The sequence below is a fragment of the Periplaneta americana genome, chromosome 4 (genome assembly GCF_040183065.1).
Source record: "Periplaneta americana isolate PAMFEO1 chromosome 4, P.americana_PAMFEO1_priV1, whole genome shotgun sequence".
Lineage (NCBI taxonomy): Eukaryota > Metazoa > Arthropoda > Insecta > Blattodea > Blattidae > Periplaneta > Periplaneta americana.
This window is the reverse complement of record NC_091120.1, coordinates 134,487,137-134,631,315: the sequence shown is the minus strand read 5'-3', so window position 1 is coordinate 134,631,315 and position 144,179 is coordinate 134,487,137. Positions and strand designations below refer to the sequence as shown.

General features: G+C 35.4%; 1 protein-coding gene across 2 annotated transcripts; it reads right to left on the bottom strand.

Moving 5' to 3' along the window:
* Window positions 1–34,560: 34,560 nt before the first annotated feature.
* On the bottom strand, window positions 34,561–127,663 carry LOC138698205 (uncharacterized). 2 transcript variants are annotated; one of them, XM_069823989.1, is made up of 3 exons: window positions 127,390–127,663; window positions 50,950–52,337; window positions 34,561–36,542 (listed from the first exon to the last, which is right to left on the bottom strand). In XM_069823989.1, exons 1-3 carry the CDS (start codon window positions 127,402–127,404, stop codon window positions 36,188–36,190), a joined length of 1,758 nt encoding a protein of 585 aa, XP_069680090.1. In that variant the 5' UTR covers window positions 127,405–127,663; the 3' UTR covers window positions 34,561–36,187. The 2 variants fall into 2 exon arrangements, with proteins under 2 accessions (XP_069680090.1, XP_069680091.1); XM_069823990.1 differs by having other exon boundaries at window positions 34,561–36,524.
* Window positions 127,664–144,179: the final 16,516 nt, after the last annotated feature.

Below are 144,179 nucleotides of genomic sequence, written 5' to 3'. Positions count from 1 at the left end.
CTCTTACAAGACACCGAGCAGCCGTCTTATGTAAACATGATCAACTACATAATGGAAACATTACACGAGGAAATTCAGTGGCCTATGCATGTTTTTATTCCTGGCGTTAAACCACCAGATACACCAGAACCTGGATGGAAGACTCAAAATCATGTTCTCGTCCTTTCAAGGATAGACGACGCTCAGAGTAACATTGCTATAATCAGTAATTTGATAGATTTAATGGATGAAATTATCGTGTATCTAAGGGTTAACCTACGAGGACGGTTTCTTGTTGTCTTACCTTTATGCACTAATGAGGATCCAAGAAATTTGGTTATACTTGTTCTGAACGAAATGTTTGTAAATAACAGTATACTAGATATTCTCATCATTGTGCCTGTAAGAGAGAAGAGATATGTTGAATTCAGTGATACCACAACAGTACAAATACTGAAATTATACACATGGTATCCTCTACATTCAGCCGTGACGACAGCACACAAAGAAAACGTAATTTTTCTTGATGAATGGATTGTTGAAGACAAAGCAAAATTCCAACTTGGATCAAATTTATTTCCTTTGAAAATGCCAAAACATTTTTATGGACGCCAAATACGAGTGTCGGTACTTGTTAATGAACCAACAAGTACATACGAAGGGAATTACACAGATTCCAACAACGAGATAAAATATAATTACGGGGGTCCCGAAGTTGAGACGCTGAAAGAAATCGCAATACTACTAAATGCAACTTTTGTTTTCCTCCCCCCTTATATTCATAACACGACACTTTATCACAAGACTGTAAAAACATTGACAACTATTGGACAAAAGAAATCAGATTTGGCAATTGGATCTCTTCTAAGACGCTATACTATTTTTGAATGGTTTGAATGTTCAGATTCCTACACAGAGGTTCTTGAAAAGTGGTATGTTCCTTGTGCATATGAAACTCCAAGACTACATCGCATCGCACATATATTTGACGCTTCAGCTTGGCTTGCAATATTGGCGACGCTCTTGGCAGTCACAATTAGCATGTGGTTAGTAGGAAACTATGCTAACGTAACAAAACTGCGAGAAATTCAATCTTATGTGTCACTCAAATATTGTTTCTTCAACGCTTGGGCTGTCCACTTGGGAGTTTCTGTGCCAAAAAAACCACACTCATCATTTCTCAGATTTTTGTTTATTTTCATAGTGTGCTATTCATATATCATAGGATGCTTGTTTCAGACATACTTTACCAGTTTTATGGTAGACCCAGGCCTAGAAAAACAGATCAAAACTTTTGAAGAACTAATGAATTCGGGTTTAGCTTTCGGATACGAGAAAGAGCTTGACGATCATTATAAAGTGCATTTCTCTAACACTCCTTTCGAAAATATGCATTCCCTTGTGAAGGACTGTAAAAATTTGAGAGACTGCCTAGGAAGAGTAATTACGGACAGAAATTTCGCAACGTTAACGATTCAAATATGGGCAGAATACACAGCTGCATCTATGTATCCGAAGAGGAAAAAAGTTTTGTGTGCCTTGCGTGACAATACTCTGGCAAATTCTGTAGTTGTGATATATGGGAAAGACAACTTATATATGGACAACGTAAACAGATTCTTAAATAGGTACGTTGAATCTGGAACTGTGAACAAAAAAGCAAATGATATGAAAGTAATCCTCAGAACAAAATCTGCATTGGAACCTCATGTAGATCTGAGCGATGATGAAATCGAAGAATATTTTGTTTTCAGTATGGCTCATTTGTCTTTTTCATTCTATATCTTATTTTGTGGACACTTTATTGCTGTATCTGCATTCTTCATTGAGATACTGATGCGAGAGTGTAAATGAAATACTGTTGCTCGTTCACATTTTTGATAAAATAAAATATTTCTGATGAACTTATCTACAAAACAAATTACACTACACGAATAATATTATTATTTTCAGTCTGTTAAATTAATGTTAGAACGCTGGTAGGATTAGGCGAACATTTTTGTGAATGAGGAGAAAATCATTGACATATAATTAATTTTTTATTCCTCCTGAAAAAATTATTTCTGTATTGGCAAACAGGTTTCATAAAATTAACGATGTCACACAGTAGCCTATATATGTCACTCACAATCTTTCCTATCACTGGTACAGAAAGCAGCTGTCAAATAATATTTTGCTTCAAATTTCGAAGAGAAACTCTATAGAGTCCCCTTCATAAAAAAATATCCAGCTGGCGCAAAGCCTTAACATCACTATAGTGGTTGTGGGCAGCGAGTGAGTGAGTGAGTGAGTGAGTGAGTGAGTGAGTGAGTGAGTGAGTGAGTGAGTGAGTGAGTGAGGAACTCAACCTCGAATACGGTACTCAAGAATAATATGAACTATTGGCTACTGGTTAAACTCAATTTGAATAGATGATGGAAAGTCAAATATTTACTTACATAATATTTAACAACTATAAGAAAGCAATTTAATAGTGTAAATTTTCTGAACACCAGCACTGTTGCAAATCTCCTTATCAAATCCCATATATGCTCTGTCATTATATGCCCAAGTACAGTATGCAACATATGACGTTACTGTTTTTGTAAAAACACGAAATGTATGATTTATGTAAAAAATGTATGAAAATTTGTAATTAAAAATCTATAAATTAGGCCTCTGTGTATATCAGGTTATTATCATAAATAAAAAATGACAATCCCTCGCCTTAACTACAAACAGTACATGGTTCATCATTACTAAGCGCAATGTGTTTAAAATTTCTCTTCCAGAAAGTTTCTCAAGTACGTCTTCTGAGAATCTTTAAAATTTAAATGTAATGGTGGCGCATCTTATTACAATAAGTACTGTATAACTGTAGACAAATAATATACGACGTAGGCTGTATGTTATTGGCTTATTAAATTATCCTATGACTCATATAAAATATTTTTGTTATAAATTGAATGGGTTCAAGGATATGAACCACAAATAAGACATTCCTGTACACATTGAAGTTTGAAGTGATTTGACTACCATGTTACCTACTCTTTTTGCTGGTTGAGTTGAAGAGAAGGCCTTACGGCCTTAACTCTACCAGCTAAAATAAATTATTATTATTATTATTATTATTATTATTATTATTATTATTATTATTATTTCATTGATTGGTCATAAAACACAACAAATTTTGACTGTGCCATTATGAAATATCAATCTTGTGCCTTTCTGAAACGATATAATTTTGTGTATATGATACATCAATAAATATATGCTATTAGTAGTGTCCCATTAGAACGTTATTTTAACAATAAGTTACATAAACACAAAATGAGCGTATGCACAGTAAAACAATTACAATGTTCAGGTTTACAGAAGTATTTAGTAAATTTTAAGAAAGGAAAAGTTTGTCTAAAGGGGAGAGTATCTAAAACGCTTATAAAGAGCTATTATTATCATACGTCCCAGAAAAGAACGGCCGGCAGGCCAGCCGCGCCCTGCGTGGGTTCCGCCGAGCGCTAACCGTTTTTCCCGCGCAATCGAGTTCAGTAGCCACATGGCATTCAGTGTGCTTAAAAGTCGTGTAATGAAACTCTCAATTCTTCAAGTGTATAATGTTACTGTATAAAGTTTAGTGACTATTGTGTATTTAGGTAATGCCTAACAACAAATTCTCAGTGTGTGAACGTGTGTATATGTACAATACATACATAAAAGCAGAAGGTCGTGTGCGAAAGCAAGACGAAAATTTCGAATAAAGTTTCCAAACAGACCTGTGTTTTCTACCAAAACAATTAGACGACTCGCCAAAAGATTTAAAGAAACAGACTCTGTAAAGAATCGAAAATCAAGCAGAAAACGTAGTGTTTTTATGCGGAACGATTGTCAGTTTATTTTCAACAAGATTCCGCCACTGCTCATACAGCTGCCGTGTCGATGAAGGAATTGAGGCGTATTTTCGGTACGAGATTAATCAATAATAATTTGAGGCCTCCACGAAGCCCAGATATAACACCCTGAGACTTTTATTTATGGGAAAAGACTAAAAGGTAGAGTTTATAGGAAAAATCCTCATTCCATAGATGAACTAAAAGACTATATACGAGAAGAAGTCCAAGCTATCAATGATGTGGAACTTCAGACTGTCGTTCATTCGTTTATCAGAAGATATCAGTTGTGTGTGGCGGCAAACGGAGGCCATTTTCAGCAACGACTTTGAGCATGGTAAGTCCAAATTATTGAACATTTATTGTTAGCACTGTTATATATTGGAGAAGCGCCGAAGAAATGGTTATGCGCTCGGTGGAAACCACGCAGGGCGAGGTCGACCAGCCGGCCGCTCTTTTCTGGGACGCATGATAATAATAGCTCTGTATGTCTTACAAATAAAAAAATCATAATTTTTATACAAGACACTAAATAAATCAGATCTCCATTTTCCCTCTGTTAACCTAAGCCGTTATAAAAAAGGAGTTCACTATTCATGTACCGGTATTACGGTTTTCAATGCACTCCCTAATTACCTTAAAGCTTTGAAGGGTCATGACAGGAGGTTCAAAACAGAATTAACTACATTTATATATACCTCCTACACAAGTTATGAATTGTTTTGTTTGTAAATTGAATTAACCTACTTCCTGTGTAATTATTGTACAATTTTGTATAGCTCAACTGATGAAATGTTTATAATTATTGTAAATTGAGAATTAATCTGCTTACTGTGTATTGCATATTTTTGTATAGCTCAACTAATAAATTATACGATGATTGTAAATTGAATTAGCGCAACTTATCTACTCTTTATGCTTGTATATTAATCTATTTCATATAGCCTATATTTCTGTATAGGTAACTCAATTTAATTGTATATGGTTATTCTAAAGTAAGTTTCCAGCTGTATAGTCTTTACATATCAGCAATTTGGTTTCATGTCGGTACCATTACTGTTTAGAAGGTTTGGTTTTTTTATCGATGCGTGCTTCGTTGCTATGGTAACTGTGTCATGCTTGTATAAACAATAATTGTTGCTCAGAATAGTTTTTTTTCAGTTGGTTATTTAACGACGCTGTATCAACTACGAGATTATTTAGCGTCGGTGAGATTGGTGATAGCAAGATGGTATTTGGTGAGATGAGGCCGAGGATCCGCCATAGATTACCTGGCATTCACTTTACCATTGGGGAGAACCTCAGAAAAATACAACCAGGTAATCAGCCCACGCGGGGATCGAACCAGCGCCCGAGCGCAACTTCAGACCAGCAGCAAGCGCCTTAACCGACTGAGACACGCTGGTGGCTTTGCTCAGAATACAGACGGCAGTTGTAGGAGAGTAATTTTAATAATTTTTACAATGGTTTAACCTTTCCGAGTTCGAATTGGCTTCCTTCAGTGCAATTACGAATGAAATAGACAATATGCATATTCATTGGGAAGATATCGAACGTTACATGGATTGCGAAATGGACAGATGAAACACATTTCGAATTGAACGAAGGTCTTAACACTCATAATTGCAGGATATGTGCAGAAGATAATCCGAACACAATTATACAGCAAGAATTACATAATATCAAGGTTGGAATTGGAATGGAATTTAAGTGAGGGGGCACAGATGGTCCAGCACTGCGACCTGTTGAGATCTATTGTGCTAACCCTCGATATGGAATGACTTGCATGCCATACATCCCCTACGCGCACTAACTCAACCACATGACTACCTAACGACCGGTCCCTACAGCCAACAGAAATCCATATACCATTCCTGCTTCGAAAACTTCCCCCAAGGCCCCCCTGTGGGTCCGAGGCGAAACTCCTCCCCCCGAGTAGGTCCGCCTCGGGTCCTCGTTGCAGAAGTCATCCAACGTCGCTTAGCTACATTCCACGGAGGCAGGTTGAGAGAGCCAGTAGTTCCGGGAGGCCGCCTGTAGAGTGATCTGAAGAACCAGAAACGGGATGAGGAAAGGAAGTGGCGAAGATGAGTGGAGTTCCAATCGCCTGATAAAGTTACCTGATATTCATCCATAGAAGTGAGGGAAAAATCCCGAAAAACCACAAAATAGGAAATAAAATATCAACCAGAGAAGCCTGCAAATGATGGAAAATATACATTCTTTTTGTGAGTTTTTAAAGCTATATTTCCACCTATATTCCCCGTGTTCCAATGTTGCAAGGTACAATAGGGTATGAAGCAAGGTAAGCGAACCTGCTGTACCGAGGAACACTTTACATGTCCCTTCTTTTTTTTTCATCCTTAATAGATCTTTAAAACAGAAAAATACCTGTAGGAAGTTGTAAACGAATCTTCAATAATTATTTGAAACATTTCTTCATTTTAAAATTTTCATTTCCCGAAATAAAATAAAAATAATTTGAAAAGTGATTCTAGGTACAACAATGTCCTTTACGCCTAGAACAGGGCCGGGCATGAGAGCGGCTCCACTTAGTCGGCCAGAGCTGCTCTCGCTCCACAAGGCTCTTCAATTCCAAGCCAGAGCAGAACGCTCACGCAGTGGCGGACTCGCATTACAGCTACCTTCCCTGTATTAATATAACAAGAGCCACGGTTGTTCTAGTCATTCAGTCTGTCAGGACATAATAGGCTAGTTTATATGGATATTACATCAATCCATTGTGCATCACAAAATTTATAACACTCTTATTAATTTAATGAAATAAACTTCGCTCTATGCACACACACAAATCATTAGGCTTATTTACATAACCCATACGCACATACTGCAATCTCCTCACCACGGTTTTACGAGACAGACGTATGGCTTCAAGTTCCCCTACTTGCTGTGGACAGAGTTCATCTGCCAATATAATTAAACATCGCTTGGTGAATTCACCTTCGTTGAATGTTTTCAATTCCTTTGCAATTTCGTGGCAAATTTTGTAGCTAATTCTCATAGCCGATTCACTAAGTGCATTATTGTCATCCTGTTAATATAATATAATATAATATAATATAATATAATATAATATAATATAATATAATATAATATAATATAATATAATATATGATATGATATGATATGACATGATATGATATGATATGATATGATATGATATGATATGATATGATATGATACGATATGTTATGATATGATATGATATGATATGATATATGATATGACCATAAATTAATACAACTTAAAAGAAAATGTTTCTCAGGTACATTATATTAGAGTATCCATTCGATATTTATATTGCATTATAAGTTATTATAGTACATTTAGTAATATATAATTTTAAATTGCACAAATATTATGATATCCTACATTATGATATATCATAATACTTGTATAATTTAAAATTATATATTACTAGATGTATAATAACTTACAATGCAATATAAATATCAAATAGATACTCTAATACAATGTACCTGAGAAACATTTTTTTAAGTTGTGTTAATTTATGGCGTTCATTACCAACATATTTGTCATATTCAGTAGCATGTTGTAAAGAATAATGCCGTTGGATATTGAACTTCTTAATCAGTTGGAGTGTTTTATGTCAAATTAAACACTTTGCTAATCCACTGCTCTCTACCAAAAAGAACTCCTCCTCCGATGATACATTAAAAGCATTGGGAATAGCGGAATGCTTTAGTATATGAGCGGAAGCTCCGTCTTCAAAGTTCGCCATCGTACTGCAGAGTCACCACTGCACCGACACTGAATGACGTACAGTATGAATACGTCACGGCGCTCGGAAGAACCGCTCTTTAAAGCACTCAGCGCTCATTTCTCAGAATCACGTAATGTGCCCAGCCCTGGCCTAGAAAGAGGTTTCGCTTAGTACGGCGGCATTCGGAAAGAGACGAATAACAGCTCGCTTAGCGGCGTTTCAGAGCGTTTTAAGTGCCTCAGCGCGTAGAGAAAATATCGCTTTCTCCAATAAAATCTCGCGACCTATTATTAGATGCAATTTCTTGACCTACATTATAATAAATAATTCATCTGTCCACCATCCTCAGAAATCCATGTTTGAAATATCTTGAAAGGATTTCTGAATTTCGTCTCTAACAATAGAATTGATCCCTAGGCACACGGTCAGTTTCACTCATTTTCTGAACGACTGTTATCTGTTGTAAAGCTTCAGTTTTAACAATTTCGTAGCTCTGAAAGCTGATATCTTGGGACACACCTCAATGTTGAGATAACATTCTTAATAACGAGACTGCTCTACTATAGCCTAAAAATGATCGGGTTCTTCTTCAGTCAGAATGCGATTTAAACGCATTTCTTTCTCAATTCAAAATTAGATCTTTCCTCTAACTTTTTTCACTAAATCCTGAATTCTTGTTTGATGTATTTCTTGAATGCCAGGATATTCTGTGCAAATATAGTGTGAATGTTTTTCCTAGCTGGCCAACGGTATAAAAGATGGAAGTGAAGGTAGTCCTCCGTGAATAATAACTGAGATTCACTGGCTTGGATTATAAGTATTTCATGGCTTTTCCAAAACACGGTATGAAATTTTTCTCAAAAAAAAAAATATATATATCACGAAAAGAAAGCAAACACAAGCAATAAGACAGGATTACGGCTAACCCACTTCAAGGGTTGGCACCTCTCGATATAGACTAGCAGATTTAACTTTGTGACATTATAAACATGGATGAATATATAATAGGATGCGAAACTGCGGTCAGCACCATCTGAAGAAAGGGGGTTCAAATAAGATGATCAGCGCCCGCCGTCGTGGGTGGTGAACATTACAACTACGTGTTGGGTAGATTACACAGATTTCGCTATTTATCCGTTCGTTCGAGACGAACAGACGATGCTCGAGAAGACAAGATGGCAGCCAGAAACTTGCTAATGAGTGGACATAAAGTGATACTCAGTGCGTGTGTAAGCGGTGTATGTTAAACAGTGATGTTTATGGACGTTGTAAAAATAGTGTTGTTAAATGTATTATAAAGTAATAGTAATATAATAAATTGAACTAAGTAGTTTTTGCAGACTTTTCCATTGCGCTGTATACTAAATGCCCAAAGAATACATTCCCAATTATCTAACCTTTTGCTTTATTTTCTGTCTGTTTCGTTATATTTTAATTGGGTAGTGTAAAATAGATCATCTCTTTTAGCTTCGTGTTGCCTCCGGTAAGAATTTTCAGTGGAAGATGTGAGAAATAAAAATGTAAATGTTTTATTTTAAATTGGTTTAGTTGTGAATATCGATGGGGGTGGGAGGAAAAAGAATATTTTCTGCATAGTTTAACATTATGTACCAGGTGCGCTGCTAAATTCATGGAGTAATTAGTTTTTGTTTTCGCCACTGGGTGCGCTGCTAGATGTAATAAGTTCTCCACCGTCCAATAGATGGCAGCAAGATCATGTAGGTTATTTTCTAAGATGCTGTATCAACATCTCAGGTTATTTAGAGTCTGAATGAGGTGATGGTGAAAATGCCGGTACATTTTATTTTTTATTTTAGTAGGTTATTTTACGACGCTTTATCAACATCTAAGGTTATTTAGCGTCTGAATGTGATGAAGGTGATAATGCCGGTGAAATGAGTCCGGGGTCCAGCAGCGAAAGTTACCCAGAATTTGCTCATATTGGATTGAGGGAAAACCCCGGAAAAAACCTCAACCAGGTAACTTTTTCCTACCGGGAATCGAACCCTGGCCACCTGGTTTCGCGGCCAGACGCACTAACCGTTACTCCACAGGTGTTTCTACATTAGCGCCTCTGCATGTTTTACGGGAAACTCAGTAAGTTTCGTAACCTATTATATATTCATCCATGTTATAAACCTCAATGTAATGTAAATCACACCTACCAAAATATAGTGACTGTAATTCTTAGTTCGTAGTGCGTAATAAATTCGAACTAAAATAATAATCATTATGATCATCAACTTCCAGTCAAGTTTGGACCATGTGGTCTGTTACTGTCTCATGGCGTCTTTTAACCGGATATCCATGAAATAATAATAATAATAATAATAATAATAATAATAATAATAATAATAATAATAATAATAATAACGCATTCTGAAATCCAATCTTACAGGTAGAGCTCAGTTGTAATTCATGGAATATCTATAGCATTTTCACAATTTTAAAGAACATGAATTGTCCATAAGCGAATGCTGGAAGGCAATAAGTAGAGTTCTAAACCCGTGTTTGTTATTTTCTGTGAATCGATGTCAGATGAGTAACATTCTCTTTCACTCCTGTTTTGGTCGTGCTATTGTTTGCGTCTTTTCAAAACGAATTCTAAAAGCAGCTATTATGCATTGTGCTTTCGAAATCCATTACGACCAACTGAATACTTAAATGTGATCGCTGCTAGATATCGTAATGAAACATATTGTGTCTCTTCCCCATTTAAGTGAACCTATTCTTCTTCGCAATGGACGCCTCTATTGTTTGAAAAATTGTTAATTGCGTAAAAAATGTACATTATGTATACCAATAAAAAATATTAAAGTATCATAAACGGAAATGCTTCACTTATTGTTTAGAAATAAGTTTATTTCTTCTTCTTTAGGGATAAATATAAATAAATGATGAATATATGTAATATAATTGCTATTACATATTACTCCTTTGGTATACTGTATTTTCACTTTTCACTATGAAATCCATAGGTACTATATCCATTAGTATTTTACGGTGCTAACTTGCAAGATCGATAATAATAAGCTGAAGTGGATATGATTGCAGAAAAAAGACAGTTCCACGAAAAACTTGACATGTCACAGTATTTCACCAAAAAGTTCTTATATTCAAAAGAGGATTTCAATAAGGATCTTCGCTGTAAGAAAAACTAACATTTTCGCCACACGACTGGTTAATAGATGCTTTTGCTGATGATGTCAGTAGTTTCAATGCCTACTGTCCTATTAAAAGGACAGTTTTCAATGTTTCAAATAACCATCTCTACAGTTAACGCATTTACTTTTTCACAGGTGTCACTATTACTGGTCTTAATTAGAGGCTTGCTAGGTGTGGTAAGACTGGTAATGAGAATTCTGGTCATCGTTGAGTTTGAGATGTGGACGTGAGAATTGTTCGTTTATTTCAGCTATGGCATCCGAGACGCAAATCAGATAAGAATGTTAAATATTTTTACAGTTCGGAATTATTTTACAAATTGTTGTAGATCAAATGACAGCTAATAAACATAAATATAACGTGAAACCACAATCCTTTCGAAATATCTATTCATTGCGACATGACAATGACGAAAACTTATGTGTTCTTTTAGAAGGACAGTAGGCATATCCCCATATATTTTGAAATTGTTTCGCTTTTTCAATTTTAGTGGATTTTCCCTGCATGAAATGCTATCAACGTTTGAAAATTATGCTACGGGCGAAATTTCATCTCAAATACAGACAATCACTATAATGCAGCCTACGAATGCCACGCAGAATTCGTGTGCACTCAAAATTGGGTTTATGGCGTCTTGTCAGCCCACTGATGTGTGTGGATATGAAGGGAAAAGTTGAGACAGTGTCGGGTGTAGTTGCTGGGTAGCTAGACGGCAGAGCGTTGTTGCGCTAAGCCAAAGGTCCCGAGATCGATACCCGACTCCGGAACAATTTTTCCTTTCAACTTATTCAAGCCTGCTTCACAGGGAGATATACCTGAAAGCCAGATTTACACAGCAAGCTCTGTTTACAAGTGGAGGACTGGTGACGTTCTGGAGAGAGGTATTGAACGGACATAAGTTTCTATTGTTTTTCATTTAGTATTTTTGGAAGAGGTCTTATTATCTATCTAAATTGTCATTGCCATAACAATGTAGATGTTAGAAAATGAACTGAAACCTGTCTTTCGACATTGCCACAGCAATTGCTTCATTATATGTATCGTCACTTCTCTCCCAATATAACCTCCTCCTCGAAACTTCAAAATTCTTTTCGCCTATTACTTATTTTTACGTATCAATAGCAATACGGTACTATTCAATGACGAAAGAATTCCAGAGTTAAAACGAATTTAACCAAATGCATCATTCTTCAGAATAATATTAGTAGTAGTAATAAAGAAACCATAATAAAATAACAACGCAGTAATTTATTAATAATAATAATAATAATAATAATAATAATAATTGTAAATTACAACAAATGCATTGTTTCCTTTCATGTGAGCATAGTATACAATTATTCCTCAAAATGTATGCTCATATGCCTACTGTCCTTTTAAAAGGACACCTGTTTCTACCTTAACCAGTTACAACTAGAATGTTTCGACACCCTACAAATACTTCAGTTATATACTGCATTAAATGAGATTTGAAAAATACACAAAAATTGCAAAAAAAAAGATATTTCAGGTATATCTGGGTTAAATACAGTAATATGGAATTCTGACAATGGAAATGAGATTATTAAAGACATAGTTTTGACGTGAAACGTCTGTTTTAAACTTACAAATTGGGAAAATAAGTAAGGATTTGTGTAAGATGAAGTTCCTAAATTTGATTATAGGCGCAGCACCATGTTTTCGTTATTGTTTCAGCCGATATATGGCAGTTTCCGAATGATGTGTATATAAAAGGAAATGCTTACGTCATACGCTGTTAAGATAAGAGTCGCTGTGCAAGTGAAAGCTAGAAAAGTCCACTTAGGCCTATACAGAGTGTCTGGAGAGAAATGTAAAATACTTCAGGATGATGTAGTTTGGATTAACTTAAATCGATTTAACCCTAAGTCTAACGGTTGGAGAGAAATACTGGAACATCTTGCGGTTCCGTATACTATACTTGACGTTTTACGCCATATCTTTTGCACACGACAGCAACTGAGCACCGCAACACCATCGCAACACACACAACTGAATACACGTACACTTGACATTTAATTCGTGTATTCGCATAGTGAACATGCAGACAAGTTTTCGTTTATGAATTTTGTGACGGCAATGCGTTGACTGATATTGAGAAATACAGACGACGTTTTCCCAATCGAAGGGTTCCAACTAAATATGTGTTTTCCCGCGTGAATCAAATGCTATCTGAAACTTGCAAGCTACAAAGTGTTTCATTGACGTCGGAAAGATAATCGGTACTGGTCTGGAAATGAATTTATAATTCATGGAATCTATAAGAGGGGCAAGCATAATGTTTTGTCTTGTGTAATTATATTATTTCCTTACTGAGTTTGTACTTAATTATTACGAAATAAACTGATTGGAGCAACATAAGATGGAGAATTTTCAATAATGAATCATAATATAATGTTCTAAAACTAGAAATATGTGTATAATGATGCCGCCATCTATTTAAAAGTTGGCCCATCAATAACGTCCCAACCGTTACATTTTGCACATAGGTATTTCAGGTTAAATCAATGTAGATTAGCCCAAACTCCATTATCCTAAGTTATTTTACATTTCTCCTGAGACACCCTGCATAAGGTGAGCTATGTAGTACTCAAAATTGAAAATATGGAAGGATCTATTATATTTCTATAACTTATTGCAGATTCCAATTGATAACTTTTCGTTCAGCATTGCTTTGATATGTAAGCGAAAGTCTCAAACAGAATACTGTACATGCGTGCTTATTGCAAGCAAAAAACATAAGTAACAGAAAAAGTAAACGTGATAAACTGATAAAGAAAGTGACAAAATGAGTTAAAAACAATATTTAATGAAGTGCATACCTGCAATATAAAAAGGAACATGCAGCAAACATTACCAGACACAGTAATGGGATATAAAAGAATGATGACGAAACAGCACCTGCAGAACATTTTCGTGTCCGTTTTGAATAGACATCTGTCTGACAAAAACAATCTACTCCTCTGCGATTCTTGGGTAGGACACAAAGATGAACGCATACTTCATAATTCCTCCGGGGGAAAACATGTTAATTTAAAACTCATTAGAGTTACATTAATAATAATAATAATAATAATAATAATAATAATAATAGTAATTATAATATAATAATAACAATGATAATAATAATAGTAATTATAATAGTAATGATAATAATAATAATAAATAATAATAATAATAATAATAATAATAATAATAATAATAATAATGTTCACCGCATGGAAAGGACTCGCATTTCTCGTCACATTTCTATCTACTGTTCAAGAAGGAAGAGAACACAACACTAGGAAGATCTTTAAAGAGATGGCTTGAGACAGTAACGGGCCATTAGGCCCAATACTTGTTAGAACGACGATGATGATGATGATGATGATGATGATGATGATTAATGTTCTCCACTACCTACAAAGTGATGGGGTACTTCTTAGGAGACCGATATGCATACAGACTAAAAGTGGACTTCATAATTCCCTCCATGAATTTCAAAAAAAGCTTTCTGAAATTCATATGAATATGGAATATTCCATAATACTTTTCCCTCTTTAAGATAACTCCTAAATATTCGGCATTAATGAAATAAATTCAACTTACTGAAATATCTCTTTGTAGACCTGATGTAAATTTATGATACAATATAGCTGTGACTTAGACAACTGTATCAGTCTAAGCATACGACTTGTTTTCTTAAGATTCACAATTCCTTAATTCTTGAGAATCGATCTGTAACCCATATGAGAAGTTACTCATAATCAGGGAAAGGATTTATATGTAAATACATATTTACTTATAAAGCTAATATAATTTATATTTTGCATTATCTTTATGTTTCACAATGTGTAGGGTTGAAAAATCCTACTTTTATTTTCCATATTTTTCCATATTTTAGAGTTTAGTACATATTTTCGTTAATTTCCATATATTTTCCATATTTCATATAAAACAGTCCATATTATATTAGGTTTAACAATAAAACAAAACAAAATTCCATTAACTTTTAAAAATACATTTCAACAATAGAGATTTAAACACATGTTCAGTAATCCCTTTAACATCAGAGTTATTTGAAAATTAGCAGTCCTATCAACAATGGGAAAGTAAGTTACAAAACTGTATTAATTTAATTTAAAATTTTTAACAGACTTCAGTTGTGCAGCTCAACAGTTAAATGCCAGTCAGAGTACACATAGGTTCAGTTTTGTAAATCATACTATAAAGACGGTAAATATGCCAAAAGTACGTCATTCAGTCAATTTAAAATCAAAACTAACAAGTTACATTTCAGAATTTAAAGAAGATGGTTTATCAACTGACAATAAAATATTATTTTGTAATTTGTGTCAGTGTGCAGTATCATCTACACAAAAGTTCCTGGTGCAACAACACATTACAACTAGTAAACATCAGGCCAACAAACAACTAAATTCCACGCAGAGACAATTGTTTTTAACACAACCAACAACATCGAATGTAAGATCTGAGTTTAACATCGACCTGTGCCGTTCTCTCATCTCTGCTGATATTCCTCTCTACAAACTAAAGAATAAGGTCTTCAGGGAATTCCTTGAAAAATATACTCAACATACAATCCCGGATGAGTCAACACTTAGGAAGACGTATGCTCCATCCATCTACGATGAGACAATACAGAAGATAAGAGATGAAATTAAAGATAGTTCAATTTGGGTTTCCATTGATGAGACTCCCGACAAAGAAGGTAGACTTGTTGGTAATGTAGTTATCGGTTTGTTAAGTGAACAATATTCTGAACGAATTCTTTTACATTGTGATGTTCTAGAAAAGTGCAATAACAAAACTATAGTTAAACTGTTCAACGAAGCTATGGGTATCCTGTGGCCAAAGGGTATTATGTACGATAATGTGTTATTCTTTATTAGCGATGCTGCCCCTTATATGGTCAAAGCTGGACAAGCATTATCTGTTGTATATCCTAAATTGACTCATTTTACTTGTGTGGCGCATGCATTTCATCGTGTGGCAGAAGTGGTCAGAGACAATTTCCCTAAAGTAGATTTGTTGATTTCATCAGTGAAAAAAGTATTTCTCAAAGCTCCCAGTAGAGTTAACGTGTTGAAAGAAATGTACCCTGAAATTCCATTGCCACCAAAGCCAATTTTAACTAGATGGGGTACATGGCTAGAAGCAGTTGAATATTATGCCGAACATATAGACTCTATTAACAATGTTCTCCTTGCATTGGACTCTGAAGATGCAGTCTCAATTGATACTGCGAAAACAGTTACTTGTGACATAAGTGTGAAGAATGACTTAGCTCACATTCAGCATACATTTTCATGCATCATAAAAACGCTCAAAAGTCTCCAAAATAGGCACCTTTCACTATCTGAAAGTTTTGAAATTATAAATAGTACTGTGGAACAACTGAATCGTGGTAGAGGTAAAGTTGCAGATGCAGTAAGAGCTAAGGTGGACACTGTACTTTCAAAAAACCCTGGATATGAAGAACTACAAAAGGTTGTTGCTGTGATGAGTGGTGAATCAACAGTGAAGATTAACTTGGACTTATCCCCAGCAGACATTGTGAAATTGAATTATGTACCAGTTACTTCTTGTGACGTCGAACGCTCTTTTAGTCAGTATAAATCTATCCTCAGAGACAATAGAAGAAGATTCACTTTTCAGCACTTGAAAGAAATGTTTGTAACCTATTGTTATGGTAACAGACAATAAAAATTGTGTTTTGTTGAAACTACATTGGAAGATAAGGTACGTCCATTATATTTTTTGTTTAGTTTGATTAAAATGTACCAATATTTAACGTACATAGTCATTTTTTTATAATTTTAAGTCCATATTTAATTCCATATTTTGGTAAAAATCCATATTTAATTCCATATTTTGGTAAAAATAACTACATATATATTTACATATTTCATATATTTTTAGTCCATATAAATCCGTTCCCTGCTCATAATTATCTTATGAATAGGCTATGAAAATACAAGTATGACAATGTTATTCATTATATTATATTCAGACATACCAATAAATTCATTTTCTATTTCCAAACAACTGAAATGGTGTTGAAGGAAACATTTTGATGAAGCACACTATTATGGAAAGATTCTTCCGTTACCAACGTGCGGAATCAAGAAGCATGAAGACAATGGCGGAAGGAGCCATATTAATAATTGTATAATCTCGTAAGAAAATCTGTGGTACACTTGAAATATTTATAACCGCGCACACATGCAATTCCTCAGCATTTGAAGGCTATGCCAGGTGATTATCTGCACGTCTAAGAAATATCGGATGACGAACTTTATATACGAGTAACCTTGACAGATTTCATGTCTGAGGAGATACGGAATCACATCGGGATTACAACATTTAGGTTTTAAAACATGCCACAATAATGAATATTGCTTCTATTCTTTTCCGTAGAACTCTTTGGCGAACGTCTACTTTCCGAATCGGAAATCCGGGCTCAAATCCTGACGAGTTCCAATGTAATTTATGATGAAAAAAATGTATCGGGTTTCTCAGAAAACTGCTGTTTCTGTTGCTACAAATTCAGCAGTTTTAGAAAGTCACAATTAATTAGTCTTGCGTCCAGTTCTTATATAAGAAGAATACCTAACTTAGATCAACGATACAGTTCTCATAGCTACATCAGAATAGTAATATACGTTACAGGAGCGGTATGTTGATGTTTTCATGCTCGAGGAAAAGATTGAAAAAGCGAAACGTAGTTGAGCTTTTTTAATTTCCGAGAACATGAAAACAAACATACCGCTCGTGTATCGTACATTATTTTGTGCGAAGATCGTTTATTACATACCTGAAAGACGAATTCCTAATTAGTTGCAATGAAATCTCCATCTTGGTTTCTGTTCAATGACGGCAATTTTGGAAAACAAAAATATTTCTCTTCAACATTGTTGCTATAAAATGTTTCCTGTGTTTACTATATTGCAGCAGGCCGTGATATACGTCTGTCTCCTCCCCCCAGTCTATAAATGCGAACTTAAAACAAACGGTAAGGTTATGTAATGATTTATTTTTCATTTTAATATTTTAACAATATTATTTATATAACATATTACAGTAATAACAGCGGCATCTGGAATGTTGTTGATTTTTTCACGGCTTCCTTAATGTTACTTGCATCACGAATGCAAAAACTTTAGTGGAGTAGTAGAGTTTACTGAATTTTTGCAAATATTTAAAAACAATAATTAACAGTGCAATTTAGGTGAAATTGCAGTGGTAAGTTTCCAATTTATAATTATTACTATGTTGAACGTCTTTAAAAATAATTTGTTAAAAGCCTAAAGCAGTAAAATAAATATGACGCTTAAGCGGTAAGAATAGGGAAATTGTTATGTGTGTTACGTTGGGAATACTGAATGTGATATTTCACACTTACCGCGTATTGGTTTTGTGCGGAAAGCAAGCAAATACGCACGATCTCGCACAAAATCATCTTCAAGACGTCTTACACAATTCAGAACTCACAACTTTACATCTTAGAATAAAATTCCCTATAAAGAAAATGATAGGGGATTTCAGAATTCATTTGTAATTTGTGAAATGCATTAATTCTTGGTACCGGTATGTAATTAATTTCAGAGGTTTCAGGATTCGTTCTTACTTCAGAGTGCTACTCACATCACAAATGTAACTAATGAAATGTTTATCAAAGTAACCAAGAGGTTCTCCATAATATTTTTTGTACTTAATATTGGTCACATTAAATCTTTAGCTTGGACATTTTCAGTTGATGTAGATGAATTCTTATTATTTAAAGGTACTAGATCTGGTAAAATTGTCGTTCCTTTTTGCGTAATCTAGATTCCCTTACATGTATTTTTTAACTCTTTATGGCACGTTCTGATATTGCCAGTTGTCATTATTACTTTCTGTATTATCTTTTATTTTTCATTTGCGATAAAGAAACATGTACAATTCTTGAGAACTTTTCCTTCAATAAGAAAGCAAGACTCTGGCTGATAATTATGTACATCTATTATCGGGCAGTACAATTCAATTGACGATAATGTCGGAGGAAGAACAATAATTGTTTGTATGCATCTGAAATCTGACTAATGTAATATATAGCTAGTCGGCGAAATATGCAATGGAGAGGGAAAGGAACTGGCCACCCTACTCCATTATCTCCTGGTCTAGTTGCCTCGTAAGTGGTACCTTCTTGGGTATCACTTGTCAGATCTGACTTCAGACAGTTGACTAAACATCAAGAAAGCAAATTTTTCACATTGTTCCGTTTTTAAATTCTGAGGATCCAAACTTTCCTTATAAGTGAAATTGACGAAGGTCATTGAACCGAGCAACATTAGATGCAGTAGCAGTAATACTAAAATAGAAATACTTCCAGTAATAAGAGTAGTAATTCATTTTCGCGCGAATACATTGGTTAATTTTAAGTAATTTTCTAATATTAAAAACACAAATTCTTTATATTTATATGGCATAAATTGTCCCATTCAAGTAACTGTAGAAATTAATTTTGTCGAATCCATCAACTGAGTTTTGAATATTTTTTGTGATGAATGTTGTTGTTGTTGTTGATGATGATGATGATGATGATGATGATGATGATGATAATGATGATGATGATGATGATGAACTAACAAAATAAAGTTTATGCTCGTAAGTGCTGCGAGTGATGACACACATGACGATTACAACTCTTAATATGTTGTTAAATACTAGTTATATTTACCTTCGGAGTCTCATAAATCTTATCTTGACATAAAATTATTCAAGTTATTTTATTCGGCGATTATAGTGAATGTAAATTGCAGAAAACAGTACAATAATGGAAATGTAAAGTGGAATATTAGAATATTTTGAAGAAAGTATTTCACTCGCTTGCAGTATAAAAATCCATTCCTCAATAATACTCGTATTCCGTGCCTCCTGAAATAAGAACGTTGCAATCACACCGGAAGTTCAAATTGCTCATTTGACCACTAACATGACACTATAAAATAATGCACGTATCATATTCTTCATACCTTTCACGCATCCTGTATCAATCAATTCATCCAATTATACATCCATATTCCCATATCCATTCGGCCATGCCTATATGAAGTCATCAATAAATCCAAACAATCACATACCAGTTTCTCCATATCCATTCGTTCATGACTATACCAAACCACTAATCAATCCATCCACCTTTCATAGGTATAAATACTCAACCATGCTACATCAATCACAATCAATTCCTCCAATCATATATCCATCTCAGCATATACTGTATTTCACCCATCCCTATACCAACTCTTCATCAATGAACCACACATATCAACCACCATCAATCAATCCATACAATGACACATCCATCTCTCCATAAATTCATCTGTCATTAGGCCTGTAGGCCTATCATGCCATCCATCCATCCATCCATCCAATATCTCTGTCTCTCACATACACACAAACAAATACACACACTTGGACAGAAAACTATGAATTTATTTTATTTATTTAATACACTAGGTTTACACTGAATTGGGTATTGCAGTCCGAAAGAGCAGAAGCTCGTGCTCAGGCGCAGTTCAGTTTGCCTAGTTATACAAATTTGAAGTGTGTTCATTCAACACAACAATATTAATATATAGTAAAATATACCTATAGACCATGTAATAATATTATACAAGTATAGCAAATACAAAGTACACGAGTATTAGATTAAAATTTTACACTCAAGTAGCTCAAGATAAGGCAAAACAATTAAATAATTAATGTAATTTGTTTCCAAAATCTATGTGTGTTCAGTGTACTCAGTTCAAGACAAGCTCTAATTAATGCATTATATATTCTGGGTCCCCAAATATCCTCCTTGCTCATAGAATTAATCAAACAATCCATCTAATGATAACCTTATATCGGCTATTCTGTTACCATTCAACCATGCCAGTAACAAACCATTAATAAATCCATCCAATCATTCATTCTGATTTCCATACTAATTCATCCATTTAAATCAATCAATCAATCAATCAATCAACCAATCGATCTACCATACATCCATCAATTCATATATATTCATCCATTCTATATCAACTCACATCAATCAATCCAATAATCACACATTTATCTCTCCTTCTCTATACATCCATCCGTATACGAAATCAACAGTCAATCTAACCAATCACACATAAATCACTTCATATCAATCCAACCGTGTCTATATCATTACCATCAATCAATCCATTCCAATCATATATAAATTGTTCCGTAATCATCCAATCAAGTCTATACCAAGAATCAATACACCCAATCACACACAAATCGCTTCATATCCATCCAGCTATGCTCAGATTTACCTATCAATCAGCCCAACCAATCATACATAAATTGCTCCATATACATTCATCCACCCATGACTATATCAACAAATCAATCCATCCAATCATAATTCATATCATTCCAGTCATACTTATATCAAGATATCAATCCATCCAATCACACATACATCGCTCCATATCCATCCAGCCTTTCCTATATCACCCCATCAATCAATTCATCCAATCATGCATAATTCGCTGAACATCTATACAGCCATGCCTATATCAAGACATCAGTCGATTCTATTATTATACATAATTCGCTCCATATCCTCCAGGCATGCCTATATCAACACATCAGGCAATTAAAACAATCATACATAAATCACTCTATTTCCATCAAGCCATATCTATATGAATTCATCAATGAGTTAAACCAATCATACGTGATTCACTCCATATCTATACAGCCATACCTATATCAACCCACCTTTCAATACGACCATCTATTTGCATGTCTATCTCTCCATTTCTATTAATCCATTTCTGTATCAATCCATTCAATTATACATCTCTCTCTCTCTTATCTGTATGTATTTGTTTACTTTATGTCATGTAATTTCTTAGGTGCCTATTTTTGTGTTGTTTCTTCTGTTTATGTATTTCATGTGCATGATTAAAACCTGGTTGAGTGGAAGAGAAGATCTTATGTCCAACTATGCCAGGCGAAATAAAACTACTGCTACTACTACACTCATGACTAAATCAACACATCAAGTAATCCACCTTATCATACATTAATCACTGCTTATCCATTCATCCATACTTGTACAAATTTACCAATCAATCGAATCATATATCCCTCTCCCAATTCTTCCTTATCTATATCAATATATCAATTAATCCATCTAATCACGCATCCTTTTCTCCATAGCTATTGATCCATTAATGTATCAAACCATCAACCAATCTATCCAAAATTAGTTCCTCCACCCATTTATTCTCTTTGGAAAACGTATTATATGTCTTTCACGTGTTAAATTTTATGTTATCTTGTTAACATGTTTCGGCCTGCTATTGGCCATCATCAGAACTGGTTGTTGCTGGTCTTGGCGCCTTTTGTTTTGTTTCCTGTGGGGGTGTGTTTGTGTAGTGTAATTTGGAGTCAAAGATTGTGTGTGTGTTCTGAAATTGAGTTGTTAACATAAAATTTAACACGTGAAAGACATATAATACGTTTTCAAAGTGATATAGTGTTAAAAGTTGTGTAATCAAGATGTAGATATTTATTCTCGTCATCTATCCATCACCCTCTCCTCCGCCCATTCATCCACTAATCATATATGTATTTTACTAGTCATTCCCTGATTGATAGGTAGGCCTTTAAATTATTTCTCTCTATATCTCTTTAAATTACTAAGTCATTTTTCTTTGTACAACTTGCTGTGTATGTTTAATATCTTGCATAAATCCTATACTTGTTATTATATCTTCCAAAGATATCAGTTCAAAGTAAATGATAGACAACAAGAACCCTAAACCAAATGTGTATCGTGTGTAACAGTAATTTCACAGTTTCATTAACAATTTACAATACATAAATTTATACTTTAAAGTCGAGAAAGAAATACAGTGCATTAATTTCATACATCCATTTACCCACTCACCCACTCATTCACCCATCTATTTATTTTGTAGTGAATGACAACGATATCACCAATGTAGTGTAGAACCTGTAGAAGACAGGGAACTTCTACTAAGACTTGCCAATTCAGTTCTCTTAATGCAGAAGCCAATCTAACACGGTGGTGACGAGTGTTTCTTTGTGTTGTAAAATCGTTGATTATCTGTCTGTCTGTCTGTCTGCCTGCCTGCCTGCCTGCCTGCCTGCCTGCCTGCCTGCCTGCCTACCTACCTACCTACCTACCTACCTACCTACCTACCTACCTACCTACCTACCTACCTACCTACCTACCTACCTACCTACCTACCTACCTACCTACCTACCTACCTACCTACCTACCTACCTACCTACCTACCTACCTACCTACCTACCTATCTATCTATCTATCTATCTATCTATCTATCTATCTATCTATCTATCTATCTATCTATCTATCTATCTATCTATCTATCTATCTATCTATCTATCTATCTATCTATCTATCTATCTATCTTTCTATCTATCTATGTATTTATTTATTTATTTATTTAACTAGCTAGCTAGTGAGTACAAATTACATTTATAAAACAAAAATGTTTCTAGCCACTGCCATAAGAGCCAGGCTCGTATACGGTGTGGTCTTAGTCAATAATATAACATAAAATTTACAAGGACAGTTTATTAAATACAGTAAGTAACTTAATTCTAACCAATAAATACAACACAAGAGCAAGAATAAAGAAGAAAGAGAAAAAGAGAGAAAAATACACATTTAATATAAATAGACAATCTGACAAAAGGCAGTGATATTCAATAAAAACATGAATATAGTCGACAGAAATAAAAGGTAAAAAAACACATTTGTTAATATTATATATAATGGATAATTTTACAAATTTCGTTTTTAAAAGCTTCAATTTTAAAATATTTCAAATTTGGAAAATGGTTTGTAATTTTATTATAAAGTCTTGGGCCGAAACTAACACCCTGTTTAAGAGCTACACTTGTATGAAATTTAGGATCAATTAATGGGAAAGTAGACATTTGTCTTCGAGTACGATATTCATGTCGATTAGATTTATGTTTTATTTGATTTCTGTGGTAGTAAATTAGTAAACTATATTTATACATTTATTCATTAGGCAATACATTAAAATCTGTATAAATTAAATTTGTTGGGTAATCCATGTTTTTGGTCAGACAAATTTTTATTAATCTTCTGTGTAAAAAAATTAATGGATTAAATAGAGGTGCTGCTAATCCACCCAAATTTATTATACCATATTGTATTAATGATTGTACCAAAGCTAAAAATATTATTCTCAATGCCTCCTATTATTATTATTATTATTATTATTATTATTATTATTATTATTATACAGGAAAAAAGGTCTTTGGGAAGGTCGGGACATAGATGGGAGGATAATATTAAAATGGATTTGAGGGAGGTGGGATATGATGATAGAGACTGGCTTAATCTTGCACAGGATAGGGACCGAATGTGGGCTTATGCTAGGACGGCAATGAACCTGGGGGTTCTTTAAAAGCTATTTGTAAGTAAGTATTATATATGTGTGTATTTCACTTACGTTTATGTGAATGTTTTATTTTTTGTTGGCCTTCTACTCTTCGTCTCTAATGCTCTTTCCTCTCAATAGAGGGGAGTACATTCAGCCAGTTGTGATATTTCATTGACAGATGGCCGGCACGTCGCGGAAGGTGAGAAGATGACACTGAAATAATGTTATGAGGAATTTTAGGGTTGGGAAGAAAGAGAGTTTTGGCCATTTTAATTGGCATTGTCATTTTATTCGCCTTAAAAGTGTTTAGTGAAAACAATTTCAAAGATAGTCTGATTACAATGGTACAGTATACGTAACTGTGCAAGTGTCCAACTTGCGTGACGTGTATGCTTTGTCGTAAATTTCTAGTGTCAACAAACCAAAATCATAGTTATTATTATACAGTCATTCCACTCAGTTAGTAAGCTATGTTTTAAGGTATCTTAATTGCCACACATTTCTAAATGAGTTTATGTGATAATATTCATTACTGTAATTACTTGTACACAACGCTAAATGAAGATGAAGAGATAAGACTTAAAAAAGGAATTCTACTATGCCTAGTTAGCTTCGGAAATTTATGTATAACATACATAAGTAAATATAAACTTCCATACAAAAATTGAAGTGCGTATTTCGCTTCGAAACTTATTCAGTTGATAATTACACTTTATATTAATTTGAATAGTTCATCAATATTATCATAGGTCATACAACTATTGTATATGCATTTTTAGTCATTCATTTTCATTCATAATTTTCTTCCCATGGGCAGGTCTCTCATTGCAAACGCAGCATTTTCTAGTATTTCCTACTTTCCCCCTTCTTTTTAGTCTCCGCATACGATCCATATAGTCTATCTTTATAATGTTGTCTATCACCTGATATCAAATTTTTTCCTCCCGTTCACCATTCCTTCCAACGCATCCTTCAGCAGAGAGTTTCTTCTTAACCAAAGTCCGAGCCAATTCCTCTTTCTCTTCCTGATCAACTACATCACTATTCTTACTTCACCCACAATTTTTACCAAAGCTTCATTTCTTATTTTGTCTGTCCATTTCACACGCTCCATTTTTCTCCATATAAACATCTCAATTGCTTCTAGTCGTTCTCTTCACTTCATCGTAATTTATAGGTTAAGTATATGTTAGAATACTTTTAATGTTATTGAGTTAAGATTATGTAACAGGCTTGACGATAATGAGAAAAGATTGAATAATGGTTTTTAAGCTTGTTATATAATTGACAAATTGATCATCCATTTTATATCATTTATTAATATTTGTAATTCGAAATAATAAATTTTAATATAATTTTATATTGCAATGTGGAAAAATTCAAATTCCTGGGAGCAACAGTAGCAAATATAAATGATACTCGGAAGGAAATGAAACACAGAATAAATATGGGAAATGCCTGTTACTATTCGGTTGAGAAGCTTTTATCATCCAGTCTGCTGTCAAAAAATCTGAAAGTTAGAATTTATAAAACAGTTATATTACCGGTTGTTCTTTATGGTTGTGAAACTTGGACTCTCACTATGAGAGAGGAACATAGGTTAAGGGTGTTTGAGAATAAGGTGCTTAGGAAAATATTTGGGGCTAAGAGGGATGAAGTTACAGGAGAATGGAGAAAGTTACACAACACAGAACTGCACGCATTCTATTCTTCACCTGATGACATAATTAGGAACGTTAAATCCAGACGTTTGAGATGGATAGAGCATGCAGCACATAATGGGCGAATCCAGAAATGCATATAGAGTGCTGGTTGGGGGACCGGAGGAAAAACTACCTTTGGGGAGGCCGGGACTTAGATGCAAGGATAATGTAATAATGGATTTGAGGGAGGTGGGAAATGATGATAGAGACTGAATTAATTTTGCTCAGAATAGGGACCGATGGCGGACTTATACAGTATAAGAGCGACAATGAACATTTCCGAGTTCCTTAAAAGCCATAAATATCAAAGTAAGTTTCTTAGTAATGGTTATTATACGGGACTCACCTCACTGGCCCTATGAAGAATGCCAAAAGGAATGCATCAACTTTAATTCACTCTAAAGGCAGTAGAAACCACACCCATTTTTCCCGGCTTCCGAACTGATAACGTCTACAGTAGAAGCTTCATAAAAACATTAACGAATTACTATATATATATATATATATATATATATATATATATATATATATATACATATATATAATTCAATGGTCAGATTTTTATCTCTCAACACCTCTTATCAGTTCAGCTACATTCCCACTCCCAGCTTCCCCTGTTGTTTGCTTCTCCGGCAGGGCCAATGATGTGAGTTCCACTCTTTGCATCACATTTCGGTACCGGTAGCCCGGAATTTCATTCATGCCGGATATTGTGTAATGAACTACAACGAGTCGCTACTGTTGTAAGTTTTCTTTGCCCGAAGGAAAAAATTTAAAGAACTAAGTTTGAAGATTAAAGGAGATGTGAATAGCTTCAAATCTGACGTCACTACGAGATCAGTTTGAGATTTCCGATATGTACAAAAAAAATAATAAAGCTCCAGGGTGTGAGATTTATATTATTTGACTCATATCTAGAGAAAGATATTAATGACTGACAGGTAATAATGTTTCTCACTAAAGAAAACATAAAGCTTTGAATGAAAATTTAAGAGTGCTTTGAGTAATTTGTAGATGACACACCAAAGATTAGTCGCCGATATTATAGTCAATATTTTATATGAGAGGCTTTTAAATATTGCTAAGAGTTCCGCTATACGAAATTAACGAGTTTCGGAGGAAGGACTTTCGGAATTTTGCTTTCGAAAACTCGAAAGTAGGTTTACAGCCTTTCGAAAAAATGTCATTAAGAGCAATAGAGTCGGAAAAGTGTACGGGAATCGGTACACACACATCGACATCCATTATCGTCGAGTATAAAAAAAAATGAAGATTGACTCGGAAACGAAAATGAACCACATTTCATAAAAATTATGGTATCATCACATAAGACACAAACGTGATCGAAAATTTCTAGTCACTTCCTTATTTATTCCCAATTTATAATGCAAGGATTGCATAAAATATTGTATCCATCTCGTCTGTAATCTTGAATATGACACTCGTAAAATCCTTGTTGCATAGACAACTATACTACATATAACCATCACAAGCTGAACAGTAAATACTTATTTCAATTTAAAACAATAATATTGATACACTTTAGACTCTGAATAAATAAATAAATAAATAAATAAATAAATTCAACAATCATTAAATTTGTTAATTTTTTTATTATATGTAATCCTAATGGAATGGAATGAAATGGAATTTAAGTGAGGGGGGCACGGATGACCCAGCACTGCGACCTGTTGAGATCTATTGCGCTAACCCTCGATATGGAATGAGTTGTGTGCCATAGATTCCCTACGCGCACCAACCCAAACACATGACTCTCTAACGACCGGTTCCTACAGCCAACAGAAATCCATATACCATTCCTGCTTCGGCAACTACCCCTAAGGCCCCCCTGCCGGTCCGAGGCGAAACTCCTCCCCCGAGTAGGTCCGCCTCGGGTGCTCGTTGCAGAAGCCATCCAACGTCGTGTAGCTACAATCCACGGAGGCCGGTCGAGAGAGCCAGTAGTCCCGGGAGGCCGCCTGTAGAGTGATCTGAAAAACCAGAAACGGGATGATGGGAGAGGGAAGGAAGTGACGAAATTGAGTGGGGTTGCAATCGCCTGATAAAATTATCTAATATTCATCCATAGGAGTGAGGGAAAAACCTCGAAAAAATCTCACCCAGGAAATCGAACCCGGGACAGCTGGGTTCGGAGTTACACTCGCTAACCCCTCAGCCACAACGGTAGACTCTATAACCCTAAAGTTTTTAATTAAATGTTTCACAGGTTGCCTATGGCGTATATTTTACGTATTCAAAAGTTCGTCATTTTATAAAAGGCAAATGAAGCTCCATGTAATGTGCGAATAAGTAACTACAATAAACAAATATTTGTTATTTTCATTCATTTGAACTGAAACATTAGGAACTATATAGGCGAATTTCATGAAATATTGTAAAATAATATAATTACTGTATATTGAAACTCAAAATTTTGTTCAAAGTTTTGCGAAATTGCTAATTTAAATATTTAGTAAGAACTGGAGTTGGAATGCCGGTTTACTCCAAGTCCTAATTTTCGAATTTTGGTTCAGATTTTTCTACATCTCCCACATCGGAACTGATTTATGTACCTGTTTTGTTTGTTCTGTAAAATGATAAACAATGGCCTGGCGTGACAGATTACAGATACGAAAGATAATGATGATGATGATGATGATGATGATGATGATGATGACGATGATGAAAATAGATTGAGGTAATAAAGAAAAAGATGGGAATAGGATCTGTGAACTTAAATAAGATTAAGACCTGTCTCAATGCCATTTTTTGTTCACAAATTATTTCTCTTCAACGTTTCAGGATTAAAAACCAGGTCCGAAGCTGTGAAAGTCGACGATGATGTGTTTAATCTAAAAATACGTTAGAAATTATCATTAAAATATTTTAATTATTAAACACAAATTTACGGGTTGGATACAATTCTCTCTACTCTTACCGCCTCGCCGCGGCAGCAATTAGAACTACATCTGCTGGTCTGAAATGTACATATTCAACCGGAAGTTGGCGGAAATGAGATGCGAGTCAGGAGAATGGATTAATAAGTAACAGGATATGACGTCAACAAAGAACAGTAATCTTGATTAAACTCAGGTACTGCCGCGCTCCGTGAAGAATGGGAATCCAGCACTGTGCGTATCTTGGCTGTAAAATCAAGTTCATGCGTGGAATGCAGATGGAACGAGATTACTTTGTAATTCGTTTCTTGCAGAATGCAAAAAATTAAGGAATTAAATTAGAGGGAATGAAATTAAATTTCAGTCAGAATATGTATTACATCTCAGATTCGTTTCAAGAATATAACACGAAGTGTGTAGTTAAATATATATATATATATATATATGAGGGAGAGTCAAAAAGTAACCTTATTAATTTATTGAATATGTACAATAAGACTACAAACACTTCATCACTTTCCAACAAAGTATAACAGGAACACTTGCATTGAAAGTAGTGGAGACTATGTTGAAAAGTGATGAAGTATTTGTAGTCTTATTGTACATATTCAATTAATAAAACAATTATTAAGGTTACTTTTTGACTCTCCCTCGTATGTATAATTGTTAGACCTATTTTACACGGATTACGTAAAATTTTGAATGAAATAAAATGGCACTTTACACAATTATTAATGTAATGCTGAGCAAAAGCTTTGAAATTAAACGCAGTATCCGTATTTTGCATTTATATATGTAAACGAATGCCTGTTTCATTCAGGTGTCATCTGATTGAAATGAAACGGAAATTACTAATACTAATAATAATAGTAAAAGTAACGATAATGATAATTATAATGATAATAATAATAATAATAATAATAATAATAATAATAATAATAATAATAATAAATATTTACTTACAAATGGTTTTTAAGGAACCCGGAGGTTCACTGCCGCCCTAACATAAGCCCGCCATCGATTCTTATCCTCAGCAAGATTAATCCTGTCCCTAGCATCATATCAGTGGCGGCTCGCAACCTCAAAAGTTGGTGAAGCTCTTTTATTAAGGGACATGATGTACGACTTACCTATTTTTTGTAGATTGAGTTGATTCGTTTGTCTCTACGCATGGAGAATTTGTCACTGATGTCGTGATGAAATGGCTGCTTCTCAGTCAGATCATGTAGCAAGTCCTTGTGAATGGAGATGCACGCCAATGATGTTAATCTCCCTTGTGCCATTGAATTGCGAAGATTTGTCTTTATGCGGTTGAGTGCACAAAAAAACACAAGAACTTCGGTCCACTGCAACGCTTGTTGACTGTAATGTCACAATAAGGGAAAAGAGCCTATAGGTTTCTTCAATACGTCTTTGTTTTCTCTTACAAGGTTTAGTGCTTGTATCAGGGGAAATGTTCTGGTACTCATGATCTGCATAGAGAAGCTCTAGTTCTGTTTTCAAACGACTTACTTTGAACAAATTTGGGAAAGTCTTTTGTAGAGCGGCAAGAGCATTAGAAGGAAAAATATTAGAATATTGAAGAAATTTTTACGTATTGGCAAAAGAGCAAAACTGAACCTGTTCAATATATTGATATCTAGTGTTAACTTGCATAAAAATGACGTCAAGTATTTCAAAAACAATTGTTTGTACTTCTGAAAAAGTTCACCTTCTGATAGCTTAACATATTTCCGCCCTGAAAATTCACCCCTTTCTTTAGCCTTTTCAAAAAAACTGACAAAATGTTAATCTGTTTTCACAAAATCCATCTGAGTTCCATGCCAATTTTTTTTTATTCCAACTAACAAACAGGACCAACAAAACAATTTTTCCAAATAAGAACTATTGATATTCACTGTACCACGCACTTTTGAAATGTTTGTTGTAAGAACATGCATCTTTCCTTTTCAACTTTTTGCCGATATATTAATAACAAGTGTTGGTTTCCCCGTTAACATTTTTTATTTTTATTTTAGTCGGTTATTTAACGACGCTGTATCAACTACGAGGTTATTTAGCGTCGCTGAGATTGGTGATAGCGAGATGGCATTTGGCGAGATGAGGCCGAGAATTCGCCACAGATTACCTGACTTTCACCTTACAGCTGGGGAAAACCTCGAAAAAACCTTACCAGGCAATCAGCCCAAGCGGGGATCGAACCCGCGCCCGAGCCCAACTTCAGACCGACAGGCAAGTACCTTAACCGACTGAGCCACGCCGGTGGTTTCCCCGCTAACAATACATCTCTTTCATCACCTTCAGTCCATCGCGAAAATGGTGTCTATAACACGCTACACACTATACCGTTTATAGGATACATTCCTCGCTGTTAATAAAAATATTTGAGTCACCACTTTTAAAAATAATTATAAAATTATCACTAAAAAATAAATAACTGCTTAGTTAATTTAATCTTCTATTATATCGTTTTAGCAACAAGACATAACACAGTCACTCTATTCACACGTCTCACCAACTGAAATTCACAGGTATAAAGAAGTGTGGACACTGTGAAAGTCAAGGAATTTTATCTCATTGTATTTGCGTGCCGTTATTTTCCTTTCAAAAGAGCCAAGCCAGGAAGTTATAAGGTGTTTGCAGCTACAAGAGAAATATTTTGTTAGCGATTCAAGTATCCTCGCAGACAGGCTCTATAGAAATCTTACATGGGTTCGTTGCCATGGTTACCCGTAAACAAATCCACAAGTTGAGAAGCTCTACCTCTGAAACAGGGATATAGCTGCAATTGTAACCCTTCCCCACTCTGCGGCAAGACTATGGGACTGGTGTTCCATAATGCAGAATACCTAAGTGCAGAACATATCACAACGCAGAAAGTAAAAGACAAAATTGAAGTGAAATAAAATAAAATATTAAAATACTTGTAAATAAGTGAAGTTGCGCTTAGTAAACAGGTGAAGTGCCGCTTCATGAGCTTCACCCGAAAAACCGCCCCTGCGATCATATCCCATCTCCCTCAAATCCATTTTAATATTGTTCTCCCATCTGTCACCTCGGCCTTCCAAAACGTCTTTTCCCCTCAGGTCTACCAACTAAAACTCTATATAATAATAGTAATAAAAATAAAAATAAATAATAATAATAATAATAATAATAATAATAATAATAATAATAATAATGTATTGGTATAACCTGTTCAACAGCAACATCATAGAACCATTGGTCCATGAATTTCGCTCTCTGGTAAAAAAGTAATGGAATTGATTTGCAACAAATTATTTTCAAACAATACGAGTAAGAATAAGTTAACCATAATATATATATATATATATATATATAACTTATTCAACTGATAAATAGGAAAAAACCTCGATACTTTCAAATAACAATTAAATCAGTATGATTATTATAATATAGCACAATAATAGACTATTAGTGTAGTGTAGTAATATTAATCGATAAAGACAAAACAAAGAATTAAAATGTATTGATTTTGGATTTTTGTATAATAAAGCTTACATCTGATAAACACCTAATACTCAATAAATATCTGCATTCTAAGACAAGGTATGGAAATGAAAAAATATAGTGCATGCATTTCATATTTCGACGCTCAGGGAAGTATAGTTATGTAGCGCACAGCACAGCTGCCCACATGCTGCTCGCATAGAGCGCTCTGTTATACGTGTTAGTCAAGAACATGGGAAATTTTTTTACAAGATTTTATTGCAAGCAATAATTACATACAATAACAAAGATTTTACAATAGGCCTACTATTGTAATACTCGTATATGAATATTCTTCAAAATTCGAAATTGAGATGAGTACTAACAGCTTTTTACAACTTCAGATTTTAAAGGTGTTAAAAAAACACAACTTTTAAGATGATGTTGAGACTGAAAAAATAAAATGTATGCAATGTATTATATACAATTAAACTGAGAAGATAAGTCTTGTTTTTGCTCTAAAAGGAAGAAATTACAGCGGCTGAAATAAAACTTACTTAAAACAATCACGGATATGCAATTTTTAAATAGAAGAGAAATTATTATAAAGGGCTTTCATTTCAAAACTTCTCAGTCTAAATAACTAATTATTTAAATTGAATTCAATTTAAACAAAAAACAAATCAATTTCGATATTCAGGGGGAAGTCTTAAACCAGGCTTAATTGCATTTTACATTTCACCCCCATCCCATAGCCTCCCCTACTTTAAAATTTCAAATGGCAGCCGTATACTTTTACACTTGAATATGAAAGAACATTCAATTGATTATACATCTCATTCATTTGTTTTCGCATCTTTTGTTTTCTATCGTCGCCTGGCAACCTGGATTTTTGTTATTGTTGATTAGAGCCGAAGAGAATAAAGCTACAAAAACTTGTTGAGCATTTCATGTAATAGTTGTGTTTCTGTATTAAATTATTTTAAAATGGTGTATACCCTTCAAAAGAGAACATAAATCATTCTTATTGACTAAATTTACGAAATCACACAAAATAAGCTGCGTTTTCATCCTACAATCAACTGATAATAGCAAAAATACAGGTTGCCAGGCGACGACAGAAAACAAAAATGCGAAAACAAACGAATGAGGTAAATAATTGAATGATCTGGTATAGGGATACCATTTGAAATTTCAAAGTGGTGGTGGCTGTGGGGTGGGGGGTGAAATCTAAAATGCAATTAAGCCTGGTTTCAGACTTCCCTCTCAATATCTAAATTGACGTTTTTTGTTTAAATTGAATTCAATCCGGCATCGCAATTGGAATCCGGTGTGGCTTAGTGGATAGAGCTGAAAATCCGGGTTCGAATCCCGGTGCCGGAGAGAATTTTTCTCCGCTTCACCGATCCTTCATCATATGATAACGCAAAATTCCAGCATGGAAAGATATGAACTTCGGTACATCGCTATAATATGATATGCGTATATAATCTCTTAGTGATTTAGTCGGCGCTCATTCCATCGGATCCCAGCCACTTAGTCACTCGTAAAGAGTGTACATCTGCACATTAGTGTGTTGGACATTATGCCACTGTCACACATCTGTGACACAGTGCAATGAGGGTTGGCCACTAAAGGGAAACTAAGAGGTGGAGCTTAAACTGAGAAGATTCAATCCGGCATCGGAATTGGAACCCGGTGTGGCTTAGTGGATAGAGCGTCAGCACGTAGAGCTGAAAACCCGGGTTCGAATGCCGGTGCAGGAGAGAATTTTTCTCCGCTCCATCGATTCTTCATAAAACCATTTAAGTAAAACAATAGTTGACAATTTGTGCTCTGAGGGAACGTACACGCTGCCTATTCAAGCGGTCCGTGGTTTGATTTCCGAAACTGGTAATGGAAGAATTTTATTTTCAGTCTTCGAGATTGAGTGGTTGTCCATTGTCTCTTGTGATGTCTTCGCGGTGGCTAATCTCATATCCAGAGAGGTCCTCAATGTGTGGATGAATCCACTGTCGATTCCGATACGTATCTTTGTTCCCCTCTACCGCAAAGACTTGAAAGTTCTTTAAATAGGAAATGTAAAATGGGTAAAGTTTTACAATATGTTCCCAGAATGGAAATACAGTATTGATAGGTTATAGTCGTGAAGACACAAGGAGGGACTGAGATGGGTTTTAACATAGCGTAATTCACCACTGATGATTATGATCACAATGATCGTGAGACGATACCAATGTGTTAATAAAACGCTAATTATATGAAATCGTTTTTATTTACTGAAAAACATTGGCTGCTATAAATTATAATTTATCATTGTCACACACATCCATTGTATTGTTAATTGCACATCAGATCATATCATCTACAGTAGGCAGTTACAAAAATTGTCACAAGATGCTAATGAAGATCTAAGCAAGTTAAACAGAAACAGCGTACCAAGATAACTATCTGTCATGTTCAACAAAGCTGTTTATTTATCGCAAAACAGAAGAAATATTTTCACAATTTAATTTAAGGAGAAGCTATCTCTTAATGAATCGATCATTACGAAGCAAACTACTATGCATGGTAGTTCTTACACAATTCATTAACTTTCATTTGTTTTATACAAAAGCAACGTAACACAAACGTCTCGTATGTCTATGGTGCGCGGTAAAAAGGGCATAAGTCAGAAATTGGTGTTTATGAGTTGTGACCTCCATGTGAATAAAAAATGTACTTCTTTAGGAGGTAAAGGAGCATAATATATCTATCCTCTTCCATAATTATGTAGAGCGACAGAGTTCAAGCCCATCATAATGATATTTGGTCACCATATCAAACATTACTTTTGCTAGAGCGAAAACTTGCAGTTTGTGACTTGTGCCCTTTTTAAAGCGCAAAATAGATATGTTATACTGAAATTTATTGGTGTTATTTTTCACCTCTGTACAAGTTTCACTCTTTAACAGAAGTGCTTGCTTGTATATAAAATGATGTTTATCTTGGTGTTACACACTAAGTGGAATAAGCGCAAATTTTGCTACAATAAGTATTTATTTCATAAAATTTGAACCATCACACATTGTGAGATCGGTTCTCTTGCTAGTTTATTCAAATTAATTGTTAAAGTAACAAAATGTCTTATTTCCTTTTCACATATGCACTTGCATAGTATTTGAACAATCGCTATAAAATGTAAAACTGTAATAGAAAATTAACTTACAAGAAAATTAAAAAAAAAAAAAAAAAAAAAAAAAACATTGTCTCTTCATTTTCGGTGTACTCAGTAAATCACACATTCAAAATATGTATATTGTACTTTCATTTCTAAAAATAATTAAACTCCACAGTGAAACGAAATTATCTCGTGAACGCCTTCCATTACATATTCGGCTTAATTATATTTGTGGACATATTGTAAGATTCAACTCTTTGCACATACTTTTATAAATAAAGCACATTGTAGTTTAATATAAAATCAGTATGTGTAATTCAAATATTTAATATAGGCTAATTTCATATTATATCCTTAGGACAATAACTATATTTTCCAATTCCAGGAAATGTTAGAACCAAAGTAAACATTGCTTTAAAATTAAGGTAAAATTCAATGCAAATGTATTCAAATTGATGACACTGCAATCATTCAACAATAACGATTAATGAATTGTCTACATCTTACAAATTATGTTATAAAATTGTTGTTCAATTTCTTGTTTGTTTCTGTTAAAAAAGCAGAAAACAAAAGTGAATGTCAACTGGGTTAATATTTGTGATTTGGAAGACAGAATAAAAGTACAAATATGAAGTCCGGAAAGTTCACTGGCCATTCATGGAACATTTTCTTCGATGTAATAAGTTTACAGCAGTATAAAAATACATGAAAAGCTGGATATCACTAGGAAGTCGTGGGGGGTGTTGTCTTCGTTGATCCTGAGTCAGTACCAACTGTCGATATCCTGCCGTTGGCAGAACTGCTTCCTCCACCATGGTCACTCGAACTTGTGGGACTTGACCCATTCCGGTCATAAAGATATGACAGATACGATGTGGGTCCTCGGTAGCCTGGAGGTCCATTTGCACCTCCACCTCCACCCCAAGAAGATCCTCCATGGGATGGAGAGTACCTGTCACCGTGATCGTGGCCGGATCCGCCGCCTCCGCCGCCGCCGCCGCCGCCTCCACCGTAACCTCCGTCGTAGTAATATTCCTTGTAATCGACATGTCCTGGTCCGCTACATGAAGAAGGATGCCTGCCATTAAGACGTAGTCCCTTTATCAAATCTAAGAGATACTACAGGGTATTGTCCGATTTTCTAAATTGGTCTCTTTTAATTCGATGTAAGAATGTAAGAAGCATTAAAGAACTTGTGTTTACTCATCCTGCGAAGACTGTACTTTGACATGGAGAACCTAGTGCTCACAAGTGTGCGTGTGTTTGTGTTTATACATATACAGGATGGAAGGGAATCGATTACATTAATTCACAGAGGTAATAAATCAAGTAAATGCCAACAAGTTTTGTCAAATAACTTTTTTGAGAGAAGAGACAGGATCAGAGAAACTCTGAAGGTTGAAAAATTAAGAACACAATTAGAAAATAAGAGATTACAATGGTTTGGGCATCTTAAGAGAATGGAAATGGAAAGGCTGCCAAAGAGAATACTAAATTTAAAAGTGAAAGGAAGATGGCCAATGGCAAAACCACGCGAAAATTGGCTAGATAAAATTCAGAAAAACTAACAAGAACGGGGATACAAGTGGGATGAAATAAACGAAAAAAGCTAGGGAAGACAGAAACGAATGCAGGCATATTTAGAAAAGACCTTTCCAAAGGAAGACACGATAAGAGGATGATGAAGTTTTTGATACTATGTCCAATAGTTTTGACAATAAGAAATGTAACGTCTGGCAACGCTCCTTGAGGTCATTGCTCCGCAGTGGGGGTGAGTAACTCCACTCCGCAAGACTTGCGAGAGGAGAATGTAAACAAAAAGTATAATCAGAAACGTTCCGATCAAATTACTGTACATTCGTAACACTTAATACATTACTTAACATTACTGTAAATTTAATTTATTTTCTAAATTAATTAATTTTTAATTCTTCAAAGATAACTGATATGAATAGTGAGTTTTTTTAGTTGGTTATCTAACGACGCTATATCAATTACGAGGTTATTTAGCGTCGATGAGATTGGTGATAGCGAGATGGTATTTGGCGAGATGAGGCCGAGTATTCGCCATAGATTACCTGGCATTAAGGTTGGGGAAAACCTCGGAAAAAACCCAAACAGATAATCAGCCCAAGCGGGATCGAACCCGCGCCCGAGTGCAAATTCAGACCGGCAGGCAAGCGCCTTAACCGACTGAGCCACGCCCGTGGCTAAGATTAAGTTGCAGAATGTTGCAGTAACAATGTTATTTTGAGTTTACATCAAATGTAAAGAAATCTTTAATGGAAATGTTTTATAAGAAAGTACATTATTTACTATTTTCTAAGTACGTAAAAAGGAAAGAAATCAACACATATTGTGAATGTTAAATAAGTTCCATGGTATTAAATTTAGTGTTATAGCGTAATGAAAATGTTACAAAACCAAACAATTTGCGTAATTAATTAATTTAATACCTTTTTTTCATGCTTTATGATAAAACAACATTACTTTTGAAATGAATTGAAAAGAAACATATTATATTAACTTACTGAAGAATGCTTGAATTGTTTTTATTTAATTTCTACAGCAGTAACAGTGAAACAAAAGCTACATGAGGTACTGTGAAAATAAATCCTTTTTTTTTAATAACGAAACTGTATTACTATTTCGATATAAGAAAGTTACCTCGCTTTCAAAACTTTCATGACATTTGAATAAACTTGTATATTTCCTTAATTTATGTGATAGTTAAACACCGATGCAATGAGAATGGTTGAAGAAATGGAAATACTAAAGAAATAGTACGTTGTATGCCACGAAGTTTACAGTACTAGTCTAAAGGTGAAACATATTTTATGTAGTAAGAATCTATAAACTAACTCATCTATAGTTTGGACGAAGCTAGTTTTATTGGAAAGTTTTCAAAATATTGAAAAAGTTTATGTTGTCCTGTAGGAGGTTTATGAAGGCTAAGATTGGGGCATTAAATAACACAGATCGTGAGGTGGCATTGAAAACTTGTGAACTACCAAGTTACGAGAATTTATTACATGCTGTTTATTTCTTGACCTTTTCTAAAGTAATTCTCACGCGAAATAATTTACATAATACAGGCCTGCCTGCCTGCCTTCTTCGCAGCCTTTGAGGTATACACCTCATGTGAATAAATAACTTTATAACACTTGAAAATGTCTGTTTCTTTTGCGTTATGTAACTTTTCTCGCTATTCTTAATAGCTCATTTATATTGTTTCAAAATAAAGGCAATAAAACTAAGATTTTCCTTTCCAGTATCAAAAGAAAAGCAGATTTTTAGTAATGCATATGAAGATATAAAATCTTACAGATTATGAAATATTAAATGACATGAATTGAATGAAATAGTACATCACACAAAATAATGTCTTTCCTGAAAGATATATAATGTAATAAAAAGTATAATGTCTTTATAACGAAGAAAGCATTGTTCTCGCTTGGTACTTCCTACATATCAAAAGTGAGACCAATATGAAATTTCGGGACAATACAGTGCATACAACTTAAAAGCTCTACAAAGTGTGCAAATATGGTGTTATGAAACTTAATACTACAGATTAATAGCATGTTACATTAAAAATAATTTGTTAAAAGATTAAGTGATTTGTTGAAAGATTAAGTGATATATGTAATTGTTACAAGTTGAACAGCTGTGCATGTAAAAAGTCACGAAGAACACTGCAAGTGAAATATTATACATTTGAGGGTGTCAGAAGCAAAGGGGTATAAGTGACATTTCTAAGAATATGAGTTAAGTGCATCCAGGGCAAGCTAAAACATTTAAAACTTTAGCGGCAAAGGGATACATCTTTCAACCATATTACACTCTAAAGTTGAAATAAATGTCACAGAATTTATGGAATTTTAAGTACTTTCAATCACATTTTCTCACGAATAACTTAAGTGCACTTATACCCCTTTGCTTCTGACCCCCTCATTTAAAAACATTATGAATGAACCTATGTGTACGATTTCCTCTGTAAAATAAATTTATTAAAATATACATTCTCTCGCTCTTGAATAGCGCATGATTTCATGAAAAATATTTGGGAAAATATACAGGGTGTTTCATAAGTACATGTAAATACTTCGTAAGTGTAATGTAGAGTTAAAAATAAGACTAAAGAGGTCTACACAACTTTTTCTGAAAATCCTTAGTTTCCGAGTTTGAATGCAATACATAATATAATACCTCGCTGTGGTAAACAAGATGAATATCTCCAGATCTGACAAGACCAGATTTTATATAAGGGGAGCAGTGAAATTTTGAGTGTATAGAGATCGCTCCAAGCACACTAGATGAACTGCAAACTGCAATAACGTTGTATGATAAATAGGGAACATTTTACAACGTAAAGTGGTGAAAGTATTTTAAAATGAAAACTTCTGTACAAATTATTATTATTATTATTATTATTATTATTATTATTATTATTATTACTACATAAAAATAGGCCTATTGTTAACTTCGCCATATTTAGCCACGGTACATCTCGATTTGTCTTAAATCCTAAATTAACTTTTTTTCTTGTATTGGCTCTTTAATATTCTTTGACCCTGTTCATTCTCTATTTGATTTTAATTTTATTTTATTATTTTTGTCACTGTTTGTAGACTATATGTTGTATTTTGTATGTGCTATCTGGTGGGAAGGAAGAGAAGGCCCTAAGACTTTAATCTTGTTATTGTTGTTCAGTCAACTGTCCGAAGACAGGTCTGAACCTGACAAGTGATACCAATAAGGCACCACTTATGAGGCAACTAGGCCAGGAGATAATGTGGTAGGATGGCCAGTTCCTTTCCCACTGTTGGATTATAAATAAATAAATAAATAATTAATTAAATACTAAATAATAAATAAATAAATAATAAAACACTATGGCAAATATCGGAACGAGCGCTAGAAAGGAATGGACCACGGATCTACATCTTCCCCACCTCACAAATTTAGGCATTTTCCAAATTAAAGTCTTCTGAACTCAGAGACTTGGATTCAGCATGTTGCCTTCGGTACTCTAAGGCGTATTTACTCGAGTATCATTAGCATAACGCAAGAACTCGGTTCCTTCCTCTTGTGAGGACTGGTGCGCTGGTTCTCCCACTCGCTGTTCAGAGTTTTATCATCTTCGGCGATCATACTCTTTTACTGTTCTATCGTGCTTCATCCCTCCTCTTGTGGTAGCTATTATGCTACGTCCATTTTCGGTTTTCTTCTTAAAATTTCTCTAATGCTTCTTCACATATAATGGTGAAAATGTGAAAATCAAAGTGAGACAAGTGGCCAAGAATTGGAGCCCACATACAAACTTTTTCTCATCTCCAGCTACCCTTGTAACGACGCGTTTTCAAGCACACATTAAATGTTTTCCCTCCCATTACATTCAAATGTTATGTTCATCATTGCCTGCATTATCATCAACAACAACAAGAACGTGCAGAAATGGTATTTTTGCGCTTTTTCTGTCTGCAAAATAGTAAGAATCTTAAGTATAGCAATTCCCTCTGATCAAATGGTGAGAAAGTCGTAATATCATCGCTTATGATAATACACAAACGGAATATAAATACCTAAATCAGTCACTTCACAATCCAAGAGATGTTAATCTCCAATTGGAAGTCTGGAATAGCACTTGTCGCAGCTGTATTTATAGCCTCATTTTGTAACATTCGATTCAGAGCGCAGAACCAATTTGGGACATGACCTGTGACAATCAGACCAGCGAATAGGGATTATGTAGAATGGACACTCAGCGAATTTTCCTGTTTTGTTTCTCTGTGCGCCGGGGTTTAGTTCCACTTTCAAGCGCTAGAGGTTAGTGTAATCGAGCACACGCTAAGATAATAATTGAATATAAGAGTTGAGATAGAAGATACATACATCGCCTAACCTTATTGCATAAACCAGTAACGTCTTGCTTCAAATAAATTCAAGTTAACAGCTTTTCCTTATTTCTCAGTGATAAACAAGTTGTAATAATAATTTTTTATGTTTTATATCTAATAGATTATATTAAAAAATAATGTAATAGGCTACATTAAAAAATTATATATCAAATTCGGTTAATATTTGTACACAATGTACAGGCAAATGGTTTTACTTCTCATTTTCAGCGCTATCAAATCATTACATAGGTATTTTAATTGTTGTTGGGGTCAAAGTCTCAACTCTCATTATAAAGGAACTCTTAGATTCTAGACATTAGAGTTAATGACGGATTTATTACTTCATATGTCCAAATTATTTTATTTTAGTTCATAATGTACTTAGCTGTAATAAATTGTATATGTTACATTTTTGCTGTGTCGACTGCTAGCTGGTGTGATGTCAGTGCCAACTCCTGGGAGAAAGCAGAATCTCACGCTCAAACTGGTTTGAAGGTCATTGAAATCAGTCCTTCTACATCAAAGGTACCGACACGAACTGTCCATACTGTATAATTATCTATACTCTTGTCAGACTGTGTAGTCTGCGGATGCTATGTCGTTTAATTAAAGAAGGACTTAATGCAATTACTTACAAATATGCCTAATTACAATTTGTATGAGCGTTTGAAAGTTAGTTCTGTGTTAGAATAACAAACTTCCAAAATCACTTCATTATTAAGCACTCAACAAATTACACGGATTTTGAATGTAAGACATATGAGTTAAACACACTCTTAAAATTAGCAGCGGGGTATGGCCTTGACATGAACTGTATCGTGAGATATATCTACGAGCAACGGCGTGGAACGTTTTAAATGCAAATTGCTTACTGATAATCTAGATGGCCGTGGTTTCTCCTTGTAGTTATGCTGATATATTTTACACTCATCATAATATTAATGCTCTGTGAGCCTGTATTTACATGATAACGGTTGACTGCAGTACGGTAACGTATCATGCCTGTTCTTCAGTTAAAAGCTAATTACATCCAGTATCTCATTCAAATCTTTTTCACCACAAAATTAATTATTGTGTTAGAGCATTAGGTCCAGCAGAGATTATTCGCACTGATATAATGTACAGTTCTCGAAACTGAATATGTATATTTTCTTAAGTAGGAAGTTTCACGATATAATGATGTGCAACATTCAAGAATGCGAATAATCCTTCATGTAAAAATGTTTGAAAGTTTATTAAGTGATATTTTAGATTATGTGAAACTAAATTTCTGCTTTGTGCTTATATCATAGAATACAAATACTTAATACAATGCATTTCGTAATTAGTGCGTATATTTGAAATTTAATTATGTAAAATGGAAAATTTTTAAGACAGTTAATTTCCAAAGACAGAAATGAACATATAACCTTCCATTACAAATACACATAATTAGTCTATGTATCGAAGGCAAAAATTAAATTAAAAAGGAAGACCAAAAATGTAAAAATAACTGTAAGTTCTTTATAACATTAACTACCTTTAACGACAGATTTAATATTTAAGGTTAATGAAGATGATTAGTATTTATAGCTGCTATAGCTTGTAAAATTGTTTTGTCGTTTCTTAGAGTTCCTCAAAAGATTTTCCCAATCTTCTTGGCACGTTTTGGTTTTACCCGTTAACCCTTTATACCTTCTTTTGCGATCAGCACGCATGGACTATGCTTGTAACTTTTGCTTCCATAACTAAGTGACACTGACTCTTGTAAAAGTTATCAATTTCAATCTTTACTCCTGGATAAATAATGAATAAATTTTTAGTACCCAACTTTCCTTGTATAAGTATACTCGTCTAACTTTCGCTTGCACGGATGACTTATCAGAGTAAGGTATCATCATTTCCTTTCACTCATAGTTAATTTTGAAACTGCCATCTATCGGCTGATACAATAACAATGGTGCTGCCCTTATAATCGTGTTCAGGAACTTCCTCTTACGTAATGTGTTACATATTTTTCTACTTTTTATGTCGAATATATAGACGTTTAAAATTAATATGTAGGAAGAAAGAATGCATATATAAAAGTAGGAAAACATGAAACACTGTAAAAATGAAAATGATTGAATCAATGAATGAACGAATTAATTAGTCAACCATAATAGGAATATAGACAAATAGATGGAAATAAGAATAAAATACGTAAAATAAATTATAAGAAAGAATTAAATAATTAAGAAAGACCGAACGAATTACAAAAATGGTAAGGCAATAAGAGGATATTAAAAAAATAAATGAATTAGTGGAAGAACAAGAGAAGTATGTATATAAATACCATAAAAGGGAAGGGAAAATAACAGGAAAAAAACTAAATAAATGATGTTACTTTGCGTCGGTATGTTGAGGTGTTTTGGGGATTTTTAGCAATTCCCTCAAATCAAAAGTTTCCGACGCTTCTGAACTCCTTCGTTAATGTTGTAACGATTATAAGAAAAGAATAATGTAATAAAATATACTATTTCTTCCATAAAATTTATTAAATGCAACCAAACTCCTTATTTCCGCTATTACAAGTTAGTCCTGGTAACCGAAGGATGGTAATGTCGTCACAGAATATAAATCGAAGAAATACAGGACAGCTTCTCATCCTCTCTTAAATACTGGTCAGGGATATGAAAAGCTAGTAGTCACTGAAATTACTTATTTAATAATTATTTCCAATTACAAAGACTGCTTTACCCAGCAGAGATTTTCAACTACAATCTATATAGTTAAAGACGAAGAGATGGTAGATCTAATTGTAAAATTTATACTACAAAACTTGTAACTGCAGATTTTATTCAGAGAGGATGAGATACGAATAATTAGGGATCGAATTGTATTTATTCTATATATTTTGATTTATAGGGCACTTTCAAAGAAGACGACATGATTTTGAAATTATAATTCTTTGACTGATATCCCTTTTCAACTAAAAAAACTATTTAGAAACAGAGCAATGATTGCACGGTGATCACAGAGCAGTGATTAAATGGGATTCGTAAATGATACTAAATTAATGTATGCAAGACGGTTTATCTATCACAAGTCTAAAAATCTGCTCGCGATCGAGCCATATTAAACACAGCGATGAAGGCTATGACTTACAATAAAATTGATGGGAAATCAATGCGAGCCTTGCATAATCAATGATATTAAAATAATTGCCGAATGAACGTGATCACCCGAAATCTACAGTGCAATCAGTTATGCTTTCCCCCGCGGCGCAGAGTTTTTCCTATGAGCGAGCCCCCACTCGTTTGCCGCGCACTGGAGGGAGTGGCAAGCCTACTTGCTGACCTTGCTCAATGTCGCAGTCGTAGCGCAGCTGTTCCCGGGTGTGTGTTGTGTTGTTCGGATCTTAATTCGACAGTATACATGAAGTGTATTATGCCTCGTGAGTTTACAACGGCACAGCGTGTCTTTATTTACGACTCATATGTGTTAACTCAGCCAACTCGTGAAGTTAGAAGATTGTTTCAAGAAAGATTCCCGAGTGTAGACGCTACAGATCGTAAAACAGGCCATAATCTTTATTACAAATTTCAGGAAACTGGAAGTGTCTGGCCTAAGAAACAAAAAGCAACCTATGGTTCTTATCAAAGAAAGATTACATGACACTCGTAATCGTTTAGAAAATTCTCTTAGAAAATCTCTTTGTCTTGCACAACAAGTGGGATTTTCATATGGGTCTGTGCAAAATGCTACTAAAATATTGTACTTTGAGCCGTATAAAATAACTATGGCACATACACTTCAGCCAGGTGACCCCATACTTGGGCGCACATTTTGAGTGGATTCGGGAAAATGTATATAATTGACAAAAATAGACCCACATTTAATATTTTTATCGGAAGAGACCTGGTTCCACTTCTACGATTATATGTACTTAAAACAATCGTTACTGGAGTACTGATAGACCTGACTTCATACATGAAGTGCCCCTCCATTATGACGAAATCGGTATATGGTGCGTCATTACTAGTGAAAGAATCATAGGACCATTTTTTTTTTGGAGAATACAGTTCACTCTGTTACTTATGTGAATACCATACTAACCCCTTTTTTCATAGAATAAACCGACAGGGATCGTGATCATGCATTTTTTCAACAGGACTATGCCACTGCTCACACTGCGAATATTTCCATGACAGATTTTCACAACGTGTTTTACAAGAGAGAGTTATTATAAGGGATTTTTTGCCCCCTCGGTCCCCCGATCTATCAGCCTGCGATTATTATCTCTGGTGTAAATTACAAAAAAACAGTGTTCAAGACGATCCCGCACTCCATACAAGAACTCAAAGATACTGTAATATTCTTCAGGAAATTGTCCGGATTTCTCAAAATGAACTACAGCGAGTGATGAATAATTTCCTAAAAAGACGCAAAAATGCGTGGAGAATGAAGGGGGCAGTTTCAGCATCTCATTTGACAATTTGATAAGTAAAGTAAAAAAAAAATGTTATGCTTTATTTAACGACGCTCGCAACTGCCGACGTTATATCAGCGTCGCCGGTGTGCCGGAATTTTGCCCCGCAGGAGTTGCTTTACACGCCAGTAAATCTGCTGACATGAGACTGTCGCATTTAAGCACACTTAAATATCATCGACCTGGCCCGGAATCGAAACCGCAACATCGGGCATAGAAATCCAGCGCTATACAAATTGCGCCAACCAGGCCGACATGGTAAGTAATGAGCCTCTTAAATTTGTTTATGTATCTTTGTATGGTTGGTTTGTTTTATTGTTTTATCCTTCCGCTAATCATCGAGACCCGGCTAACTGGCTAACCGGCTAACGAGCGGCGTAAATTTGTTTGTGTATTATTGTATGGTTAGTTTGTTTCATTCTCCAGCTAATCACCAAGACTTGGCTAACTGGTTAACGAGTGGCGTAAATTTGTTTGTGTATTGCTGTATGAGTGGTTTGTATTATTGTTTTCATCTCCCGCTAATCACCGAGACTCGGCTAACTGGCTAACCGGCTAAGGAGCGGCGCGTTCACCCATAGGCAAAAAACTCCGGCGGAAAGCAAAACTTATCGTATTGTGCAAGAAGCAAGTATAACACACTCCGATGCAATATGTGATTTTGGAATCTAAGGTGAAGATTGAAATCGTAACTTTCGAAATGATAGTATGGTATACGTTATCTTACTTGTACTTATTAATTTGATTATTATTTATTTATTTGTTTATGAAATTGATTAACATGCCTAATGAAGATTAAAAGCCGAGGGAAATTACAAAATATACAATTAATTTTGATATGCATATCTGTTGTTCCTTAATTATACACACAAGTGTTATACTCTAAACTATTTGCGATGAGTCAACATCCAACTTCGGATTTAAGAATGAATGTTCACAAGACTTCAAGGTTTATTCTTCAATTAGGAAATCCGTCCTCTAATTAAGAAGAGCAGTCTGCACAACGACCTTAGCAAAAATGCAAATAATATTATTTATGTCTTCGCTAGCGTGCAGCATCATCAAGACTATCAAGAGAAGTGACGTTTGAAGGCAACTCAAAAAACGAATATTTATTACTTTTATTTGCATTACATTAAGCGTCAAATTTAAGTGCAAAATTGCCTGCCGCAATTATTAAAAAATTCAATTTAATCTAAGTAATTTATTATCGGACAAACTATTAGCTTTCTCTCATAGCTGAATTTTTTTAAAAGTCGAATTCTTTCTCTCACAGAGCAGTAAAAATATATCTCTCGTCCACAGAGAAGGACTATTTCTTCTGTCTTGTACACATACACCTCTTTGTCCTGCGCTGTCATACGTAAGGCATCAACTCGTACAATGCTTGTGAGATAAACATGCTACTTTATTACAGGAATATCTAGCATTAATTAATGCGAACGGACTTTAAGACAGCTGTCTTGCAATGTTTCTTAAATGAAATTGGATCTAACAAGTAATCATTATCATGGGGGCAGAAAAAAAGTTTAATTTCTTTTCTTCCACCATGTTAAAAATGTCAAAGCAAGTACTTATAAAAATTTTGACCACTCGAGCGCAATTACGAGGGTCCCACAGAAAGTCAGTCACCCAGGGGTCGTTTACAGAAAGGAAACACAGTTTCTTGGAAAGATTTATTGAATCAGATACAGCAAGTGTTGAACTGCTTTCCAAAATAGATTCGACGGAATAATAAGGGTGTAATTTATGTTTTGTTATTTGAAGTGTTGTATCAGTGAAGAAGTGTGTTGTGTCTGTGAATTGTGTCGGTGAAGTTCTATAGTTCATAGTAGTATTGCAAAGTATTTCAACAATGAAATGTTTCTGAAGTGTTAGTGAAAACAGGATAGTGTCAGTGAAATGTTTCATAGTTCCAGTGCAGTGAGTGGATTGATAGCGAAACGAGTGTAGTGCTGAAAGGTACTTGAGAAAGTATGAACATGTATCATATACAGTATACTCGTGGGTTTAAGTTCGAACTTAGGGTTAAGATATAAATCAGATTTACTTTAATTAATTATGTTATATTGATTTATTGTGCTTCATTTAATTTAGGATGCTCCTTGTTGATATTATTATATATTGTTATGATTATTTTATTATTAATATTACGAATTGTAGTTTATTATTAATTGTAATTATTGAGTGTAACTAGTTACCACTGCCACTGGGTATTTACCCATTTCCAGTGTGAATAAATACATACATATTCTCCATCGGAAATGAGACATTTGTCATATACCTACAGTGGGGTCAACTTTTGTATCCCTGTGGCGTAGAAGTCTGCCACCTGGGATCGGAACCAGTGTGAGACAGCAATCTGTACGTCTCTTTCATTCAACGATATGAGAAATGTATCATTTCGGGTGGGAAATATGTTGAAAAATAGCTCAATAATTTTGCTGTATCTGTTCCAATATATCTTTGCATGAAATTATGTTTTCTGTCTTTAAAAGGCGTCAGGGGAATTTACTTTCTGGGAGGCCCTCGTAATTGCGCTCTAGTCGCCATAATTTTTAAAAGCACTTTCTTGATGTTATTAATATTATGAAAGAAAAGAAATTAACATTTTTATCTGCCCCCTTGAGAATGTTTGCTTGTGAGACAAATATTTATATACAGAGTGAAAATAAATTAAACCGACAAACTCTGGGAGGTTGTATGGGACACCAAAACAAACTGTTTCCTCTAATATCATATTTTTTTAAAGGCTTTATTAAACCGGCAAAGAATGTGTGCGTTCTTCAGTTCATGACTACCCTACAAATTCAAGTCTTGTTCTACGTCTTGACCCAGTGCAGTGCTTTATTAAACCGGCAGAGGGCGTATGCGTTCTTCAGTTCATGACTACTCTACAAATTCACATCGTGTGCGTGACTACTTGAACAATTTCCAGGGAAGTGGATTGGCAGAGGCGGTCCTGTATCTTGGCCTCCTCGATCTCCTGATTTGACCCCTCTGGTATTTTTTGTGTGGGAACAGATGCGTAATCTTGTTTACGCAACCCAATTGAATCAGAAGATGATCTGATGGCCCGCATATATTTTCTGCAGCGCGCAAAATAAACGATAATTCTGAAGTCTTTCACTGCGTTAGACAGTCTATGTCCCGCCGATGTAGTCTAACCTTTGTGTACATGTCAATGGAGGTATTTTTAACATCTTTTGTAGTGATTTTGGTGTGTAAATGTTTTTTTTAAATCTTTTGAAGTAATTCTGGTGTGTAAAAGTTTTATAAGAGTCTCAAGCAATAAAGCATGGCAATGGTTTGTGTTACATTAAGATTTGGTGTCCTCGCGAAATAGTGCCTCATAGCACACTATGACATTAGAGAAAACTGTTTGTTTTGGTATACCATACAACCTCTCAGAGTTTGTCAGTTTAATTTCTTTTCACCCTGTATGCAGTTATTGAAATAGGAACAATTTTCAGAGCACCAAATAAACTGTAGTGTATAATATACGAGTGTTTAAGTAAAACAACATTATTAAAATTAAGATGTCATAGGCCTATATATAGAACACAGAACTGCACGCAATGTATTCTTTACCTAACATAATTAGGAACTTAAAATCCAGACGTTTGAGATGGGCAGGGCATGTAGCACGTATGGGCGAATCCAGAAATGCATATAGAGTGTTAGTTGGGAGACCGGAGGGAAAAAGACCTTTAGGGAGGCCGAGACGTAGATGGGAGGATAATATTAAAATGGATTTGAGGGAGGTGGGGTGTGATGATAGAGACTGGATTAATCTTGCACAGGATAGGAACCGATGGCGGGCTTATGTGAGGGCGGCAATGAACCTTCGGGTTCCTTAAAAGCCATTTGTAAGTAAGTAAGTAAGGCCTATGTGCAAATAGATCTATATTCGAAGGGTTTACCGAGGTAACTTGAAACATTATTAGAGAAGTGACTATGACAACAGGCAGTAAAATGCCCTATTCAGAGTGTATATACTTAGGAATCAATGCTTTTAGTACACAAATTTTATTTTCGTATTTGATGCCATGAATTGGGCGCTTCAATGCTAAGTTTGTTTCTAATAGACTGATTTATTGCAGTGGAAAGCTTCACAACATTGGTTTTATTTCTTTATAAGAAACATTTATTTAAAAAAATAGTTTTTAGAAAAAGAATTTGCTTTCGAAATATCTGCAAAGAATGCAGTTCGTGTTTTTGTATTATTGATTACTTCAAGAAATGTATTGTAATTTTAACTTTGGGAAATGTTGGAAGTCACTGTCTTAAATGCTCTAAAACATTTTTTAAGTTTTAACATAAGGCGATTTATTCATCGAATTCATAAATTGTTGTAATATAGCTATGGAACCCTAATTTTTCCCCACTCACTGTAAGAATCCGTCAATTATTATCTCCAAGATAATTCATATTTCATCATAACTTGAACAGTTTCGAAAACATAATTCCCCTCTGTATTATTATTATTATTATTATTATTATTATTATTATTATTATTATTATTATTATTATTATTGCAGTTTATATTCATTCTTGATCCTATAGACTTCTCTGGCTTATTGTGAGACACTATTCCGCCACTAACGCAAACATAATTGATTGTTCTGAACATTGATACGAACGAAGTACATGTATGTGAGCTAACTATATGGATGATGGTCTTAGGGGTGAGCGCACATTTAGGCAGTTTTCTCCACATCTGTTCTATTCATTACCACTGTCCAAAACATTTGTCCCCTATTTCTCTTTAAAATGAAAGCCTCTCTCCAATTTACTTTATCTTCTACTCCGTATTCCATTTTATATGCATGCTTTTAGCAACGCCCTCAAGTTTGTTCGTTTTCTCATATAAATTATTTCTCGCCTGCTATTCTCCGTAGGCTTATGTATTTTTTTATTCATTATTAAAGCCCAAAAGAATAGGATACATTTCTTAACTCTCTGTCACCTGATGACTATGGCACAACAACTTGTGAAATGTCGTGAAGATGGAAGATACAACTAACTCAAATCTCTTATGAGTGAAATGGATTTATCATCTTGTTAGTGATTGAAAAGTTGCAGTGCTTGAGTCATCTTACCAAGAATGAGAAGAACATTATCGTTTAACTCACCCGCGGTCCCTCCAGCTTCCTCCACTCGACGATGGAGGATCTCGTCCCCAGTCTCCTCCACCTCCACCACTGCCACCCCTGTAGCCACCTCCACCACTGCCTCCACCTCCGCCGCCACCACCATATTCCCAACTAGACGCATATCCTTTGTCGTAACCCCAGCTTCCCTGGCTACCACCCCCACGACCGCTGCTGTCCCATCCCCTATTTGGTCCATCCCACCCTCCTCCTCCTCCTCCTCCTCCTCCGCCGCCTCCAGGACCCCAACCTGGTCCTCGTTCATCCCATCTATTACCTCCTCCACTTCCACCGGGAGCCCATCTTCCTCCTCCAGATCCCCTTTCTTCCCACCTTCCTCCTCCAGGACCTCTGTCTTCCCATCTTCCCCCTCCAGAGCTTCTTTCATCCCATCTACCACCGCCGCCACTACCACCACCCCCCCAAGCGCCACCAGGACTTCCTCTGTTGTCCCAGCTACCAGATCCTCCGCGGTTATCCCAACCACCTCCAGGCGGACCGCGATTGTCCCAACTCCCTTGACCTCCTCTATTATCCCAAGCCCCTCCAGGAGAACCTCCGCGATTATCCCAGCTACCAGAAGGACCTCCTCGATTATCCCAACTTCCAGAAGGACCTCCTCGATTATCCCAACTTCCAGAAGAACCTCCTCCTCCTCTATTGTCCCAGGCTCCTCCAGGAGAACCTCCGCGGTTATCCCAACTTCCAGAAGGACCACCCCTGTTGTCCCAACTTCCAGATGAACCGCCTCTATTATTCCAGCTTGAAGAAGGTCCTCTGTTATCCCAACCTCCACTTCCAGCGCCTCCACGATTGTCCCAACCTCCTTGACCGCGAGTATCATATTTGTTAGAGCCACCGCCCTTATCCCAACCACCAGACGTTCCTCCATAAGAACCCTTACTCCAACCTCCAGGGGGACCTCTACTATCCCAGCCTCTATTGTCCCACCCTGAGCTCCCACCTTTGCCCCACCCGTCCCCATATGACCCACCACTTCCCTTTCCACCTTTTTCCCAACGAGTCCCTGGTGGAACTCCATATCCAAGGTTATCGTATCCGTTCCCCCTATCCCAACCGTTACTTCCTCCAGTGCTGGGGCAACGCGGACACCTGTCCCAGCTGTTAGAGGGACCGACTGGACCTCCGGACTGCCCCCAACCTGCTCCTGCTCCTCCGCTGGTTCTTTGGTCCCAGTGAGATGAACTAGAGCCCCGCTGGTCGGAGTACCCTGTACCCGTGTAGCCCGGGCCGTAGCGGTTGTAGTAATAGCTGTCGTCACGAGTCGGTCTATACAGCGCTCCTCCTGTGTCTGCCGCCAGGAGCAGTACTGTGCCGAGTGTGACGACCCAATTGGCTGATGATGTTCGCTGTCGGTCAGGAGAAAACAAATATTTATAGCGTCCATATTATTCTTCCTACATAATTCCGTATATTATAAATATTGGTGTTACAAAATGTATTACATTTTATTTAATTCTAATTACATCAAAAATTGAGAATGATCTGATATACAAAATTCTTTATCGTTATATTCATAGATATACGTACATTTCAATCCATGATACGGAAAGAGTTATATTCTGAGAATATCTCTGAATTTTTTATCCTACCGTGCCAGTTTTGTTCATAGTCAATACTTGGAATGTCAGTTTATCGTGAAGCAAGCACAAGAAATTTCCGAGTATTTTTCTTACCAATAAAAGCCGACTCAAGTTCTCATAGGCCTATACAGGATGATTTATAAATACCTATAAAAACTTTGTGGGTGTAATGTAGAGTTAAAATACAACTAAAATTTTCTATGCAACTTTCCTCGCAAATCCTTACTTTCAGAGTTATGATGCATAGTGTCATATCCTTCCAGGTATAAAAAATATGGGCCAGTAAAGCCTTCGGCTGTGTCACGTTCGCATACATGGCGACTGCGTTAGATGTTTCTTATTCGTACACCCACTACAGTTGATTCCGACCTGATAGGACTTTGTTTACTGTACGTAGGTATGTTTAGTTGTATGGCACTGTTGCATTTCCTACAGTTACCACGTCCCGTAGGCACACATTCATTTTGTCGTTAGTTCAGTAGGCTTCAGTTGTGTACGGTAAGCTAGATCGTGCAACACCAGTTGCTTGGCCAGCCAGATCACCAAACTTCTACCTTTGGGGTCGTCTGAGGGCGCTTGTTTATGTCACTCAAATTTTGATAATAGCATAACTACAGCAGTGACATCAAAATAGCTATGAAACAGTTCAGAATGAGTTGAACGAGGTCTGTAAAATTCTAAGATCAGTACATACCTGCGTACAGTAAACGAAGTTTTATCAGGTCGAAATCAACTGTACGTAATAGGAGTGTACTAATAACAGACATCTAACGCAGTCGCTATGTAGGTGAGCATTACACTTCCGACGGCTTTACTGGCCCATGTTTTTTATATCTAGCAAGATAGGACATTTTGCATCATAACTCTGAAAGTAAGGATTTGCGGGAATAGTTGTATAGAACATTTTAGTTTTAGTTTTACCTCTACATTACACCCACAAAGTTTTTACAGGTATTTATGAATCACCCTGTATACATATTACGGAAAAAATTAACGTCTAAAATGATTAAATGTCGCGTCGCCTATGTGCCAGAATTTTGTCAGTAGATGAGCACAATTAAATGCTATCGACCTGAGCCAGGATAGAACCTGCAACCTCAGACACAGAAGGCCAGCATTCTACCGACTGTGCTACCCAGGTCAACAGTCTCAAATGTTGTTCCTGATAGATTCGTTAGTTGAAAATTAGTACCTGGAAAACAATACAAGTAGAAATGTAATATGTTCAAAATATTAACTGGGGTATAATATAATACTTATACCTAAATAATAAGTTGCAAGAATCCGTCTTCTTACTGATGTTATTGTAGGCTCAATATCCATAATTTTCTCTTAACATTCCTGAGGCTAAAGACATCCCACAGGATAATTTTTAATAAAAATATAGGTGCAGTAGCATGAAATATTCGATAATTTTTGTGTCAGTCTCTACTTACACACTTTGTATTCAAGCAGTGTTACGAGGTCTTCAATAAAATTTAGCATGGGCTATAAAACTTATCCATGATCTTTTAATTCCCACGTGAAATAAATTATGACATTTCAAAAAATCATTTTATTTTCTATCCATTTCATATTGATAGCTACCATATTGTTAAGCACTGCTTAACAATGTATTGTCGTTTGTTAACAGTTATGTATCCGCAGGGTGTGAACTAACGGGGAGGATGGGGAGGGGATTTCCCCCTGTTGGAAAGTTATCCCCCTCCCATAAATTCATATTAACGTCCCTGCCATGGATACCTTCTATCCCCCCTCTCACAAAATATAATTGTTTTAATGTGAGTATACTTTATAAAATATAAAGCAAAGAAAATAATATTGATGTATTATCATCACCGGCAACCAGACAACAATCAATAACTTAGGAATTACGCATCTTATCTTAAGCCTGCTCATGGATATAATTATTATTATGATCAAGATGCAAGACCAGCAATTCTGCAATCAAGCGTTGAGCCGTATCGAATGAGGATAATAATAATGTTACGTATGATATTCTCCACCTAGGATTTTATACCTTTCTCATCAGAAATCTTAATTCGCACCCTGTATATCCGTTTCTATTTCAAACTGTAATATTATAAACTGTTTGTATGTATCGGAATATAGAAGCTTTGCTCATCTTCATATCTAAATATGGAACAAGGAAGAGAATGTGTGACATCTCGGTAACTAACCAAATAATGACATTTAAAAATTGTTTCATTAATCACAATAAGAAGAATTGCCACAACCATAATATGATATACGGTAATAAAAATAGAAACATTATATATACATTATTGAAGAGGAGTATGATATAATTAGTTACGGAAAAAAAATTACCAGACAAAAATTTGTCCACTGAAGCATAACTTGTGCCTTGTGATCATTATGATTATCTCTGTAAAATGAACACTAATCCGAAAATACTATCTAATTTTGCTTAAGCCTCAGATCTTAGTAGTCCTGCTTTTTATGCAATTTATAGAATTTCCAGAATACTCAATTAGTGGTCCTGTTAAGCGTAGCTTGACAGACGATGGCAATGTAATTTAATTAATGTTACAGGAACAAAATAATACATTTTGATTACACACTTTTAACACTATATGACTTAAAAATAAAAATATGTATATGACTTTCAGGTGTTAACTTGAACTAAGTTCAAAAATACCGGAAAACGCAAGGAACGTACAGTTCTGAAGATGGTTCCCAATCGGAAACCAGTCAACTAAGGTATTTTTAAACTTAGTTCAAGGTAACACGTGAAAGTCATATAAGTGATCGAGAAATAAGTGTTAATTCAAAGTATAAATAATGGATTTATATCACAACTTTTTGCACAACTTGATGTAAAAACTCTTCGAGTTTCGAAGAATGGTCAGTGCAACTCGATGTGTGCGCCTCGAGCTACCCTGAAGGCATACAAAATGCACTCAACCTTATGTCAAGTGTTCCATAACATTTGTGGAGTGATTAGAGCAGCTGCATTTATAATGCATTGTCTCAGTTTTTCCAAAGTGTCAACTGTACCACGCTGGTACACAACATTCGTCATAAAGCCCCAGAAAGACGTCAATGGACGTCAAGTCGGGTGACCTAGGAGCCAGGCAAGGGTTCTCCTTGTTGCTGAAAAACCGATCCATGGGGAGTTGATCAACAACAAAAGTTCTGCACATGTCCAGATACACATGCCCTTTGATTGTCGCCTCGATGAACGAGAATGGTTCAATGACGTAATGTTCTACTGAATGGCGCCAGATTTGTTTCCACGATAAACGTTAGTGCGCATCGCATGGACATGCAACTGTTTTTAAACCATTAGTGCATAAACTTGGGCAGTTTCTGCATCTTGTCTTGTCAGATGTAAATCAAAACAATATCTTCATCTGATTTTAAATGGTGAGCATTTATTTCTCGATTCATTTAATCGGAACACGGTATATAAACACACATTATAGTACATTATATATATATATATATATATATATATATATATATATATATATATATATATATATATATATATATATATATACATACTCCATACCTATATATTTTTATTCCTAACAGATTAATGTTACAAAACAGTGTATGGATGTGTGTATATATGAATAAACATACATAATGTATGTTCATAAGTTTAGGCACAATTATACATATATTTTATGAGGATTTACATAAATAATAATAAAGATAATATTTTATAAATTTAATTATGGGTACATGACGTAATAAGATCTTTATCTACGTTTTTGACCGAGATATCATATTTTTCTTTAATAATTTAATATTCCTAAAATTTCCGAAATTTGGAATTTGATTAAAAGTCAAAGTGCTTCGTTAACTAAGACATTTTTTCCATAATTATTTATTACTCTTTTGGGAAAAATATTGTGATACGTATTAAAAGCAAAGATAATAATAAAGAAGGAAAGGAGGGAACAGACAAATAAAATACTGTAATTCAGATAAAAGTGGATGTGTGGACAGAAATAAGATAAAAAATGATGCAGAAACATAAAGAAATGGAATATAGAACGTAAGGAAAGCGACATTGTGAGAGTATGAATAGGAAGTACTCAAAGGAAGTAAGAGATAGGAAATGGAATATATTATAAGAAAGAGAAGGAAAGAGCGGTACATTTTAATAAACCGTAAGTAAATACCATTTGCCAATCCTTCTCGTGGTTAGAAAAACTAGGCATTCAAAAAGAAACATTTATTTTACTTTCGTGAACTCTACTTGAGAAAGATGAGTTTCTCTGAGTTAAGTTTACGAGTTCTAGTAACATTAGAGAGTTCTTAAAGCAGTGTGCAAACCATGTCTTTTAAGTAGTGAGTGGAGATAGGCTCGTGTAAACATCAATTGCTGCGACGAAAACGAAGTAAATGAGCGCGCCTCTTCATCATTTCCAACTCGTAAAGGAAAAGGATCGTAAAAGGGAAAACAGATGAAATTTACGAGTTCAGAAAGAAGAGGTAAGCGTTCTATATGCACGTCGTTAAAAACTTTTACAAACATTTTGTGCAGTCTCACTAACACTAGCGAGAACGGAATGAAGTTAAACTGTCATCTTAGCAAGATGTCGGCAGTGGTAACAGCAGTGTATAAAGTTTTTGTTATACAGGTTGTATCATAAGTACCAGGTGCATATAAAAAAACAAATTCTGAATTATTAAATGTAAGTGTTGCAAGTAATTACTAACTTATGTACCATAAATCTGTAAAGAAACATTTTTGCACGGTCGTGTTTTTTTTGTTGTGTTTATAGTTATTGTTTTTAGGCCTGAAAGTTAGAATTTCCACATAGAAACTTGTTGATAGGGAAACCAATCTTCATAACATAAACCTTTACTGAAATTACCAATTATAGTGCATTTATCGTTTTGAATAGGTTATTTTACGACGCTTTATCAACATCTTTGGTTATTTAGCGTATGAATGAGATGTAGGTGATAATGCTGGTGAAATGAGTCCGGGGTCCAGCACCGAAATTTACCCAGCATTTGCTCATATTGGGTTGAGGGGAAAACCCCGGAAAAACCTCAACCAGGTAATTTGCCCCAACAGGGAATCGAACTAGGGCCACCTGGTTTCACGGCCAGACGCGCTAACCGTTACTCCACAGGTGTGAACGATTTATTGTTACCATTACAGTGTAATTTTGGGAAGGTTTCGGAATAATTAAAGCAGACGCTTGTAAAGATTCTTATCATGCCACATTGCGATTGTGTCGCTTTATTCAGTGATCTCAAGGTGGATTTATCCCATAAACTGCAACGTGCTCATAATGCTTGTGTTCGTTTCATTTGTAATGTCCGCTACTACGATCACATTTCGCCTTCTTTCGATACATTATTGTGGCTCAGGTTAAATGAGAGGAGAAATTTACGTTCCCTTTCTTTCTTATACAATATTTTGCACACCTCTGTTCCCTCTTACTTATTCGTCCGATTCCATAATCTTTCTCGCTATCGTAACTTAAATACTCGGTCACAATATGATAATACGCTATAAATACCACTCCACACATCATCTTTTTATTCTTCATCTTTCATTGTTGCTATTTCTCATCACTGGAATTCTCTGCCGCCTGTAGTCAAGGGCTGCCGAACTTTAATTTCTTTTAAATGTAAATTAGAAAAATATGAGTTGCGAGATCTAACGCGTTGCAAATATTTAATGCAATGTATTCCACTGTATTTATTTATATTTTTTATTCCTTATTTTTATTGTATAATCTTGTAAATCGTGTTTATTTATCACTTAACGCCAGTATGTATACTATTGTATTGTTTTTTTATTATTTTTATTATTAGTATTATTTTTTATAGTGTACATTTTATTCAATTGTCGGTTTCTGGTTTAATTATGTGAATTCTACTTACTTGTAATCTAATACTAATATGTATTCCAATGTGTTTATTTTTCTTTTTACTGTGTATAGTTTTTATTGAATTATCGGCTTCTGTTTTTGTGTGATTGGCATTTGATTCTAACAACATTAATATCTATTCCACTATATTTATTTTTATTTTATGAGGTAAATTTTTATGTAACTATCTCTTTTGATCTCATTATGTACCTAAATCGTATCAGTATGTAATTACTTTAACCCGATCCAGTTGTATGTTCAACTATGTAAGCAAGGTTTAATCCTGATTGAGTGTAATAGAAGGCCTTACGGCATTAACTCTGCCAGGTTAAATAAAGCCATTATTATTATTATTATTATTATTATTATTATTATTATTATTATTATTATTATTGATCTAAATTTTCAGCGCAGAGTATCTGCAATTTGAAAAGCATGATCGTGGAAAAAAGATGTTGTACAATACACGTTTGTGAAGTGCATTACAAACTTTTCCTAGAAAGCATTTCCTAACTTTGTATCGTATTATACTATTACAAATCAGTAATAGTAATACATATTACGTATACCGAATTTTCTAAATTTCAAATTAGGCCTATATATTGCTCGAATATTTGGTGACTTGGCTAAAATATTTGACTGTGCAAATCACAATGCATTGCTAACACAGTTAAAGTTTCATGATGTTAAAATGTGACCGTATTTGTTTACAAAATACTTATGAAAGAGGAAACAAAAAGTAAATACAAACATAAACAGTCACGAAGTTACTCACTCAGAATGGAGAAATATGAAATTTCCTAGGGATCAATTTTAGGTCCATTGGCGTTTTCAGTTTGCATTAATGAGTAGTCTCAACCATAAATAATAATTTATCCCACATAATATTATTTTCGGGTAATGCAAGTATGGCTATTTGAAGTAAACAATATGTTCAGTTTATAAATAATTTTGGTACAGTATTATATGTAATGAATGGTTTAGCGTACATAAACTAGCATTTAATGTGGCTAAAAGCAGTTTAATCAAAATAAGTACACACTAATAACGCGAAGTTTTCCAGCAACTGTTGAGATCTCTTCTATTAGTAATAAATACGATTAAAAAGACATTATTTTAAACTTTCATTCTGTAATTGAATATGGTTTAATAAATATTCTGGAGCAACTCATCTCAAGATATCATATTTTTTATTCCCAAAGAAAAAATTCCTAAGAATATTGAATGTATGCATAAAAGGAAGAAATTACAAAGATTTTCCTAAATTTATAAATCTTTACCTCACTTTGTGAGTACATTCTTTTCATTCATGATGTTTTATGTTAAAAATCAAAGTACGTTAGTACTAATCAAGGCATTCATAATTTTAATACAAGATATAAATAATATCTCCCTCTAGCACCTATTAGCATGAACTACAGTACTATGAAAAGTTTACTATTTACGTATTGCTGTTATCAATGCACTGCCTAGTTTTATTAAAGCTTTGAAGGTCAAGAAGAGTAGTTCACAACAAATGTAACATAAATTCTCTATACTCATATATTTCGTTTAACTTATGAAGTGTTTATGCTTCTGGATTGAAATAATCGCTTACTATATACTGTATATTTTTGTACAACTTTTGATTTTTTCACATCTCAAAGCTGCGATGCTCATATAAGATATATGGAATACAATGAGTTAAACGTAAGATATAAAATATAAAGGAAAAGATGGAATCGCTATGTTTTACAATATATATATATAAATGTATATATTGGTGACGCGAATTTCTGTGGGAATAGAAATTGGGAACTTTTTCATCGCACAAAAATATTAACACTCAAATTTCTCTCGAATTTTATAAAATTGAATTTATGTTTATACAAAATTATGGAAAAATGACATGCTTATGAAACGGACTGAAGGAACGTCGAAGTTACAGCATTAATATACAGCTCACTTCCATTCAGTGAAGTGAAGTTCAGTTCAGTTCAGTTTGTAGCAATGCAGGACACTTAAAACAATGAATCTTCATTTATGGTGAGTAGGCCTATACCAGTCATGTCAATTGATGCCCATAGGAATAAGCGCGCGCTTTAGAACTCTGGAGATTCTGAGCGCTTTACAGCGGAAAGGAAAGAGACAGACGAAAGAGGTAGTATATGCAGCTTGGTCGAGCTATATTCAGGGATGGCCAGCGCTGATTCAATAGATAAAGGAAAGAGAACTTATTAAAACTGTATCCATGTTAATTTTTATATTTATCTGAGAAGTATAAGTGCATTATAAGAATGTAAGTTTTAATTTTAATGCTCATTTTTCACAACTTTGATTATTTTATTCAAAAGAAATATTTTCTCATCTTTTTTCATAGAAAAGTGAAATTTTCAGAAATAGGCCTATTTATTTAGTAGCCTTACAGAATGTTTTCGTAAATCTAATATACCGTAAATACGTATTCCTGAAGATAGTGTATTGAAAATTTTGAAAATATTCGCATTGAAATTGTTTGTAAGAAAATGAATTAACAAAGCAACTACTGCTACATCAGAAGCAAAAGATACGTGCCCATGTGTTGTAGAAATGTCAGCACTATAGCTTCAGCACATTTCGAGAAATAATTTAATATTCTGATGATAGGAAGTTGCTCACCAATATCACCTTAAAAGCATTATGCAATAAGAGTTTTGTTATGGAATATTAGTTACACTTAAAACATATACAGCACCTAGGTAACTTTGCTTTGTACTGTCGTATTGTTTTGATTAGTTTATTGATTACTTCTATAAGGCTAAAGGTACCACCAATATCAATTCCAACTTATCATGTCATACGCAATCTTTTTTTTTTTTTTTTTGGATATCACTTTCTTTATTAATGACGTGTTTCATCCATTTAGTACAGTATAGTTGTACCATTATGGAATTTATGTGAATATTCCTTATATTATATTATTAACATTTAAAACACAACTGCAATATTAAGAAATTGGTATTAGTACTTTTGTTTTACAGACAATATAGATAATATGAAAAAGAAAGAAGCCATATAAAAATAACGAAATCAAATTTCACCTTCCATTTGAAGTTTGTGTACCACTGTTTTCTTAATCCAACAGGCTGCTTATTCATATACACAACCCTTCTCTTTCCATACTTAGCGCTTGATGCCCGCGCACGACGTCAAGGTCAGAAAAATTCGCTTGCTTTGACATCATTGCCCTATACTACTGCGAATAAATCCTAAAACAAGGCGCTTGCTTTGACATCATTGGCCTATACTACTGCGAATAAATCGTAAAACAAGTATCGTATTATAGTTATAAAAAAATATCGTGGGTTCAATAATTATTTGATCCTACAGTTCAGAATTTCGCGAAACAATTAAAGAAACAGCCTCATTTTTAACAAACAAAATTTAAGTCGCATAAATCGCATTATAATTGAAGAAAAACTCGATGACATAGGATACGAAATCGTTAAGAAAGTTAACTCAACAGGCAGGTGTATACAAGATATCAGCTTGAAAAGTGAGAAATTGTTAAAACTAAAGCTTTATAAGGCAACATTGGTTCATAAATTAAATAAAATGCGTCATTTGCCTAGGGTTCAATTCTTCTACAGAAACGAAATTCAGCATATGTATAACTGCCTTTTCAAAGGATGTCAAATGTCATTAGAGATGATGATGAATAGTTCCAGCACTTCCTACAGTAGAGCATCTCGTTTAGGCACAGTGAGAACGTAAACAAAGTGCTGGTAACGTGTGGGGGAGGACGAGCCGTACGATAAACAAGAGGGATGCACAAGGTTTTAGTTACAATATTTATGGCAGAGCATTAATTGAAATTATATTACCCGAAAACACAAAAAAAGTGAAAAAAATTGTAGAAAATTACTAAATTGTAAAACTATAAAAACTTGTAAAAATTGTAATTGTAATATTGTAAAATTTTGACTTGTTCCACATCTTAAAGCTTCATTGCTCATGTAAGATCTATGGAATAAAATGAATGAATGAATGAATGAATGAATGAATGAATGAATGCATAACTTTATCATATACACATTTTAACAATAAATTTGTAATGTTGAAATAATTCAATAGGCCTATAACAAATCAAATTTTGCTACTTATATGATGTTGCTTTCAAGCAGATTTTTTTTTACGGTCATGAATTTCATTCTATGTATGACTAGAGTCGACGGCAATTCGGAAGGCGGTAGTCTGCTAGCGTTTGCGTCGAGAGAGACAGATAGAGAGAGCAAGGCAGCGTACAACATTGCCACACCGTACTTCACGCGCACGTGCAATACAAATAGCACAGGAGAGAATTTATACCAAACAAACTCTCTTTCCTTCACTAACAATATTCTTTGCGCGTTTCTCAATCCCACACCACATGTTTCTGCAGTCGTTCCGCGCTACAGATTCCCCTGCGGGCCACCCCCGAACTCCCCAGGAGAGAGCCCACGATAAATAGCACCAGCAACTAATGACCACATACCACGGCATCCAATTCTGTGGAGGCCCGCAGCCGACTCTCCGATTTTACATTGGAGCAAGCCCGAAGTATGGGAAAGAATCGGAAATGATGATGGAAGAGGGAAGTGTAATTATGATGGCGAAATGAGTTCGAGGTCCAACACCGATAGTTACCCAGCAATTATACCTCAGTTTGTTGAGAGGAACCCTCGGGAAGATCCTCAACAAGGTAATGTGTGTCAAAAAGGATTTGAATCAGAGCCCGCTCGTTTCGAGGTCATATTTCACAGCAGTGTCGGAAATCGGCCTTAATGACAGCAGGGTTGTCAATCCTATATGACCTCCGCCGCCTTTACTCCAAATGAAATGCTCCCACTATTCATATTCTGTTTGAAGCTGAGTAAATGCTACAACCATAGTCCAGTCAGAAGGATTAGATCAACATGAACGAATTCAAGCACAAAATTCAGTGAAACGACAGGAAATAAGGCAATATAATCGAAATAAAATAACATAACCGAAATAAAGGTGGAACAACAAAAAAAGAAAAGGAAATAAACTAATATGCATAAAATAAATTGGAACAACCAGTAATGCAGGAGGAAGTAAAACAGCACAAAAGGAATAAAATAGGACAATAAATAGGGGTGATGCGCGGGAAGTGGAGAATCGATTAGCGCAAACTCATACTTGAAGTTGGTAAAACAGTGATACTGCCTTAGGCAATGCCATTTCATTAGCCATGAGTCAGAGGACAGAAGAGCATCGTTCATTCGCAGTAACAACAATGATTGTTGTGAAGCTACAGGACGAAAATTTCGGGTGATCGATGCAATGTTACCACGAATCCTAGTCTTTGCTCCATTTCGGGTGCAAGTACGACTAGCAAACACATGACCTATATTGGAGTGTAGGCTATAAACACACGACCCTTAAAAAATCATCCAAAAAACCGCACACTGAAAGATCAGGCAATCGCGCGAGCTATTTCATGTTGCCGTTCTTCGACATGAGAAAATTCATCTCCCTCACAATTTGTTAAAAACGGTTCAGCAAAAGTTATTCGTTTGTTGGCATCACCGGCTTGTAATTGTTGGACAGCCTAAAGCTTCTACGGAACCAATTTTAGATGCGAAGGCAATATTCTGGTCACAGTGTGGCGAGACAAATCTAATGACACAGCATGTCGTAGTGAAGAACGTTGTGGACTCTCCTGGATGGCGGCATTGACTGCTTGGACTGCCTATAGCGTTCAAACACTATTTCTTGGTCCTGGACGCTTCTTGCTTAGGGTAGAACATGTTGATTCAAATCTTTGAACCCATGTCTTCACTGCGCTGACTCATGGAATCGGATCATGAAGCCGAAATTCTCATCCTGCAGCTTCACAAAAATCATTTACTGTGAATGCACGATACTCTCCCGTCCTTTGCCTCATAAAAACTGTAATGACAATGCCTAAGAAACAGTATAGCGGTATCACAGTCTTACCAACTTCAAGTATGTCTTAGCGCTAATTGATTCAAAGTCTCCGTTCTCGCACGTCACCCTGTATAAAATAAAATAAAATGCAATATAAAAGAACGAATTAAATTATAACCAATATAGCAATTAAATAGAATAGAACAGGCAACACAATGGAGAAAAATAAAATGGAATTGTCGATATAATATTATATTATGACAAAGATACAAGGAGCATCCAGAAAGTAAGTTTCCCTTGAATCCTTTAGAGAAAGAAAACACAATTTAGTGGAAAGATTTGTTGGAACGGACACAGCAACTGTTGAGCTATTTTTCAACATATTCCCCACCGGATTTGAGACATTTGTCATATCGTTGGAACAGCTTTTGTATCCCTGTGTCGTAGAAGTCTGCGGCCTACGATAGGAACCAGTGTGTGATAGCCGTCTGAACCTCTCTGTCACTGTGAAAATGCTGACCGGACAGGAATTTCTTGAGATGTAAGAAAAGATTATAATCGAAGAGAGCAAGATCCGGGCTGTAGGGTGGATGTTGAAACACTTCTCAGCGGAACTCCTGCAGAAGATCTGTTGTGCGCTGAGTCGTATGTGGCAGAGTGATTACCATCTTTTCTTGCAACTCAAGAAATTCCTATCCGATTAGCATTTTCACAGTGACAGAGAGGTACAAACGGCTGTGACACACTGGTTACGATCTCAGACAGCAGACTTCTACAACACTGCGATACTGCCTTAATTCTGTTGGAGAATATGTTGAAAAATAGCTCAACAATTGAAGGGTTCAGAGACATAATGGGCCAAGCGCCATTTATTAAAAACGAAGAAAGCAAGGGTTAAAATTAATTGAAAACCTCAGTTTAATGAAATTAACATATCATTTACTTTTAATGTGTCTACTTTATATTACTTGCTATATGTTTAATTAAAATATGATAATCACTAAATTTTAACCCCTGTTTTCTCTGTTTTTAATATATGTCGCTTGGCCCACTATGGCTCTGAACCCTTCAATTCAAAGAAATTCTGTTTTATTTCTCTAAACGGCCCCAGGGAAACTTATTTTCTGGACCCGCCGCATATAAAATAAAACAAAAGACAATAACGGAAATGAATATCACACAGCGTACAAAAGAGAAGATAGGCTACAATATAATGTAAATCAATAAAAAGGAGTAGACAACAGAACAGTAGCAGAACCAAAAAGAAAAGAACAGGCAGCATAAGAAAACTGAACAGAACAATAAAACAAAAAGAAAGAATAGAACTGTAAAGAGAGAAGGCAGAACAGTGGACACAGAATAGTAGGCCTATAACAGAATGCAGATAAGTTACAAATCAGGAAATAGAACGAGCAAGAGCGAATCAAATAGTTGAGCGGAGATAGCACAAATGCAGTATAAAATATGTATGTTACGCTTCGACTCTGGATGTCTGTACTCGTAGGACTGGCTGTCCCCGGAGACGGTACATGACCCGTAATTGCTCCTAACCTTCAAAAGACATAAATGGCTCCGAGCTCTAGCCCATCAGGGCTCCCGAGAACATGTTGGTGATCTGATAACGATCCGATTTCATGGAAATAACATTAGGTGAACACAGCTGGTAAAATTGACCACGATTCAGCTGCGGCCATACCGAGAACAGACGTCAAAGGATCCTTCTCGGAAATGTAATTTCACACATAGAGGTCACATAAATTAACACTGAACAAACATTATTTCATTTTATATCCACTTTCACCAGCCACACTTGAAATTTATTATAGAGGCAAATTCATATTAAAACACTTTCTTAATTATAATAAAAAAGTATAAGTACTGATGGGAAGACGAGCTCTGGCATGTGAGCTGTGTGGTAGGGGAAAGAATGAGCTAGCAGAAAGAGAGTTTGTTTCATGATGGTTAATATTGTACGAATATACCGACACAAAATTAATCTCAGAATCAAACTTATCTTCTCCCTCCATGTCCACTGGTGACGTAGCCACGGCACATGATAAGGTCACAGTACAGGTCTTGCCTCCTCTACTGTATGTATGTATGTATGTATTTTTAGTAGGTTATTTTACGACGCTGTATCAACATCTTAGGTTATTTAGCGTCTGAATGAGATGAAGGTGATAATGCCGGTGAAATGAGTGCGGGGTCCAACACTGAAAGTTACCCAGCATTTGCTCATATTGGGTTGAGGGAAAACCCCGGAGAAAACCTCAACCAGGTAACTTACCCAGACCGGGAATCGAACCCGGGGCACCTGGTTTCGCGGCTAGACGCGCTAATCGTTACTCCACAGGTGTGGGCTGTATGTATGCAGGGCCGTAGAGAGCCGAAATGGGCCCCCTGGCTAAGATTTTACGAGCGAGTATTGAGAACACTCGTATGTGAAGTAGCATAACACTGAACAATGCTTTTTAATCTTTTATTATGGACGTTACAAAAGTGAACAAATATTTTATGCTACTCTATTCTCTATTGTCTATTTTAAATATAGACACACACACTAAGTCACTAACTTACATGTTAGGAGAACATTACTTTTAAGAAATCTACCAGGGAGCTTTTCTTGCCTTTCGACTCGCAAGATAGTCTATTATTTCATCAAAGTCCAACTCTCGTGCAAGACTGCTTTCCAAAGCTAAGGTGCCAAGACATGATAGTCTCCCTTGCGACATTGTTGAGCGAAATATGTCCTTCGCACGCGCCAACAGGCTAAACAACTTTTAATTGCAATGTAGTAAATATGCGCAAAGCAATGCAGAATTTGGGAATAGATTGATCAGTTTCTGTTGAATAAAGACATTCAGGAGTTGAAGAGTTTGTAAGTTATTCTTAAAGTTTACTGGTTGAATAGACTAATTAATTCTAAGATCCCAAGGAAGTTGCCACTCCTGGAATCACCAATTAGTTGGGTATCCCCTCTCAGTGACAAGCCTCTTTCACCTAGAAACAGAATCACATCCAAAATACGGATTAAAATCGTCCTCCAATTGTCCCCTTCATTCTTAAAGGTTTTAGAATGTAACATATCAACTACTAAATCCTCACTTAAAAGTTTCTCCAAGCCCTGCCACTCTAGATAACAAGCCTTATGTGTAGCACTATTTTTTGTGTAGGTAATTTATCATAGAGTCTCTTCCACCAGTAAAACCTCCAAGAGAACATAATACTGAACGTGCAACTTGCTGATACGGCAGTCAGTCTCTTGGTACGCTTTCTCCATTTTTCAAGGTGCATTGCAGAATACAATGAGAAAATAAATTACTATCCATGTCACATTGAAACTCTTTAGGGAGTGATTTAAGCCCACGAAGAACTACTTCTTAAATCAACCCAGTAGAAAACTGCAAATTTTCTAGTGTCCCGATGTCAAAATCCAAAGGTCTAGAGGTTGCTGCCCATGATGTTATTGGTCACGGTGAGAGGCTACTAGTGGAGCAAGAAAAATCTGATCGTGTTTTATTTATTGATTCGGAACGTTCATTAGATCCTGATTTTACTTCGTCTTCATCTTAAATATCTTTTCTTTGATACAAAGATTCACTTTCCACTTGTTCTTCCTGTTCACACGTTCTAGCTTTCTTCAACACAAAACCAAATGTTCTCTGTTTTTTCTTGGATAATTCTTACTTCGTCTCCTTCTACTTTCCTTTCTGAGCACCAGATTTATAAGGATAACTCAGCCACCGGCGTAGCTCAGTTGGCTAAGGCGTTTTCCGCTTGGGTGTGGGTTCGATTCCCGCTTGGGCTGATTATCTAGTTGGATTTTTTCCGAGGTTTTCCCCATTAGTAAGGCGAATCTTCGGCATCATATTGCCAAATATCATCTCACTATCACCAATTTCATCGACGCTAAATAACCTCGTAGTTGATACAGCGTCGTTAAATAACCAAGTAAAGAAAATGATAACTCAGGATCTGCAAACAAAACTGATTAAAACATTAACATACACGGTTGTCAGCTTCCGAACAAGCCAACCAAACGACTTTTAGTCCGTGTGTGGCGTGGAATGGAGATGTAACAAGCGTGTACTATCTATAGTAGTAGAGGACTGTTTTCCCGGTAAATGCCACGCCCAATGCAACTATTTCACTCCGTGTGTGTAAAAATGTCGCAAAAAATGAAATAATATTATTACTTTCAGTTTTACATTTTAATTAATATCTATATACGAGGAAGAGTCAAAAAGTAATCCTAATAATTGTTTCATTAATTGAATATGTACAATAAGACTACAAACACTTCATCACTTTTCAACATAGTATAACAGGAACACTTTCATTGAACGTACTGGGGACTATGTTGAAAAGTGATGAAGTGTTTGTAGTCTTATTGTACATATTCAATTAATAAAACAATTATTAAGGTTACTTTTTGACACTCCCTCAGCATGTTAACCGGGCCCCCTGAAAGCCCCGGGCCCCCAGGATACAGCCATGCCTTCCATACCCTCTCACCGGGCCTGTATGTATGTATGTATGTATGTATGTATGTATGTATGTATGTATGTATGTATGTATGTATGTATGTATGTATGTATGCATGTATGTATGTATGTATATATGTATGTATGTAGCCCTATGTATGTATTTTTTTTTTTTCAAATTTTTCTTCACAGATGTGTTTCATTGCAAAAATGCAATACTACATTCTAATAGATTACAATTAAAATATTGCTAACTCTTTTGAATACAATGTATACACACTATTGACATCCTATTCTACTTCTTTAAATTTACTATTTACAACGTGTCAACATCTACGCTATTGTTGAATCTTTTGAATAAAAGTGTAATATTATTTAACAGCCTTTTCTATTTTCCCAGTTACAAATTTCTTTAAAAGCGATACTACTGTTAATCCTTTTAAATACAATGTTTATAGATAAACTACCGGTACTTAACTAATTATCTTATTTTCCTTGAATTTACTGTTTACAATGCGTCAAAATTAATAGTTTTTGTGAACTTTTGGAATGGTTTTGTATATTTACTTATTAAATCATAATTGTTCATCGGCCAGTGGCCTCCGGCTTTTGCCACACTTCTTTGTTTACATAGTAATTCACATTCCCAGAGCAAATGATCAACAGTTTGTGAACTCAGTTTACAAGGACATATCGGATCGTCCATGATCTTAAATTTCTGAAAATATGATCTTAGTTCCCATGACATGTTATGATAGGAGCTAAGTTTGTACACATATGTAATTTCTTAAACAATCTATTCTGTAAACTAGGAAGAACGATCTTGTTAATTCACCCTTGGTTGAGGCATCCTATTCACTTTGCCGCACTTGTGCACCTTTCTCTTTCAGTTCACTTTTCTCTGCACATGTATGTGTGTGTGTGTCTGTGTCTGTCTATGTATGTATGTATGTATGTATGTATGTATGTATGTATGTATGTATGTATGTATGTATGTATGTATGTATGTATGTATGTATGTATGTATGTATGTATGTATGTATGTATTTTTTTTAAATATTAGTTGAACGGCATGTCCCATTACATGCCTTGCTACCTGTATGTTTACAATATAACACATTATGTCTCGTTTCTGTCACTCTCTAGGCGTATGTAGGTCTGTTATTCTATTGTGAAAATTTGAGTCTTTCATTATATCTATTGCCTACTCTTATCTATCCTAGATTAAATTATCCTAAGTTTATTCGTCTAAATTTATAACATTGACATAGTTTACGAATGTATGCGCATGTTCTTGCGCAACTTGGTTGTGACTGTTAACTCTCAGATAAGAAAGCAACTGCTACACACAAAACTAAAGATAGGTGGCTCATCTGCTAAGCAGAAGACTACGTTAAAGTTAATCGATGTTACAAATGCTGCCGTTACTTTCATAAAGCTCGCGATTGTAGAGGCGAGGAGACATGTGTTCGATGTGCAGGAAATCATAATTCGAAAGACTGCACAGTACATGATAATGAAATGAGATGCGTGAACTGCATTAATTACAACAAGTACAATAAACAAGAGAAAAAAATATGTATGTATGTATGTATGTATGTATGTATGTATGTATGTATGTATGTATGTATGTATGTATGTATTTCTTCGTTTATTTATTCATTTACTTATGGATTACGATGTTAAAGAAGAACAGGGAAATAGAAAGCGCCAGAGCAGTGGGCGAGTCTATGAGTCTGGCTGCTTTACGAGGGCCTGACTGGGACAGATTCGTACACTTTGGCCCAAAGTGCGCTGATTGTCCAAGTCCGACAGGTGCCTGAGTGACTTTCGTGAATCCGATGCTGACATGTGTGTCATCCTACCTCAGCCCCTGATATAGCCAGATCCCTCTTCGCGGCGGAGTAGCCTTATAAGCACCAGGAGTCCGAAGCCCCAAGCAATTTCCGTCATCGTCGGCTGGCAGGTGGGCCAACTAGCCCAAGGCCCCTGACAGAGCCAGGTCTCACTCACATACGAGTAGCCTGATGAGCCCCAAGTCCTTCCTATATCAGCACTGGAAACCCTAGTACCTCTCAAGACTTAATTCAGTCTATTTTACTATTATATATGATTCATCAAATGAGGGAGAGGTAGAGAGTGTTGGTGAAACGATAAAGGGAAACGGGAGTAATCCTCTGCAACATTTACTTTTTCCACCACAACCTAGCCAGAGATCGAACCAGAGTAGCCTGGATGAAAGATCAGCGCTCTACCACTTGAACCACATACGTGGCGTCCGTCAATCTGAATTACGAAACTAGACTATGCACAAGTCTATATTGTTCTATGTACAGGCTTGGAAGTAAATCCCGAAAAGACAATGTATATGATTATGTCTCGTGACCGGAATATTTTACGAAATGGAAATATAAAAATTGGAAATTTATCTTTTGAAGAGGTGGAGAAGTTCAAATATCTTGGAGCAACAGTAATAAATATAAAGGGTGCTCCGGAGGAAATTAAACAAAGAATAAATATGGGAAATGCCTGTTATTATTCGGCTGAGAAGTTTTTATCATCCAGTTTGCTGTCAAAAATCTGAAAGTTAGAATTTATAAAACAGTTATATTACCGGTTGCTCTTTATGGTTGTGAAACTTGGACTCTCACTTTGAGAGAAGAACACAGGTTAAGGGTGTTTCAGAATAAGGTTCTTAGGAAAATATTTGGGGCTAAGAGGGATGAAGTTATAGGAGAATGGAGAAAGTTATATAACACAGAACTCCACGCATTGTATTCTTCACCTGATTTAATTAGGAACATTAAATCCAGACGTTTGAGAGGGGCAGGGCATGTAGCACGTATGGGCGAATCCAGAAATGCATATAGAGTGTTAGTTGGGAGGCCGGAGGGAAAAAGACCTTTAGGGAGGCCGAGACGTAGATGGGAAGATAATGTTAAAATAGATTTGATGGAGGTGGGATATGATGATAGAGAATGGATTGATCTTGCTCAGGATAGGGACCAATGGCGGGCTTATGTGAGGGCGGCAATGAACCTCCGGGTTCCTTAAAATCCAGTAAGTAAGTAATATAGTGGTATCTCCCTCTTTGCCATTGTACTAGAGCAGTGGTTCCCAAACTTTTTGAACCCGTGACCCACTTTTAGGCAAGACTTTGTTTTCCGACTACCCGCCCCAATCTCGTACCGGCACTTAACCCAGTTCAAGAAATACAAATTCTCTAAAATCCAAAATAACATTTTAGTCAAAACCGTTGGATAGCACCCAAATAACGACCAAGATAGAAGCATGCATTGCAACAGTAACAGGATATATTAAGTAAATATCATTTCTGGTAGGCTACTTGAATAATTTGGGTTATTCCTCTTCTGTTGCTAGCATCACACTGTCTATTGTTGTTGAACTCCATCTCCGCCACGCAAAAGTACTACTTTGCAGAATGAGCGGATAGGAATTATTTTTTCCCCTAACAATCACTAGGGAAGGAAGTTTGGACACCAAAACATTGTCTGGAGGCGACTATACGAGCATGTCTTCTGGAATGCTCTCAATAGCCTCTATGATACGCTCCCGAAGATCACGAAGTTATCTGACTGGTGTGGCGTACACGTTATCTTTGCCGTAGCCCCAGAGAAAGAAATCGAGCGGTGTTAAATCCGGAGATCTCGGGGGCCAAGCGATCGGTCCTCCCCTACCAATCCAACGGCCAGGGAACACGTTGTCTAAAATCGTACGAACGTCATTGAACCAGTGTGGAGGAGCGCCATCTTGCTGGAAAAGGATGTTAGGCTGCATGTGTTCAATTTGTGGAAAGAAGAACTGCTCCAGCATGTCAAGATATGTGGTACCATACACAGTTTTCTCGGCGAAGAAGAACGGTCCGATGACCTGCTGCTGCGACAAACCGTACCACACTATGATCTGCGGACAGTTCCGGATGTCTTTGTGAGGCACCACTTGCCGCACTACGCCTGCTGACAGTGGACAATTCGTTGCAATGTTGATTTTGGTACTTGAAGTTCCCAGGAAGCTTTTCTTAATGACTTCCGCGGGCTTCGCTCATACGCGGCTTGAACATTTGCAACCATTTCGTCGGATGTTCTACGACCACCACCATGCTTCTTCAACACTGATCCTGTAGCTAAAAATGTATCGTGCCACTTCTTAATGCTTTTAGCAGTTGGAGCATCATGGTTAACACTCGCTGATACTCCCTTTGAACTCTAACAATTGATTTAAACTCCGCATACCACAACACAGTTTGCACTTTCCTCTGCGGTGTCGCCATTTTGACATCGATACAATCTACGAAAAGAAACCGTGACTGCGCACCATCTACTGACAAGATTCGAAACTTGTTGAGTTTTCCTTTCATATAAACGTTACCGTAAAGTTCTATCTTCTACCGTTCATCAGTCACATACAATTGAAAGAAGGTATATTCGAGCGGTCCAACCTGTATAACAAGAGAAAGGCAAAGGAAGGTGACGGATAAAATATAATAAGCAACAGAAAAGAATCAAGGAAGAGTAAAGTAGAGAATAAATATGAAAAGAAATAATGAACATATAGAGAAAGAAAGCAAAAGGAAAGGAACAAGAAATAAAGTTACAAAAGAGGACAAGGAGAAAGGGAGAATATAGCAGCAAAGACACCTGAACAATTGAAAATAGAATAGAAATATGTGAAAAAATGAGAGAAAGACATGCGAACGTAATAAGAGATAAAATGAGAAGTAAAAGAGAAATAGAAGAAGAAACTGTATTGTAATAACGGTAAGAAGTTATGAATAAGGAAATTAACGGGCAACAATGACTTTTTTTTCTACGACATAAGCAATAAGGTCAAAATAAATTAAGAACATTAAAATTTAAAAATGTAAAAGAGAAGAAAAAAGAAAATGAATGGAAAATCATTGAATGCAGAAAGGGAGCTGGTACGAAACACGGTACAAGATTGGAAATAGGAAAACACCTAAAGGAAAACAAACTTCTCACCTGTAATCCTGCTTTGCATTACGCCTATTTGTCGTTCAAGATTGTTACAGCAGGACGTTTAGTCTCAATTTATTTCAGCACAGCAGACCCTTACATGTATAACGTACAACTCTATCTAGGAACGTGTAACAAAGGGAAATAACTACACTGAATGCACTTGAAGGTAATTTATGTGCAAGAGGACATAAAAGTCCGCAATAAATACCTTGTCTAGTAGAATTTCAAATGCGAGAAGGGTGCTGTACGTCTTGTTTGCTAAGCTTTGAATTGAACTGCTGCTGTATAACATTATCTGATTGTTCATTGGGTGGAAATAAGTCGATATTGCAGACTACTACGCTACGAAAAATATCCAGTTTCGAATTGCGGCACGTTCTCGTTGAAATCTTTAATTTTTTAATCCTTCCGTCGATATATTAATTCACCATACCATCCATATTGTACCCAGTGAAAGCCATGATAATAACTACAATCATCTCTTTATTTTTTTCATAAATTTTCATGGAATTATCTATAGCAAGAAAAAAATGTAAATTCTCACATTTTCGTGTGCCTTTATAAGCAGACATTCTTTATATTAGACGGTCCAAATAGGTAAAAGGTACAGAGTGGCACAGAGAAACGGTAAATTTCAGGAATAGTTTTGCCAGTCCTGGGAGAATGGCAAACCTATGCAACAGATGTGACTTCATTTAGAACGCCTTGTCATATGCTGTTGTGGAAGCGTTTTTAAGAACGGCGACACAAAGGGAATTTCGGCACCTTTATCATTTAGGGAGCCATAGACATGTACCGTCTTATCGCGCAATTAAAAGAACGTTCGTAATTTTGAAGAAACTACCAAGTACTTCACGAACTTCTGATGCACCAAAAAAAAATCCAGGCAGTACGACAAGCTATCATTAGAAGCCCTCGCCATTCAGTTCGACAATTTAATGGAAATGAGATGAAGCCCACTTTTACCTCAACGGCTATGTCAACAAACAAATTTGCGTTTTTGGTTATAGGAAAATCCTAGGGAGCCACAACAGTATTCACTGCATTGCGTCAATGTTACAGTATGGTATGCTGTGTCAGCACCAGAGCTAGGAAATTGGTACTGAAACTATTAACTTGTGTGGGCTTGGACTATATCTCTACCGAATGAACAATAGTAACGCAACTTTGAACGTCAACAAACCAGCACAACAAACATGTATAAACCAAATATATGCTGATATGTCTCTAGATGTGTTACAATACTTAATTAGTTGGCTAGTGGAGTATAAAAAGGGAGCGTCAGCTACTATGGCTATTTGCGCCCTTATTTAAAATTCGTCTTAAAACAAAGACAGAAATAATACAATAATCAGAATGCTAAAAAGAACTAAAAAGCGTTGTCACGGTAAAAACGAGGCACACAAATGCAGTATACACAAGGTGATTTGTAAAGAATCATAAAAATGAGCAGTTCTCCGACCCTAGGTAGTATTCAAAACTAACCAATAAAACTTTACAAAATATTAAGATGTACAAGGTGCGAAATGTCAACTATGTAAAATCAAATATAAAGCAACAAATGTAACCTCCGGATGTAAAAGGTCCGGAGGATAAGTAAAACGCGTCAATAAAAAAAACTAAGTCACCTGTCAAGACCTGTATTCGATAAAAATCTCAGAATTGCATTTGTACAATTTAAAATCATTTTCAAGAGCATCACGTAGAGTCGGTCGAATTGCATATTGTCGACGGACACGGTCATATTTCCTGCAATGCAACAATACTTAATTTTGTACGTTTTTATTTCATCTAAAGGAATACTCTTAGGTTCAGAAAAACTATTTGTATGCGAAAGAAGTTCGTTTTAAGTAACAAGGGGTGACGAGAAAATCTGAAAAATGATACTCTACTTCTTACTATATGAATCGACTAGAAACATACTGCACTTAATCAACAAATCTGACTGTTCAGAAAAGACGAAAAACTAGTGCAGTTATACTTCGGACGGTGATTGTACTAGGCCTACTGATGTTAAGGCAGATAAATTCCAGTTTCACTCCAAACATGTAAATTCCAGTTTTACTCCAAACGAGCAGTTTATCACATTTCCTGCAAAATTCTGTACTGAAACATACCTTAATCCCATATTTCATAAATTGGAGAAAGTGCAGTTTGATTCTAGCCGACTCATATCATCAAATTAACGACAACTTTGTGAGTTTAATAGTGCATCTCGCATGTGACACATCATATTAAATCTATAAACATTTCAAGGACACTTTTCATATTTGCTAATGACTAATGGGACTTTCTCGGATTGGTATATACACTTTAACATTATTATTCTTCCACATATGTCACAGCCCCAGTCATTTCCACAGTTGAGTACTATAGCAGAATGGTTGTTATAGGCAATTCAATTGTTTAAAGGGATAATTGTATCATACCAACATTATACTTTTTAGTGGATTATTTTACTACATTTTATCAACTGCATTGATTATCTAGCGGCTGAACGAAATGAAGGCGATGCCAGCGAAATGAATCCAGGGTCTAGCGCCAAAAATAACCCAGCACTTGCTCTTAATGGATTGAGGGAAAACCAGGTAACTTGTTCAAACTAGGATATGAACCCAGACCCTCTCGTTTGACAATCACACATGCTAACCATTTCTCCATAAAGGTGAGTACATTATAAAATGAATCGGGGTTAACTGACTATCGGGGGAAGATGCTTATTTATTTCTAGTTTCACATTCTTCCAAGAGAGAACGCCACGCGCATGTCTTCATGATCACTGAGACAGCTGAATGTCTGTAGAGTGGACGCTAACTCATTTTGCCACGTTTTCTTGTTGTGAGAAGAAGAAAATCAAGAAAACAGCTCACTTTTCTGCTATAAAATAACTGCAAAAGTAAGTTACAATTTTACTACACCGTTGAATTCGTAACAACTGTTAAACATTTGTAATGGATATTGTAGTAAAGGTTCTAAAGTTTGCATTTTTAACAACCAACGACCTTGTTACGCCATCTTAGGTTGTGTCACAGCACTAGGCATCTTACCCCGATACTTGGGGAAGATGGTCAGTTTGTTTCGGAGTAAGATGGCAAATTGTTGCAAGACTTTAATTTTTTTTTGTTTTCTTGCAGAGAATGCGTAAACATTACATAAGGTCCTCTGATAGAAGTCAGTGGATTGAGGACAGTGTTCAACTTGCGATGGAACATATTAGAGCAGGGGATATGAACTGTTTTAGAGCATCGCAAAATACGGGGTTCTTTACAGTACCCTTAAACGTCGCCTAAAAAAGAATGATGACAAAAAATGTACTGGATTGAATTCATTGTGTGCAAGAAGTGATTTTACGAGTCTTGCACACGACAATAAAATATGTGCAATCACTGTGTTGCTAAATAGTGATAAACGAGTTAGGAAGTGTCAATGAGCTTCAGATTAAGTCAATCTTGTTATTTACATGTATCAAACCATGTTCAGGTAGAACATCAGTAACTGTGTTAATTGTATTTGCCATCTTACCCGACTATCGGGGAAAGCTGCCTACAGTGTAGGTAAAAAGAAAACCTGTAGGCCTATCTATAAACAAGGTAATTAATGTTTTCCGTTTTGTACCAAAAACATAGTTTCAAAATACCTTCTAGACTTTGATATTTCAATATGAAATTCAAATCTAAATTAACAATAACTTAAATTTTCAATCAAAGAAAAAGTGAGGCATCTTCCCCCGATCCAATCTACATTATATCGAATAAGAATTATTATACTTCACTTAGGTTTTAAAGAAGACTCTCTTCATTGCTGTATTTCCCATGTAAAGATAGATATTCTGCGTGTTTTTCATAGCATAGTGTTCCTGAACTACTATTCGTTCTATAGAATAAATTTTCACATTACATAATATACAACGAAATGTATCTTCATTTGTTAATATGGCTACCAGCAAACTTTTAAGTATTGCATTCTACTTCTAGTGGTTGGAGAGAATTTAACTTCTGCCCGTTGACAACCGCTCACTAAATTGCACAACTTCACTGTGAAAGTCAATACGTAACGAAACTTCTCTATTGTGTATATTATTGTAATGTAGGTAGTCGCTGAAGTCATCTACTCATAGTTACTGATATACAGTGAGTTACTTATGAACAGAATGTAGAATGCTAGTACAGTAAATCTATATGCCTGGCTGCACTCAACCTAAGGACAATATTTTGGTACAAACTTTCTAGGACTGGTCATCACGCGGTGTAATAGTCCCTTCCTCTTTTTAAACTGACGAGAGCAATGCAGCAACTGTAACATCGGCTCTTTGCCATGGTGAATAGCCTATGTTTTTAAAGCGCAGACTACAAAATTCCCCAGCAGTTGACACTGGAAACACATGGATTCAACGAGACGGAGTCACGGAACATTAGGCCGGCAGTCGATTACAGCTAACGAATATAGTTTGGCAATCAAATCATTGTAAAGTTTGGCGATACTACATGGCCTCCAAGGTCTCCCAACCCTCACAGTGTGATTTTCTTTTTGTGAGGCCATGTTAATAATCTTTTGTGCGGTACGGTACTCATTCTTCAACTACAGACAAACGGTAAAGGCGGGTTGCAGGGGAAATCACTAACATACCTGCTGAAGTGTTAGCTAGTGCAATGTAGAATTTCCACAACAGACTGATGGAATGGCGTACACCTTAACGATATGATCTTTAAAAATTAAAAATATATATTATTTCATAATGGCATAACGTAAGTTACACGTACCAAATAACGCCACCTTAACACTTAAGTCACTGTTGCTCTGGAAATAAGTTATGTACAAACACAAAAATTATGACAAAGAAACTTTAATCTTACCTTTAGAAAATAGTACAACGAAAATGGGATATTATACACTGGGGAAGAATTACAACTCAAATAGAAAAACTTTGTATACTGGCGATATTAGGAACAGCTTGTCCAATTTACGCCACCTATTTTCTAGTAACCTATAAACTTATAATTATTAAAGAATTATTTTTCCTAAGCAACACAAGTTAAACTAAGCAACTAAATATGATTTTATGTTAATAGAAGGTACAAAATCACTAATAAAATATTCTTGTTCCGAACCTGAAACACCAGCTGGATTAGGAAAATATGTTTTCCGGCAACTCCTTACTTAAAAAAAGAGACAAAGAGATGCAGTAGAAAGGTAAAAAACACAAAAGCATTAACGTTAATTAAATTTGAATGTTTTCCACAAGTAAAGGAAAAAAATGAAGAGTATGATAAATTACTGAACCAATATCATCACTGTGCACGTTCTGGACATTTGTATAAGTTGAAAGGTTAGTGTTTTTCCTCATGTTTCCACACTTACCATGTAAATACCTCATACAATATGAATATAAATGCAATGAAAATACTATTACAAAACTAAGAACTATCGTTAAACACATTTGTGCCGTACTAACATAACTTAAAATCTTATCTATAGGCCTTTAACGCCACGTCGCGAATTTGATAACATTACACGTCTGTTTCTCTAACATTTTCAAATTTTATAGACAGCAGATATTTTCTCTGCATAGAAGAATGTTTAAGGATCACGAAAATATATAGTATAGTATAGCTATTATTTGCTCAACACAAAAAATAAAATATTGCCTCTTATCTTGATATATGAACAGCCTTTCATTATCAACACACAAGAGCAAAATGGTGGAATATCATGTCACTCGTAAATGTCAGCGGACAGCCAGTAACTCATTTCATCACTACATGGCAAGTGAATGCAGGCTACAGTAGTGCACTATCAAAATCTGGTGTCGTTAACAAGAATTAATAGAGTGGCGTTAAAGATATACATGGCGTTATTTGTCTCAGGGACCTTATAAAATACTTATCATTATTAAATTCAAATTTTCACTTTCTCTTTCATCCCTTAAAATTGTTTTGAAAAATTTTCCGCTTCTTTTGGCCACACTGTGTGTATAAAATAGCTGTCCTTAAACTAGACTACTTGCTCCTATAGTTCGTTCCCATCAGCATCAGAATTCAAGAGAAAGATCATTCGAGTTTCTTATCGTATACCCATGAATTTTCTTTAAATTTCTGCTTTGCGATATATTATCTTAGGTATAAGGCAGAAGCCAGAAGGCATCTGGAGTGATAGTCTAGGTTCTCTCAGTCAATTTGAACATAATTTCTCAGTCTGTAGGTCCGTGATGAACCGATGAGATTACTATGTTAGTGCTACGTGAGTACCTACTAAACACCACTTTGTGCTGTCGCCGGCAATCAGTGTATTTATATAAACATAAAGGACGCTAAGTTCAATTACAGTTATGCAGTAGCAGAATTCCTCATTACTATTCTAGAGCGATGACGACAAACATGGCGCTCTAGAGATTCAATGTCAGAACTTGATGACAAATATTCTGTGAGATTGGTACCTTATGTCTCTGGATACTCTGTTAAAAAAGGGAGGCAACCACTCTCCTAGGATCACCGATTTGGACTAGCCCTATATTGTTTCCAATGGAAAGTAAATACTTGGAAGAAATCATATGAAAGCTAAATTGAATCGGTCAGTGGAATAAGAACCGAAGTCCAGAGAAGTAAATTTTTCAGGAGACAAAAAAAAAAAAAAAAAACCATCACATCTCCTAAATCATTAGACCAACACTAACAAAAATTTGCACAGTTATAGGTCATAATGCACCGCTCTGACTGATAATAAACACTCACGTGTGAGTTTAATAGTATGGGTAATAAATAGGATGATAAGTGGTGGACTTCAGTCCTTATTATATTGTTTTACTACGCAGTGTAAAAGACAAGCACAATAATCTGAAATAGTGAATTTTATTTATTGAATGAGTTGTATTTTCAGAATACACACATCACTTGAGCTAATTGTCTAGGAAAAAAGGATATGACACCAATATGAATAATAATAATAATAATAATAATAATAATAATAATACTTATAATAAAGAAACTATTTCAATGTAATGAGAAATTGCCTTCTGTCCTTAGTCACTGCCAACATTCTGAGCTCTGCTACCTTCCTCACCCTTAATACTCTGCAAGAACTGTTGCGGATTCTCTCATAGATATTTCAGGAGTTTAGATACATAAATGGGAGGAGTGATAGTAGGAGGAAAAAGAATAAAGTGTATAAGATTTGCTGATGATATGGCGTTGTTAGCAGAAGAGAAGATGATACTAATGGATATGCTGCTAGAGCTAAATGACAGCTGTGAGCAGTATAGGATGAAGATAAATACTAACAAGACGAAGACCATGGTCATATGAAGAAAAGTAAAGAAGGTAAACTTGCGAATTCTAAATAAGGCAGTAGAGCAAGTGTCCACTTCAGATACTTGGAGGTGTACTGTAAGCAGTAACATGAGCTGCTGCCAAAAAGTCAAAAAGAGATTAGCAATGGCAAAGGAAACTTTTTATGGAAAAAGGAGCATCTTCTGCGAACCTCTGGAGAAAGAACTAAGGAAGAGACTAGTTAAGTGTTTTGTGTGGAGTGTAGCATTGTATGGGGCAGAAACATGAACATTACGACGAAGTCAAGAGAAGCGACTAGAAGCATTTGGATATGGAAAAGGATGGAGCGTGTGAAATGGATAGAGAGAATAAGAAACGAAGCTGTGTTGGAAAGGATGAGTGAAGAAAGAATGATGCTGAAACTGATCAGAAAGAGAAAAAGTAATTGGTTGGTTCACTGGTTGAGAAGAAACTGCCTTCTGAAAGATGCTCTAGAAGGAATGGCGAACGGGAGAAGAGTTTGGGGCAGAAGAAGATATCAGATGATAGATGACATTAAGACATATGGGTCATATGAAGAGACAAAGAGGAAGGCAGAAAATAGGAAAGACTGGAGAATACTGGGTTTGCAGTGAAAGACCTGCCCTTGGGCAACAACACTACGAATGAATGAGTGAGTAGATACATCACATATCTTTGCACTTTTCACTGCCCGTAACACAGCTGTGGTACATTGAGGTTGGGAGTCACGTTATTCTTAAGGAGACGGAAGCTACTCATGACCATTCAGCTCATTACTTTACAACCTCTACCTGGTGTTTGTACAAATGATGGTATGGGAAAATCTTGTATTTTGGTACCTGAAACACTTCACCATTTTGAGATGCGCTTTTCGTGAAAAAAAAAAAAACTGTGCGAAATACTCATCAAAGTCTTTGAAAACAGTGTGTGTCATTTCAACAACTTGGAAGTGACGTTTAACAAGTTCAATCCATTCACTTGCGATATCCTCTTTTCCACCTGCAGCGCCTCTATGAGACACTCTCCAAATCGTACACATAGCTCAGCCAATACAATAATGTCCGAAGTCCCGGACATCGGACCTTGTTCCATGGATTGAAATTTTTAAGCCGCTGTAATATAATAACGGCATGGATATCGGTCGTTTTAATAGTGCATAATGTGCGCCTTGCCTTTAAGAGTCAATTGCACTCAAAAAACCATTTTCGGCAAAACTTGGACTTCGGCCCTTATTCCACTGACCGCTTCAATTATAGAACGTTCGTAAGTTCTCGAGTTACAAAATCGAAAACTGGATTCATGATCTTCAAACCATGCCATCTAGACCTATTATGAAGCAGCGGGAAGAGCAGGCTTACCTATCTCTGAGTGTTTACTTTATAATAGCGTTTCTTTATTTCAGTGGCGGAATGTCCTAAGAAATGATTTCACTCATTGTGTATTCAATTTCTTTTCTGATTTTCTACAATTCAATAGAAATGTGGCTCAATGTATGTAACAGCAATCTTAGTAACACTACGGTACTAAATTCTTGTCAGATAAACACAGTATTCTTTTTGACTTAAGAAGGTGCATTTTTCAAAAGAGATGCTCGCAGGCATAGCTAAGATAAAATATATTTACATTATTTTTTAGGAAAAGGTCCGAAGTTAAGAATAATGTGATCTTGTAAATGCTCCAAAGAAATGTGCTTCACGTAAACCACTACTTTTCAAAATTACATGAAGAGTACAGGGGAAAAACAATGAAAGTTACAATTCTCTTAAGAGCAATGTCATAATCTAATTCAGAATATTACTGCCAAATTTATTGGTGTTCCTAATGAAAAAGTAGGAAAGGATGACTGTATCCTGGTGATAATTCTCCTCTACCAATTTTCATAAGAAAAACACACTCATTTTTCAGTAATATACTGGATTAGGTCCCGCGCAGTGGCGTAGTGGTCCAAGGCATCTTGCGCTGGTTCGAGTTATCGTGGGGGAAGATATTTTCTCATGAAATTTCCCAGTGTATGGGACCGGTGCCAACTCAGCATCGTGATGCACTTGGGGAGCTACGATAGGTAGCGAAATCCGGTTGCGAAAACCAGCTATTACGGCTGGGGGGGATCATCATGCTAACCACAAGATACCTCTATGCTGGTTGGATGATCGTCCACCTTTGCTTCGGCATGTGAACGTGAGGCCAACACCAGGCTGGTTGGCTTGGGCCCTTCAAGGACCGTGGCGCCACGGATTATTATAGTGAGTTAGATTATGACATCACTCTTAAGAGAACTGTGACTGATTGTTTTTCCATTGCACTCTTGATATATTTCTGCACTTTTATTAGTTGCTGTAAATTTAAATTATCACTCCTAACATCAAGCGACATGCGGTTTGCAAATTATACAAAAAATTTCCTCAATAACATGGAAGTAATGAAATGGATCAGTAGTAAACTTTGATTTAAATTTATTCCAAAAAGTTGCAATATTGTTCACTCTTTTGATCAGAAGTATTGTTTAACGATTTTGAGCGTTCAAAATAATAAAGCTCTTTCTGTATAGAGTAAGTTGAGATTTCGATTAATTTAAATAGTGTAGGAATGCCTTTACACCTGAAAAGCATAATTAATTTATGTTTTTATAATTTCCTTTAAGTATGCAATTGAGATAATTAAGATGCTCACAGACTTCAGCTAGAAATCCGAGGCCGTTTATCGAATCTTCAGTTTCTAGTCACAGAATAGGGTTTCTCAAAATAAATAGATAGCTTTTGCACTTTCGTACAGTGTGATACATGAAGAAAACACAAAGTTTCACCGATTATTCTTTTTACAGAGAATTATGTATTTCTTCACACTTACTTACATCTTACTTACAAATGGCTTTTTAAGGAACCCGGATGTTCATTCCCGCCCTCACATAAGCCCACCATTAGTCCCTAACCTGAGCAAGATTAATCCAGTCTCTACCATTATATCCCACATCCCTCAAATCTAATTTTATAATATATTCCCATCTAGGCTTCGGCCATTTCTTCACACGTAACTTAATGGCTTTAAGGAACCCAGAAGTTCATTGCTGCCCTCACATAAGCCCGCCATTGGTCTGTCTCCTGAGCAAGATTAATCCAGTCTCTCTCTCTCTCCACTCCTCTCATATCCATTTTAATATTATCCTCCCATCTACGTCTCGGCCTCCCCAAAGGTCTTTTTCCCTCTTGCCTCCCAACTAACAGTCTGTAGGATTTCTGGATTCGCCCATACGTGCTATATTCTCTGCACATCTCAAACATCTGGATTTAATGTTCCTAATTATGTCAGGTGAAGAATAGTGTACAATCCGTGCAGTTCTGCGTTGCGTAACTCTCCATTCTTCTGTACTTCATCCCTCTTAGCCCCAAATATTTTCATAAGCACCTTAATCTCAAACACTCTTAACATCTGTTCTTCACTCAAAGTGAGAATCTAATTTTCACAACCATACAGAGCAAGCATTAATATAACTGTATTATAAATTCTAACTTTCAACTTCTTTGAGAGCAGACTGGATGATAAAATCTTCTCAACCGAATAATAACAAGCATTTCCCAGATTTATTTTGAGTTTAATTTCCTCCTGAGTGTCATTATATTTGTTACTGTTGCTCCAAGATATTTGAATTTTTCCACCTCTTCGAAGGATAAATCTCCAATTTTTGTATTTCCATTTCGGACAATATTCTGGTCACGAGACATAATCATATATTTTATCTTTTCGGGATTTACTTCCAAACTTATCTCTTTACTTGCTGCATGTAAAATTTCCGTGTTTTCCCTAATCGTTTGTGGATTTTCTCCTAACATATTCACGTCAACCGCATAGACAAGCAGCTGATGTAACCCTATTCCTTATGCATGCATAATCTAGAGAAAAGGTAAAAAGTAAAGGTGATAGTTCATCTCCTTGCTTTAGCCCGCATTTCTTCACATTAGTGAGGAATAAAAGAGGACGCATATTTTTGTTACACTTCAGACTTATTTTGAGTATGCCTATTACTCCCTGAACTTATTCATGATCTAAAAGCTATCTCAAGACGTGTTTGCATCAATGATTGTGGAAGTGATTTATATTTAGTGGGGTAGAGTACGAATTAAATTTAACAATAATTCTGATCATAAAGTGCTATTCCTTCTGTTACACCGCCACCCATAGTACAGGCAAATGGAATAGGGTTTCCATACATGTTAGGTTGGCACTGTTTCAATGGATGAATATTTTATTAAGCTTGCTCTTGCGGTAACAATTCGAAGTTTGTAAGTTTGTTCATCTTACTTGCTGAGTCAATGTCACTAGAGTTTAAGGGTAGATATTCTACTGTGTAAGATGCAGGAGCAGATATTTGTGTACTGCTCAGTTATCCATCTAAACTTGTACTATGCAATCAATATACATAATATCGAAACAATATATTTCAAATGAAGTCATTTTTTATGACTAACAAATGTAAGATTATTTTAAGAATTTTAGTTCAATCACTTAAAACGTATAATATGCAAGAATTGGTTAATAATTATATATTGGACTTCTTGTGGGATAAATTCACGTGACATCTATACGGGCTTTATGAATACAATAAATTTTAATTGGCTCATTTTACGGCGCTTTATTGACTGAGATGTATATCTAGCGTCTAAGTGACACAAATGTGAGATGATTTCAGGATCCAACGTCGAAAGTTGCCCAGCATTTTCTCTTAATTGGTTGTGAGAAACCCCCGAAAAACCTCGACAAAGTAACTTTTCCCAAACAGTATTTGAAACCTGGTACGTTATTTTCAAGGTCAGACATACTAATTTATTACTCCACTGCAGTGGACTTAAAATAGTGTTAAATGTCAATTATTATGGAACGCAATGACGAGTTATTTCGAAATATAACAAAATGTGATATAACGAACTTTTCATTTTACAGATTTGATATCCACCAGCCACTTTCCTAGAATTTTAGTGTAAATAAATTTCTGCATAACGAACATCCCTGTCACCAGCATAGATAGCTCAGACACTAGTATGTTTGCCTGTTATTCAGGAGTTGCACTCGAGCGTAGGTTGGTTTTGAGTTTCTCTTACACTGATTATCCGGTTGAGTTCCTTCCGAGGTTTAACCATTCTGTAAGGCGAATATCAGATAAATCGCATGGCAAGTCATCGGCCTCATCTTGACAAATATCATCTCACTACCACCAATTCCATCGATGTTCAATAACTTAATGTCGATACAGTAACGTTAAATACCCGACTATAAACAACGTAGGCCTACATTTCAATTTAAAGAACAAAAATAACCATAATACAAATATTGTACCTAATATACAGAGTTTCCATTTCAAAATTTCCCAGTCTAAATAACTAATTATTTAAATTGAATTCAATTTAAACAAAAACACGTCAGTTTAGTTATTGAGGGGTAAGTGTGAAACCAGGCTTAATTTCATTTTAGATTTCACCCCCACCCCCAGCCTCCCCCACTTTGAAATTTCAAATGGCGCTCTTATTTGTATAGGTACTTAAATATGAAAGCGCATTTAATTGTTTATACGCCATATTAATTTATTTTCGCATCCTTTGTTTTCTACCGTCGCCTGGCAACCTGGATTTTTGTTATTGCTGATTAGAGCTGAAGAATACCTATACCTCAGAATACCTTGTAAGTACTTATGTACAAAGACTGTCCAAATCAATAATAATTAAAACACATTTTTTTATTATTGATGCCACAAGGGTAGACAAATAAATAAGTACATAAAAAAAAGATATGTCCCCTGGACCAAAAATAAATAATTCAACAAAGCAATAACGACATATGTACTTACGGGGTATTCTTAAGTCGTTCCTATAGCCATTATTCAGTAAATTATAGAAATGAAGAACTAATTTAAGATATTCTTTCTCTACGTCTACTTATACATATAACCCCAGAAAGTTTCAGTTTCATATCATTAATATAGCATTAATGTGTATATAATAATTAATGACAAATACTCACATAATTACATTAACTATAATAATATTTCATTTTTAATGGTAATAATGTCATCAAATTTTAAGTTTTGTAGTTTTTAATATCCAATACCTACACAGCTGTACTCAGAAAACTACAGACCAGAAAATCAGACCTGTGAGTCTTGAAGTTTTAATAACCAATAGAAACGTTGTAAAAAATTACATAAATGAATATCGACATATTGGCATTATGATGTCAGAGAATCTGAGCCATCTTAACTCTACAATCCTGCATGTAATGGCCTTCGGGTAATATTGTTTATTGTAATGTGTGGTTTGTTTTATTCTGAAATGCCTTTAGTTCTCAAAACTGACGAAAGAAGGATTTTGGAAAATAGGAAAATTATGTAGGTAAACTAACGCTTCACTGGAAATTACTATTTTTCAGCAACTCCTTGGATACCAAGCTTCAAAATGACGGGTCATTCATTAAAATCACAAAAAAAAAACTTGAAACTAATGAAATGGATGTCTTGAGGAAGACACATAACAAGAAAAGAAGAGACCATGTGAAAAATAGACGTATAATTAATAACAATTATAATGCAAAAATAATAATAAATAATCTGTTGAGTGACGTCCTATGGAGAGCCAAGATATCAGCCGATTGCTGGCTTCATGTCCACATGTCTAAGCTGAGATAAGCTATAATACAAACAATATGAAGATAACGTGTTGTTAGAACAAAGATCAACCCAGCACTTGCTTGCGAAACAGGATTTCGCTACTCACTGTATATCCCCAAATTTCACAACGATACTGTGTGGGCACTGGTTCATTAGAAAATGTCTCTCCCCACGAAGATTCGCACCAGTGCTCATTTCGTAACGCTAGTCAGAGTCATGACGCCTTGAACCACGCAGATACGGCACGGAGCCAACCTATAAGATAGTTGTGTGAAATAAAACCAATAGAGGATTGGATATCTAGAAGAAGAACAACGAAATACACATGTATCAAGGATGTTAGAATACGGAATAGTGAACCCTGCAAAGAGGTGGGCTACACAAAGAAAAATGAAGTCCAGGAAGGAAGAAGAAAAGGTGGAGGGACTCCTGTCTTGGTGTAAACAGGCTGTAAAGCATAACGTACAGAGGAGAAGAAAAACAGAACAAACTCTGATATTTCAACACTACAGCCATTTCATAACGTTATAAAATTAGAGCCACGTCACATCTCTGCGAGGATAGCTGACAAATTCAGCATGCAATCCGTTTTCATCAAGGACAAGAGCGTTAAGCATGAGGCTGTAATTTGGAGAGGATGTGCGATCATCACATTACACAGAGAATCTTTTCTTTCTTTTGTGTTATAAAAAAATTTCCTACCCTGTGCACTAATTTATCGTGGGTTACATTTCTTTAGTTTCAGGATACCTACTTGTGACATTAACATTTTTAATATTATTAAATGTGTCACAATTGTATTTCCCTTGCTCTCCTTGGCGTCTCCTCGTACACCTAGTATTTTCGCTTTCCTCTTTTTACTCCAGTTGTAATACTGGTATTCTCCTCTTTCTCGTTATCTGCCCCTTGTCCTCCTTGTCTTTCTTGTCCTTTTCATTATCCCCTTGTTCCGTTTCCCTTCTCCTTACTCTTTTTGTCCTCGCCATAATATCCTCCTATTTCTCTTGTTCTTCTTGTCATCTCTTTGTTCTCCTTATCGCTCCCTTTACCTTCCTATTGTCCCCTTGTTCTCCTTGTTATCTCTTTCTTCCCCTTGCCGTTCTCCGTTCCATTTGACTTCCCCTTATTCTCTTTGTTCTCGCCATATTGCCCTCCTATTTCTCTTGTTCTCCTTGTCATCCCTTTGTTCTCGTTATCGTGCCCTTTATCTTCTTCTTGTCCCCTTGTTCTCCTTGTTGTCCCTTTGTTCCCCTTGTCGTCCCCTTGTTCCCTTTGACTTCCCCTTATTCTCTTTGTCCTCCCCATATTACCCTCCTATTTCTCTTGTTTTCCTTGTCATCCCTTTCGTCTCATTGTCGTTCCCTTTTTATTCTTGTTGTCCCCTTGATCTGCTTGTTGTCCCTTTGTTCCCCTTGCCGCTCCCTTGTTCCATTTGACTTCCCCTTATTCTCTTTGTCCTCCCCACATTACCCTTCTATTTCTCTTGATTTCCTTGTCGTCCTTTCGTCTCCTTATCGTTCCCTTTTTCTTCTTGTTGTCCCCTTGATCTGCTTGTTGTCCCTTTGTTCCCCTTGCCGCTCCCTTGTTCCATTTGACTTCCCCTTATTCTCTTTGTCCTCCCCATATTACCCTTCTATTTCTCTTGTTCTCCTTGTCATCCCTTTCGTCTCCTTATCGTTCCCTTTTTCTTCTTGTTGTCCCCTTGATCTGCTTGTTGTCCCTTTGTTCCCCTTGCCGCTCCCTTGTTCCATTTGACTTCCCCTTATTCTCTTTGTCCTCCCCATATTACCCTTCTATTTCTCTTGTTCTCCTTGTCATCCCTTTCGTCTCCTTATCGTTCCCTTTTTCTTCTTGTTGTCCCCTTGATCTGCTTGTTGTCCCTTTGTTCCCCTTGCCGTTCCCTTGTTCCCTTTGACTTCCCCTTACTCTCTTTGTCCTCCCAATATTACCCTCCTATTTCTCTTGTTCTCCTTGTCATCCCTTTCGTGTCCTTGTCGTTCCCTATTTCTTCTTGTTATCCCCTTGATCTGCTTGTTGTCCCTTTGTTCCTCTTGCCGTTCCCTTGTTCCCTTTCACTTCCCCTTATTCTCTTTGTTCTCCCCATATTACGCTCCTATTTCTCTTGTTCTCCTTGTCATCCCTTTCGTCTCCTTGTCGTTCCCTTTTTCTTCTTGTTGTCCCTTTGTTCCCCTTGCCGTTCCCTTGTTCCCTTTTACTTCCCCTTATTCTCTTTGTCCTCCCTATATTACCCTTCGATTTCTCCTCTTTTCCTTGTCATCCCTTTCGTCTCCTTGGCGTTCCCTATTTCTTCTTGTTGTCCCCTTGATCTGCTTGTTGTCCCTTTGTTCCCCTTGTCGTTCCCTTGTTCCATTTGACTTCCCCTTATTCTCTTTGTTCTCCCCATATTATCCTCCTATTTCTCTTGTTCTCCTTGTCACCTCTTTGCTCTTCTTGTCGTTCCCTTTTTATTCTTGTTGTCACCTTCTTCTCCTTGTTATCCCTTTCTTCCCCTTGCTGTCTCCTTGTTCCATTTGACTTCCCCTTATTCTCTTTGTCCTCCCTATAATATCCTCTTATTCCTCTTGTTCGCCTTGTCGTTCCCTTTCTCTCCTTGTTGTGACCTTGTTCTCTTTGTTATCCCTTTGTTCCCCTTGCCGCCCACTTGTTCCTTTTGACTTCCCCTTATTCTCTTTGTCCTTCCCATATTGTCCTCCTATTCCTCTTGTTCTCCTCGTCGTCCCCTTATTCTACATGTTCCTTGTCCTCTGTGTAGTTCCCTTATTCTCCTTGACGTCCTTTCAACTTTTGGTTATGGATAAAACAGTGAGCTATAGTTAGGTTATTCAGACTGTTAATATATGGCAGTATACGACGAAAAGAGACATGAACAAACTCGAAGTCGATGATGTGGTTGAATTGAAAAGAAAATGGATGTGAAAAATATAATGAGTTTTATTGCACTAATTGTACCCATATTCTTTTAAACAAATTATTTCTTATTTACCTATGTGCCTAGCTTATTAATGTTAATTTATATTACTATATTAATGATATAGTCTACACAAATATCAGTAGTGTTCTTGATTTAGTCGCCCTGGTTGGCGAGTTGGTATAGCGCTGGCCTTCTATATCCAAGGTTGCGGGTTCGATTCCGAGCCAGGTCAATGGCATTTAAGTGAGCTTAAATGCGACAGGCTCATGTCAGAAGATTTATTGGCATGTAAAAGAACTCTTGCGGGACAAAATTCCGGGACACTGCCGACGCTGATATAACCTCTGCAGTTGCGAACGTCGTTAAATAAAACATAACATTAACATTGTTGATTTATTTTGGATAAGTTTGCTTGAATCTGTGCTGTTTGTGCTTTCACGAGGGAGAGTCAAAAAGTAGGCTTAATAACTGTTTTATTAATGGAATATTTACAATAAGACTGCAAATACTTTATCACTTTTAACATAGTCCCAACTATGTTCAATCCGAGTGTTCCTGTTATACTATGTTAAAAGTGATGAAGTGTGTGTAGTCTTATTGTACATATTCAATTAATGAAACAATTATTAAGGTTACTTTTTGACTCTCTCTCGTATTTCCAAAAGAAGAGCAGTCGTAGGATTACCTTCGACAGTATGATTTTGCTTATCTATTTCTAATGACAGCAAGTTTATCGAAATGTGGTAGAGTAACACCCATATGTTTACACTAACGTCGATCTTTCTTCCAATAGAAACTGCACTTTACTCGCCAGGATTTGAACAAGAATTTCTCAAGTATAGCGACGATATAAAGCTACGTGAATGGAGATATAAATACAGATAAATATCTATCTTGTCTTTTCCCTGCTATGTAAAATATTAGTACACGATATTTTTTACAACCTGAGGTCTGGGACTATAGACCTACTGACCTCACTTGAGAGAAGCGCCAGGTTTCTTCCGAATATCAAACAGGGATTATTACAATATTTAGAAATTCTATGGCCAAATTCTTACAGTGATAATTGATTCAATAATAAATATTTATTATCATATGGCTTATTATATAATCTCTTTCTGATTCCTATAGTCGCTTTTCAATTCCCATTATGTCCCAATTTTTCCACTTAGTTTCTTTCATGTTTGTCAGAGGTTACTCCTATGTCATTAGCACTATCCTCCAGAGATATCAGAAGCTTGAATCAAAGATTTGGCTCAAAGTAATATCTGTCCATAAAATCAAGGGACTCTGATGAGGAGACGAACAGTATCACTGTAATTCTACCTGGATGGTAGACCTATAATTTCTTACATGCTCCGCATCTAAGTTATAGACCTCTAATTTTACTTCTTTCCTCAAGGTTTAGAACCACGAACAGTGCCTACTAGATATCCAAGGTCGATGTTAGTCTAAAATTAGCTAGACTGGACATGAAACAAGTCAGAATGTTGACTTCAACGGACTACTTGACAAAATTCTATAGCCCATTGTCCCAACTATAATATGAAAATAATAAACAACCCAATTGCACATAAATCTCAAGCTGTTTCATAATACCCGTTATATCATATGACGTCACATTACTGATATGACAGACTGACAAATACAACATGCAATTCATCAACAGTCAAGGCCAACATAATAAAGTTTGGGGACTGATGCCTGCATAAACTTCTCTCAAAATTATTTATTCTTTTGTTTTAATGTCAAGTAGATAGATGGATTTATTGAGCAATATTATACACACAGATGTAGGCTCTATATTATCAGAATTTTCTCTTAAATCCAATGCACAGGTCTTCTGACCGTACGTGCTGTATAAAACAAATCCTACTTTGTAGGTTAACCTCCCTCACCTAGGATTAGATCCAACCACTCTCCAAAAGAACACATAGATTAAAATGAAAATGGCACAAACAAAATACATATAATATATTCTAACCTAAACAGGCATAGAAGTAGTTACCATTATCTCTTCGCCAGTTCACATCACAAACTTCAACAGCTGAAGTTCTAATCTGTCTCGCCTTCAAGAAAAACAATCCAGTCTTTTGTTCCCATTCTCTATTCCCCATGAGGTCAAGACATGCAAGCGAACTCCTATTCTGACTTAGCATCGAGGATGGTAGATATTTTCTCCGGATATGTTCCGATTCGACACACTGCAATAAAATATGTCTCCAGAAGTCCTTTTCTCCGCACAGTGGACAAAGGCTCTCTTCTCCGTAGACAATTTTACCCTTCCATGCCTCCGATCCTAGCCACGCTAAACCTGCTCTACTGTCTTTGTTACAAGAATTAATGTAGTCACACCTTCCCCAGTTAAGCACGAGATCTGATTGTAAATGTAGCGAGAACTTTTCGGAACATTGGAGCTCAATCTCTTGCCTCTCGATATCAATTAAACGCATCTTCACATTACGCCATACGTTCCTTCTATTATTACCTCCTTTTTCCCACACCCATCCCATTCCTATATGATGCAGTCCTTTCTGCAGTTTACAAACCCACCCTTTATCCCACCCCTCTCTTTGTTGAACTTTGTAGCAATACATTTTTAGTATTCCCAGTATCTTACAAATTCTGTTTATCGATAAATTGGATTTGAATACCGGACCACAGATCTGTACGAAAATCGGAGAAGAATAATAATAGGAAAATAAAGTAATTAGCATAACAATGTCATTGCGTGACATGAAACTCAAAATGACTGATTTCTGAAAAAAAAAAAAATAGAATCTTGCATATCAACATACAGAGGTGAGCCTGCATGGAGAGAAATAAAAAATAGGTTGCAGCCGCCAAATTACTCTTCAAGGAACGACCACTCATATAAATTGAGGAAAAGAAGACAGAAGCGGGACACTGGAAAGTTTTCTTTTCTCAATCGTACTATTGGGGACTAGAATGCTTTACCTTCAGACTTACTAAAGACTTTACCAATAATCAAAAATGTATTTAAAAATAGCCTGAAGGGCTGTACTAATAGGTGGTAGTATATTATACACATTATTTAATGGGTGTAATTGATATTTTGTTATTTGAAATGTTGTATCAACGAAAAAGTGTGTTGTGTCAGTGAAGTGTGTTGTGTAAGTGAAGTGTGTTGCGTAAGTAAAGTGTGTTGTGTAAGTGAAATGTGTTTGTATCAGTGAAGTTTTATAATTTATAGTGGGAATGCAAAGTATTTGAACACTGAAATGTTTCTGAAGTGTTAGTGAAATCAGGATAGAATCAGTGAAATGTGTCGTAGTTACAGTGCAGTGACTGATTTGACAGCGAAATGAGTGTAGTGCTGAAAGGCACTTGTGCAGGTATGAACATATCATACTCGTGGGTTTTGGTTCGAACTCAGGGTTAAGATACAAATTAGATTTACTGTAAATATATTTTAAATGATCGTGCTTCATTTAATTTAGGATGCTCATTATTATTATTATTATTATTATTATTATTATTATTATTACTATTATTATTATTATTATTTATTAGTAGTAGTAATTATTATTACTAGCATTATTAACTTAATATTAATTGTATTTTTATTAGTTGTGTTTATTACTAATTGTCATTACTGAGTGTAATTAGGTTCCTCTGTCACCGGTTATATACCATTTGCAGTGTGAATAAATATACACATATAATATAGAAAACCTTCACAACAGTCAAGATGATTCTTAACGTCATAACCTACAATCGTAGTTACGTTATAGAATTAAAACCGCGTAATATCTCCGGGAGGACAGTCTGACAAATTCAACATGCAATCCGTCGGACAGTCAAGGACAAATGCATCAAGTCTGGGCTAATATTTGGAGAAAATATCATGAACGTGTTTAGAAGAAACAAAGAACTGTTTTATTCCTGTGTTACGGTACATTATTACGTAAAGCGTACAATACTCAACTTATTGCATGCACACTGATAAGGCTCACAATGCTTCTCTCCTTTCCATTGCTAGTGTCATGAGACTTTTGTGGCTGCTCTGAGAACCAGGCGATAGTGAAGTTTATTACAGGCTGGCTGTCTTGACAACATTACAACCTCAACGTCTCTGTGAATATGAAAATAAGGTAACTTTTGTTCTGGAAGGTTGTAAACCTTGACGACGCCAAGATATAATTATCACCATACTTCGCTGAGCTCCATGTAACGTCTTGCTCCTCGAAGAATGGACGTGTCATTTCAAGAACTCTACAAAGTCACATATTTCGAAAGTACTGGTTTTTATCACTCCCAAACGATGTACATATATCTTAGCCACGGATGTACATACTATGACGTAGATGTTTGTATGTAGCAGTAAATACAGTTTGTACAAATTACATAGACAAGGATAAATAAAAGTAGTTTTGTATGTGAACTCTGATATGGGGACGCCAGGCAATTGAATATTGTGTTTTTATTCTTTTTTTTAGCTAAAGTTTGACTAATGCATTATTTTTAAAATAATCTCTCCGATTGCAATGTCTTAAAGAAGGAAATTCTGTGTGGTTACAAGTTATAAAAATGAGTTTGGAGGTATATGAAAATTAAACTTTGGACCCTTATTGCAAATAATTTTCTACACAAATAAACACATCAAATGCTAGTATTCTTTTGATTTTTTCACACTCGCTTGTATAATTTCACTTGTGTGTTCATCTGGGGAACAAAATTTCATCTGCACAAAAAAAAGACTTATCTCCCTTTACCCGAACACCACAGATTTAATGTCTATTTTTCTAAGATTAATAATATATCCCCGAATATTATATTATATATTATATTATATTATATTTTATTATATTATAATTCTCCAAATGTTTCATAAAGATATGTTATACGCCATGGTATTATTATTATTATTATTATTATTATTATTATTATTATTATTATTATTAGTTGCAGTAGTAACAGTAGTGGTAATAAAATGAGTTAATTGAAATTACACAAATTTGTAAAAACAAAAATAGCGCAAATCTTGTCAATAGTGATATCAGCAAAAGGCACAGACCCAGAAACAAAATTTGGGCCACCTGGTTCCAGTATTAAACTTTTTTCTTCGAAATATCTCAAAGAATAACCCACTGAAATTAATGGCATTACTTACAGTTCAGCCTGTAGGTCCATTAATAAAGGAATTTCAACTTCGCAACTTAGAATGTTTCCTTAAGCTACATTCACACTGGAGGATTTGTACTTGGGACTGTCTATGGCACGTATCTCAGATATATATAGCCAAGAGAAATGTGCCCAGATTCTTGTTAATGGATACTTGCTTGTACCTGGAAAAAGTATCCAAGCAGATGTTCACATTCAGGATAACATTAAGAACAAACGCTACGTTTTCATGGAGAATTCAAATACATTTGAATACGTTTCCTGTATTGAAACCTTCACGAAAACCGGGATTCAAAACGATCTGAGTATCAAGGTCGATACACATAAAAAGTGGGATCGGATAGTATTCAATACAGTTTGAGTTGCATAAAAATGCGTATCGTATTCCAAACGTTTTCAATACACTAAGCGCCTAAACGATTGTCATTTTTTTTATCTATCGTCTGTTTTATCGACAGCAAGCGCAGTTTTTCAAGTTGAAGAGTTGTTTTATAAAATAAAAGAACAATATTTTGTATGTTCCTACTAGCCATTATTACCAATCAAATTCAACCAGAAAAATAAATTTTCATTGCCTCATGTAGAAAACGCAACGTAGTTTATAGTCAAGACCTACAGGATGACCAACTTATCGATGACATGTTACCCAATATAACTACTTTTCAAGCTTCAGCGTCCGTATTCAAATTGTTTTCAATACGTCTCGAAAATTGTATGAAAAAAGACATCGCGGGGATCGTATTCATTATAGAAAGCGTAATCAAACCGATCTGAATACTCTATGAAAAGTAGTAACTGACACTAAGGCTTCAGATGATTAATTCTCATTTTTACATGTGAACGCAACAGGTGTAATCTGAGAAAAGACGTAGATGTTGGATGTGCAGCTTGAAATAAAATCTAGTCAAGGTGCTTATAATAAATTCTCTTATGAATGATTTAAAACTTGAGGGCAGTCATGAATTTAGACATATCTGCAGCAGAGCTTCAGACATTGCTAAATATATCACCATACATGTTTAAGGAAACACAACACTTCAGAACCATATTAAAATGACGTGTGGACTTCGTCCCTTGATGAAATACTCTTTAAGTGCACAATTTTCTAGCAAAAGTTAGAAAAATATTGATTTTCTTTTCCATTCTCTTTCATTGGCATTGAATAACACCTCAGTTATTCTGAGGAGCGGAACTGACCTTGTGCAATATCTCGTAAATTGTGAGATGTGCGCAGACGCGAAAGTATTGATTTTTTCCGAGAAACAAATGTCTAGCGCTAGTTGTCTTTATATTGCATATCAGAGAATAATCAATACTTGCGCTTTCATATTGCTACAATGGTATTTTCTGATTGGTGGAATACATGAACTTTAATGAATAGGTGTACTTTAATGAGGTCCATTAAAGGGCTGCTACCAGGTGTATAATTACAACATTTCGGCATGGTCGAGCATAAAAATGGTTGCGTTTCAGTTTTCTGCTGAAAGTAGGATCCCACAAATATTTCCTAGTACGAAATTCTTCAATGAATTTTATTACATTGGTTTTGGACAGCTCCATTTCTCGTGCAGTTGGAAAAGCGGTAAACAATGGCCATAAACTAAAGAATCACTACGCGGTCAAGAGAAGAAAAACTCAGTCAGGATTCGAGACATGAGCCTTGCATATTGCTTTCGGATCACATAGGCTACAAGGCACATGTCCCGATACAATTTTTATTGTGAATATTGATTCCCAAATACTAGGGATAAATACTTGGAATTGGTGTCGATATACCTATACATTTGTACATCTGTCGAGGCACAGGGCTCAGCAAAATGTCCCTCAGTGTGAACATAAACAGAGCATTAAGACTCTCCTTCACAAAACCCAAATGTCCCTATTACGCTTGTTGCTGATAATTGGATTTTTTTCTCGGAGTTCTCCCGCTTCCCCATATTAGGCATCTACATTATTCCGTCAACATCTCTCCATTTCGTAATTATCCCATAGCATTCTTCGAAAACAAAGTGGCGACGCATGGAAGGTTGGCCTAGAAAAGAGTGAAGTTGTCTGCACGAAACCTGGGTACTCAGCGAGTCTTAGTGTAGTCAGCCAGTGTGCATTTGGGAATTCGTCTAACTTGGAGATTAGCGCAATAAATCTTGAAAAGTTACAGAACTGAGTCGTAATGCTCCCTTCCAATAAATTTAATGGAATTCATATCCATATGAGATGCTAGGAAATGATTCAACAGTGGTACATAGCGATAAAAGTTTGCTGACAAATGAAACTACTGAATATAACAGCCAGTTCTTATTATATTTCTAGACGAATGTAACATAAAAGATTTTTTTCTGGTAGATGTAGCGTGACATTAATTTTAAATCTGCATTCACAACCAAATCATGGAAATATACTGATTTAAATTACACAACTTCGAATACTTCTCGTACAATCACAAATATTAGCAGTCATAAATTTAAGTACGAGTATATATATACAGTGTGATCCGTTTGAGAATGGATAAAATAAAAACACCGTAAAACATTTACTACCGAACTTTATTTGTTGAAACTTTGTGCATACAACACTGAAAAATGGGAGATTCCTCAGAGCTCAACATGACTCCCAATGCGCAGCCTGCACAACTCATAAAATTCAGCGCATGTCCATTGTAACTTAAGAGGGGTGATTTGTTGAAAAGCTTGAGTAATTTTTACTTTCAGATCATCAATGTTCCTGGGTTTTTGTGAATAGACAATGTCTTTACAAAACTCTACACGAAGAAGTCAGGAGGGGTTAGATCTGGGAAGTTTGGGGACCAAGCCAAGAAATAGCTCTTTCTTGTACTGGGTTTCGCTTGCGACCTCCTGCATGTTGTTTTTTTTAACAAATATCCTGTTTCTACAAATATTCGATACCACAACATTATGGAATCGTATTTAGATGCATTACGCACACCATACTTACGTAGAAATTCCCTTGGAACTCTTTTAACACTGTCAAATTTAGCATACCAAAGAACACATTGTGCCCGCTGTTGATTTGTAGTAACCATTTCAGTCATCTACAATTTTCATTTATCCTTTCAGATTATGCATTGTCATATATGGGAACACCCAACTTTTAATCATAATACAAGCAACAAGAAATTTTTCCTACTATCATAATAGCTTTATACTGTAACAATAAATTAATATTATTCATACCCAAACGGATAAGACTGTATATACGACCTAGTCCTTTACACTCTATATAATATAGAAAGTTACTCATTAGTAACCTATATACATGATCATGAAATTAGAAATAGTGAACAAATTAATATTCCATACTATATATTATATAAGACTAAATCTCCTGCATTCATTCTGTCTCCTGTAACTTCATACCTCCTCCTGTCAACTGTCAATCTCAATATAATTAATACAGTATCTTAGTCTTTAAGTGAGAGTTGAACTATCTCCACCGTGAGTTACAATAAAATACTCTTTACCAACACTGACAGAAAAATTAATTTTGTATTTTATGGACCTCAAGGCTGCATAGTACTCCATTCAATATCGTAACAACATTTTGAGTCCAATTAATTATATTTTATTTCAGTTATCTCGAATATGACTAATTGATCCCAAATATTTTAGTTGTTACATTATTTTAAAGTCACGTCCTGTTTTTCTATCCTCATCTTTACAATTTCAGATAATAATCTGTATTCTGGAAGTTCGTAGAAAGTCCACTCAGTTGATGGATTTTCTAGGGATACCCAATTACGTACATAGGAGTACTTATACTTATGAATTTTAAGGAACCCGGAGGTTCACTGTCACCCTCACATAAGCTCCCCATCGATCCCTATCCTGAGCAAGATTAATCCAGTCTCTAATATAGGCTATCCCAACTCCCTGAAATCCATTTTAATACTATCCTCTCATCTACGTCTCGGCCTTCCCAAAGGTCTTTTTCCCTCCGGACTCCCAACTAACACTCTATATGCATTTCTGGATTCGCCCATACGTGCTACATGCCCTACCCATCTCAAACGTCAGGATTTAATATTCATAATTATGTCAGGTGAAGAATACAATGCACGCAGATCTGCTTTGTGTAACTTTCTTCATTAGGCTAATTTAAATTTCGGAGGACTAGGTCTACTTACCTACTTAATGAAGAATATTCAAGTTTTTTTTCAACTATTATTCTGCTTGAAGCGTCTAGTTTTATTTTAACGTCGTATGTCAAATCTTCATAACTTTTTCGATAATAAAAGTTTAATAAAAACAAACATGACGAGTATATTGGAATAAATAGGGTAAACTAGGAGCACTAATCACAATGTGACACTTACGCTTGAATATGAGTAAATTAAGTTGATTCGATACTTCAATTTCATACTAATAAGTATGAAGTGGACTTCTAAGTGAATCCAATATTTTATTTTATTTTAAGAAAGAGTTACGGAAAAGATAAATGTGAGTTTCAAACAAGATCAACCACCCCAGATCCCTATACAACGATTATTGGATCGAGTCCAAGATTCCCATTTCCTACACTAGACAGGAAATTCAATATGACAAATTCAAACTGCAAAATAAAGTAAGAAGAATTGACTCTTCAAAACTTTCTTTTTGCAGATTGGATCAATGCTTTATGCAATAGCGTAATCTTGCATCCGCATCAACTTAACAGGAACTCTGCCATTTTATAAGAAATAACCGACTCTTTAGACTAGTTAAAAGTGAAACAGTAGGCGTAAAGAATATATATTCAGGTCTAATTTCAATAATTATATCCATCAAAGGTGTGTATTATTTGTTACATACAGTCACCTTGGTAGTTTACGGGCTGGCTACCAAGACAGAGGACTCCATTTCAAATCTCGGCCATGGCAGAATTCTATTTCTGGTGTACAAAGTCAAGGTTGTGAGAGTCTCGCAAGAGATTACCTAATTTTTCCATCGCCACTTCAATAATACCCTCCACAGTTCCTCTTTCTCTATAATCTCTGTATAAAAAGCAGGACATCTCCTGTGTTGCGTGACGTCGAATCTACCGTCCGCCACAATGGATTTTCATCGCACTTTGTCCAAAGATTGGTAGAAGACAGTGGTGATGAGTTCCAGACAACTCATGGATTCATACACAGAGGCACCGAAGACCTCACAGGAATTCATCCTCTGTCGAGGATATGACGACATATATACAGGGTGTTTAAAAAGTACCCAATATTTTAGAAGGTGCTAGTATGCATTAAAACCAGAAAATAATGTCTAATAAACATGGGTCCTACAACACATCCTTTCTGAGATCTGAACACTTGTTCATAGGAGGTGCTCAATGTGATGTCCATTCATGGCAATGCATTCCTCTGCCGCTCGGCGTAAAGAATCACGCACTCTTTGAAATTTGTTTCAATACGTTAATAAAAAGTCCTGATAACGATCCCCAGTTAATCTCTGTGGTAGCACGTATGGTCCTATTAACCTATCACCAAATCTATCAGCATACACATGCTGATTACGAAAATTTACAACACCAGCTCTGCTCAACCCCGCTCATATCAGCAGCCAGACTTTTGTTTCCAGTATTCATTGCGACGAATCATTATTCCATGCCAGGGGTGTCAACTAAGGTATGATTATCTGGTAGTCTGCTATACTGTAGAGCAGAGAAATGCATTGCCATGAATGGACGTCACATTGAGCACCTCCTATGTACAAGTGTTCAGATCTCAGAAAGTAGCCTATGTGTTATAGGACTTATGTTTATTAGACATTATGTTCTTGTTTTGATGCATACTATCACCTTCTAAAATATTGGAGACTTTTTTTTAAACACTCTATATTTCTGTATAAGAAACGTTAGATCACCAATCACCACAAAAAGTATGGTCATTAATAATGAGATTAAATTTCATACTTGTCAAATAACAAAAGTGTCTTCAAATCTAAAGTATCGAGGTGCTAATTTTGTAAAACGCTGAACGACCTTGTGGTAGATTTATTTCACCTACACTCGAGCTAGGCAATTCCCAACTCACACCGGCTGACTACACCAAGGTTCGCTGAATACCCAATTTTAGAGCAGGCAACTCAATCTTCTCTCCGTGCGTCGCCAGTCGGCGTTCGGGGGAAGCTATTGAATGGTACTGGGATGAAGGTGGCAAGACGTTATGTTCAGTCTTAACGAAACGAAAAAATCCCAAGGGAAATCTAAACTGCAACTCAGTCCGCCGCAAGTGTCACTATGACTGGGACTCGCATCTGGACTGTCCGCGTGAAAGGCTGAAGACCTGTCCACTCGGATACCGCAGGGGAATTGTTTTGTAACCTTACTTACTTAATTACAAATGGCTTTTAAGGAACCCACAGGTTCATTGCCGTCCTCACATAGGCCCGCCATCGGTCCCTATCCTATGCAAGATTAATCCAGTCTCTACCATCATATTCGACCTTTCTCAAATCCATTTTAATATTATCCTCTCATCTACGTCTCAGCCTCCCCGAAGGTCTTTTTCCCTCCGGCCTCTCAACTAAGACTCTATATGCATTTCTGGATTCACCCATATGTACTACATGCCCTGTCCATCTCACACGTCTGGATATAATATTTCTAATTATATCAGGTGAGAATTAAATGCGTGCATTTATACGTTATGTAACTTTCTCCATTCTCCTGTAACTTCATCCCCTTAGCCCCAAATATTTTCCTAAGCACCTTATTCTCGAACACCCTTAACTTCTATTTCTCCTTCAAAGAGAGAGTCTAAGTTTCACAACCATAAAGAACAACCTGTAATATATAACTGTTTTAAAATTTCTAACTTTCAGCATTTTTGAGAGCAGACTGGATGTCAAAAGCTTCTCAACCAAATAATAACAGGCATTTTCCATATTTATTCTGCGTTTAATTTCCTCCCAACTGTCATTTGTATTTGTTACTGTTGTCCCAAGATATTTGAACTTTTCCACCTTTCCAAAGGATAAATTTCCAATTTTCATATATCCATTTAGTACAATGTTTCTGGTCACGAGACATAATCATATACTTTGTCTTTTCCGGAATTCCTTCCAAACCGACTCTTTACTTGCTTCAAGTAAAATTCTCCTGTTTTCCCTAATCGTTTTTGGATTTTCTCCTAACACATTCACGTCATCCGCATAGACAAGAAGCTGATGTTACCAGTTCAATCCAAACCCTGTCTGTTATCCTGGACATTCCTGATGATATATTCTAAAGCAAAGTTAAAAAGTAAAGGTGATAGTGCATCTTCTTACTTTAGCCCGCAGCGAATTGGAAAAGCGTCAGATAGAAGATAAGCGAATAGAAGCATTTGAAATGTGGATATGGAGAATGGAACGTGTGAATTGGACAGACAGAATAAGAAATGAAGCTGTGTTGGAAAGAGTGGGTGAAGAAAGAATGATGCTGAAACTGATCAGGAAGAGGAAAAGGAATTGATGAGTCAATGGCTGAGAAGAAACTGCCTACTGAAGAATGCACTGGAAGGAATTATGAACAGGAGAAGAGTTCGGGGTAGAAGAAGATGTCAAATGACAGAAGACATTAAGATATATGGATCATATGAGGAAACAAATAGGAAGGCAAAAATAGAAAGATTGGAAAAGCTGGGTTTGCAGTGAAAGACCTGCCCTTGGGTAGAACACTAAATGAATGAATGAATGAATGAACTATACATAGGAGATTCTAGAAAGCAACAGTTTGTGTCAGAATGTTTGAGAGGAAACGTAAATACAAATCCCATCTCACTCGGGTGACTATGTGCTGTCTGAGATTGCTACTATCCGCTCTACCTCTGTTCCGAAAATATTTGGATCACACTAAACCCTGATGGAATTGAATAGAGTAATAGTTTGCAACTGTACTTCCTTCTAGCGGTCGTTACCAAAAAATTCATTTTCGACAGTGGAGATCCTGGTTGTTGTTCTTTTTTATATGTCGTCACGTCAAAACATTGGAATGGCCAATCTGATATGTGATCAAGAGTTGACATAATATGCAATCACACAAACAAAATAGCCAGTTATCATGACTACCAAACTAATTACCTTCTCAAAATTTGAATTTTATTGCACAATCTTAAAAAAATACATTTATTGGTTAATCTCAATTACAATTAATTTATGTTTTCTGAATATCATCTGACGCTTTCTGAATAAATTAAAATAGACGTTTTCTGAAATAAATTGATATTTTCTCAATTTCAGTTGCACAATATGAATTACATGTCACCTATTCAGAAATTAATTTCTGAATAACAGTTCGAAAAGTTGTAATTACTCTCATTGTTACCGATAATGAATATGAGACAACGAAGGTAAGTTGAACGTGTAAAATACATCACTGAAATGCTCATTGTGTAGGGATATAAGCTCTCATACTTTCCATTTTTCGTAAAATTCTAAGAATGTGATGTGGTATGCACTGTTATGACTGTCCAAGGCTCGGTACCTACCGAATTTACTGAGTGGACATGAGTAGATTTCTAAGATATGAGACAAAAATTCCGATTTCATCTGAGTCTAAAGTCGTGCCCTACTAGTCTGTAATTCTACGCTTTACGTAGAGCAACAACTCGCCTCGGCTTGTATTTACAATCGAAGATGTGTTAAAACTACAGTTTCGAAATAGAAAATGAATTAATTTGTGTTACTTTTGGCGTACATCGCCTCTAGTACTAATATCTTTCAAATTAGTTTATAGGAGTCTAATTTGTTTAGCTATCAATTTAATCTCGACCGATTAACACTCATAATGGCTATCCATCTGAAAAAAATACATTCCAGAGAGTGTAATACTCCGGTGATGGAATCCTAGCGCATTTCGTAAGAAATCGTAGCCTTGCTAACCTAGTGCTGGCACTATTATGTACCGTACCTAGTGTGTGTGTTAGTGTCGTGCAATGTTCGAGCATTTGAGGGGATGTCAAGATACTACTCCGTAGGCATTCCAACAGTATGTGGAAGTGAAGCATGTAAACTAAAATAATCGAGTCTATTGAAAACCGGTAAGAGGCCTAAGTTCGGTTCATGTTTGCCGAGTCACTGTAGAAGCGAAACTCCGTTTGCGTTTGTTCAATCTTCCTCTTTCCTTACATATATTCAATGCCTTTCTCCTTAGTTCCTCTTCTCTCTTCGCCCTTATGCTTTAGCTGCATAAGGATATCTACACATATCTTGCGAACTTACGCATAGTAATGAGTAGACTTCGTGGAATTGCCACGAGAATCGTAAGGTTTACTACGCACGCGGTATAGACTGTATGAGACGGGGACTTGCGACTGACGGAGTATGCCTCTAATGTAAACACTGAGCAATAAAATTACAATAAAACTTGTATTCTGCATTCAAGAAATATAATGAATGATCATTGAAGTAGGAAATGTCTAAAAATGTAAATACACAATTATTTTGTAGTGAGATATATTAACTCTTAAAACTTAATGTAATATACTCACATCATCCTTGAATATGTGCAGTGAAGAGTTACGTACATTTTGAGCGACTGCCAAAGTGAACCTCCTCCGATGGTTAAAAAATGTTATGTTTTATTTAACGACGCTCGCAACTGCAGAGGTTATATCAGCGTCGCCGGATGTGCCGGAATTTTGTCCCGCAGGAGTTATTTTACATGCCAGTAAATCTACTGACATAAGCCTGTCGCATTTAAGCACATTTAAATGCCATCGACCAGGCCCGGGATCGAACCCGCAACCTTAGGCATAGAAGGCCAGCGCTATACCAACTTGCCAACCAGGTCGACTCCTCCGATGGTCACTGAAACAGTTTTTATATTGGGAAAATGTACGTTCAACATCACACGATGTAATAGGAGCATATTTGAAGAAGGGAAAGTCACTACTTTTTAGTACACCAATTTCAGACGTCTTGTCGTGACCTGATAGTACATCATTTATAATACGAAGTTGTAAATAGGCAGAATTTTTAGCAATAATGTTTCTCAACTTACATTTCACTTTTTCTGAAATTAGTTAATTGTTATTTTGGATAACGGTTTGTGATACTTTATACACTATATTAGGGGCTTCTGAAAGTTGTAGTTTAGACGATTCTAATGGGATAATGCTTTTGGACACGAGTTTAAAATTAGAATCAATGAACAGAATATCTTCCAATAGCTGTTCAGAAGACAATGATTTTTACAGCTGCAACAGCGGAACTGTCTGTGCTATCCAATGCATCACTTACCTCCATTATTTTTCCGTAATATTCTGCATAATAATTAACAGCATCCAACCACGTTTTCCAAAGGGTCAAGACTGGCTGCGGGGGTCAGGAGAAAATATTATTTGGATCAGCAACACTCTCATTGTGGCATGTTTGATTGAATTTTTGTCTGCATTGAACAAATGTTAAGCTTTGACTGTTTCAACCACAGTAATGCAAAAACAAGTGCTTACATAGGTATACATTAGCTGTAGCTGCTCTATCTATTTGGACCGGTCACAACTCTTAACATGAACTGCTTATACTACGAGACCGGGCGGTCGCTCACCTCTTCTATACTACCGTACATCGGCAACCTGAATGCATGCTGCGTGTGGCAATTCAACGAAGTCTAGTAATGAGTATAGATAACTTTCCTTGTTATTAATATAAATAAATATTCACAAAAATATACATATAGTAAATTAAACAAAATATATAAAAAGCATATGTTAAAAGTACCGAATAATACTGTGCAATGTATAAACATGAGAGAGGAAACCAAAACATTGCAAACTTCGTCTTATTCCATACAAAAAACTAATCGCAGATATGTGCTCAAATCCTTAAGCGGTTTAAAATATAGTGTCCTGCAATGTTCGAACACGAGAAAGACGATCAAGACCTTACAAACTTCGTCTTACATCGTATTTAATATGAAAACTAATAGCAAGATCTGTGCTAAAACATGAAGGGGTGGGAATGGAGGACAGCGAATATTTTTATAACAAGGTGGAACAAACACGACAGGCCTTCTTTTGCAGAGCGAAAATCGACTAACTTGAATCGAACATAGTGCTTGTAATACACGTTGCTAATACTTTCATCATCATCATCATCATCATCATCATCATCATCATCATCATCATCATCATCATCCGTATAGTCACACAAATATTGTGTCCGAGCAACTATGATTAATTTTAATATTAGGCCTATGTTAAGACTATAATTATAGGTTAACTATTTTCTGGCAGTAATTGGTATAGTAACAACCGTCATGTATTTTAAAACATAATGTGATGTACCTATGTGATATGATATGATATGATATGATATGATATGATATGATATGATATGATATGATATGATATGATATGATATGATATGATATGATATGATATGATATGATATGATATATGATATGATACGATATGATACGATACGATATATGATACGATATGATATGATATGATATGATATGATATGATATGATATGATATGATATATGATATGATATGATATGATATATGATATGATATGATATATGATATGATATGACGTGACATGACATGACATGATATGATATATGATATATGATATGATTATATTTGATGTCACCATTTACATCCATATAATGTGGCCCTCACAATTTTGTATCTGGTGCCACAATTACATTCATTACAGATATAACTTTTGTAGACGCTCTTATAATTTAACTTTCGACCCCATTTAAATTGATCAGTATTCCACCTTTAAAACCTAACAACTTGATTTATATCATTTAAAATTGACACTATTACGACTCTGTTCTTGATTTTCAGTTAACTTATATCGAACACACACTGTTTCTAATAATACTTGTTACTAATACATATTACACCATTGTCCAATATGTTTGTTATTATGTCTGTTTCTTTTATACATTTCATTTTCAGATCTCATTAATATTCTACATATTATACTTCGCTATTCTAGCTAGCCTCCTCCACTATACTCCTTAACTATTTTCAATACCTCTATCGTCTTATCTATCGTCTTGATGTACTTATATATGGACGCATATTTCTGTCGATGTTTAATCATATTTTTGTAATAAAATTACTTGTATTTACATCTAAATAATATCTCACAAGAATATTATTGTAAAATCTTCACTCAAATAAAAGCATGATGAGATGTGAAGGTAGGAGAAGCCAGCGAACTTCAAGGGCACAGATCATACAAGGCTCAAGTCCGAGCGACCTGTGACAGACCCGCTTCTTCAAAGCAGACTTCGGTTCTTGTCACGCCCGACAAACTTGAACAGAACATAAGAGTTTGAAATGCACGGCACTAGTGTCTATCTGACATGACGTATTACCGTACGTTCACTTAAGGCATAATCATCCAAATTGATTTAATTATATTAGTGTAATTACACAGAACACTAGTTTTATTTCTCACCGTCATCAAGCGTTGAATGCGATGGAATTAATAATCTATAGATTAATTAAAAATGTAAAGTACGGTAAATCCTTTATGTAGTTATACCCAAGGATAATCTATAACTTGCAAATTCGATGTAGTAATTATCCGAGTTACGTACAGTGACTTGAAATCTATAGCAAGAACAGTATATCAGTTCGCATGATCACGCATCAGTAAGAAGGATAATACGTGGCTCTGTGAAGAAGACATTCATTTTTGAAGAATAATGTACTGAAAGGAAGTTGTTAATGTCGGGTTTCCATACGATCGTCTCTGAGAATAATGCTCGGGGTCATACGAAATTAATTCCAAGAGCAGCATTAAAATTTACACAACTGTAAACGGAGGGCAAGTAAAGTGCTTTAAGGACTTAACGCAGATTTTAAACATACGAGATCTAAATGTATAAATAAAGTTATGAAGTTGGTATTGGCGGTGGGAGCTAAGATATGAGGGGTAGATCAAGATAAAGCAAAGATTTGGACGACAACAATGAAAATATAGAATTAAAGATGAAGGAAGACGGACGAAAATGAAAAATTAACTTAAAGAATCAAAGTTAAGAAAGAGGAATGACTAACAAGGAAGAGGAACATAAGTGAATAAAGAGAATCGAAGGCAAATAAAGGGAAATGGAGGCGAAGAAAGGGAAATAAAGACGAAGGAGGGGACATTAAGGCGAAGAAGCTATGCCAAAATTCAACTTGAGATCTTTCAAATTATCATACTTATAATTTTATATCATACTCAATACAGTCTTAGAGAGAATGGGAAGTTTCCTACTCTTACTATGAAATATCAGGAAGTTTCTTCGTTTCAACACAGGGAAGAACGTTGACAGTAACCTTGGGTTTCATGACTGCCAGATTTCATGGACGCACTAATCAACGGTTAATAGATTGCAGGTTTCAATGGCATTGATATGGTAAATTACACTGCACCATTGTTTAATTCCTTATAATTAAGATGTTAACAAATGTGATTCACGAAATGACAAATCAGATTTGATTGTAGTGATAATAGTTGTACGGGTGTTTTTTTCTATGGTATTTCCAAATTACTACTTCTTACTTCTGAAAATACACCGTGTCCCTTTTAGAGGAATCGAGAAATAAATGCTCGCCATTTAAAATCAGATAAAGATATTGTTGTAATTTAAATATAACAACAAAATGCAGAAACTGTCCAAGTTAATGCAACCATAGTTTAAAACCACTTGCATGTTCATGCGCATGCGCACCAATGTTTAACGCGGGAACAAGCCTGGCCGCCATTCAGTAGATAGGTACAACATTTCGTCATTGGGCCATTCTTCTTCATCGAGGCGACAGTCACAGAGAATTTTTGTTTTATAATTTTAATTTGTACTCACTAGCTAGCTAGCTAGTTAAATAAATAAATCTGGACATGTTGCAGAACTTTTGTTGCTGATCAATTCCCTCCAGGATCTGTTTTTCAGCAATATGGGGCTCCATACAATTGCTATGAACCAGTGCATGACTTCTTGGATGCAAACTTTCCCGATAGGTTGATCGGAAAATAAGTTCCCCTTGCCTGGCTAAGTGGCTACCTAGATCACCCGACCTAACCTCCCTTTTACTTTTTTCTGGAGCTTTGTGAAGGGTTTTGTGTACCAACGTAGTAGTGTTGACACATTGGAAGAACTGAGGCAACGCATTACAAATGCAGCTGCGCTAATCACTCCACAAATGTTATGGAACACTTTGCAGGAAATTGAGTACGTTTAGACGTCTGCAGGGTAACTCGAGGCGCACACATCGAGTTGCCTTGACCATTCTCCGAAATTCGGAGAGTTTTTACATCAAATTCCGTAAAAAGTTATGTTATAAAACCATTATTTTTACCTGAAATTATCACATATTTCTCGATCCCTCTAAGCAAGACACTATGTATAGTCAATGTTTTTGTTTAAATTTAATTTCATTTTTTGAATGGTAATTTTACATCTTCTAAATAGGGAATGCATACACTTTTTTTCTTATGTCCTACGTTCCGTCAACTTTGTACTATTTTGGTTAGTTGGACAGACAGTCTTGTTACTTATACGGTCAGATTTATAAACATTGATCCAAGATAAATTGTCTTGAACTAAGACCAAATACAACTTTCGATTTTTCTTGATTAAGATTATTCAGCAGAAAATAATAATCCTTTATTAAAAGAAAGAAGAGTAGATACCGTTCCTACAACTAAAATAGTGAGTGAAGTTTATTATAATTTATTAGAGATAGGTTTGTATTACCTATAATATTTCATGTGCGGAAACACAAAATATTGACTAAATTTATTTTTCTTTCTCCTGCAGTCTTTCTGCCATAAGTCTCAAGTTTTCCGTACTAGCCACATTCATTAATTTATTTTTTCGATACACTCTATTATATAGATAACGATGGTTAATATTATTTACGTACAAAACCCTTCATAAGAAGAATTAGATTTACTGACCTGTAAATAAATACAGGAACGCTCAGTGTAGAGAAGTGCAGTAGACAATTCAAAACGTAAATTTAAACATTGAAAATAATAAACTACTACTTCTTATGGCTAACGTCTTCAGCAAATACGTTCCTGGTTCTAATGAGTACAATATTGATTAATGAACATGGAGACATAAGATAATTACTCTGCCGAACTTTAAAAATGCACTCTGTCTCCAACATTTTCTGACTGATAGTTAAAAATAAATAATTGTAATAAATTAAACAACCCACATTTATTAGTTTTTAATACCTTCTGTTATAACTGATGCTGTGTATGCTCACAAGGTGAGAAAATATAAGCTTAAGTAACACTGAAAATAAACAACATCGTCATTGCAATGATGTTCCGTCCTCTCTCTTTGTTTTTAATGTGATAATAATAATTATTTAAACTTTTTTACAACCGAATAATACAATGGTAAATTTAAAAATATATAATAATGTTAGATTAATCATTAATTGCTGACAATTTTATTACGTGAGTTCACCGTAGCCTACCTTGATAATAAAAAACGAAGTCAATAACTATTTTCTGCTTACACAAAATTCGGATTTGAAATTTTACTATGGGGAACAACAAAAATTTCCGAACTTGCACAGATAATACAGAATAATCAATTAACATGAAAGTCTAATTTTTGTAGGTGTAACGGATTTCCCATATAAAAATCGTACCATAAAAACGAATAACAGTGCTGGGTTGAAGAATTCACCTGGGAAAGACCATGCAATCAATGAGTTACGTCACTTTTTATTCAATCAAAAAAATTTAAAGAGTTACGGGCCAGCGTTATACAACACTATTTTGATAATAAATCCTTACCTAGGTGATTTTGAGTTTAATCAATTTAAGAAAAAATGTAATCAAATTATTTAGTATTCATGTCCCTTTTTTCTTTTTCTTAATTTCAATATGCTATTTATTCATTCAAACTTATATTCTATTATTGACTTGATTCTCTATTTTCATCTTCGTAATTATCCCTTTTTTGTAATGGGCTAAATTTTATTGGTTTTGTAATTTGATTGAATCTTTATTACGTCCTTCAGTACGAAATATTATTTATAGGAACTGCCACGAACACGAGCTTGGTCAAACGGGTGTGCGGCACGTCAATAATATGTTTTTATTTTGTTATTTTATGTAGCAATAAATACTAAATACTTCCAAGTGGAAAACAGACGTGGATGAAGTTGCTGAATACGTTGTTTAAGAATTCTGTGGCATTTATTTTCTTCAGATCTATGATGAGACATTGTGTCGCAATAGCAAAGCTTCACGTTTGCAAACAAAGCTATTCTCGGCATCGGTTTCGTTACCAGTCAACATTTTGTTACTCTTGTTATTAGAAAATCGATCTCATCAATGGCTACTCTTGGTTCTACAACATAATATTTTATTCCATTAAAGGTTTAATAAATGTTATGTTACAACGTTAGCTTAACGAACACATAACGAAAATTTTGGTTTAAAATATTCATACCGCTATGGAAACAGTATGACAACATTTTTATATAATAAGTAGTTAGAAATTACGCTATGTTACGCCAGGCCATTAATTGTTAATTCTGTGGTTCCAAGGCGAAAGGTGATATGTCAAATTTTGGCGAAAATGAGATTTTGTGATAGCTTTGTTGTGCGTACTGATGGTATCTTTATTGTGACAAAAGATGACATGCATATCTCTATTATTATTTTTCTTTTTTACCTGTTGTTACGAAACACATTATGACTTTATACAGTCGTTTAAACCTTAAATTCTCGGTTCCGAAAAACGCAAGAAATGTCATATCATTTTGCCTTGAAGCCACAGAATTTATGGCTTAAAGGCCTGTAACACGAAACAATATATATATATATATATATATATATATATATATATATATATATATATATATATATATTTGCACTGTGTAAACTCCAAAGCTCCGTTTCTAATTTGTGCTTCATGCTGCAATATTCACTTGAATAATTTTGGTCGATTGTGATAGGCTAATTTACATGTTTTCACACAACAACGACATAAGTGTAAACTAACATATACCATAATTAAACTGATCAACCTTCGCACCATAACAGATGATGCAATTAAAACAGTTCAATTGGTGCATTATAACAGCAGCGGCGTGTATTGTTTGGAAAGCAGTTCGGTTAATGGTTTATATTTTGAGATAGTTTTAGGTCTATTTGTAAAAGTATGAATAGTACGAAGGAAACAAAGGAAAGCAATTATCCTAGGCATCTGGTATGGATGAATACTCATTCCATTAAATTGTAACGTTTGGACAAATTTGATCAATTTCAGTTTAACGACTTTTCGGTAAAGAGACGTTGTTGTTGTTGTTTAGTCAACTGCCCGAAAACAGGTCTGAACCTCACAAGGGATACCAAAAAGACACCACTTATGAGGAATCTAGGCCAGAAGGTAAAGGGATAGGGTAGCCAGTTCCTTTCCCCCTCCATTGCATATATCGCAGTCTAGTTACATATTACATTAGCCAGAATTCAGATGCATACAAACAATTGTTCTTCCTCTCACACATATCGTCAAGTGGAATGCACTGCCTGATAACACTGGTATACAATGATTTAGCTACTGAACAAAAACAAATGTACCAATCCTAATTTCAGTGTGCTGATTTACAGATCTGTCGCGTCACAATTTTAAAATAATAGCATTTTTAATTTTTAATTATGATGTGTGACACTACGTTCAGGTCAAAACTGAGTGCTTTTGAACTCGAAGCTCGGGACACATTTGTACTAGTGTTAATTAGTTTTTTTTTGGAAATTATCGAGCTGATAATTATAATGAGCTGGTATCTTAGAGCATTTTAGAATCTAGGTTGTCGCATGTCTTTAAAAATGCACTTTCTTCATTCACACCTTGAGTTTTTTCATTAAGTCTCGGCACTGTGAGTGACGAACATGGTGAGAAGTTCCGTCAGGCCATATTAACGATGGAAGTCAATACAGTCCGAGCATGATGGATGATTTCTGCTTGTTCCTACAGCGATCAACCACATGCCAACATAAGCGAAAAAGCAAAGTTTTCGAGCACTTTTAACAGAGTTTTTAGTACTTACTACATATTGTAATTGTATATTTTCTTACAAATATATTTAAAATAATATAATATAACCATTTACAAAGAATATGTAAACTAAGCTCAATTTATATCTCTGACTTTACGGTACAGGTACATATGTATTGAATAATAAGATTTAGAATTAGTGTTACAGTTCCATAACTCAAAAACCTGACGTTCTATGATAAAGATGATTACAGCTCTGGAATCAGCGCATCAATTTCAGTATAGAACACTTGAAATTTCCTCAGTAACAGAAAAGAAGTTTTTTTTATGTAGACCACTGTAATAGATGTACTTACTGTACATATCAGCCAGAACCTCAAGCAGAAAAATTTTCTCATCAGAAGTAATTGCTAAATTACTATAATTTGGTTTAAGAGACCATTACTTGCTTTCAGTCATCTGATGATTCATGATAATGAGATTTAGAGGTCCTTATCAGGTAGAACATGGAATATCCCTAAGCACTAGTGTCCTGCAATGTTCCACATGAGAGAGGCAACCAGAATATTAAAAAATTCGTCTTATTACATATAAAAAACTAATAGCAAGATATGTGCTAAAATCCTTAAGCGTTGAAACAGGAAGCAGTGGGAGTGGACAGCGAACATTTTCACATCAATTCCCAACAAACATGACAGATCACATTCTGCAGAGCGAATATCGGCGAACTTCACCATATTCAACAAACTAGAACATAGCACCTGTGATGCACGACGCTACTAAGCACTTCAGTTTACGTATAATTTTTGTGCATCCGTGATGGAGTGAGTTGCGTGTCGGTTGAGATGCTCGGATAAGCCTTGTCTATCATCCATCACAACATGCATTTCTCTCCAGCCATAAAATCTGAATATAATTTCCCTGGTAATGGTCTATCGTATCTAACAAATCTACATTAGTCGTCATATGCCCTCAGGGAAAGAAGAAACTGAGGCTCTGCGAGTCTTCCAGAATCCACCACTTTTGACACTGACCAATCTCTGAACACTACGCGGGAAACATCCGCCATGTTCAACAATTAAGCATTACGCAAACACTAGTGGTGTCCTTGATTTTGAGAAGAGGTGATAATGAAAACGGAATTGTGGGGAGGTGGTGGAATGATGATGGAAAAATGGAACCCTCTTGAATACCCTCACATCCTCAACTTGTCTACAAATAATATTAGGTCCCACTTTTCCATCGCCAAAATTTGACCATCCATTTAGCGTATGCGATTGAAAACCTCACAACACAAGCCAATAGGAATATTCGAAATTCACCATAGTGTATTGAATTTGTTTCTGGTTTTAGAGTCTCAAATCTCTACTTGGCGGATTTTGTTTAAATTGGAGGAGTGATAGTAGGAGGAAGAAGAATAAAATGCATAACTTGCTGATGATATGACGTTAGCAGAAGAGGAAATGATACTAAGGGATATGTTACTGGAGCTAAATGACAGCTGTGAACAGTATGGGATGAAGATAAAAGCAAATAAGACGAAGATCATTGTCATAGGAAGAAAAATAAAAAAGGTGAATTTGCGAATTGTAAATGAGGCAGTAGAGCAAGTGGACAAGTGGACAGCTTCAAGTACTTGGGGTGTACTATAAGCAGTAACATAAGCTGCTGTCAGGATGTCTAAAGGAGGATAGCACTGGCAAAGGAAGCTTTTAATAGAAAAATGAGCATCTTTTGCGGACCTCTGGAAAAGGAACTAAGGAAGAGAATAGTGAAGTGCTTTGTATGGAGTGTGGAATTGCATAGGGCAGAAACATGGACATTACGACGAAGTGAAGAGAAGCGAATAGAAGCATTTGAAATGTGTGTATGCAGAAGAATGGACAGTGTGAAGTGGACAGACAAAATAAGAAATGAAGCTATGTTGGGAAGAGTGAGTGAAGAAAGAATGATGCTGAAACTGATCAGGAAGAGGAAAAGGAACTGGTTGGGTCAATGCCTGAGAAGAAACTGCCTACTGAAAGATATACTAGAAGTAATGGTGAACGGCAGAAGAGTTCGGGACAGTTAACAGAACTCCCGACCACGAGCGTTTACTCATACGGCGGTAAATTCTTTATTTTATATTTCTGTTTTATTTAAATATTTGATATGTTCATTCTTAATTTATGTATATAATAGGTAGTGAATGTATAATTGTTTCTATTATAATTAATATGTATTTATGTGGTTTTCTGATTGCAAGCCTAATAAATTTATTTATAATAATAATAATAATAATAATAATAATAATAATAATAATAATAATAAGAAGAAGAAGAAGAAGAAGAAGAAGAAGAAGTAGAAGACTAATACAAATATGATAGACGACATTAAAATACATGGATCACATGAGGAGACAAAGAGGAAGGCAGGAAATAGGAAAGATTGGAGAATGCTGAGTTTGCAGTGAAAGGCCTACCCTTGGGCAGGACACTGAATGAATGAGAAATTTTAAATTATGGTTTATTTAACGACGCTCGCAACTGCAGAGGTTGTATCAGCGTCGCCGGTGTGCCGGAATTTTGTCCTGCAGGAGTTCTTTTACATGCCAGTAAATCTACTCACATGATCCTGTCGCATTTAAACACATTTAAATGCCATCGAACTCGGCCGGGATCGAACCCACAACCTCGAGCATAAAAGGCCAGCGCTTTCGAGGGCGAATGAATGAATGAATGAATGAATGAATGAATGAATGAATGAAATCTATCCTCCATAAAAATGTATTAATACGTGGTCTCTCCGTTTGTTTAACATTACACAAACTCACGTTAGACCTCTATGCTAAGAGGATAGCACGATGTAGACCCTTTATCTGAATCCTAAGAAAACAGATATATTTTCAATGGACAAACATCCACGTCCAAAGTTAAATTGAAGCCCGCACACGTGGCTTCCTTTCAGCGATAAAATTACTACTTAACAATTTCGTGCATCACCGACTTATCGGAAACCATTTCAGAATTAATTTGAGTCTAATGAAATTTTTATTTGTTTGCCCAAATAGGAGAGATAAATTTCCTGCGGGTCTTGATTATTAATGAAGAAAGAGATTCAACTTCGTAGTCTAACTACTTGCTTAGTCAGAATGAGAGCAGGGGAAAAGTTCCACTGTCTATAGAAGCTTTATGTCACGATGTTATGCAAGAATAATGAAGGAAACCGAAAAAAGGGAAATAAAGAAAGTACAGTTGACTTTATTTCGTACACAGTCTACTTCAAGGGAGAGACTAATTAAAACGATCTTCGCAGCACAGCATCTTCCAGGAATACACAGCTTCTCTTTCACAAGTTGAGAGTTACTGTACGTATAACTTTATTATGTTGGAGTGCAAGAAAAAGTCGTCAGAATGAACTGGATTTCAAACATTTATTCTAGTATATTAATATACATCACATGCGAACACCAAGGCGACGAATGAGTTTGAACATTAATAGTATATTATAACATAAGTGTGATAAGTGCGTTATTACAGAATCGAAGAAATATACTTCAACGAATGTGTATTACATTACGTTTTGGGCTATTGATATTTAAGTTAATTTAAATATTAAAATTAATTAAAGATATTAAAAGTCAATTTCTTTCGTAAGTAAAATTGCTGCTATAAGAAACAAAATTCGCATGTCGTTGCCAGGACATTATGTAATTTCACTTGTTTTCGGTCTAAATAGTTCAATGTTTATTCTTGCACTTAAATTTGGATGCTTAAAGGTAATAAATGTTTGACAGAATAGTTTTTTATACAAATCTAGTTTTTTCAGGTAAATCTCCCTGTAAAGCAGATTTGAATAATTTCAAGGAAAAAATTGTTTCTCGGCCGGGTATCGATCCCGGGACCCTTGGTTGAACGTACCAGAGCTCTACCAACTGAGATATCCAGGAACTCTACCCGACACCGTCTCAATTTTTTTTTCAAAGGGAAAAATTGAGACGGTGTATTTTTTTTTCAAAGAGAAAAATTGAGACGATGTCGGGTAGAGTTCCTGGGTAGCCCAGTTGGTAGAGCGCTGGTACGTTCAACCAGTGGTCCCCGGATCGATACCCGGCCCAGGAACAATTTTTCCCTTGAAATTATTCGAATTTTATGGTAGTTTTATGATGGCAGAAGTATTAATTTACGTGGCAGAAGATGCAGAGATTGAAGAGGCATAGACATTCGCTTTAATTTTTCAAAATAAAGGTTCCTCTTGAGATAATTTTATTTAATCGCACTAGTGCGGTAAGTGCCTCAAGTATTGAAGAGAGTATCGTTTAGCATGACCTGCATGATTGATCTGAAACGAGCGGGATTGGATTCAAATCCTGGTTGGGATAATTTACCTAGTTGAAGTTTTTCCAAGAATTTCCTGCATACAATTGAAGCAGAATTGCTGAATTGGACCTCGGACCCATTTTGCAGTCCCCAGCCAGTGCCCCACCCCTCAAGGGGAATATATATGGTTGTGAAGTCAGCTATAACGGCTGGAGGGATCATCGTGCTAACCACACGATACCTGCATTCTGTTTGGATAATCGTCCACCTCTGCTTCGGCATGTGGGAGTGAGACCAGCAGTCGGCTGATCGGTATGAGCCCTTCATTGGCTGTAGTGCCACGAATAAAAAATATATATACTGCATACCCATTATTTTAGGCGGTGATAATATGCATCAAAACAAGAAAATAATGTTTAATAAACATGGGTCCTACAACACATACTTTCTGAGATCTGAACACTTGTTCATTCGAGATGTTCAATGTGACGTCCATTCATACGAATGCATTTCTCTGCCTTACAATACAGCAGACTACCAGATAATCATACCGTAGTTGACACCCATGGCATAGAATAATGATACGTAGCAAAGAATATTGAAAGCAAAAGTCTGGTTGCGGATATGAGCGGGGTTCAGCAGAGATGGTGTAAATTTTCGTAATCAGCATCTGCAGGCTGATGAAAATCCCCAAGCAGTTGAAAAAAAAAGCATCAGCACCGATTTTCAATCAGCTTATGGCAGGCGTTCTTGGTGATAGATTAATAGGGCCATACGTGCTACCACAGAGATTAACTGGGGATCGTTATCAGGACTTTCTTATTAACGTATTAAAACAAATTTCAAAGAGTGCGTGATTCCTTACGCCAAAGGGCAGAGGAATGCATTGCCATAAATGGACATCACATTGAGAACCTCTTATGAACAAGTGTTCAGATCTCAGAAAGTATATGTTGTAGGACCCATGTTTATTAGACACTATTTTCCTGTTTTGATGTATACTAGCACCTCCTAAAATATTGGATACTTTTTGACACCATGTATATGTATACAGGTATATACAGTGCGGTAAGTAATCATTAAAGCACTGTTTTTTCCTTTGTTTGTATAGCGACCAGACAACGTGTGGTACTGTCAATTTCCGAGGCTTGTGAACAACTTCAGAAAGTACGAGAAAAGAGAAGACCTAAGATAGTCCAACAAAATTGATTCGGAAACTGAATTTATTATCGATTTAACGTAGTAGTAACGTCTGGGAGTTTACCTGACATCAGTAAAATTGGTGATACGGACATGATATTTAGTGAGAAAAGTGCGAGGATTCTCCACTAGATTACCTGACATTCATCTTTCAGACGGGAAAAATCATCGGGAGGAAATTCCGAACCACGTATACAGTTATAGCAAAAATGCAACTTCGAACTAAGTGCACCCCGAGTGAGTGCGAACCCAGCTCAATAACCCCTAATCTATGCCGGTGTTGGTATGGAAATAGTTCCGTACCGATATATCTATAGTAGACTTTGTACAGAAAGGATTATTCAGTACATATTTTGCACAAGTAGGCCTCTTCACAAAAAAGTGCTTAATTCTTTATTACCATCTTTAAAATGTCAGGAGGCGTGATAAAAACACGTTTAATAATTTAACTTCCTCTAAAGAAAACCTTCTACAACCTCTAATCGATACCCCTTTATATCCAGGGTGTTGTAACCTTGTACCATAGTCTAATATATACAGTCACGAAGCTTGAGTTGGGAGGGTTCTAGGAACAGTAGACTGTGCCGGTACTATTTCACATTGTCTGTAATGACGCGATATTAGCGATCCTAGTGGTTAGCAACTATCTATGGATGCATATTTACTACGTATTGAGCTTCGTAACTGTATATACTAGACTGTGCTTGCACCTACAGCTTTGTCTAATATTGGTGGCGCGAAATGCAACGCTGCCACAATGATCACCAACAACAGCTGACTTACCTCACGCGGAGTTTTTGCTATTCTGATCCGTTAAATTAAATGATAATTATTACCTATGTGACTTCAATTATAAGTTAATTAATAATAAAATAGTTACATAACTTAAATAAACATTCTCTGAAACAGTTATGTTATAGTTTTGTTTGTTTCATGACCTACTCCATATGAATACACACATTTATTTTGTGTTACATTATCAAAGCATTTGAAAGAACAATAACATTTACAAGACAGTATTCATCATTGATGCTGAGTCAAACTTCTATTTCTATGTAATATTGAATGGAGATTTCAAATATGTCAAATTTAATATAGGATGCCATTTTAAAAAGAGTTATTTTTGCCACACACTGTTCATGAATCAATACTTTTGTGAGACCACAGCCATAAGATCTAGTTAGATATTTTCAATAACTTTGGTTTTGTTCTTTTGCATTTTTTCATAAAATAAATATATAAAGATATATTAGCAATATACCGTAATTAATTAACAACTGTAACTTGGGAACTACACTGTTTTGGAAAATTAAGTACCAAATATTTGCTGCCTAAAGAAATTTCAAGAAATTCTGTAAAAGAAAATTATCATGTAATACAAAGAAAAAATTTCCTTGAAAATGTTTCTGTTTATCTGTAGCCAAATTACATTTTATCCTACAGGAATGACAGATTGCTCACTGGACACGCGTTATGTAATGCAAGTTAGTTAGAGTTCTTATGGGGAAGAAATGTCCTCATGAAACTGAGGCCAATGTATGGGATCGGCGTCCACTGCTCACCTAGCATCGTGACGAATTTGGGGAGCTACGCTGAGTAATGAAATCCGATATCTAAAACCATCTATAACAGCTAAGGAGAACATCGTGCTGTCCACATGTTACCCCAGTACAAGTTGGATTGTCGTTCACCTCTGCTGAGGCATATGGACGTGAGACCAATATCTGCTGGTCTGCCTTCGCCCTTAATGGGTTGTCGCGCTAGGGATACTGATACGAGAAATGGACAATTAGAATGAACAACATTCGGTATTTAGTCGGTTTCTTACGACGCTGTATCAACTACTACTAGATTTAGTGTCATGAAACTTGAGATAGCGAGATTTTACTTGGCAAAATGAGGTCAAGAATTCGTCATAGACTACCCGGAATTCGCCTTGCAGTTGGATAAACCTCAGAAAAAATTCAACCAGGTTAATCAGCTTAAGCGGGGAAGGAATCCACGCACGAGAGATGCTTCGGATCAGTAGGTATAGGCGCTACCGCCTGAGCTTTGCTCATAGTTCGAGAATATTCGTGAAGGGGCATTTATAATTTTTGAAAAGAAGTAGATACTATCCAGAATTAGAATCACGCATTCCACTTGAAATCTTATCTCAGAAGCCAGAAGGAAGTAAGTCCGAAATCTCCATTTTGAGATATGGTGGTATGAATGTTCCATGCACACAGCTTTGTGGCTTACGTCTTTAGAATATCGAGATATATACGCAACTACCAATCACTGCGATTCTGGATTACCAACAACTAAAGAAGCATAAAATATTAAATATAAATCAATCATAACCTGAAAATCCATGTTTTGGCCCTTTTCCATTCTAACACAAGAATTAAAATTCCGACAAATTCTAAGGATCGAATTCAATTTGTCAAAATAACAAGTCTGAAAATATTTTAACAATTTTAACAGCTAATTTATTAACTTTAAGAACTGAATTTACGAATTTATGACATTAAATAAATATAGACCTAAACACAATACTGCAGATAATGTCATGGATTTCATAACGAGTCTCTGTGAAAGTGAGAAGTACAAACTCAGAAACAAAGATAAAAACAGCTGACGGAGAATAGGAATGTAATTCCGTGATGGACATAGCGGATGTGACAGGACGAGGTCATTTTCTAAATGACGTGATGCGGTAGCTATACACTAAGAAGAAGTATACAGGGTGATTCACGAGGATTTACCGTCCTTTACGGAACTTATTTCTGAAGACATTTTGAGCAAAAAATATCATATAAACGTCGTTACTATTCTCAATATTTTCAGAGTTACACTAATTTAAAGTTGTTTGTAAAATACGTTTTTTTTTTCTTTAGTTTCAAGGTAAAAGAGTAAAACAAATAGAGAATGAACCATTCAGAAGTATCATTTCTTTAATTGGCAAGTATTATGAAGCTAAAAATGTGCTGTAAACTCCTTAGTTGCTTCGTACAGACATCTTTTTTTCTATTTTTAACTAGAAAATTGCAATATTCTTACGCACTTGTTACAACAATTATTACAAATCACACCACTTCCACCGACTTAAATATTTGCAGTTAAATTTTGCATCCTAATTTACAGTCTTGGAGAGTTTACAATACATTAAAAAAAATGTCGCCGTCCGCTTGAGTACACTTGGCCTCACGCTTGTGAACGGTACTCGTCGCTCTACGTAACTGCATACGGCTATCTTTGATTTCCGTAGCGCTCGCGCTGGCTGCTGACTGCACGCTGACCAAGATCACGCGTTCACAGCAATGTGTTCCAATAACGAAACGTAACTCCGTAAGTTTTGAGAATATGAACCATGTTTATATGACATTTTTTGCTCAGAATTTCTTCGGAAATAAGCTCCGTAAAGGTCGGTAAATCCTCGTGAATCACCCTGTACCGTCGTCTCTAAATTATCCACAGGCAGAAAATTTAGTTAATACAACTTAAAAACTAATCATATTAATAAAACTAATAAGTTTTCAAAAGGTGTTCATTTATATACTTAGATCAACTGGAAGGTGTGGCAGATGGAATTACAGGTACGAGGATCAAATGTCTTTAGGAAACGTAACTAGCTGACGTCACTATATGTGAAGAAGAAGAAAATAGTATTCTTGACACAGGAATAACTGATCATATCTTCTTTCTTACATACGATCCGATGACTACATAATAAGGGAGAAGATGACGGATTTTTATGAACAAAATGAATAATTTTTTTGTTAGAATATAATAGTAGCGTATCCAATATAAATGTAATAGAGTACATTAGAAAGTATTAGATGCTAAACAACAACATTTTAAACGACAGTAATTTCTTAAAGATAGTTGAAGTGAACTTATCTTTTTTACATTTTTATAAGACTGCCAACAAAGAATCACATCTAGTCAAGTGAAATGATGAAAATTTCAAATTTACCATTTCCGTATAAACTAACACCGTATTTTCAATACAAATTATAATTTTGGACTAACTTTTACTTATTTTTTATTATTTTAAAATATCTTTTATAATTTTGAATTATTTAGCCGCATGAATTAAATTACATAAATAGACCTACATTATGACATCACAGAAAACAATAGTTTAAACCTCGAAACTAGGAAGAAAATTTATGACAAGCTTAGTTGTAACGTCTTTAAACCGTAATCACTCAGGCCTATAAGATGTAGTCCATACAACCCCATACATCAATTGAGGAATAAATTTTAGCTTTTCTTATATAAGCAGTTTGTTTTATTGGATCACAATGAAGTTATTATTATATTTTTATTATCCTCTTAGCAAATATATGCAACAATTTTCTACACTTCCGAACACTTTTAGGAGTATGCCATTTACAAATTATGAGAGATGAAAAATATATATATATATATATATATATATATATATATATATATATCGCGAGTACAATACGTAAAAGTACAGGCATTTCACAATCAGCTTTCACATCTTAGTTCTCTCTAATAGTTTTCGAGTTTTTGGCACGTGCACGGGTAATAACCTTGAAGCAGTATTTAATCTGACGTCATAATATATGACGTAAGCAAGCGAAAAAAAAAAGCTATTCGCAGCAAAGTAGCAATGCAAGAATACAGGAGAGAATGCCGAAAATTGTAGAGGGCAGAAAATGCTGAAGCATTAATAATTAATTCAAAACGTAAATTAATGTAATTCTGTATTAAATTCAAATGCTGAATCACTACGAGAAAGCAGAAAACGCAAGACACAAAAACATTCAACCACAGTACGAAGAGCCGAAGCTGAACTAATTCGCAAATTAAAAAAAGAATGACACAATAAAAGAAGCGTTTAACCGTTAGAATAAACACTAATCGAAGACAAAATACAATAAGTAGCGCTCAATGCTGGAAAGCAGATTAGTGTTTTAAAAAAAGCATTTAATAGGTAATCCGTTTGCATATGCTTGCAATGAGTGTGATGGGTCGTGGTTTCTGGATCAAATTCCAACATAGGTATGGTATTTAGGAGAAGGTGGATCGTCTATCGTGTATGTTATTATAGTCATATTCTCAATGTTAGTAGAACACAAGACAAGGTCATGTACCAGGGGGGATTTAAGGGTGTGGAGTTTTAACTCTCCCTCATTTTGAAATATATCAGTGAGTTGCAAATAGCGAAATATTGCAATGTGATACACAATACCGAAGGTATACATACCATTTGAATTCGTGATATTGTAATTAATAAACAGTATATTAAAGAGCTTATTATAACACACTTTATAATATATTTCCCCCCCTTTCAAATCACCACCTCTTTTAAACTTCTGCGCACATCCCTGACACAGGTTCTCAACATAGTATAGTTCATGAATAAATGTACCTGTTCTGTAAGGGTATAGCACCTAAAGGAGTATGTACAGCAGTGATCGCCAAAAGCTGTGTCGCGACACATGCCCCTGCCTCCACTCAAGCGTAACCATGGCATCATATCCCCACCCTCTGTTTACAGCCTTCACTTCGATATAAGTAAAGACATTTATCAGCAGCGGACGTACACATGTAATGTTACATGTGTGTAGGATTATGTTTCGATGTCTTTTCTAAAACAAATAATAAGTAAAAACTTAATTTTAAGGAGCATGGGAGGAAAAGTATTTATTTTGTGCAGATGGAAAAAACATGAGATACTTAATTTGTTGTAAAATTTTAAATGAAGTATAAAAGAACAATGTACGTTGTAATTATTCTTTTTGTTATGAAGGCTACCACACCCTTACCTGTAACTTGAATATTTCATTAATAAACCAACAATAAAAAGTATCGGCTTCTATGTCTTAATCGGGGTAAAATACCTCCACGTTTTTTTTCGACGTATGTAGTGTAATTTGAATATTTCATTAATAAATAAACAATAAAAAGTATCGGCTTCTATGTCTTGATCGGTGTAAAATACTTCCACGTTTTTTGAAGTATGTAGTGTAATTTACAACTTCGTGACCAGCCTGGTACGTGTTTTTCTAATTCCAAATATCTGCTGATGTAAAGTACACGTTCTTTTTATGGTAAATGAGAAAATAAATTTATTTTATTTCATTAATAATACGAAAATAATGAATAGGAGGATAAAAAATTAACATGGAACAAAGTGTGTAGAGTTAATAAGTAGAAGAATATTATACTGCTTTTGTTTTTTGGTCACAGTCCATCTCTGCACTGTTATTCACTGCATTACCTGAGGAGATACCCACTCCACCCCTCTCCCTGTGATAGTGGTGTGCGGGTTGCATTCCTATTACGTCACAATTTCGTGGTGTTTGGCAACCACTGATGTACAGTATATATATATATATATATATATATATATATATATATATATATATTGTACACCTTTCGTTAGTATAAATTTCTTGAAATTCAAAACTTATTTTCCACATAGGCCTATCCCGAACTAATTTTGTGATTAGATGATACTTCAGGATTAATAAACAACTTTTTGAATCGAAAAAATTATTGTAAAGGGTAGTTATATGTTTAATTAGGGAGGTGTAAATTGTGCATGGAAAATTTATTTCCTTATATCTTGTAAAATTTTAAATGTTTAATGCTCTCTTCTGTACTTAGTTCATAAAGAATTTGTTAACAATATATACATTTAGGACTGTTTTGTCATTTCAAATTCTTTCTCCATTAATGATAGTTTATGTAAAAAAATAATAAATTTTACAATTCATGGAAAAAAAATTCACAAAAAATATTCCTTACCTGTATATTAAATATGTAAGTACAGGATTTGTTAACACACTCACGAGAAATGTAGAGATGAGAGCATTACAGAAGTATTGGAAATTATACAAGATACCAGGGAAAACAATTTTCACTGTACAAATCGCACCACTCTTAGATTTAAAATATAATTACCGTTAAGAATAAAAGGTTCTGGATTCCAAAAGTTGTTTATAAATCTAGAAATATTATCTAATCAATACACCAAATTCCAGCACAAAATAAATTTAGAATATGCAGAAATTAAACTTTAAATTGTACTGAATTTATACAAGTGAAGTGTGTAAATAACAGTATTTTATTTTATTTTTATCTCAAAATATTATTCCACGTCGTCTTGGTGCATTGGTTTCCCTGTTACCTCTTTACTCGAAATCATTAATCGAGTACATACCAAAGAAAACATTACATAATGAAGATGTGGGATCTAATTGAAGAGTCCACTGCAAGAATGATGGATGTCACTTTCTTGTCGAAAATGAAACAAGACTGTCAATGCATAGCTTAAGACATAGCCTATAGAATGTACATAGAGAGTTATATGGCATTAACACTGATAGTACTTGTCCACTAATGATCGGAAAATCACAGTTAAGCTTTGAGCGCTAAGCATGTCAAACTTTCAATTGCTTCTCCTACAAAATGTATTCCAAATGACATCCATCATTCTTGAAGTGGACTCTTCAATTTCAAGTTCACATTTATTAATTTTCAGTAATGTGAATTAGCTATATCGATTCTCTCAAATACACAATTAATATAATAATAAATTATACAATAATTTGTAAACTACAGTATTTGGAGATGGTGCTTTAAAATTAACAAAAATTTTTTTTTTTAATTGTAATTATAAATTTCTGTACATCTGGGGGGGAAATATGGAGTTTGTATGGAGTTTTTAGAAAGTGGAGATAGACATTTTTATTCTCTTTGTGCTTAAAAATGCAATTTAAAGTAATTGAACATAATTTAATTTGCTGTTTACTCCTAAGCAGGGACAATGGTCTAAACATAATAACGCATTCCTGAATAACTTGGCAATTTGAAGACTATCTACGAAATTTTTACTTAATAAACAAAGAATAATGTTCTTAATTTAGTTTTTAAAAAAATTGTCACAATGATCTACCCATGGAGTGAAATGTTCATAATTAGTACGTAATAAAAAATGTTTTTGTACGAAAGAATGTACCTAAAACGATGGAAAAGCAGAGAATAGAATTTTACATTTAAATAATGTCGAAAAAATTGAAGTAAGAAAGTAAATAGAAATAAAAAGAGCAGAGGCACTTAAAGTTACTTTAAATTCCTCACTTAGTTTACTTACTTTTAGCTCTCCCATTTTACGTCCAAAAACTGCTTCTTTCTTCTGATTACAAAAAACTCCACGTGGACTACCAAACAATGGTAGACAACTGTTTAACAAATTAAATTCCGCCCCTAAAGAAAATGAACAAACGCAGAACGACTTTTTTTTTTCTTAACAATGCTTCCTTTAGGAGGCGTCGTCCATGTTTGTTGATTGTTTGTTGCAAAAAGCCAAGCAGCGTGTGGTTCTTGACTACGATTCCACTCTTAGTTTTATATACCATGACGGTGCCTCTGCCCCCTCCAGTCATTATAATATGAGCCCCCACTTCTTCTACGGTAGCGTCTTGGAATTGCATGTACGTGCAACAGTGCGCTACGCAAGAGAACACACATCAAGACTCGATTCAATTCCGTTCGTGACTAAGCACCACCCCCTTAAGCAGCACTGGTTATAGCAAATATCCTGAGAGGTCGTCGGTGCCTCAGTTTAGTCAGATGGCAAGCTCCCGCAAGAAGCAGCGCTTCACTCTAAAGCAGCGGTGACCAAAACTTGAACGGCAGTGATTACACGCGAGAGATAGTCTATGAGGTAAAGAGACGGGGGAGAGGTAGGCCTACATGGCATGAAAACTACAACCAGTGGTGGTTCGTGCACTAACATTGAGTTCTTCATCAATCCGCTAATAAAAATCGCAAGCTTTGCTGTATCAGTAATGTCACTACTGTCATCAAGAGCCAATAATATATATATATATATATATATATATATATATATATATATATATTTTTCTTACTTTTTTTAATATTCCTCATGTACACATTCAGAAATCTCCTGAATTCTCTTCTGGATATTTAGCGCAGTTTTTCAAAATTAATATTAACAACTTTCATTGGACAAATTATTTCAGCCACCTTGAACTTTACTCTTAAAAAAAAAACTCTCCTTCTTTGGAAGGCTTAAGAGAACGAGCTATTTCGTTCGCCACTAGATAGCTGGCTTCCTTACATTTATTTATGCCATCTTTCTCTTCATGACGATGATTTATGGCTGATTTCAGTTCTTCGAGTTTAATAGCTCGTTTCATTACTACACTAGCACATAATAGTCAAGCAGTTTCTCTATATTATTATTATTATTATTATTATTATTATTATTATTATTATTATTAATAAATCCATAAGTAATAAATAACTTATAATACTCATCAAAAGATTAAAAAAAAATAAAATGGAGATATAGCGTATCCATTCCCTCCCACCGAACATCCTCATATTCATCTTCTTTCACTGTGGCTGTTCCTCGGCTTTGGAATTCCCTACCGAGTAATGTCAGGGACTGTCAGACATCAAACCAATTTAAGAATAGGCTAACAAAATATTTTTCCAACAATTCTTGTTAACAATAATAGCTGTTTCAGGTTTCTCAATGTTTAATGACTATATATATATATATATATATATATATATATATATATATATATATATAATCACAGAATGAATATTTAAATTATCTCATTATTATTATTATTATTATTATTATTATTATTATTATTATTATTATTATCACTATTTCTTACCAATGTTTATTATTGTCACACTAACATTATTTATCCAACTTTCATTATTTACTTTCATGTTGTTTTATGGTCTAGATAAAAACGTAATAACTATGTAACCAATTGTATTCAATTAGAATTAGAGTCTGGCTGGGCGGAAGAGAAGGCCTAGTGGCCTTAGCTCTGCCAGATTAAATAAATAAATTATTATTATTATATTATTATTATTATTATTATTATTATTATTATTATTATTATTATTATTATTATTATTATTATTATTAGCTGTCGTGCTGTCGCGCTGAGCGGACGTGTCTGTGCGTAGCTCCGCACATTGTGATTGCTATACTAGTGACCAGTGCATGGCGCCGAGTGGGGATTTTTGTCCTATATGCAACGCGGCCTTCTATGGAAGGCAGAAATTTCTCAGGTGTTCTGGTTGTTGTGGTCTGAGGTACCATCTAGTGTGCCTCAAATTTGGTGAGCCTGAGTATGAGATATTTATGAAGACGGGCTGTTCTACATATCTCTGCCAAGCCTGCACTAATGCAATGAAGAGTCGTCAAGGGGATAGTACGCCTGTTCGCTCTATCCATGGTGGTGTTGGAGATGGTGCCTCCAAGCCAGTGCAGGAAGATACTTCTCCAGTGAAAGCTGGTACTGGGGCTGTAAAGAAGAAGATCATTTCTCCGACAAGGGAACCGAATCTACCGGAACTTCAATCAACGAATTCATTATCTGTGCAGATAGAGACTGTCAGACTTAATAGTGTATCTATTTTAGAAACTTTGAATTCTGTCCTTGAACACGTTAAGAATCTGGAAAATGAAGTGGCGTATTTAAAATCTGAAAATGCTGCACTTAAACTTCAAGTGTCAGAAATTATAACTAGTAACTCAAACTGTTCTAAGTCTGGTGGTTACCGTGAACGACCTTCTGCAAAACTGTATAGCACAGCAGTTCAGCCAGCACAGAAGAAGATTTCTGCTGATCCTGCACGTTCTGCTGTAGTTGAACTTCCTGTTGCGAGCAGAGCTGTGGATCATGTTCCTGCTGTAAGTACAGTTTCGAGTCCGGCTGTTACTGAGATCGTTGATTCCTTACCTGACGGATTTCAAGTTGTCACTCACAAAAGGCGGAAACGGGAACCTAGGGTTGGGACGCGCAATGCCACAGGTATTGAGATGGCCCCCGAACGAGCGAAAACCAAATCTCTGTTTGTATCGAGATTTGGTCCTAATGTCAGCATAAGTAATATTAAGGATTCTCTGACCCAACAATCGACTCTGGCGAATCAAATAAATATCAATTTCCTAAAGGTTACAAAACTAAAAACAAAATTTCAAACATATTCTTCTTTCCACATATTAGTGGAGGAAAGAGATTTTGAAGCTATTAATAATCCGAATGTTTGGCCTGAGGGCTGCTTAATTGCACCGTTCTACGGGAAGCTTAAGCCCGAACAGCATTTTGACTTTGCTACGCCAGTGATTTCCAATGATACTCAGGGCACTTCCTCCTAGTTATGTTCTTCTATTGTCATGTGTAGTTCTTATAATCACCTTGAGATTTATTACCAAAATGTACGAGGACTTAACACTAAAGTATCCAAAATATAGTATCCAATAATGATGCAATCATCTGTCTCACAGAAACATGGTTATCTGATTCTGTTTTTAGTAGCAATCTACTTCCTCATTCGTATACTGTGTTTCGTGCTGACAGAGTGCGTGATGACACTAATAAATGTAAAGGTGGAGGCGTCTTAATTGCGATAAGCAATCAGATTCCCATTATATGCAGGAGATATGACCTAGAAAAAATTAATGAATGTGTCTGGATTGAAATAAAAATTTCTGATGGTAGTAATTTATTAATTGGTAATCACTATTTCTCTCCTGACACGGATCCCAAAAATTTAAGATATTATCTTACTTTTCTTGAGAATAATCTTGATTCACATAATTTTAGAATACTTATTCTCGGTGATTTTAATTCTCCTGGTATTGACTGGGCATCTGGTTGTAGTCTTCCTAACATCCATTATTACGCAAAAATTAAGTCTCTTGATCTATTTTCTTCTTCTTGCCTTCTTGGTTTAAATCAGATTAATTTTACTTTGAATAATAAAAATCTTCTTGACCTTGTTTTTACCAATGTTATTAATAGTTCTGTTTACCTAGCTAATCATTCTCTTGTTCGTCAAGACAATTATCATCCTTCTATTTGTGTTAATCTTGAAGTCAATTTATCTCTTCCTTTATATTCTTCTAATCATTCTTATTTTAATTTCTCTCAGGGTGATTATATGAAATTATACACAACTCTTTTTAATCATGATTGGACTAGTCTTCACGAGTCTACTGATGTCAATGAAGCCGTAGTTTCATTAACTCATACAATAAATGACGCGATTGCTGATGCTGTACCTTTATCACGAGTAAAAAAATCTACTTATCCTAAGTGGTTTTCAAACTCACTTCGTTTCCTCATAAAGAAAAAAAATAAAGCTCACAAGAATTTTAAAAAATCAAAATCTGATTATCATTATCTTATATTTTCTTCCCTTAGAAAACAAGTAAAAAATAAGATAAAATCTGATAAATTACTCTGGCTCCAATCTATTGATAGAAATTTGAAAAATGAGCCTAAGAAATTTTGGAAGTATGTAGAATCATTTCGTAAATCAAAATCCTTGCCTACTGAGTTAATTATTGATGGGGAGCACATCACTGATCAAACTGAGATCGCAAATGCTTTTGCTGATCAATTTAAATCGGTACAAAAAAAGCTCAATCATATATTTGTTAATGATTCTATCACTACTGACTGCTTATGTTTACCGGTTATTGTGTGTGAAGATGTCTTGAATGTCATTAGGAGGCTTAAGCCCAATAAATCCATGGGAACTGATGGCATACCTAATTTCATTATTAAAGGTTGTTCTCAGATTCTTATTCCTCTATTAACTTTTATTTTTAATCTTAGCCTTAGTACGGGTATTTATCCTTCTTTATGGAAGGAAGCGTCTGTCATTCCGATATTTAAGAATGGCAATAAACATTCTGTTAATAATTACAGACCTATTTCAATACTTAATAACTTTTCAAAAATTTTTGAAAAAATTATTCACAAACATGTTTCATTTTATATTAAATCTAATTTAAATCCTGCTCAACATGGCTTTATTAAAAATAAATCTACAACAACGAATTTGGTCAATTATCTCAATCTTATTATGCCTACAGTTGAATCCCAAGGCCAAATTGATGCCATTTATTTTGATTTCAGTAAAGCATTTGATGTTGTTCCTCATCAAATCTTAATAAGTAAATTAGATCAGTTTGGACTTTCCATTAATTATCTTAGCTGGTTTGAAAACTATTTAACCAACAGACAATCTCGTGTTCGGTTGGGAAACTCTCTCTCTGATCCTTTCACTATTCTTTGTGGTGTTCCACAGGGCTCCACCCTAGGTCCGTTATTATTCCTGCTTTTTATCGATGACATTTGTAAGCCCATCTGTTCCCATTATCTTCTCTTTGCCGATGATTTAAAAATATTTAGAAAAATTAATAGTCTTGCTGATTGTCATTTACTTCAAAATGATATACATGCCATTCAACGTTGGTCTGATTATAACGGTATGAAAATTAATATTTCTAAAACATGCGTTATCTCTTTCTCTAGGAAGACAACTACATTGAAGTTCAACTATTCGCTATCGAATGCCGCCATAATCAGGAAGGACTGTATAAAGGATCTCGGTATATATCTTGATTCTAAATTGTACTTTCATGACCATGTTAATCACTTATTTAATCATTCACTAAGAATGCTTGGTCTCATTAGGTCTATTACTTATTCCTTTTCCTCTCCTGATACACTACTTACATTATATTATGCTTTAGTAAGGTCTAAATTAGAATATGCATCTGTTGCGTGGAACTCTATTACGTCTACTGATTCAGCTAAACTAGAAAATATCCAAAGAAAATTCATTTCTCTTTGTGCGTTCAGATTCGTACCCAACTCCTCTTCTTTAAATTATGAACTGTCTAGTAAATATTTTAACTGTACCAGTCTGTATTCGAGACGTCAGGATATTGATTACACTTTCTTTAATAATGCTATTAATGGTGTAATTGATTGTGATTCTTTTATACATAACACCTACCTTAGAATTCCCGTGAAAGGTTTTCGTGGTCAAAGAATTTTTTTCACTAAATTATTTAAATCCCTTTCTCCAATAGCCAGATGTATTAAAAGTGCCAATTTGCAAGATCTGATTTGATTCTACTTATGCATGATATTCCTTACTTGTTATTTAATATCTTCTATTATTTGTTAGATATTGCCATTTAGTTTGTTGCATTTGGTGAATGGTTAATGTTGACCATTATATTGATTGTATTTCATCTCACTGCCATTTTCTGTCATTCATTCATAATCATTTGTTCTGTCTTGTTTTATTTTTTTTTTTTATTTTGTGCTAAACTGTAATTGGCCTTGTGCTGTTGTTTTGCACATTAATATTTGAAATAAATAAATAAATTAGTCTAGTAATTATTTTATCCTTCAAGGGAAGATCTAGGCCTATATATTCAAGCACGAATATAAGAATTATGGTAACACTTGCTGATATATAATAATAATAATAACAATAATAATAATAATAATAATAATAATAATAATAATAATAATAATACCTGTTATGCCTGTGTATTCAACGTAATGCCCTGTATTGTCGCTTCTATATACTACTACTAATTGAACCGTCCAGCAAAACAACATAATTATTATATTTTCTCCGGAAAGAACATCGAATAAATTCCTCTTCCCATTCTGTACGAAACCTTCTTATCCTGCTCGTAGAGACAGAGGCTTTGTAAAGCGACATAGTACCGACACTGCTTACCATCAGTACGTGTGCGAGACAGAGAGAAATGTACAGCAAACTCCCCTTACTAGTATGAATGTGATTACAGGACGTAATCACGATACCCAGTTTGGTCACCGCTACTCTAAAGTATACCTATACATACGCTGTGAGATCCATTGCTGACCTAATAGCAGTGAGCAGTCCATGTCAGAACATCAACATTCGCAGAATTACTGTTCAGATGAGATAAGGAAGGTGTAGCTGTCATCGTCACCATGGAGATGTTAGAAATAAGATTTTATTTTCTTTGTCAATACCACAATCATCATTGAAGTACAGAGTTGACGATCGGACAGGATACTGAACATCCCTAACTACTTCAGCCTAAATAGAATTTTTGTTCACCGTTATGGAATGGGTTGCGTGCCGATTAAATACCATACGCATAATGCTGAATTTACAATGACGCGACATCCGCGACAAGCGACGCGACATCATAGTATCGCGTCGCGGACTGGTGTTCACAATTCCGCGACTTGAATCGCTGGTTCGTGTTGATTAGGAAACTTAAAATGAAACGATGCCTGCCTTCTCTATTTATGGCGTGGAAGAAATCAACATAGACGTATTTGCCGTTGGTGGGTTCGTCCTATCTTCAAAGAGCGTCAACAATTTGGAGATTGTCATAGTCTGATTCCGAATATTAGCTTAACGGATACAGAATCGTATCATAACTATATGCGAATGGACTATAAAATTTTATTTTGATACATACACAAGACAATTTACGTCTTCATCTTCATTTTGATATGTAACACTCTTCATTCCATAGAAATTTTAAATTTATACACAAGCTTTCGTGTTTGTGCAAATATCTCAGAATTCATTTTTGGCGCTTGGTCAAATGATGCATAATTACATCCAATTACCATCATATGACTAAGCGACTGCAAATTGTCGCATGGTCATTTGATGCGAAATTCAGACGTAGTCATTTGATACAAAACTTAATCTTTATGATTAGTGAATCGGCGTTTGGTGAAAACTAAGTTTCCGTCGTATTATGTTGACATAGAAAGCAGGAACAATTTTTATAAAGAGTTTAATCCTTTAGCCGTAGATGGAGCAATATTCCCAAAAAATCGATTTTGGCGCTTTGTCAATTGATGCATAACACCATCCAATTAGTATATTGTTAAAACATCAAATTTTGTAATAATTTAACGTAAGATAATGTTCAATTACGCAAATGTTTAAAAAATAACATCATGATTACCGTAATGAAAAAATTAAGTCACTTTAAAATGTATCTGTTGAAAGTCCATTAATTATACCAAACTTGTAGTTACAGCTAACAATATTTTCGGGACGCGTAGTACTCACACGCACGTGATAGTAACGTTCGGCTACTAGCGTGCGTCATATAGGCCTATTCCTCCTACCACCAGCCATCTCTTGAGCTCTCAATACCATGAGTTCTATAGTCAGCCACCATTTGCCTCTACCAATCTTTGGTCAAACCGCAAGGAACAACCACCAAGTTGGACTGCCGAATCACTGTGGTGGAAAGGGGATGTGCCGGTAATGATAATAAAAGGGGATTATTGTAGAGTGTGTTGGTGGAATGATGGGGGGGGGGAAACGGGAGATAACGGAGAATATCTCCCACACTATGGCTTTGTCTATCACAAATAGGAATATAACTCCGCTTTCCCCGACATTTGACCTGGGCACCAAGCCGGTGCTCTGACAATTCAGCTATGAAGGAGGCTACAACAATTACAACAACAACAATAGTAATAATAATAATAATAATAATTATTATTATTATTATTATTATTATTATTCCTTAAAATAATATAATTATAGCATAGTATGCTTGCTATACGAAACGGTTGCGTCACAAAGCGAGGTGCAATAAATCCAACAAAAGCGAGTTGTGGTTTTTAGAAGTTCCTCTTCGTGTTGGTTCACGCAAGGAAGAATATCTATACGTTCTGAGATTATATTTTATTCGGGTGATCAAAGTGAAGGGAAGTGAGGTTCATTAATTCTTCTCAGAAATAATTGCAGTCCGGCTCCGGTGTAAGTCGTTAATAACCAGCAATCTTCCAAGGGATAGCCAGAACATATTATTCGAACCTCACGCTATGAGATAAAAGCAACTCAGATGTGTGGGCCTTTGATGCTAACAATCTGAAAGAACTACATTACAAGTTATTGTTCCTAATAAAAGTTAAATTTGTCCCTAATCTGTCGAAAAAGACGGTACTTCGTTGCAAAATATTTAACAGATTTTAAATTCGATTTTAAAAAGTTCGTCACTTTTCCATTGCACAGTTTAAACAGAAAGAAGTTTTGTAAATCAATTTCGAGATATTCACGGAAAAACACGTTTTCACCTATATGTGACGTAGGCTACATTTTTCTCTCTACAGGCCTGCAGCAATTTCCCCTAAGCTATTGGACGGAGTTGCCATCGATAGTATAGTGATTACCAAGCTGGCCGTTGAATCCAATTTCGCGGGTTCAAATTTTACCGAGGGCAATGGATTTCAAACAGCAATAAATCCATTTGTGGACCATTTCACACTCGTGTTGAATTTAGACTCCAACTGTTAATTTATGTAGTAGACAGAGTCGCTTATAAACCACCACCACCACGATCATGACCACTAGTACTGGCAATGGAGATTTCATTAATCTGCGAAATCATCTAGAAAGCAATATACGAGAAAGTAGAGTTTTGTGTAAAGTACGATCGTGACAAAATTTCCGAAAATGTGGCTTACCCGTAGAGGGGTTAGACAAGGGCGCATACTCTCATTCCTTCTTTTTAATATATTCGTAGATGACATACCAGAGATGGTCGATAAAATCGAATCTGAAGCTCTAAATTTAGACGGGATCTCCATACTTGTACTCTTATATGCAGATGATCTGATTTTGATATCTCGACAATAAAAGGATTGCAACAGGAACTTTACTGCTTGGAGAGATATTTTAGTCAATGGGGTATGGCTATTAATACAGACAAGACCAAGACAATTACTTCTAAAAATGGATCTGTATATAACAGGGATGATACATGGACTTACGCCAGACACATATTGGAAAATGTGAAACATTTCATATATTTAGAGGTTACTTTATTAATGAACGGGAGATGGACTAAGCATATTGACATAACGAAACGCAAGTGCGGGGTAAAGAGTGCGGAAGTATTAAAATTGACCACCAAAGTGGCAGATATTCCTGCAGCAAAATTGGAGCTAGTGTACGGAGATGTGGACAGATATATGTTGTAAGGGGCGGAAATATGGGGTTGGGAAAATGCGGGAAAATTAAATGAGATTACTATTACTTTTCACTCGGTAGAGATATAGTCCAAGCTCACACAACTTAACACTTTTGGTACCAACTTCCTAGCTCTAATTATGACAGCGCAACTGGCACCGAAGTATTAATTGCGTGCAGGAAGATCCATTATGCAAAATTGCTAATAGATGATGAGACAGTGCAAGATTCAGAAGCAGATGCATGAAACAGGAATATTGAAGTATTTTTTTAAACATATGATTAAGTAGACTAAACTCTTTTCTGTAGTATAAATGAGAAAAATTCCTTCTTTTAAAGTTGTTTTCTATGTACGAACGCTAATGCATTTAATCCGAATGTAGAACGTTTAGAATTTGTGGATAAATTGAAGGGCGATCTAAATATTTGACATTAGGATATTTGGAAGGGAAGTAAAATATGGGGGTGTGTTGTACATTTATGAAAATATTCAACTTTGCACTGACCATTCTCGTCTTACATTCCAACCTCGATAGTCAAAATGTCGTCTTGCATGAGTTTCCACTTGTAATATAATATTTTTCATCTGCCGGAAAACCAGTCAAAAAGACTAAAGTTTGCTTACTATAGTATATATGGAGAAACTGACAAACAAATTCTTTCTAAAATAATATATTTCTGCAAAAGGAGTCGCCTAATTACGCCTGTACAATCATTTCCACATCTTGTCTTTCTCCTTCTGTGCAACACACAGGCTGATCATTGCTGGAATTCGGGTCCGATCCCTGTTATTGGTAGCAGTGTTTGAACGATGGAGGTTTGTCTTTCCATTCAACATTGCAAGTTCCAATTCATGTCTAACAGCCTATAATCTCTTAACTGCTTTACGTTCATGTTATTATGTAGTATTAGTATTCGGCCTCATATAGACAGACTTGTCCTGACTAAACAGTATAGGAATCTAGAGCATATACGTGATTATTTATGACTGCTAAGCCATAGTGACCATATGAATGCTTATATTACTTTTTTTACTTGTTTTGAAATGTTTGATGTAATGGCATGCCGCATTAGTTTTGTACATCCCTAAGCGGAGGAGAAGCCAAGTTCATGTGAGAAGGGATGAACTGGATCACATTTACTTCCCCTGTATTATGTCCATTCCTGACTTAAGAAAATGTTACATGTAAAACTTTACATGGGCTACTCTGTATAGCCTATACAGAGTATAAGGTGTATAAGTGCCTTTATTTTAACTGATGATTGATTAGTCATGTCATAAGGAAGAAAAAATGTTCTTACAATTTTTTTCTAATTGCAATATTTAACTAATTATTAAAGTTTACAATATTAGACTTTTGCAACGTTGCTGGATAGGGAGGAGTGGTTATAAGTACACAGTACAACCACAGTCTAGTATATACAGTCACGAAGCTCAATACTTACACATGCAAACATAGACAGTTGAAATATGCATCCATAGATAGTTGCTCACCACCAGGATCGCTACTATCGCCTCATCACAGACTCTTTCCCTAGCAGACGATAAAATGTATTGTACTTTTGATATAGTGTTCTTTTGAAGAGTTAACACCTTCCTTCCACTATCGAAATACGAAATACATAAGGTTTATATATTATTTTCATAAAGTATATATTATATTTTATAAACTCATCTTCCTGGATCTTTCGGAAGAAGGATAACTCTGACCTCTTTTTCATAGAATTTATAGTACTACAAACGTCTCCTTGTCCCATATTATTATTGAAATTATTGTATTTTAGCCATTTACAGTTATTACAACCGATAACGAACATTTCACAGTTTACACAACTTTTCACAACAATGCGAAATACGACGTCTAGACCAGGCCGTAATATTATATGTTCGGGTTTTCTATTTCAGTGTATGGAGTTCAGTGAATTATTATATTATAACTTTATTGCATATCATAGCTAAGTTTTATTTAGTGTAATGTGTCCATAAGTTCCCTTTACTTCTTGTTGCATAATAGCCTATGTGGAAGAAATAATTACAAAACTGTGTTATTTTAATGTGAAGAGAATTTTACATGTTAACATAATCTTTTCGCATCAAAATTTTAAGTTTAGATTGGAAGCTATTTTGAGGTTTAATAAAAAAGAATTTATATTGTGATTTAATATAGCACATCTACCTTTCGTAATTGTAGACAGAAAATTTACCATACCACTCCTATGAAATTAGTGTACGTACAATTGTGTTACTTCGTCTCTTAAGTAGTAGATAAATATAATAATTCAGTACTCAATTGTAGTATTAAAATACAGACAAATTGAATGTGAAGAGTATCATGCATGACATTATGCTCAATTATAATGTATAATTGCGAATTTAGGAATATAAGATATAGTAAACACAACCTGTAATATTTCCATATGAATGGCAGGGCATTGGAGACCACTAAAATTAGACAGAAAGGGACAGTGGGACAATAAACATAACCTATAATTTGAACATATCTAAATATCCATGCGGTGCAACTGAAAATTATTGAATCGTGCATAAATGAATGTACAAGAATTTCGCAATATTTATTCGAAATAAAGGCAAGTATTACACATACGAATAACATAATTTTCACACCAAAAATAATATTTCATCTTAACTCGCAAGTGATCTATGTCTGAAGTGTCTCATAATCATTGTTTTAAATTTTATTAATGCAATTACACTACATTTTAGAGAAATATATTTTACTCTTCATGCATTCCAACTAATTTATATGGTTGAAACGCCGCCCTTCGTGATCAGGTTAATCCAGTTACATGATCTGCCTTACGGCCTGTATATTAATTCACGATGGCAGTGACACAGTCTATTGTTCCTAGTACTCACAGCTCTCCAAGCGTCTAGCAATTATCGCAAGATTTGCAAAAAAAACATCCCAAGCTTCGCAACTGTATATACTAAACTGTGGTACAGCTGAAGCGGGTACAGACATACCGGTACAGATGCTCTGTTCTAATGCAGGAGCGGACCATGACAATACTGTTGTTTACAGAAAACGAGCGGAAATACAAATTTTCAATCTCATTAATAGAATAATATGGTAAATTTACATTTTATGTAACAATATTGCTCGTTTTTTATTGTATGTCTAAAATGTAAATAATAATGGTTTTCTGCATAAAATGACACTAACTTTTTTCTAATGCAAAATTTTAATCTCTCCCGCTTCCGTAAAGCAGTACCATTTTTAAGCAAATTTATGGATGTGTGATTTTCTAAACGAGGTAAGAGACTCCTAGTTTATAAAAATCGTTGAGAAAGTGGTATAAAATTTCGCCCATTAGGTAACCTTCTTTGAGGAAAACATTGACTGGACATCTTTCTTGTCTCACGACGACTTTCTCCACAAATTACTAACGTATTATATTCCTAAACTGCGAATGACATTGTAAGTTGTTTATCGAATACCTGGTACGAACTGTCATCCGCTTGGCAATTGAGCTATGAACAGGAAGCTTGAAATCAGCTGACATGTGTACGTACTGTACGTATGTGCAGAGTACTGCCTGCTGAACTTTGCCACGTCTCTCACGCCAGAATATTAACAAATTTAAGACTGCATTTTTATTCAATTTCACGAAAACGTAATAGAACACTTACTTACTTACTTACTGGCTTTTAAGGAACCCGGAGATTCATTGCCGCCCTCACATAAGCACGCCATTTGTCCCTATCCTGAGCAAGATTAATCCAGTTTCTACCATCATATCCCACCTCCATCAAATCCATTTTAATATTATACTCCCATCTACGTCTCGGCCTTCCCAAAGGTCTTTTTCCCTCCGGCCTCCCAACTAACACTCTCTATGCATTTCTGGATTCGCCCACACGTGCTACATGCCCTGCCCATCTCAAACTTCTGGATTTAATGTTCCTAATTATGTCAGGTGAAGAATACAATGCGTGGAGTTCTGTGTTGTGTAACTTTCTCCTTCATCCCTCTTAGGCCCAAATATTTTCCTAAGCACCTTATTCTTAAACACCCTTAACCTTATGTTACTCTCTCAAAGTGAGAGTCCAAGTTTCACAACCATACAGAACAATAGGTAATATAACTGTTTTTTTAAATTCTAACTTTCAGATTTTTGACAGCAGACTGGATGATAAAAGCTTCTCAACCGAATAATAACATGCTTTTTCACATATTTATTCTGTGTTTAATTTCCTCCCGAATGTCATTTATATTTGTTACTGTTGCTCCCCGGTATTTGAATTTTTCCACCTCTTCAAAGGATAAATTTCCAATTTTTATATTTCCATTTCGTACAATATTCTGGTCACGAGACATAACCATGTACTTTTTTTTTTCGTAATAGAACACACAAATATTTATTTAAACTAATATTAACTCTTTTCTAGATATACCTACTGATGTAATTGTTTTCGTAAGTTTACTAACGATATAAGCAGTATAAGCAAATAAAATAAGAAAGGAATTTTTTTTTTTTTTCTGGGAAAACTATGAAGTTTTGATCCTATGTTGTATGGACATTTTTTCATCCTGTAGACCGTCCCCGACGACTGTGAAATGACGGTACTTATACCGCTTACCCTCTGTTTAGCATAGGGCAACATAATTTTGTTAATCAGGCGCATACATCTATTGCCCGAAAGGCAAACACTTATTATCTGATACTAGCCACTATACGATACTAGCTTAGTCTTACCTAATGCAGATTTAATGTTTCTCTGGGAAACGCTCATGACGATCCACTGGATAAGTCGGGAATATATGCAGTACTTAGCCCTTTAGGATACCTATTGGCTTACGGAAGTTTTATCGATTCTAGTTGACTCGCTAGCAATGAGGACAGTTTGTGATTCTAGTGATCATTAGGCAGCTATCTTGTCTCTGAAATATTTTTGGAACTAAAATTCTGGCCTTAGGAATTCAATTTATTGGTCTCTCCCTCCTTTGGATTGTAAACATAATAGATCATAGATGTCCAATTGTAATTCGTACGAGGTAACCCCTGGCGTAAGCAACCCGCAGCGCATAATCTTATCGATTCTAGTTGACTCGCTAGCAATGAGGACAGTTTGTGATTCTAGTGATCATTAGGCAGCTATCTTGTCTCTGAAATATTTTTGGAACTAAAAATCTGGCCTTAGGGATTCAATTTATTGGCCTCTCCCTCCTTTGGATTGTATACATAATAGATCATAGATGTCCAATTGTAACTCGTACGAGGTAACCCCTGGCGTAAGCAACCCGCAGCGCATAATCTTTAAGATCGTTTTTCCTATTTTACATGGAAAGTTATTGACCTTAGCAGAGCATGCTTGAAGTGCAATATCTCCTGGTTCTATAGGCGTATGGACACCCATGTAATAGATAAACAACTGTGATTAGAATGTAAAACAGTTTATATCGTCTGCTAACGGAGTAGGTACACATACACACACGTACGCACACATACATTCTCACATACATCTGTTTTTCAAAAGTGCTAACTTTTTCAATGTCGCAGAGTTGGGTAAAAGGCACAGAAACACAAAACAATTCGAAATGATTGAAACCCATCTAATTAGGTGACTATGCGAAAAAAAAAAAGTTAATTACCCTCAAAAGACTACGTTCGAAAGAAAATAATTACAAAAGTAAAAAATTTGACTCGAAAGCCTTCTAGAATATAAAATATTTTTAATCGTCAAACTAAGTCTAACTGAAAGGAATAAATTGGAAGCATCCTACAAGAGACTTAAAGTATAACGGGCTCTAACAAAGGTTTATATTTTGTTCCCTTCCTTCCGCTTTCTTTTAATTTTATTCCTCTTTGAGTAGATGCAAACATTTTGATTGAATTTTATCTTCAACTTAGAAGTGATGTCAAATTATTACTTCCAATGAAATCGAGTAAAAATGTAACAAGTAAAATATTAATACTGATTTTTAGAGCTTCAAATCTTGCAATATTTCAGACTTTAATGTACTGAAGATTTCTTCTACTGATAGGTATATTTATATTTTACTTAGGAGGGATATGCCTAAATTTTGCGAATTTCTTACTCATTGCTGTTTAAGAAAAGAGAAAAAGAAAGGAAATCCTTTTTGCTACCACTATCTTAAAAAATAATGTTTTCCAGTATGGCAATCTAACAAGACATAAAATCATTCATTCATAGTATTCTGCCCAAGGACAGGTCTTTCACTGCAAAACCCAGCACTCTCCAGTCTTTCACATGTTCTGCCTTCCTCTTTGTCTCCGCATATGATCCATATATATCATTGTCGTCTATCATCTGATATCTTCTTCTGCTCCGAACTTTTCAGTCGTTCACCTTTCCTTCCAGTGCATCCTTCAGTAGGCAGTTTCTTCTCAACCAGTGACCCAGTCAATTCCTTTTCCTCTTTCTGATTAGTTTCAGCATCATTCTTTCTTCGTCCACTGTTTCCAACACAGTTTCATTTCTTACTCTGTCTGTCCATTTCACATGCTCCATCCTTCTCCATATCCACATTTCAAATGCTTCTATTCGCTACACCTTAAATCTTATTTCAGTGAGATAAAGAGTGTTAAAGTTTTAAAGTTCTGGAATTGAATGGTATGCACCTCGTCTCGTCCAACGTTCACGTAAATCAGTATATCTAATCCACAGTTTACGGGGCATGTCATAAAAATATTGAGATTATAACGTTCAAACTCACACTTGGTTTTCAAATACAAGGCTGTTATTCACTTTCTAGAAATTCTGACACAGTAAACTGAAATAGTGAACAGGAATAAAAATAAGAATCGTGCCTTGTTAATTATTCCACAGTGTGCTCTCTCTAGAACAGCGGTCATCTGCACAGTACACCTTCGGCTAGCGTCTCTTACCCGTGAGTAAGAGCTGCACTAGCGTGCACCCGTGGCTGTTGGCGGCTATACTTCTGCTCGACGGTGCATATTCCGATACATTGCTTACCCGTTACCCATGTCAGCGAGTGCTGACGACCACTGCTCTAGAAGAATAGTGAAGAATGTAGGAAAAAGATAATAAAAATTGTGCGCTTCTTATGAATATCTACATATAAA

What these genes read in the sequence shown, in the direction of transcription:
- LOC138698205 (XM_069823989.1), bottom strand. An exon ending in GGAAGCTGGAGGGACCGCGG is followed by an intron (nt 36,543 to 50,949) that starts GTGAGTTAAACG and finishes TCTTAATGGCAG; the next exon opens with GCATCCTTCTTCATGTAGCG.